Source organism: Emydura macquarii, unplaced genomic scaffold (genome assembly GCF_026122565.2).
Source record: "Emydura macquarii macquarii isolate MOO-44397 ecotype Brisbane River unplaced genomic scaffold, CSIRO-AGI_Emac_v2 contig_1644, whole genome shotgun sequence".
Classification (NCBI taxonomy): Eukaryota; Metazoa; Chordata; order Testudines; family Chelidae; genus Emydura; species Emydura macquarii.
Window position 1 is genome coordinate 23,820,488 of NW_027131781.1, and position 144,179 is coordinate 23,964,666.

Genomic DNA, 144,179 nt, shown 5'->3' on the forward strand with positions numbered 1-144,179 from the left:
AAATGTGCGGAGAGTGGTCAATCGTAAAGAGCAGATGCTGAATATGAACGAGAGCCAGAAACACAACAAAGATTAGAAAAACCTGGAGGAAGGTTTGGGAAAATCTTTGGTCAGTTCTTACATTATCTGCACTGAGTCACCCATCTCAGCTCTTCTACTGGGAAGCTGGTTTGCCCAAAATCAAATTATTTACTAGTATTGATAGAATACTGTGTTTTATGGTGAGTAATTGCTGTGGTGGTTTTTCTGCTTATTGCCCAGCATTCTTACTCAGAGCAATCATGTCTGCAGTCTGGGTACGTTGAGAGTATATATACTATGACTTTTGTGGGACAGGGTTTCTTCCATCATCCATGCTCAAATACAGCCATCCAGTCCCTGCCCATGTCTCAGGGCACACTTAGTTCCTAGGAAGGCTCTTTTTGCTGAATACCATATGTTCACTTCCCTACGCCCAGCCTGCCACGGGGAAAAAACCACAGGAAAAAAATAAATGTCTGCCTAAGCACAACTTCTGCAATAGGAAGGGCCCTTACATAACATTCCACCCAACCAGACAAATACCGAGAAGAAAGATTGCATAAGGATCTTTCCATGAGACCATATTAAAAACAGATAACATATAGTTTAATGTACAAGCTGCTCTCAGTTAGCAATCACCTCTGGTTATCAGCAGCACCTTTACCAGACAGCTTAGAATGGATGCCATCAGAGTTTAGTAGCTGTCCTCATTGGTACCGTACTTTTCCATATAAGCTTCAAGGGAAAAGTAGTTTAATAGGAGCCATTCTTGCTTTGAAGCAGCCCTCAAGTTAAAGCCAGAAGTAATTAAATGTAATGAAGCTCACAACATCTGCACTGGGATCAGAACCATGCTAGCTACAGCCAAATTTACTTGTAGTTGTTGCTAGCATATTACTAACCTGGTTTCCATAATCAATATGGATGGTTGTTTTCTTTTTGTTTTGTTTTCCTGAGAACCATGCTGGCCAAACTGTGGTACAGACTATCTATAAAGGTTAGGGCAGTTTTATAACATAGTTGTAAAAAGTTTTCAGATTAAAAACTCTGCCTGCACTGGGAAAATGTGTTAGAACTGCATCACATTTCTGTTCGTGGGCAGATCCAGGCCTTTTCCTCTTTCCCTTTTATTGATCTGTATGGCTGTTGGTTATCTGTTTCACATCTTTATGCATATTTCCTTGAAATCCTACCTCAAAATTTACCTTTTTCTACAACTATTCTCTAATACCCTTTCAGAAGCAAAATAAAGTAAAACGTGTTTTAAAAAGAATTAATGTGGTGCATACTGTGCTACCTAAATAATCCCATCAACTCATGCTGGGTAGTCCTCCTCCCTTTCCTCTGCACCCTTGTCTGTTTTTGGGTACCCCAGGGTCTCTTCTAACTATGTATAATTTAGATTGTTTAGCTATTTGGGGCAGGAATCTTGGGTGAAATCCAAACCCCACTGGAGTCAATGTGAGTTTTGCCACTGATTTGAACAGAACCAGGATTTTCACCTTTGTCTTAACTCACTGGTTACAGCAACCATACAAATCTGCCAACGTACCTCTCAAACTACCAATGCCCAAATGTGAGACGCAGTGTCTGACAAAGACCTAAAATGAGGGACACCAAAAAAGTAACGGAGGAATGCAGAGGGATTCACCACTCTTCACTGTAAATAACTCTGCAACCTCAGTGCCATGATTCTTTATTTCCCATGTCAGCGACTTCCCACCATAAAAGTGAGCAGACACCAAATTTGTGTGGATATGCCTTGAATTGAGGGACACTTAACTATATTAGAATTGGAAAAAGGTACAGAGATGAGCAACAAGTATGTTATCTCTCAGGGATGAGTCGGCCGGCTCCAGAGAAGAGAACTCCTTCAGAGGCTGAGTATTTGGCTCAGTCTTGCTTTCAATTTGTTGGCAACATTTTAGCAAGGTGAGAGTCCACACTACAGCATATCACTGGAATGGGAACCCAAGAAAAACAAAGACAGAGCATTGTGGGGAAATGAATAGTTATAGAGTGTGGTGTATAAATGGAATCTACACTCAAGTCAACTCATTTCTTCCTGAAATAAGAATCTTGGGTGTAACAAAAATAATGTTATAGTGAGAGAGAATAGCATGAGTTTGAATCCATAATACTATAACAAGAGTGCTAGGACAGAGATTCATATTTATAAAGTGAATGAAAAATAAGGGAAGGGAGGATTTTATTTTCCCTGAATAGGAAACATTTTGATTTTTTTCAAGTGTAAACGATGCATAAATGTTCTCCAATAGGCCCCTCAGGGCTCCTGAATGCAGTTTCTTGAAACACTGTAACATTGGTTCTAACCAATAAGGTATTGAAAGTCAGTTATATTACACAGCGTAAGCAGGTGCATGACACCTGATCTGTCATACTGAGGCAGACAGTGACAGAAATGGTGATCAGTTCCAGGGCATCTAAAAAACAGCAGATCATGTATTCTCTGATTACAGAGGTTTCTTAAATGGAGATAAATCAATTTACACTCGAGTGTACTTTAACTTTTGAAAAGCAAGTACTGAGTGATTATAGTGCTTAACAGCGATTACACACAACATTGGCTCTATGATAACGGATTTTCTTTAAAATGATGATTCAACACTGTTGGAACTGTTACAAAAAAGCCCTTTTTGCTTAGCATCTTTTATAATTTGTATTAAAATCCTGTAAGTACCTGCTATAGATACTGCAGTTGTTTTCCCTGTTTATATCAATCTTACAGCTGTTGCTTTGCTGGGATTAATTTGTCTCCAAGGGGTTTCAGCACTACCCTCCCTAGTGCATTTTGAGAGCCTGTAATGTCATGTAATCAGGGCCATATTATTTTTGTCTAAATCTCTGGGAGTGATGTAAGAGGAAAAAGGAAACTAGCTAACTCCCAACCATTTGACCAAAGGTTAAATTAGTCTTGGCCTTCTCCCAGCTGGACTTGAAGTTTTTCAGTCAAACATTTGTTCCGCCCAGCTCAGAAAAATTGAATGGCTTTTTCTTGTCTGATTTTTTCCATCAAGATTTTTTGAGTTATTTTAACAATATTGCTTGCTTTCCTACATGTCAATGGACTCATCTGTTGTGGAATAAATCTCTGGAAATATGAGTGTTATCTACAGGAGGTGCTGTCTTATTGTTCTCAGTTCCAGTAGAAGCTGTGGAATTATGTGGGAAAAGAACAAACTGAGAAAATATCTGTATGTCAAATCACACAGTGAAATAGCAACATCATTTACCAACTTGATGTGCTGTATTTTGTGTACAGTAGAGGCCGAGTTCAGACACAGTCCAGTCCAAGATATTGCAAAAAGGCCCTCTGTAATTCTGCAGATGTTTGTGGTTCTGCTTTGAATTGTGCTACAAATTCTTACAACAGCAGCAGAAATTACCTTGTTTTTGTTGTTGTAAACAGCCATCTTGCAGATTGTTCTGTACAGATTCTTATACCATCTTCATCACAGTAGTATATGAGCACCTTCTACTAGTGTGTTACGCAAGGTAACTGAACATCTGTGATGTGTTTGTTTTCTGATCCTCTCTCCAGGGGGCGAAGTGTGTGCAGTGGAGTGATTTTGTTTTGGAATTTTTGTTTTATATTCTATCCGCACATTGCTATATGTATGTAGAGAGGGCAAGGTTAAAGAAATATGCCTTGCACTTAGCGCAGAAGATGGTGAGGTTTGCGATGGTCCTTAGTTCCTGTGGGGGTTCATTATGGAAGTATCCAGATCTAATTACCACAGGTTGTGATTTTAAATCTTGCCTTCTGATTAACGATAAGTGAAAACCAAAAGGCTCAGACTCTTTTCAGAGTAAGCCCTTAAAAGTTTGGATGCTTATCCATCCTCTTTGTTCTGGAGAATGGGCTTGGAATCTCACAAAGAACAGGCTTTCCTCACAAGATTTCCGATTGTTTGGATTAAAAACATCACAAGTATCCTTTATTCCACCATTTTAGTAATTCTAAGCTCTGCTCTGCTTTAAACTAGGAAGTGACTTTAAAGTAATGTGAAGGAATTTGCTGGACTATTAAGACCACAAATAAAGTTTTGAATGTGGTTCAAGATTTGAGCAGAAGTTTAGGCTTGTTCATAATTTCTCAGATTTGGATTTCTCATCCTAATACTGATATCCCATCATTTCCACTAAGAAGTTAGTATTAGGAAGGGGTCTCAGATCAGAATTATGAAGGCAAAATAGTCTGTTTTCATGTGCTTGTGGGTTTCTGCACATCCCTGCATTCATGGGGTGTTTTCAGACTTCCCAATGTTTTCAGGGCATTATCCATGAATGATGGCTATTTGTGCTTGTGAAATATCCATTACATTGTAATATCTGTCCTATTGTTTAGGAAAAAATAATCCCCGTCCCTTTTCTAATGCACTACTATGAGTTCAAATCACACTGAGAGGGCAACTCACAGTTTAGTACTTTGACTCTTTGATCCACAATCAAAAGAATAATGTGTATATAATTTTAAAAGTCCAAATCCGGATATTAATGGTCAGGCAATGATCATATAAAGAAACCTGATTTGTTATAGATTACTTTAAAGCACCATTATTTCACAAATGCTATGGAATGCTATAACTAGAGTCAGCCTTTTTTCCCCCCAGAGTATGCTCTACTTTCAACAAAAATTTCAAGGGTCAAAACTCAGAGATAAAATGTGTCCTCGGATAATAATTTCTCTTATAGTTAAAACAAATTTGGAATTATAGACTTGGATGGGAGCTGTCAAAATGTTCTCTGGAAATAATTAGCAACTGAGATTGATGCATTTGGAAAATCACACATGAATTTAGCATTGGTGAACTAAATAGTAATAATTAGAAATCCTTCAAATAAAGCCAAGTTATTTTAATGTTAATCATGTACCTTTTAAAGCTATTTATAAGAGTTTTTCAGCTCTTGCAAATGATGTTGCAGCTAGTTAATGTATTAACTAGCTATATTCTCTATGAATATATCATTATTTCTTTGGCTAGTCGTGAGCATGCTCAGTTTATATATAAACATTAGAGAAAATAGAAAATTGAGTTGGGCTGTGAGATGAACTGTGAATTGCCTCACGGGAAACAAAGTTTCAAGAGTGACCTTATGAATTGTTCTCCTTGGGCAGAGAAGGGCTGGAAGCATGGCTGATGGGATGTCCTCTGCTGTGGGGCGAGCACAGTTTGTATTTCATCACTTGTTTGCATCTTTCATTGGTTGGCTGAAGTATGTCATTGCAGTTGAGGAGGAGGCTGGATCATCTTAAAAAGTACCAAGTGCAACAGACAATAATTGCACTGAAAAAAGAAAATGCAAGGAACTAGAGCCATCTAATGTGGCTTCCTGAAGTTTACTTAGTATTTGAGAGTTAAAAAGCATTGGCTCTAGAAATAGAGAAGGAGCAGAGACATAAGCATAAAGGCAGACGTTTATCGGAATGAGTTACAGTACCAGGTCAGGGGTTGGCCAGATAGGGAGTTGAGGAAGTGGCCCTGCATTGCCATGGAAATTGTCTCCATGCCAACCTATGTGGGGCCAGTATGGAAGGGATAGGGGAGAGGCTACAGACCCCTGTCTGTGTGAATCTTCACAAATACCTCACAAAACCAGCAAGGAGAGATTGCATCTGCTATTCCTGTCCATAGCTGTGAGGAAGGAGGCTGAGTGGCAGCCCTTGCCATGGTCCTGGGTTGGAGTTCTTCATTTCACTGTCTGCATTCCAAGTGCATACAGCCTGAATCCTTTGTGTGAGCAGGGTGAATTTCACTGCTGATGCCTAGGGGATGATAGAACCAAAAGGAATAAGCTGCAAGAGTTTAGAAAGAATGAATTATAAGCAATTCTTTGATGAAATCACAGAATCACCCGCTAATAGGAACAGAGTAGCTATAACACAGAAATTTCACATGAAAAATTCATTTACATTGGCTTTGGTCAAAGCGCTGTCAGATGTGGGGGACAGTGAATGTTCAGGCTTTAAAGAGACACACAGACAATACGAATGTACGTGTTTATTCTATATTTCTTTACAGCACTAGAGCTTTATTCTCATACTCCGGGAACACGTTATTTGTTCTACAGCAAATGCTTGAGTTTGAAATCCACTATTTAAACTTCCTGATGTCACTTGTCAGGCTAGTCAAGGCGATGTATTATATACTGTCTCCCAGAAATAATATTTTATGTAGAAACAGGCATTTGCCTGACTAATGCAACTTTTTTCCCTGCTTTTAAATATAAACAGTTATACAGCAAAACTATCCAACATTGTTGGCTCAGATTAGCTACAGCTACTGCATGTCATATAATCCTTCCCATTAACAGTCAGGTAGCATTGCCTATGGTCCTTACAGAGGCTCCTGATGACTTGTGGTCTTCAAGTGGAGATAGAAGTGGGCGTATGGAATGGGTCCTTACAAAGGTTATAAAGAATAAAAAGGGAAGTGAAAATATCATGCCATGCTCAGTGTCCCTGAAATCCCCTCCGAAGTTAAGCACTTCTGTGATCTATTCAGTACCTCTTTTAGGTCTTCTGGGACAAAGGAAAAGGGTTTCCACAATAACCCTTGCACCATCTTCCTTGCTGCCTGTACCTGTATGTACTACAGGTACCGTAAGTTTTTTTTTTTTTTTAAATCATTTGCATTTATTGCTTTTAAAACTTGTGTTGGTTCTGGAGCAGTCTCATAAGTACAAAAACCTTTGGGGTTTGTAGTGCGGGGTTGTAGTGCCCCAAGAGGCTGCTCCATCAGTACAAAACAAAGAGGCAGGAAATACAGGTATGTAAGTGTAAGGACTATTAGCTCTATTGGGGGAGGACCCTTTCCTTCAGTTGCTCTGGTTTTCATGAGAAAAGGGTGACTTGTCTTAGGTGCCTAACTCCAGGAGAGGGTTCACAACTGGGAATCCCAAACAGAGATAGGTGCATCCCTCCGGCCTGTCAGGCAGGTATCTAAGACCCAGATCAATGGGAGTTAGGTGCCTTGTGTATCTTTGAGGATCTGCGCCCTAAGCTCCACCCTTTGTCTCTGCATGTCACCCTGGGCTAGTTTAGGCAGCAGTCTGCTCAGCTTGCTGGCTTCAGTGAATCCCTTTTTCAGGCACCTAACCGTCCCCATACAATACATGGGGAGAGGGGGTGCCTCACTTGGGGCTGCGAATTCCATTGGGCAGCAAGATACTCAGGAGGTAGGTGTTGCAATACTCAGCATTGCAATGTCTAAGTGCTAAAGCCTGTGCATGCAAATGGAGTATTTGCACCAGGACATGTCTGTACTAATCTGGGCCTAATCCACCAAAGCAGCACATCGGAAATATTTCAACAAGGTTTTTATATAAAGTTATTCTACAGTTTTTTGAGAATAATTAGTGTGTAACTGCAGTAAACTCAGATAGGCCGTGTTATTGTCCAACAGCAGAATTTTGCATATGTATAGATATGTATCTTTTCAGTCTAACGGATATATTGTCCAGAACTTCTATCAATGGTTCCTTTGCCTTTAAAAGAATGCAGTTTGTTAGATTACACATTACAAACCTATTGTAATAAAGAGAGTGCATAGTCCTGCATTTAGTTTTTCCTGTGCCTCTGTCACGGTGCAATCATAAAATTGGAATCTTGTGGCTTTCCTGAAAGGCCTCAAGACTCACACTGGGAGTAGTAATAATACTAGATCAGTTGTTTTTTAGGATGACCCAGGAAGCTGTGACAAACTGTTGTTTGAAAATTGCAATGATAAAAATGATCTTGAACAAAGAAGAGAAGCATTGTAAGTAATCGGAATGAATGTAGCCTCAGGCCAAAATTTACACAATAGGGTGCCTAAAGTCAGGCACCTAGGACCTAGTTCAGAAAAGCATCCCCATTTAAAATAAATGGGATTTAAGCATGTGCTTAAAATTAAGCACGTGCTTAAGTGCTTTCTTGCACTGAGGGCCTTAGCTAAGATTTAGTTATCTAAATAAGTAGCTTGACTTTCAGAGGTGCTGAACATATGCAATTCACACTGAAATCAATGTGGGGCTGGCGATGCCCAGTGCCTCTGAAAATCAAGCCACTTATTTAGGTGTGCAAATGGGGGCTAGGTGCCTAATTTTATGCGCCCAAGTTTAAAAAGTATGGCCTAAATATGTGTGTAAATGTGTAAGACAAAAACAAAATATTCTGTTTAAAATTGCTGTCACTTCCAACTAAGGAACAAGCCAATTGGCTTCTGAGACACAGGAAACAACTGGACTAAACTGCAGTAAATTGATACAAGTGCTGAAAAGATAATTTGTCCAAAACCAGGCCCTGGTGAAGCTTCACGGTATTATTTATTAGCTAAGAGATCCTGGATTGAGTAATAATATATAGAAATGAATAGCTGCTGTGGCTACTAGTAGGGGATTTGTTTTCAGGCCATTACTTACCTGAGAATCAACCACAATATCTTAAATCGGCTTTAGTCTCAAAGTGTTACAAGGGGTTGTTCCCCACTTGGTTTGTCCAGAATGAAATCTTTTTTACAATCTGCTCTTACATATTTTATAATCTGCTCTGCACATAAACTTCCCACTTGTGACTATAGGATTTTCAGGTTGAATGGCTGCAGGCTCAGGGTGTGTGTGTGTGCATGTGTGTGTATTGGATATACTTTGTCTTAAAATAGACTTAACACAGCAGTCTGTATGGCAGGTACTGTAGGAGAGAAGGAATGACCTTGTGGTGAATGCCCTGACCTAGGTATCATGACAGCTGGGTTCAGCTCCTGGCTTTGCCATAGACTCCCTATGTAACCTTGGGTAACTTATTTAATCTCTCTGGCCCAGATCCTCAGATATTTAGGTAACTAACTCCTATTGATTTCAATGGGTGTTAGATGCCTATATAGCTTTGAGAAGCTGGGCCTCAGTTTCCCACCTGTGAAATGGGGGTAATAATACTTCCTTTTTCCTACCCTTTTTTCTGGCTTGTCTATTTAGCCTATAAGGGCTTCAACACATGGACAATTTTTACTATGTTTTAGAGCACCTGGCCCAATGTGGCCCTGTCTTGGTTGGGCCTTTAGACGCTACCCCAATACAAACAACAGCATAGCTAATGAATATAGTTTTTACTATGAAGGCCATGGGAGCATAAAACATAGACAGAGATACTGTCTATCATCCATTCAAATATCATCCATTCAAATAAATTGTAGACGAATTAATTCCATTTCATTAGAACTGTTTTGAAACAACCATTTGCTTCATAGTGTTGATTGCTTCTGTGCTAGTTAACTTGGTTAATTAGTTCTGTTACTTCTCTTTCTGGACAGCAATAAGAATATTTGTAGAACGTACTCAGGGGCACGCACTATCTAGAGACGGGCCCAAGTCAGGATCTGCATACCCTGGAATACTGGGGAAAGTTCCAATCCGAATTTGGAGTTCATGACTGGCCCCTGTGCATATAATTGGCTGATTGAAATCCCCAGTTCTGAACAGCCTCAAACTTTGGAACTTTTGGACTTCGATCTAGGTTTTGCAGCTTGAGTTCTAATACAAAGGGAAATGTTTTCCTCAGCATTCTTCAGTTTAATTTGGTTAATCAAGTTCTTCACTCATCAGCAGCATCTGCACATTGCTGAGCTAATAACTTGTCTGTGACTGACTGCAGTAGGGAGATGGTGTGTGACTCAAGCTAATGTAAATAAGCATGTCTTCCAGAGCTTTAATCACCTTCAAAACCAGGGAAAAGTTGAATTGTACGTGGAAACCTAGCCCGTCTTTTGGGTGGTTGCTTTTAAAGGTTACAAAAATATTTTTGAACAATGTGTTGTGACTGTGTAGCACCTTCACCACTGTCTAATTTCCTGGCAAGAATAGATGACAACGTTATATAATATGAAGCTTGATGTCTATAACTGGAAAAAAAGGGCAAGCTGGAACAGTCATTTCCAGTGTATTAATGTGTGAATTTATAGTGCAGCACAACCCTGGTTTACTGAACTCTGGTTAACTGAGACCCTTCACTGACGCTCCTTTTGTTCCCCAGCTTTGTTCTAGCTGATCACTGAGTTCCAAGTTCCCCAAATCCAGAGTGCAAAGAGGTGCAGTTGGCCAGTTTGCTCAGAGTTGCCTGGACCAGGAGGGTGCTCACCACTAGAGCTGAGCAGGAAATGGTTTTCCTGGCCCAAGAATACTTTTGAGGGTTCGAAAGTTTTTTCCCATTTCCAACTGGGATGAAAAGGCAATCGTGAAAATATTCATCAATTGAAAACATGAAATGTTTAGTTCTGGTCATTTTAAAACATTTTGTTTCAATTTTTATTGGGTTTTTTTCAACCTTTTAAAGGCCCATTAGCTTAAATTTCAAAACAAAAAGTCATTTAGAACCAGAGAAATTGAATTTCTTTCCTTTTGGAAAGTGACAGAACAAAATGTATGGATAACTTTGAAATTTATTTTTCAACATTATTGTTTAATCAGGAAATTGGTTAAAACTATAACTCTGTTTTGTCAACAGTTTGTCTTGACAAATGAACATTTTTCTACAAAAACTTTTCATCAAAAAATTCCCAAACAGCTCTACTGACCACTTTGCCCAAGGCTAACTGGCAGAAAAAGATGATAGGAGACAGTCTGAACTCTGGAGTTAAGCACCTGCTAAAATTTGCTGAATAGGGATGGATTTAATCATGCTTCAGATTAAGCATGCACGTAAGTGTCTTGCAAAATTGGGGCCCTCAGGCTAGCACAACTTTGTATGCATGGTTGCTGCAGTGTGTAAAATAGCTAGAGTTGTTACTGAACATGGCTCTGAGCAAGTACCTGTTGATCACAAGCACAAGAGGACGAAATGGTTGAATAGAACAGAGAAAAATAATCTTTAAAAATGAACAGTAGGGGAAAAAAAGGATAAAAAATCTCTTTTCTTACGGAACCCATGAACACAAGATAGTGGGAAATTATCTATCTATCAGTTTGATTTTTCTTTGTGAGCGTCCAGCTGTCTAGGCACACCATTCAGATCATAGCATGCAGACTGGCTGTGTTAGCATTCGTGTTATTTAATACTGTGCCAAAAAGTTGCTTACAGTTAATTGATGATATTGATGAAGTAATAGTTGTGAGCTGTGTTTACATACTGCTGACATGACAGTGTTTGGGATGACATTGTTATGTTGCCTCTACACTTCATTACATAAGTGAAAAGGAAACAAGTAACATTCAGGGGAAATATACTTGTTTTATTCTCATTTTAAAAAAAATACAGGCTCAGCGCAGGCTCTTGAGTCCTGTGGTTCCTCAGGCTGCTAGCAACTTGAAACGTAATGTCCCCATCAAACATTTGGAGCAAGATTCTACAGCCCTTAATAGGAGCTCTGCCTGAATAAGGATGAGGCCCTGAATGTTTGCAACTGTACACAATAAGTTTAGTTGGTAATTATGCTTCCCAGAGAGGCCAATGTAAAAACAGAGCATGTAACCATTTGTTGTTGTTCTACCTAGGAGTACAGTTGAGAAAGCCTCAGCACCAAAAACCCTGAGGAAGAGCTCTTCTGTTTTAAAATTTAAACCACCCACAAGCCCTGCCTTTTAGCATAGTCCGCGTGTACTAAAGGTGAATTTCCCTATAGGAAAGTGAAAGGGTTTGGGCTCTGTCACTCTCAGGACAGAGAACAGATGCAGGGTGATTTGAAATGCTAACACATGGGATTTGTAATGTTTTTGTTGTTATATTTAGACATCGAATGCACCTGAATAGGAAATTATCTTAAAACCTTTGGCTCACAAGGGAAGATTTTTAAGCCACAGTCCATGCTGATAGGCATGGGGAGCAAGAGGCGGCATACTTAAGAATATGCTTCAGTGCCTTTCTGAACGGGTCAGGTGGGGCTGGGTTCCAACTGCACAGTCCCAATACAACACAATGAAGCAGAGGTGCTTGGGAGATTTGGAAAGGACTTCTGGGAGCCTAAGGGAACTGAGGGAGAAGCAGTCAAATTTCCATAATTCCCAATGGAAATTCCCATAAATCCTCTGGTACTAGTGGCATTCCTGCTGCTTTTCTCAAAATGGAGGCTTGCTTGGCAAAAGAGATTTCTCCTTGGAAGGCGACTGCAGTGAGGGCAGGACCTGTGGAGAACCAGAGTCAGGCAGAGACCTGCCATTGAGAGAGTTTTTACTGCGAGATGGGGGCAGTCTCCATTCCTAGAGCAGGAGGTTCCATGCAATACTTGTTTATGATGTTCATGTGGATGTTATTAGAGGCATACTGCTGCGAAGGGAGAGACTGCGCAAGCTTCTGTGGAGAGGAACATACATTGCTCCAAAATTTGTTTGCAAGGCTAGATATAAACAATATTTGGACATAATTGCTGAAGATTGTGGAGAAGGATGGCTGAAGACTAAATTGTATCTCTACTAGACCCTTGTATGTCCTTAGTGTCTGAGAGTAGACATCATTGGCAACGTGATTTTTCTGCCGGCTCTCATGGCATGGGTTAGTGGTACAGCATTTTGTTATCAAAATATGCCTAAAAACCGCTTTCATGCATTAGGCAGAAACAGCAGCATTCCAAATGAGTGCCCCAGTTCAATGTCCGGCCCAACAGATACAATGCAAATGCGATGGGCACAGTTCCCAATATGTAATTGTTTTCTTTACAATTCCCGCTCAGCTTCCCTTTATCTAAAGATCACACTGAACCTTTGTGAGGTTCCAAAAAAAAAATATGGCTAACTTTCAATGCATTATTATTTATGTATTTATTTATTTTGCCACCACGCTGTTTACTGCTGGGTTACGTTTGGGAATGGAACAAAAGTGCCAAAAGGCTGTAAGAGAGGCTATTTCTGTGATATTTTGGCCGAACTCAAAGCAGGAAGTAGCAGAAACCTCACAAGAAGGCCTGTTCTCCTGAGAATTCCAGCGCCATCTCATAGATTCAATTGGTGCAGCCAAACCAGGGGGAGGCGCACCTCTACTGTCGCCTCGCCCATTTGTTGGTGGAGTCAATGGAATCAGTTTTGCCTTAGTTTTGTAGGGCAGTGGATTTTTCATGCTGCATACAAATGTCTTTCTGGTTTCAATTTCTGCCTGAAATATGAACACAACTGTGCACTTTTACAAACAGCAGGGAAAGCCACATCAGAAATGAGTTAATATACGCATGGTTGGTAAATAACACCAGGCTCTTCATAGGGGAAAAGGACAGTGGCTAAGCAAGGTCTTTAAAAATGGTCAAATTCAAGAGAGCGAGAGAGACCGTGGTTTTCTGGGGTGGGGAGCCATGCCTTAAGTTCTGGCCCAGGGCGGGCGCCGGCCAGGCCCTCCTCAGAGGAGCCACCCCCTGCTGTTGCAGGTAGCCAGGGCCTGGCAGCTGTGCTGATCCCAGCTCAGGCCTGTTGGTGCCTGAGGGCTCCCATTGCAGGGGGCAGCAAGTGTCCTCCTGGCCCCCTCCACCCGCCCCCACGTTGGGAGCGGGACCAGAGCCCATCACGCTCCTTCCCCACCCTCCACCCTGCTGCTGGATAGCCCGGGGGGTATCTGCCTCTGTCACTCCTGCTCCCAGCCGCACCCACCCACCCCCGAGGGGGGGGGGGGGGAGGAAGTGGGAACGAGCAGGAACTACTGCCGACGGGGCCGGGCACAAATGTAAGTATTGGCCCCTGGGTGCCAGAGACCCACGGTACACCATTGGAGAGAAAGTAAGTGTGTGTGTGTGTGTGTGTCTGTCTGTCTGTCTGTCTGTCAGTGGCTCAGCAAAGTCTTTTAAAAAATGGTCAGAGAGAGAGAGAGAGAGAGAGAGAGTGTGTGTGTGTTTGTTCGTGCATACTTTTAAAGGCGTGCACATTTAAATTTTAAAATGGCCAGTACAGCTAGGTTTTTGGTTCCAGTTTTGCTACATAGATAAATGGCCAAAGGAAACATTATCCAAACAGTTCCACTTCAAAGGCAAAATGACAAGCTAAGCGGAACTAGCCGTACTTTAAATCTGGCCAATAACCAAGTGAAAAGTGTAAAATATACATGTTTAGGAAGTAGGACACATGCCGTTCAACACAGGCCTTTCCCATGCTCTCAGAGCAGGCTAGCTTCATTTGATGTGCAAATGCATGATGTGCGCTCTGTCCTGGCAACACACTGCCTGCCAGCAGCACAAACACTCTTGGAGCACTTTGGCAGGCTGTGCACACAGCCGCTTCAGCAACTCCTGGCTGTTGAGGTTTTCTCAGTGTGTTACTACTTTGGTTGCAAAACCCAGGTTTATTTAGCAGGCCCCACTAGGGAGACAGTGCATTGAATGTGCACAATCACAAACAGCACAGTATTGTGTTTTTAATTAACAGCAAAAGGGAAAGTTACAACAACATGCTGGGAACTATATTAGTGGTGCAACCGTCATTTGTCCTTAACCTAAGCGGAATTTCGCCAACAAGACCCCTTGGGCATTACAGCTAGTGGCACAATTAAGGTCCAGTGTAACAGAAACAATGTGTTTGACAACATCCACTGAACTGTGGACAAGTATTTTTCTTTTGATTGTTGCCTAGCTGCCGTGGCACAACACATGCTCACACAGAAGTGGTATAATGTCCAGGGTATTGTTGTATAACTTAACTTTGGATTAACATATTATGTAAACCCTTCAAATATAAATGTAAATGCTGGCTACAAACTAATGGGCCTGGTTCTTCACTCAGGCTTACTTTACACCAGTGACCTCAATGGATTTACACAGGTGTGAGTCTGAAGTGAATCAGGGCTATAACATGTAATATACTGGCTACTTTGGTGACATGCCCATAGCTAGCTTATCTTCTAGAATGGGTGATGGGCTGTACAAATGTGAAGAATGACATCACTCTGTTTCTAATGAAATGGCACTAAATTCATTAAGTTAGAGATGCTGGCTGGCTCAGCCAGTCCCCCTCCCCATCAGCTGAGGTTTCTCTCATATAATACATTTTCTAATGCAATACTCCAGGTCAGTTTTAAAAGTCCTAACGCTTCCACTCTCTTCCTTGGGAGACAGTCCACAGGGTCTTGGTCCACGCTTTAGAAATGTTTCATGGCATTCACACTAAATTGTGCCATGTAATTCCTCTCTCTTTGCAGTGTTTGTGTCCTTCACATATTTGTTTATGGTTTTATGTCTACCAGGCTATACATATTTAGCTTTTTAAAAATCTTTTGCGATAAGTTTGTTTTCTCTCTAATGTCCCCCTTCATTGCTCAGCAAACCTATTCCCAGCTCTGCCACTGATCTGCTGTGACGGTAGGTCAGTCACTTCAGCTTGCTGTGCCTCCATTTCCCCTTTATCTATTTAGACTATAAACTCTTTGGGACAGGGATTGTCTTATTATGGATATAGACAGTACCTAGCACTAACAGGGCACTATTAAAATTGTCACTACCATTGAAATATTATCAACATCCAGTATTTATTTATTTAGTGTTTGCATGTTCGCCGAGATAAGCAATAGTGAACAGCCACTTATTGTGTGAAAGCCCCAGGCGGGGAAGTATGCCTGCCTTATCTTATATTCTCCTTCCAAAGATCAGCGCATGGAAATGCAAAAATCATTTCCAAACTCTGACTGAGCAGCTTTTAAAACTAAGCATTTCTGCAATATATTATGCCTGGCAATGTATTTGCTCTCACTGTTCTGGAAGGCACTGGTGCTCATTTATCATTTGTTAGTTTAGCTGCCTTGTTTTAATTAAGGTATATCTGGACTGGGTTCTGCTCATAGTGATGTTGAATGGCAAAACTCTCATTGGTTTCAGTGGTACGAGATCTGGTCCTACTCTCTTTATTTTTCTTTACATAGACTTTCTCTTGCTCGTGTAAGCAATTTGTGGCTACACAGTGCTATGAGGCCTCAGAACACTGCTATAGTTAGCTTAACTGGAAACACATCAATGCTGAGATACAATGGAAAGTCTTGCTTGTCCAGATGTACTTCCATGGGGAATTATTGCCCATGTTACCTACTGAAACAAGTGGAAATGCAGCTCTGCTACCCTTAAAATCATTCCTGATTCCCAGGATTTGTCAGTAACTGTATCCTTTTCTCTCGTATTGCAATTTAGTTGCTATTCCAATAAAACAACTTCCCCAGCAAGTGTTCCCTCTTTTCCTCTCCTGCTAGAGGTTCCCTATTTATAATGGTTGCCCATAAAAATGTGTTTAAATAAATCACATTACCCCAGTATTTTCTGTTTAGGTTAGGCTTGGATTAGATTTTTATCGGTCAATGTCAGGAAACGTTGATTTCACTGACACACACAAACTGAAAAAATATTTCTATTGATGTCGATAAAAATTTAGAGCTAGGTAGAGTAAGAAAAATGCTGCTTGCAAACTTATTGAAGTTTGATTTAAGGATAGTTACTTTATAGCTGTTGACATGTGGTGTTGACAATTTGTGTTTTAACAGTTACCGTTTTAACGTTTTCAATCTCAACATCTACTGTCAGATTAAATGATTGTCTGACCTCCTTCCTCTCCCAGAATTGCTCACAACTGTGAAAATTTAAATGGCTAAAAATAAAAAATGCTTAAAACCCATAATTTTGCACAACTGTGAAAATTGAAATAGATAAAAAGCTTTAAAATAAACATTGATGGTGTCTATCAAAAACATAAAAATTGAATTCTTCGAGCCAAACTATAGGAAATATTGACGTAACTGTATCTATTTTATCTTGTCAAAATAGGCAATTTTCCAAAAGCTGAACACTGTTTCGGGCAATGAAAATATGTGTGGAATTGACGGGATTGTCCCGTTGTTTGAGGGGGAGCTGTACATACCATAGAATGCAAATTCTATGGCTTGTGAACTGTATCGACATTCAAACTGCCCCTTTTGGCTTTAGAAGCTGAAGGCCAGGGGAATATCAGTCCATAAGTGAGTGTGGTGTTACTTTAATCATATCTGTGACTCATTTGGGGGGAAAGTAACATCATCATTTTTTAAAAACTTTAATCCAAAACTCAAACTGTGATGCAACAGTTTGCAAGGACGCCCCACCGGTTCAAATGATTTCAGACCGTCACCGATAGCTACACTTTATGTGCACAGAGGGCGAGGATGAACTTTGGCTGTGACCTGGATCCACAATTCACAGGGTTTTTTTTTCATACAGCTGCAATAATATTCCAGAAAACATAATTGGCCATTTACTTCATTCACTTTTTGCAAATGAAAATAAAGCTACTGTGATAGCAGCTCCTTCGCTAACACAATACTTTTTTTTCCCTGGCTCCATCAACAACAAAGAACTCTCGCAGGCTACAAAAATCTTTCTCTAAGCCTTTTTAATGGAAAACTTCATAGAAAATATTTCATATCCTTTTAATTTTTTAATAACATAACTATATACATGATAAACTGTAACAAAGAACTGTAGGGATTGGAAAAAACGTTTTGTTGGATACATGCAGAAGGTACATTGGTCAAAAAAAGATTTTCACAAACTCATGTACATCAAATGCAGCAACAGTGACAAAGCTGGGGAAAAAATGGCAGCTGTATATTATTTACCTGAATTTAAGTGGAATAACACAGAGACATACAAAACACACAAATACAGAAGAATATACAATATAAATGCTTATTGCTAGCACAGAAGGTTTCTTTTCTTCTTTTTTCATTTTTGTTTTTAAGTAAATAACAGAAAAGAAATAATCTCCTTTTTCACATTTTATATTGCCGTTAAAAAGATAACTAATTTGTTATTTGCTGTATGTTTATTTTACTCTGGCATAACTACAGTAGGAGTACATGACATTCACATGTAACAACTCAGGAATACTTGGTTTCATCTTTGTGTTTGTGAATGTGCTGTCACTTGTGAATAACAGCATGTTACATAATACTTAAAAACACACAGGAAATGGCATGAGTTATAAATACAAAACTCTTGTGGGGCTCAACACTGGAAGGGGCTGGGCACTTGGTTCCTGATGCAACAAAACATTTAAGGCCAGGCTTAACTTCAAACACAGCAGCAATCCCTCTGAAGTCAATGAGTAAAAGTTAAGCAAGTGCCTAAATGATTTGCTAGTTTGGGCCCTGAGCGCTCAGCACCTTGGTCTATGGAGCCTGTGGTTAGGAAACAAACGAGGCTATAATTCTGGCCTTACACTCCACAGAATGTAGCTACAGTAGGATATTTACTGTACTTTTAAATAAATGTTAACATAAAACAAACCAAAAAACACCTCCAAACTGGCACTTGAGTGTAATTCTGGAACTGGTAAGAAGAAAACAACGATTGCTGAGTTTATGTTCAGTTTGTTAATGGGGAATCAGGAGGGATTCTGTAGCCATCAGGAAGGGGTGTGCAGTGTACTGTAAAAGTCTCACTTTTAAATAGGCCTGCTCTTGTTCTGCTGCTATGTCAAAACAAGAATGGACATAACTGAAAAGTCCAATAGCCACAATTAAGCTCTTCTGGGGCTCACCAGCTCGGTGAGGACGGCAAGCCATTTTTTGTAAAATCAAGCTTGTCGGGCAGGTTTTTCCAACTCTAGTGAGTACATCACCATTTCCCAACTGGCCAAAGTAGAAACATCTGCTGTAATCACGAGTATTTTGCTGGCTGAGGAGCCTGCAGAGTCTGTCTATGCAGATATTTCATTTAAGGGGGAAAAGAAAAAAGCTCAGCAAATAATGAAAGCTGAAATAGTTCTGTAAAGCCTTTGGGATCTCCTTCCTCTCCCCTGCCACCATCCAGCCATGCTCTTGTGGGAGGATGGTAAAACTTTCTAAAAAAGCCTTAACGTGAGATGTTACCTATAATAAGACATAAAATAACTGTTAAGATGCACTGTGAATATTAGACAGTCATGGAAACCAAATCTCAGTGCTAACTAGGATTCTTCAGAATTTAATAATCCATACAATACTTTTGTTACTTCCGCTCTGACCACTTCAAAATATCATGCTGATTGCAAATTTGCCAATACAGCATATTGGCCGGCTTCAATTCAAAATAGTTCACTTTTGGTTATTGAAGAACATCAGTGATACTTGGACAGTTGTGCATGGCTAAAATGAACTCTGTCACAAAGCGCCATATAAGACTATCAGCCAAAGGCAAGCTTTGTTTGAGAAGATGATTTTAAAACAACTTGCCTTTTTTCATACGTATGCAAAGGATTTTTTTATTGGAAGCTAAATAGTTTTATACGTGTACAGTTATTAAATGGTATCCACTTGCAATTTTAGCTCTTGCCTCATGACTGGATTTTAAAAAAAGGGGGTGCGGGTTCCCAGTGGAGTGCTATGAAACAATACAGAGTTGGTTTGCATTATGTATGCAGTTATGTGCCTGGTATATATGTTGTAACTTAATATCTTAAATATATACTGTGTAACAACATTTTTTTATTCCTGAGTGCTGGTCCCCATAAGGAATATTGAGGGTGGCATCACATGCTGTTCTGCACAACAAGGTCCTTCATCTTCTTAGGAATTCTTTTGAGGAATCTTTATTGTTACAGTTTTAACTTCAGAATATTCTCTCAATCCACATTCTCCCCTAGAAAACAAATTGCAGCCTATCAACTCATGTCCATGCATTAGTTCCTTATCCATCCATCATGCATAGCAGAAGGTGACTTGAGGAAGTCATAATACAACCTGAACAGCAAAGCACAGCTGCATCATTACACCGTTATTTAACACTGGAGTGAGGTTCATTTGATCTTTTGAAACCACTGATGCTCAAGTCCCAGTTTGGGACAGAAGAAGCATGGCTGGCTCCAGGGTTTGGTAATGAGGTGTGGAGCCATAGTAAAAACAGATAGGAGTGACTAGAAGCCCTCACTGCAAAATAAATTGATGGTCTCCATCGCTTCCAGGTCCTGGGGTAAAAATGGCCACACGCCAAGAACGATCACCCTACCAGCACACCTGATAGCCTGTTAGCACTCTGCAAAGAGAAGTCAAGGAGTGAATGGCAGGGAAATGGAACTACTCATAGCCCTAAACTAGAGCTGTGCTCAGCCCACAACTGCCTTTCTCCTATCCCTGCTGGTTCCTGCCCAGTGAGCGGGGAGGTAGGTGGCATCAGTTACAGAGACTGGGACTGAGTGAGTAAATATCCAGCAGCAGCAGGGACTTAGGGCATTAGCACATTCTCCATTGAAGAGTTCAACTTACCCAGACTTCCAGTAGGCAGAAACCCTCTTTTAGCCCTGGCACAGTGACACTTAACTTACCCTATAAGCCCTAAAAAGTTAGTTACTATCCTCCTGGGATTTGATATGGCTGAATACATACACTATGTGAGAAATATGGAGGTTAAGATATTTATGTTGTCTTGGTTACTGAATAGATTTTTCTGTAACTGGCTCTGGCCCAATTCTGCTGTGGATACTGGGTGACACTTTGGTGTAGGATCATTCCTTTTTCCTTCCTACGGAACAGCTCATTTCGTTTCCTCTTCGTATATTTGGGTGAGTGACAAGTCATTATTTCATGCTCGTGTTGCAGTCATGCCTATAGGTTCTAGTCAGGGATTAAAGCCATCTTGTGTTGAGCACTGCACAGACATAAAAATAGTCTCTGCCTGTATGAGTTAACAATCCAAGTACAAGAGCTGAGCGTCTCTTCAGCCTGGCTTGGTACTAGGAGACTTAAACATAGGTGTTGGGGCATTTGCTCCTGGCTGAGACTCTTGCACTTAGTGTAGTTTCTTTATTTGTAGGAATAAAACCTAGAGAATTCCTGCAAATACACTTCATGTGAGTTTGTTTGGCATTTGGTGCTGCCCTTCCTTATGTAACAGTGCAGAATTTAATCCAAAATTGCACCATTAAGAAAATTCCAGGGGGACTCTCCTAAACCCCCTTTTAATAAATGTTGCTTTCAAATCAGGGAGGGGGTTATTATACGGAGGCTGAGCACTATAAAACTTGTGGCTAGGCTCCTGATGTTGCATAGCCTGTTCTGAATTTACTTCCAAAGTGTACATTTTTACACACAAATGTTTCCCCAGGGGGAGACCCTTCTGACCTCCCTTTGGAGTGTTAATTCATTTGTACAGAAATGTTGATATTTATCAGGTCATTCCACCCCACCTGCAGTTTTGAAACCCTTCCAACGTGTCTGTTGGCACAGTAAACCTTACACCTGACTTAGCCAGTTGATATTTAACTCAGTCAGACTGATGTTTCAGTCAGCATTATATGAATTAGTAGAACTACAGGCAGGGAAATGAACTAATGAGGATTTTTCACAATTAAGGTTCACATTGAGTTAGACAAACTCCCACAACTTTCAACAGAAAGTCCCCTGGTTTGTCTTGCACACAACTACCAAACCATTTATCACACTCAGCTGAGCCTCAGAGCCATTTCCCAGTGGCTTAGCAGAGGCTGTCACAGAGAGCTCCATGGAGCTGAAGAACTAATGCTAATCAGTCTCTCTGTGTGAAAGTTTCTGCTTGATTCAGTAGGTCTGAAACTTGGCTCCAAACAGCCATTGGACACATTTTTTGAGTCAATAGTTAACCCAGCCAGTGCAGAATCCAGTGCCTTTATATCCCACTAGTTACCAGCTGCTGTCTTGTTCTGGTCTACTAACCAAATAGTGTGTGTGTGTGTGTGTGTGTGTGTGTGTGTGTGTGTGTGTGAAACTCAAGGTGATATGGGCCTTAGCAACCATTTTTTTTCTGTTTTGAACTTCAGAAGGTAGACAAATATGAGTTGTCCTACAGCTACTTGGTAGTTGATGCCTGTTTATAAGGCTATGTAGATTGTCTTACCTCTAATACAGCCGTACAGGAGAGTAAAGGATAGGAAGGAAGCCCCACTGCATGGCTATGTTAGGCCTAGCCAGATCGTAGTTCTAGGAGCAAGGAGCAGGAGGAGTCGATGGGCAGGAATGGTCAGAACCATCGTTCCATTCCCCTCTATAAACTGGCTAGGTTTGATATAATGTATACTCCCTCACCCCAAGAACAAGAGACAGTCGGAGAAGAGACCGTGCCTGAGTGATATTCCTTCTTGGCTTTTTCTGAGCAGTGCAGCTGTGCACTGCCTCCTACGCTGGACCAAGCTGAAAGCCTCAATCTGGACGGTACGGATTAACCCGACAATAGACAATGTGCCTGAAGTAGAGCTGAACTTCCTTTGGGAAAGTTTGGACTGATATCAGAGCTTCTTTCTTTGGGTCATTTGTAATTTAATATGGCCATGCTACATCTGATGGGCCTGATTCTCATTTACAAGAGGTCATCTTCACATCACTCTGGCAGTGTAACGGGACCTTATTGGGAATGTAAATGTAACTTAAGCCCACTTTCAGGCCTCTTTACACTTCCAGAGCATTGTAAAGGAGCAGCCTTAGTAGACAACAGACATGAGTCTCCTATGTACATAAGGTCTGATTCTGCACAGCTTTTCACCTTGTGTTGTCAGGTACACCTGTACAAAGTCAGTGTAAGATTGGTGCAGTAGATCTTGATTATTGATTTTTACTCTTTCCTACCTATACAAAAAAATAGGGAAAAGAAATCTAGGAAGTTAAATGCAAACCCAAACCCTGCTAATGCAACATTAAGGTGGCACAGTTATTACCTGACTCTAATATAATGTTAGCTCAGTTGTGATGCACATATTATAAGGCCTGTTTTCTAGTCCTATTTTTCTAATTAAATGTGTAACTTAGTACTGTTTGTGCAGTAAAATATATCCCATAAAACATAGCAAAATTAACATTGTTAGAACCTTCATTGTTTTCATTTCCTGACTTTATGATTTTAACAGTGAAACCATGATAATTCAGTAAAAAGTGTGTGTGTGTATGCGCATTTGTGCACATGTGGGTAGACCCCTGAAAATCTGTGTATATCCACTTTATGTCCACAGCCCATGTTTGTGAGTCACAGATGGATGCAGATCCAAATTCTGTATCTAGAGCCCTGCAAATCTGTGGATATCCACTTTATATCTGCAGACTATATTTTTGGATCACGGATTGGATGCGGATACAAATTTTGTATCTGCACAGGGCTCTACACATAATTGGGGAGTGAGAAGAGAAAACAGTAGACATGATGGACCCTGGTCAAAGAGACTCTTAAGTGCCTAGAATGATAACTGACAGCGGAGTTGTCATCAGGTGTCTTTTCATGGAGGATACAAATATTATATCAGACCTAAACATTATGTTATATGGGAAATATTTTCAAAGGCACAAATGGGAATCAAGTGCCTAACTCCCATTCATTTTCAATAAGGGTTAGGTGTGCATCTGCCCTTTATGTCTTTCAAAATTGCCCTCTAGGTACACACAAATATCTTTACTCACATGGGGAGCAGTGGCATACCATGGTCTCCGGCACCCGGGGGCCATACGTACATTGGCGCATGCACCCCGCCCCCGCTCGGTGGTAGTATCCCGACTGTGTCTGTGGGCCTGTTTCCTGTTCTCCCCCGGCTTTGGGGTGCTGGGGGCTGCCCAGTGGCATCCCCCTCTTGGTACGCCACTGATAGGGAGCCCCCTTCAATAGAGTTACTAGTATGCTCTGTTGTGTTCAGTATTTTTAGAACATTTTCACAATGATAAGAATTAGCCAGTTTGAGGACTGCTCTACACTACAGAGTTAGGTTAGCTTAACTGCATCGCTGAGGGCTTTGGAAAATGTCATGACCTGTGTAATGTAATTAAGCCGATCTAAGCCCCAATGTAGACACTGCTATGTTGATAGACGAATTCTTCCATCGACCTAGCTACTGCCTCTTGGAGAGATGGATTTACACTTCAACGTCACAGTGGCCCAGCTGTAGTATTTCTAGTGTAGATATATCGTGAGAGCAGTATGACTGATTCATGAATGAGTTACGCAAAGTGGTTCCTAACAAGGGAAAATATTTCACACTGCACAGAACCCATTTTATGGATCAGGATTTACTTCACCATATTTATAGTTTGACAGAGTTTGGCCTTATTTTGATTTTACTGCAGAATTTGTAGTCAGCCACAAACTATTTTCAGGGCTTAGTTGGGACTTAAGTGGTTCATGTGCCCTCTGCACAGGAATGAGTTTTGCCTGTTACACAATCAAATGTGCTGCACACACAATTGCTAAAATATCCTGCTGTTTCCATGAGGGTTTAATACCGGTAGGACTTTCAACTAGGTATGGTAGGAAGAGGATTGGAATCCCACCGTTAATCCAACACATCTGCCATTTACTTCCAATTGGAATAAGAAAGAAGACAGATATTCTGTAACAGAAGGGAAATATTTTTTTAGGGAGTGTTAATAGAGTAGTCTTAGTCTAGGTCTGATTTCATTTAACATTGTTAAATCTGGAAGAGATAAATAGCAGTTTAATTACATGCAGGTGGTCCGGTATTAGAAACTATGGTAAACAATAGTGAAGACAGACAAAAAAATACGAACAGTTACAGGTAGGGAGGCAAGCAATATGGAAGAATGACAAAATGGGAATCTTCGCAGGAAATTGCACATTATGTCTGAGGAAAAATCTCCTTAATCAGGGAGATATTTGGAAACTTCCTTTCTCTTTAGGAATGAAAAGACAGTCCCACTAACTCACCTTGCTGTTCCAAAAATCTCCACGGGAAAAATAATAGTGCCAGACATGTCAAATGTATATGCAACTAAGACATGAATATCTCTGTCATCTCAGATCATCATCATCAGTGTGATACATGAGTACCTTTGTCGTTTTCATTCTAAAAATTCTCTAATGTTTCTTGACTTGTATATCCGAGCAAAGTTTAGAATTTAGTATATATGCTACTTACATTTCTCTCCCATTGCCAGACATTTTGAACCCTCCAAAAGGACTCTGGGCATTTAAGGCATTGTAGCAATTTATCCTGTGAAAAGAAAGTGAGCTAAATCTAGGTGCATTGTCAGTTATGCATTGGGGAAATCCAGTTGGGAGGGCTGATCTTATAGAAATAAGGACACTATTGAACTATCTGTAGTAACTAAGGCTGTCTAAACTATCACTTATGTCAACAAAATTTATGTTGCTCCGGGGAGTGAATATTCCACCCTCTTGAGTGACATTAATTACACCGACATAAGAGCCAGTGTGGACAATGCTCCAGCCAATATAACTACTGCCATTCATTGGGGATGGATTAATTATGACAATGGGAGAGCTCTCTCCCTCGTCGGCATAAAGCAGCTACACAAGAGATCTTACAGAGGTGCAGCTGCATTGGTGCAGCGGTGCCACTGTACACTCTCTAGTGTAGACATGGTCTAAGTAATTTCAAACATAACATAAGCAGTTTATCTTTTAAGAGCATAATCCTATTCCCATTGCAGACAATGACATAACTTCAAAAGGGAGCAGGGTCAAGCCCTGAGATGCTGAAGGAAAATGTTAAGTAACTTGAATTCAGCTTCAATAATGAACTGTTAATTTGTTAGCAAACCTCAGTGCCAGCTTATCACGCTCTGCTCTTAGATTTGAAATTGTCTCTTTCCACCTGGTTTCTTCTGGGCTCTTTAGATTATCCAGTCCTGACATTTCAATTTACATGCTGTTCACTCTCAGAAATGGGGTTTATCATTCCCTAAGAATTAGGGATACTGGGTGCCTGTCAGCAAATGCATTATTATTAGTGCATTCATCAGAAAAATCTAACAGGCTTCCCCCATTCTGAAAACAACACAAGACATTATTATTATGTGATTAGGATGATGATGATGATGATTTCATGTTATTTGTTTTCAGCAGTGCCTACCAGCCTGCTAGTGGCTGAGTTTACAATCTAAGGCCGATGGGGGAAAAGGCACAATATACAAGTAAAGTGGGCAGGGCGATGACAAAACACTTTTAACCTCTTCAGCTAGTAGATATCTAGATTGGGCCTGGTTCACCACTCACGTGGAGAAACAAAAGGGTGGAAACCTGGAGTGGCACAGTGGTGATTCTAACACCTCATCGCCATCAGCAGGAATGCATGCTGGCTGCTGCCTTACCAGACTGTCCCAGCTTGCATTGCTGAGGAGACCGTCAGAGCCTTGTTTATGTCATTTGTAAAGACAGCCGCTACCAGTCCAAAATCTGAATTGTTGGCTCTCTCTATAACTTCATCCATGGTTTTAAATCTCAGTATTTCTTGAACTGGCCCAAAGATCTGCAACAGAGATTAATGATTAATTTGTAAAACAGCCTTGTCAAAGGCATTTTATCCCCATTTTTTTCAGCTGTCTCCCTTTTCCTGTTTTACTTTTTATCAATTCCCAAAGCAGTATTTATTAGTGGCACCAGCTCCCTGCAAAACTGTGTGAGCTTTCCAAAAGCAGAGCCCTAGAAAGAGCAGCCACTCAATGGAATCCATCCACTCACTTCCTTTTCTCTTTTTTCAGCTCTGGAACTTGGCTAACTAAGACAGTGGTTGAGATCATTTACTAAATAGGTGCTGAGAGTTTCTCTACTCATAAAGGTATTGAGACTCACACCATTGCCCAGCAAGACCATTTATAGCAGTAAATTCCAACTCTAAAACTTTTATCTCCTAAAATAAACTGATCCTGGTTAGACACAAATTTATTATGATCATGCCCCAGATAGGAAATTTGTGGATACCTCTTCCTTGGCAATCCGCATGTCATCTGTTACATTGGAAAACACCGTAGGTTCAATGAAGAAACCCTTTCTTCCTAATCCTTTACCTCCACATTCGAGTTTCGCACCTTCAGTAATGCCACTTTGGATAAGTTCCAGGATCTTGTTATATTGTTTCTTATCAATCTTAAAGGTTGAAGAAGCTGTGTCAGTTCTGCTTGATAGTGCACTTGACTACAAAACTAGAATCAGTCTGAGAGCATTACATAAATCATCCCACATTGGGTTCACTCACAAATTGACAGGTACTAAATACCTGCAACTACTGTTGACTTCCCCATCTCAAAGAATAGTATAACCCACATTAAACCTGTCTGGGCTCTGTCCTGCTATAGTGGCTGGCCCACATTTAGAGGTTTATGAATCTGCTACTGTCTTCCATCTAATGAAGCTGATCCTTTAGTTCAATTAGTAGAGGAGTCATGCTTTTAGATTCAGATGTCTCAAGCTTAGTCCCCACAAATGACCCTCCAGGGGGTTTAGTTACAGTAGCAGAGAAATTTAGGTTTTTTTCCAAATCTGCCTCACTTTTGTTCAAAACTAACCCCTTTTTGGAGATCAACTATCACAATTATGGCAATATGACCTTTTTGAAGGATGACAGCTTAGAGCAGAGATTCCTGGAAGCTTGCCTCTCTAATGCATGTTATCGTTGCACTGCTTGGAGGTGCACAATGTAGATTTAAGGAGAGAATCTAGCCCTTAATTCTATGAAGCAAACTTTGTAGAATTTTCCAATATGCTCAGATAATATAACTAGGGTGTAACTTTTCATGAAGGGAGAGACACCCACTTCGGCACTGCAATAGGTAAGGTTGGCCCCTTTGGAACTATACTTTTAAAAAAGCTTGTTATTTCAATCCCTGTGTACCACCACAAGGCATGCATTCATTTTCCACAACCCATGCTATGGTCTGAATGAGAATCACAGACACCACCATGCTCTCTATGCAACCTACCCATGGGGTCACGAAGAGCTGACACATTATTGTTTACCTGGGGACCTTGTTCCGTAGTTGGGTCAAAAGGACTTCCTACTACTCTCCTCTTGGCACGTTCGACACTTCTTCTAACAAACTCCTCGTAGATCGCCTCTTCCACGTAAATCCGCGAGCCTGCAGTGCAACATTGTCCTTGATTGAAGAAGACCCCCTGGTGAGCTTGTTCCACAGCATAGTCCACTATAAAACCAAGACAGCCATGGGTTGCTGTGAGAAGTAATTCACACACTGCTATTATGCCAGCATGATCTTTCTCTTGTTTACATGAGGTTTGCCATTGCCGAAATGCTGGTGACTTCAGTGGAGTTTCCAGTGGGAAGAAAATCAGGTACTTAGGGAAAAATTTGGTCCTTGGTTATTTGGGTGCAACAATTCCCTAGAGCAAAATTTGGACCATATGGTATTTAATGCGCTTTTATAAAGATTAAAAATGCCTCCGTATTAAGTGATGTCCAACAGTATAGCCGTAACCCCACTGTTAGTTACAGCACTTTGGAGTTTTGGTGTAACTCTATTTGGAGATTTTTTTAAAAAGCCTACAATGCTTTATTTTCAGAACATCCTAGAAAATCCTATCTAAGAAACATGGCAAACTTGTTTCCTTTTCATCATCATCTTGGAAAAGTAATTCAGACTGTTTCCTGAAACTCATTCAAAATCTTCCAAGAAGAATCCACAAACATTGAAAACAATAGTGTTTAGAACTGGTTAACTGATTTCCTTTTTCTTTTCTTAACATAGTTTTGCACTACGAAGGGCTGTAGCCATCCTCTTGTGGCTTTTCAAAGCACAGTATAGTTTCTATGGCTTTGCCACACTATCAGCAAACTTTGGCACATGTTCTGTAAACAGATTAAACAGTTCCTTTGTAACAGCCATCAAGATCTCTTCAATTTTTAACTAATGGCTTAGAAGTCTGAATCTCAGGTTAGGTGCTAGTTGTGTAGTTGCAAAGAGGCCAAAACCTACTATTGATCCTCGGTTTTGTATGATACATTGTAAACACAACTGTAATTTAAAATGTAAATCTCTCCTGTAGGACAAGAAGAATATAGCCCGGGAAAAGAAGCTCTTGAAACATTTATAGCTTATGGAATCTGTTATAAGTGCTTGGAGGGAGAACAAGTTGTCGTCTGTCAGACAATTCTGTGTGATAACTAGCTTTGGGGAAGGACTGGACAACTGTTGAAGGGTGTTAATTGTAGAGATGGATTAATTAATATTTTGGCTGCTTGTTTCAGGTTACCTAGAATCACAAAACTGTAGGCAGAATAATTTGTTCCAATCCAGGAAAATTCTGTCAAGGTTTGTCTACATGTAGAGTTACACCTGCTTCAGTATGTAATGTGATTTCAGTTTGTTAGTTAAACTGGTGTAAAAAACATGTGGACAATTTCAGTTTGAATCATTTATTTCAAGATAGCTTCACTGAATTAGGAATAGCTTTAAATTAATTCAAAAGAAACCTCTCAAACCAAAATAAGGGTGTCCATAAATGGATTTGCACTGGTTTAGTTAAATCAGTGGAAATCTGTGAGTAGATAAGACTTGGGTCCTTGTCTGCATGGGAATATTTTTTGGGTATAATCTAAGATGTGAATTAAAATACTGCTACATGGGTAAACCACACACACTTTATGCCCTGATGCCATTGTATGTTATGTCACTTGGGAAAATGTTTAACTGATAAAGGTCAATCTTTTACCTGAATAAGTGTGCCCACACAGGGTTTATAGCAGGATAATTGTAGTTGTATAACTACATCAATAGAACTGGTAAAACTTTCCCATGCCACCCAGCCCTCCATAATTGAGGGCTCTTAGACTTTATCCTAATCTTGCAGAGGCTATCTGAAAGCAGATATAGGGTTGCATCCTACTGTTGATCTGAATGAGGCACTGCTTTCTCTTGTTTAGAAAACCCGTAATTTCTGTTCCGTATAGTTGCACAGAAAGCTTTTCAAAAGTGTAGTGAGTGCAGTGTATCTGAACCAGCCTGAAACAATAGCTCAAAGCTAGGTGTGAACTGCCCCATTCATCATAATAGGGTGTTAACTTCAAAACCTCAGCTGACAATTTAAATGTCAACACTTAACTACTTAACTGCTGATCATTTTAGCTGAAACTTCCAGGTAGTTTACTTATCCCACAATCCTAAAATGTTGCCTTCAATTTGGCAATAAAGTGCCAAAATTCCCAGCTGCACACTCCTACCTAGTTACCACCTCTGTCCAACTGCCCTCTGAGGGGCTAACAAAGGCAGTCATGCTTTGGCAATGCACAATTCTGCAACACATTGTACATTAAGAAATGTAGGAGCAGTGTAAAGTTTACAATCAAACTACATACCAGAAGAAATACTGCCTTGTGTTATTTCTCCATTGTCAGATTTAATTCAATAAACCTTCCCATCTTTTAATCTGAAGCTGCCAGAGACCTTTCAGGGCTGGAGCACTGGGGTACCACACTGAATGCAAGCCTCTTGCTGCAGGATTTAGGTCAAACGGAGTACATGGGCTTTGATGACAGCTCAGCCTTGGCTATGCTCATTACATCATTTTGCTCTTCTCCATGAAGCATCAGGTAGAAAGGTGTCATTTAAAAATCATACCCTTAGGCAGTTACTGTCATATTTAAAAGTTTGGTTAGATGCAGTCACCGTGTCTATTTCGCTGGGTTCGCATTAAACAGAAAGATACACTAAAGAAAACAAATGAGAACACAGAAACAAGTTGGTAAGCAGAATGCGTAAATGCTGACTTACGATCAGCATCTGCAAAAATGATGTTGGGGCTCTTCCCCCCCAGCTCCAGAGTTACTCTCTTCAAATTACTCCTTCCAGCTGCTTCTTGGATCAGCTTCCCGACCTGAAAGGAAATGGAGAAACATTTTACACACAATGCAGTCATACGCTTAACTGCAATAGCAAGCTTGGGATATCAGTGGGACACAGCTATTAAATAATCCAGCAGGTTCTTCAGATCCACAGAATCACATGAGAAATAGACAACTTCCCAGACCTTTCTCAGAGTTGGAGGGTGGTTAAGACACAGGACAAACTTGTCAACAGGCATGCCCCTTCAATAGCTGTGCTGAAATGGCTTTGGGTTCTTGTCACAGGTAGCTAGTCTCCGGAGACAGACTAAGCAGGTGAGTCCAATCTAGCCAATTAAAGAGGGCTGGGCTATAGCTGAGCCCATAACAGGGTGGCAGCCATAGGTCTGGGTAAGAAGGTTATGGTGGAGTAGAGTAAATTTGGGTGCTGGGCCCTTTGCTGGAGCTAGGGGCTAGGTGGCTGCTGCTTCATGAAGGGAGTAGGTCTCACTGAACCTTGGAAGTTGCCAGGAGTACCAGAGACCTGGGGATGTGGCCTGCAGTGTAAGGCTAAGGAGTGAGTTAAAAGGCTGGGTTTTTGTTTGTTTGCTGGCTTCTGTTAAGAAAACAAACCTCCTTGCAAGAGACCGGGCATGGCAGGGTACGTTTTGGAGCTGGAGAGAAGCCTGGCCTGGTGATAGTTTTCTTTTAGTCCTTTTTTATTGCCTGGCTCAATATTGGAAATCTGTGATGACTTCTTTAAAAATAACTGGCTTGTGTATTATCTATGGAGGAAGTGCAAAGGGTTTCCCATGTGATTAACAAGAGGTTTAGGCTAAACAGCTTTCTGTTTGACACTGAGGGGAAAAAAGTCACTTGTACAGGTGCAGAATGCGTTAAGTAAGCTCTTCTTTAGTAATAAGCACCATCATGCTGCCTTTATACAGTACTGCAGTTAATAAAATGATCTCTTTAATTGTAAGTGATTGCAATCCACACTCAACACTGATATTTTCCAGATTGTTAGACAAATCAGTTCTGGGGGGGGTGTGTGTGCGTGCGTGCGTGCACATCCTGAAACATTCAATTTTTAGTCCCCAGAGGATTAAACTAATTTTAAGAGTGAAATTATAAACCACAGAATACCACATCACCACAAAATTAGCAGCATTATATATAGACTTAACAGCATTCAGTAGTTACAGAAAGATTGCCCAGGCAAAATACAGCGCACAAACACCAGGCCACATACTAAGCTGTACCACAGCTAGAACAGGTAGTAAGGGTGGGAGTCAAAGGAGATTTTGAGATACTTTTGCTCTTTCTCAATCCTAGGGCCAGCAGGAGGCAAATGTAGTCCGGGGCGTAGTTTAGAACATCCCCAAGAGATGATTCTGCAGATGAGGATCAATAACGTGCAGCACTACTCTGGTTGCACCTACTTTCTGCTAGCCATACCTATGACATGCCACCTGTGCCCAATGTCAGAAAGGGTGCATAACATGGAGCTGGTAACTCCAGCTCTATGTTCCTTCGAGATTCTCTTACACTGGGGAAATCCCCAATAACTAATTAAACCAGCTTTCTGCTCATTTTCCATTGCTGGGTATTCTTATGCCCATTTTATGGCTTTGGGAAACGGTCACAGAAAGATTAAGGCCCTGGTACAGTAAAACATGAGTACAGGGTTCAGTGCTCTGCTGAATAGGGATGGACTTCAGCATGTCCTTTAAGTGCTTTGTTGAACCAGGGCCTAAGACTCAGGTCCTCAAAGGTATTTAGGCACGCAAGGCATTAGATGCCTATATAGAATCTGAGCCTATTTTACAAGCTCAGTGTCACAGAGCAGGTCAGTAGCTTGCTGACACATGTAAACACACGAGCTTTGATTCCTAGTCCCTCTTTCTAAGCAGTAGGAATCAGTCTTTCCTTTTGCAAAAATCCCATCAATAGCTGAATATTTATTTACACTTTGACTGTGCTACAGATCTAGCTATGGAGATTTCTCAATGTTAAACTTCTATACATAAGCCCAGGTGATTACAGCTGCCAGCATTAAGGGGTTAATGGGAGAGAAGCTGACCTACAGAATTAAAGTCAGTCTGCTGGAGAAAGTTAAGTCAGCACTGGAGTAATCATAAAGCAAATGAAATAGAACCCAGGGCCCCCACAAGAAAAAACAAAGCAAAAAGCCCACAGGATAATTAAGGAATTGTCAACCATTCCATGTAACTCAATGATTAACTGTGTATTTGGTGATATCACTATCAAGTTTGACTGTGGATTTTTTAAAAAATAAATTAACTTCAGCGTCTTTTCTTTACCTCTATATTGATGAAATGGAGTGTTGACATTATCATGAAATTCCTTACATATCCCCTTAATTAGAGCTGATTTTACTGCTACATTTGACTCCGAGCCAGGCATGGAAAGAAAGGGGGAAAAAATCCCCTCCCACACTGCATACATTTAACACATCACTTGGAAATTCCAATATCTCCCAAAAAGTTATGAAATTTACACCGGAAAAGCAACAAGAGCATTGCAATTATAGTCAGTGCTAGCCAATGTCACTCTGCAGCATCTGGGCTTCAGCCTCCCTCTTTTAAAGAACAATAACTATTTCCACCCCAAAATCACAATACAAACAAAAAGCAGAACACGGTAAAGAGGGCAAATTGATCTTTCCTGCCACTCCCTTTTTCTACTTTGATGTCAGAATATTTGTGACCAAGTAAAAAAAGATTAAAACTCCTGGCAAAACAAGCGGTTGCCAAATATTAGATACAAAGGGACTATTGACAATGGTCCTCATTTGGAAATGTGTTGTCTTTAATATACAAAGGCTGTCAGCTTTCCAAGTACATGCGAAGCAGAGAGTCTCACTTCAGCCTTAACACTGGAAATAAATGCTAACTTATGGGTGGCAGGGCTCAAAGCGGCTTAGTGTGGGGCACGTTGCTAGTAAGGACTGGCATTTTGTTCAGCCTGTATTGTGCCTTGTGCACTTATGGGATGAGGAGTACCCTCCCTAAGGCTACTGGAGCTGTGATTATTTATAGAGAAAAGCAGCCTTTTTCATTTCTCTCTTCATCCACAGTGAGAGTTACAAAGGGATAAGTGATAGCATTCCAATCCGTGCAGTCTTTTAGTTCATGCTCCCTGTGGTGTCTCTTAGCTCTATCTGTGAGCTTCCAGCAGGCACTGCAGCGTAGCGAGGGAACATAGGAAAAGAGGACTCCCCCACAGATAATGGAGCTGTGCTGATTAATGAGCAGGAATGTTGGCACAGAAAACCTTGACTCCCCATCCTTGTTTTTGAATAGGCTGCAAGATAGATATCAGGAGTATCCCTGGATAACTTGTGAAGTACCATAACCCTGTAAACTGCATGGAGAGTGTGGGTAGATGTAATTTGGCTCATCTCAAAGAAAATAATTTGTTATGCCGGGTGAGGCTGTGGGGGGGCCCAGTTGTACAGGAATATTGTCTACAATTCAAAGCAGCTACTTCAAGTGCACTGCCTAGCATGTTCAGTTATTAAAGTGATTGCAATTCTCTTTGTATCAATTGTAATTGACAGGAAGGCTCAATAGTTTGCTTTGTGTTTTTGTTTTTGGATGTTCAATCTTTCTTATCAGAAGAGATGCATCTAGTCACATATTAAATAGGAGTGTGCAAACCAGTTTGGAATGAGACCCAAAACTTTACCCAAATTCTTTTAGAGGGTTGGGTTTTGGATAATCATTTGCACCCATTATCTTTTATTTTCATGTGCCTCTGTGCTTTCTGATTCCAGACAGAAGTGGAAGTGCCAGAGTGATGCAGGAAAAGCTGTAATTTCTAATTGTACTAAAGCACTAGAAATCTCTCACCCCCTCACAAAAACCAAAATAAAACCCTAGTCTTGTGAGATTTACACTCCAGTCCTGAATAGTGAATTTGAATTTTCAGGTGCTTCTCTGACATGAATCTCCGGATGTTTTGAAGTTGATCCGGGGGTGCTGCTTAGTGGTCTAAGAATCAAGTATGAAATACCTTTGACCCTGCTGTGTGACTCCAAGGATTATTTTAGTCCTTTAACCTTCTGAGGTAGAAAAATTCAGTGGACTTCTGGACAAAAACTTTGAAGCCACGATGTTACTTGTTTTGTGTAAACTTTGATTTCAGATTGTTCAGCTCACTCAGTATAACCCTGTTTGCCCACATGAGGTACTCTGCATCTAAATTCTAAAGTAACCTTGGGGATTGTCCCCAGACCAGCAAAGATTAGTGAACCTTGAAATCCTGAAGTGGACAAGAGCAGCTTTCACTGGCAGCTCAGTGCCCAGTTCTAGGATCAGCCCTGATAGCTGCTCAGCCAATATTGCTGCATATGCAACCCCCACGGTCAGCAATAGTACTGGCAAGTCCCATGGGAATCCTAGAATGAAAGGACTGGAGAGAGAATCCCAAACTCCAAACGGGGTCTGTTAACATCACGGGTGAAATCCTGGCTCCACTGAAGTCAATGGCAAAACTCCCATTGGCCTCAGTAGGGCCAGGATTTCACCCCTTGTGTTTTCGTTTTAGGAAGGGGAATCCTTTTGGTATGTATCCTTATTTCACACCAAGAGGAAGAACAACTCCCCACCTCTCTACCAAATGCAAGAAGGAAAGGGGAAAACATTCCTCTTTGTGGCTTTGTTTTTGGTGTCCTAGTCATTCAGGAAGCACAAACTGCTCAACAGACTGAATGACAAAAATAATCAAGAGGGCTTAAGATAAAGAGTTATAATGTACCCTTCCCAAAGCCTTCTGTATTAGGCATTTCTGTGGTATGATTAATTGACAGACTTCTGGAAATGGAACACACAGCCTTTTAAGAATCTTATTGTTAGTGGAAGAAAAACCAGGATGTAATCCTTCAAGAAGATCCAAAAACAAGGAGAGATTTTATGATACAAGAGAGCTGACACAACTCATTACTCATGAAGTAGGTAGACATGCTGTCTATATCATGCAACATGACATTCATCTCACTTAGGAAATGAAAGGAGAATCCTGCTGAGTAAATTAGAATCAATGGTAATACAGCTGTTGGCTACAAACATTTGTTTGGCATGAATCAATCTCGACTCTCCTGTAGCTTGCTTTGATGGTCTCTCTAGTATCTTGTTGACTAATGATGAGATCATGGTTTGTTAATCTAACTGCATAAAGAAAACATTTTGCCAAGCAAAATGCAAGCTGTTTTGTTGGGTTTTATTTTGAAGTTGTTTATAGACCTTGTGTTTATACAGGCATCCAAACCCATTTATTGAATATTTATTTGACTTATGCACATAACTGCATGAACACAGAACTGAATCATATCTTTAATCTGAGTTCCTCTGGCTGTTTCTTAATGGTTTTAGCTTGAACAACATGGAAATCAGCCACCTAAAATACATTTCTTGTTGGCCAGTGCTTCAAATGTGTTGCATGCTATCTGTGATTCCTACCTTCTTGAGAGCATGTAAAAACTGGATGGAGTTGCAAATCAGTTCAGATTTGGAGGTAACACATTTGTTTTTTAACAGAAGTTATTGATACACATGAAAACTTTGCAGAGCAAGCTGCTGGGTAGTATGTAGCAACATGCAAATTTTATATTAAAATCTTCCCCTTGTCAATGCATTTCTAATCTGTATTGTATTATTTTCATCCTTTCTATTAACTATACAGTTACTAACTGCATTACTATATGTTTAGATTGATTAATTAGATATTATTATTAATCATGCCCTTACAAGAACCCATGCTTTATATACACATGGACATCGGAATTAATTGTCTTAATATCTTATGCTGATAACTCTATTACTAGTTTAGTAAATTCAATATAAAGGGCCTGATTCTCAGCCTGGCCTCAGTTCCCTCCACTTTTGAACATACCATGTATTGTTGTTGTATATATTCAGTTAATGTTTTAGTACATTCAGCAGTCCCTTCCATGACTGTGAAGTACAGGTTGGGACTTCGCAAGACCCTGTGTGGTTAGAATAGGCAGTATAGGCTATGTTTTGTCTATTTGGGAAATAGAAGATCAGAAAGAACTAGATGGTCCTAATTATCTCCAGTGATTTCATGCCCTGTTGCCAATGCTTATGACTATATCATGAGTCTCTTGGTTTGATTTACTTATTTATTTATTTTATTTATTTTAAAGGCCCAGGTACTTGAGCCATGGGAGTAAGTGAGAATCACAGCTTTCATTTTTAAAATGAAATAAATTTCTAGTCCTCCTGGCTGTAGAGAAAAACTTAAAAATATAACCACTAAAGGCTCAAACCCACAGCGCCACATAAAAAGAATTCCAAATGGATAAAAGTCTAATGTGTTTTAGCCAATCATGATTTTTTTTTAACTACTTAGGGTTACTGATAACCAAATAGTAACAACTACTCATTCAGATTCTTCACAGCTGAAGGCAGGCTCTTCCCTACTCTGAGGGACACTACAAATACATTGAGTCATTTTCATCCATCTTTTACAAGTTCATTTATTGTGGGAGAAAACTCCCAAGTGAAAATTTCCATTCTCCGTGAAGAAGCCACCTCTGCAAATCATGTGCAAAGTTTGAACACTGTGTACTTCAGATTTTTATTGGCTTTTACAAACATTTTTAAATCGGATGGTATTTTAAAACTCAGATAATGCTATTTTTAAAATGCTCAGTTTGTTGGCCTCAACCATACTAAATTAGCTGGCTGTCCAAGTACTGCATGCAAAACACTTACACATGCATTTTTGGTGGCCATGGAATTAAAGTACATGGCTGAGAATTTGGCTGGTGGCTATAATAATGGCTTTTCTGCCTTCCTGAGCCCTTTTCCCCCTCACTATTTAGAGAAACTTTCTTCAAGGAATGAGCCACTCTTCAGAAGAGGAAGAAGAACCTCTCTGCATTTGTAATATGTGTAAATTGCTGCCCCTTCATAAGAATGTGTGTTGTTGTAAACAATGGCTGCAGCAGTTCATTTAACAATAGGAAATGAGAGAATGGTGTGGTAATGACTCAGTTAATATATGACCTCATTCCATACACTGAAAAAAAGTGTTAAAAGTGCTTCTGTCCCTCATTATTAATATTGCATTATCTAGTGTTGATAACCTACAAAGAACTGTAAAGTGATTAAAAAAAGAAGACATCTCCTGCCCTAAAGACCTAGTAGTCTAACGGCATGTATATGGATATGCTGGGAAATCCAGAGCTTGGGATAACTTAGCTTTTTAAAAAATCATTTGATTGTATATAACTAATAATCCCTCCTTGTGGGCCTCCTGGAAGAACTGTATTTTTAAAAGAGATGTGAATGAGGAGAAGGTGGTGAGGAAATCAAACAGAGGATGGCATAGAAAAATGCATATAGTTTATGGAAATCAAACAGGGCAACAGGGGTGAAATCCTGGTCCAACTGTAGCCAATGGCAAAGCTCCCATTGGCTTCAACAGGAAAAGGATTTCACCATGGGACTGGCACCAATGGTAGGGCAGAGAGGGTGAACGAAAATATGACAGGAGACCATTCCCATGAGGTAGGCGGCAGGGCTGGAGTCATGAAGAGCTGTGAAATCAAGGAGGAGACCTGTAAACGCCAAGTGGTGGGAACCTGTGAGGGCATACAAATAGGGGGTGACTAGGTCCGATCAATGGGTGAGGAAGATTGCAGATGGTGACTAATGTTTGAGTGACAGGGTGGGGAAGAAAGAGGGTGTCAATGAGGTCAGAGAGGAGGAGATTGGAGTAATTAAGAAGGGACATGATCAGGGCCTGGTTCATTAAAAAGCACCTAAACAGAAACAACCAAACTTATTAAAAATCCCTCCATCAAGCCAGCTGTTGAAGAGTATAAACCAGTGCAACCTGAGAAGCCAGCAGAACTGAGGAAACCTAAATGGGCCATGGCAAAACATTCCAAGTCTTGATCTTGTGCTCAGTATGATGTATTTTTTTTCTTTAGTGCATTGGTTCTCAAAGTGTGGTTCCTAAACTACCTAGTCTGGAGAACTTTTCCTAATGAGCCATTGAGAGCCATGCACTGGGGGTTTAGGAGAGGAGGTGATCCATGGAGGGATATTTCTCTTGCAAAGTGGTGCATGGGTTGAAAGAGTTGAAGGACCACTGTTGAGGTGAGCCATGAAGGATAGGGGAAAGGGAACAGTAATAGTATCAGGGAAAACATTATTCCTGGGATGGGAAGATGAAAGGGAAGCATAGATGTAGTTTGACTTCTATATTTTGGGGGTGGGGAAATAGCTCCAGTCAGGCTGCTAGAGCAGTGCATGGAGCGGTGGGGGGAAGGGGATGGGAGGGGGCAAATTCCATGGCTGCAGTTTGGAGGGCAATGCCCCCCCAACTATGCCCCACAACTATGTCCATGGGGAAGATGGACTTTGCACACACACAATGTTTTAAAACAATTTTTAAAGTGCCCAAGAGTCTGACACAGAAATACAGAAGAGCTGGGGAATACAAACTGACCAACAAAACATTCACAAACCTAACACCTGAGCCATCAATGGGTGACTAGTTCATATTTTGATTGACTCAAGTTCTATGAGCCAGAATCTGTTAGAGCAATTTCTGCATGAATACTTCTCCACTCTAATCTGAATTAAACTCCATTAGTAACGAATGTCCCCCCTTCCTTGTGAAAGGCCGTCACAAACAAACTTGCAAAAAGTCTGCCTCATGGTTCCTTGGTTCTAGGTGATGAAGCCAGTGGGAGTGCAGACCTGTTAAAAGGTGGGGATGAGGGACTCGTGGAGGCCAACTATTCAGTGGCTCTTCTACTGTGCCTAGGCATTACCTGCTCCACTGAAGATTATGGGGATGCTGTCAATGCTGCCAAGTGCAGCGTTAATTTATGTGGCAATTTGAAATATAATCTTGAGTTCTTGTCGAAAGACAGTGACATATACAGTCACTTCTCTCTCGCTCTGTCTTCTCCTGGCAAGTCAAGCCATGCACTTCAACTTGCATAGAGCAGAGTTTATACAATATTTCATGCTGGTGGTTTTACAGTGGAAGAAGATATAGCATGTGGCCACCTTACCCATATGTATGTCCCCCTCCTCCTTTTCCATGTGATTAACCTGGTTTTTTAGGGTTACCAATTTTGGTTGGATGTATTCCTGGCAGTTTCATCACATGACACGACCTTTCATTAAAGATTAAGCTTTAATTCCTGGAGACTCCAGGACAATCCTGAAGGGTTGGCAACCTATCTTACTCCCCTTCACGTTGTGCTACAGAAGGGAGAGAGTGGTGAACTGGGTGGACTGAAAAGTAAGCCTGGCTCATCCAATGGATTCTGCCAACCTCTTGGGGGTTTGTGTTCCTCTGGATTCAATGTGCATGCCATTGCCATTATCATGAGTTACACATATTTACTGAGAGAATGGAAGCCATTTATTGCTCCAGTCAATTGAGATCATATTGGCTCCCTCAGTTTTTTCAAGGGACATAAGATACACAGTTTATAACTCTGATTCAGGAAAGCATCCCTACTCAAGGCAGAACTTAAGCATATGCTTAATGTTAAGCATGTTCTGAAGTGTTGTCCTGAACAGGCATAGATTTAAGTATGTGTTTCAGTGCTTCCCTGATGCGGGGCCTAAATGACTTAGAGATTGGAATCAAAATATGAGGAAAAAGGTTGAATGGACATAGACTTGAGCCCTCACAATAGACTCCAGAATGGAGTCACAGTCATGTACTTGGTGTCTCTTACTCTTCCTTATTTCTTTTGTTTGAATTTGTATGATTATTTATGAAATTGTACCAAGAATGACCTCTTTCCCCACCACCCCATTAAAGGAACTCTGCCTAAAATAGACAATAAAACCCAATTAATTCTGATTCTCCAATAAAAGGTGGTTTCTGCAGGCAGATGGGGATCTTAATTAGCTTTTGCAGAAAAAATATGAATTGTTTACTGTATAAGCAAGGAGTTTAGTGATGGAGACTTGAGATAAATCCATGCTACAGGCCCTTAAACTTGAATAATTTTGCTTTTCTTCTAATAGGTTTTATCATTAACTTGTTAGAGCTAAAATATTAACTGTCTGCTAGCACCTGGAATGGAATATTCGGACTCTGCAAATATCTGATAGTTGGAGGAAATCACATCATTGGAATATACAATTGACCTGCTGTAGATAAGAGTAGACATAAAATATTTCCATTTTTATTTCATTAAAAAAAAGTGAAAACTGTTACTGAGAAGTCTGATGCTCTGTGTAACAGATGATATTACAGTACCATGTTTAAAATGTTACAATGTTGACTTGCTGTTACAAGAATTCAGTGTTACAGGAAATCAGAAACAATATGGAACAGTTTACACTAACTCTGCATTAAAATGTTCCATCTGTTCTTGCTTTTGGTTCTTAGAGAATTGCTTTTTCATCTCTGTAATGCTTTTCACTTCCTATTAGTAAGGCTTTTAAAGGTAGGCACTGAGTTAGTATAAAACCCACAGCTTTTGAGTTTAAACGCCTATTAAAACTAAAGCTGTCTGGAACTACAATAAAAATTTATTTTGGCTACAAAAGACAACTTTGAAACCTAACCCATCTGTATTATTCCTCCTCCAAACAGCGCAACATCCTGTATAATAGAATATTTATCTTAAACACAGACCACATATCTTTATGAAAACAATTGCTTCAACTTAATTTATGGAGGGTAGGGTGGGGAGAGAGAGAGAGAGAGCTTGTATTAAGATTTCCAATATTCTATGATGCTAGTGTAAATTGGTTAAAAAACAGAAGATGTAATAAACTGTTGTAGTTTCTCAAAGTAATTTGAAATGTTTGTTGCAATTGACTGTTACTTTTGGTACATTATAACTTAAATATTCATAAAAATCCATACACAATTACACTAATTTTCTGCAAGGTAATTGTGCGTTCACACTAGGCGCACAACTGCATATGCATTTTACTGACAATTTAGGCCAATGCACTGTGGAATCTAAGCTTCATTATAGATTTCATTGCATCAAAAAGTATTTAAAGTAAGATGTTAATGTGATCCTGCAGTCACTGCACACACAAAGCTCTCAGTGACTTCAGTGAGAGTTACCAGGCATGCATATAAGGGCTGCAGGATCAGGTTATAATCTCACACCAAGAGTAAATCTATCTCACTACAGAGTGTAGTCTACCCTTGATGTACACAGAATGCCCATTGACCCTAGTGGGAGTCATGTACACATATCGAGGAGGGAACAGACCCCAGGAGTTGTAGGATCCTTCCGTCTGTCAAAGTCTGAATGGAACAGGGCCTGTTATTAGCACTCTAAATATTACCAACCCTGAAACTCCTACTGAGATTCCTCTCCTGCTAGCTTCCTTTTTTCTTCTCCTCAGACTGAGAGATAAGGATCCTTTTCTAGTGGCCTCAGCCTGTAGTATCTCTATCATCCTGAATGAGAACACTCATCTTTGCACTTATTTGAGAGTTAGGCAAAGTCGCTGTTCTGATTGGTTCAGCTCCCTTTATGTAGTTTAAAACCATTCCCTTCAGAGTTAACCTCTTCAACTCGCTTCTAGGTCACACTAACTATGGACACCAAAGAGAGACTTGTGCACCCTGTGGTTTATGCTATACACAATCTGCCTATTTTTGTGTCCTATTTCATATCCTCCCAAGCCCATAGGAAATTCTTGCAATATTTTTCCATGTGTGCTTCTTGTGCCAAGATATTCGGCACAGCAACTGTTAAGGGGAAAGTGACACCTCTGCTTTGATAGCGCGATAATATGTAGGTTTAGCTGGAAAGGACAGACCATTCTGGTGTGGGTATATCATTTCTGCTGGATGACATGGAGGAACTTCTGTCAAGAACTTGGTGGTAGCTCTCTAAATATTTTCTTGATTGATATCTTACACCAATATTAGAATTCACTTACCTCAGTAGATCCAGTAAAAGCAATTTTATCTATGCCAACATGAGAAGCTATTGCTGTGCCTGCAGTTGGACCAAATCCTGGCAAAATATTGACTACTCCTGGTGGAAAGCCAGCCTATCAAAACAGAATTAGAGGAAACATGGTTCGTGAAAATTGACCAAGCAAATTAAATTAGACATGCTGTGGTAGTTCCTTAGCTGTAAGGAGAGACGGAGACATTATTCCTGTCGATTATTCTTACCTCCTTGATGAGAGCTCCCATATAAAGCGCGCTGAGTGGTGTTTGCTCTGCTGGTTTAATAACTACTGTATTTCCACAGCACAGAGCTGGAGCAATCTTCCATGCAAACATCAGCAGGGGGAAGTTCCACTGTAGGAAAAAATAAAAGTTGATAGATGGAAAAATATTGCAGTGGTGCTTTGTTTTCAAGATGTCAAGCTGCTACCACACTGATTTCTCAGGCTTATCCTCTACATAAATCTTTCCTAGCACAAAGCAAGGGTTTTTTTTTAATCACCCCCATTAAGAAAAAGGCAACAGTGACCTTTCAATTCTTCTTTCTCCTTTACTCAAAGAATTATACCTCCACCCCTTATTTTCACAAAAAGAATCTTGCATTATATGTTAATTTTTTTTAATCAGAGCTTTTTATTTCATTGACTATTTTGCGATTGGCACTTGTGTGTGTGTTCAGGACAAATATCTCCTGGCTCTGTGTTGTTCAGAAAGAATGATTTTGTGTCAGTGCCAGTGTGTGTGTGTGGTTTGTAATCCTTGAATGCTTTTTAAGAAATCCATAACATTTCTAGGCAAACCCATACCATAATTAATTGATGGGATTACAAAAAATAACTCCACCACCACCCCAATATCTCTACAGTATCAGCACTCTTTTTGTCTATTTATTTACTGAGGAAGTTTTAACATGTTTACAAATCATTGCCATGAAAATATCAAAGACAGAAAGATGATCAGCTATCTGTGGCATTTTCATTAAAACTTCTTGGTATGAAACTTCAATTGGTATGAAACACACAAGAAAAATAGAGACAACAAATTGGTCCAGCCATGTTATCTGCCGTTGTAAATTTGTGCAACTCCATTGACTTCAACTGAAGGATGCCAATTTACCATAGCAGGGAATTTGGCCCATTATATTTATTTGCTGCACAAAATGGTTAAGATTGCCTCTGATAGTAATCATCCAAAGTATTGGGCTCTCTTTGGTGGGCCTGACCCGTAAACACTTATGCATGTAACTTACTTTACTAACATGAGCAGTCCCATTGATTTCAATGGAAATGCTCATGTGAGTAAAGTTATTAACATCTGTGTTTGCAGATTTGGACTCATAGATGTAACTCATAATCTCACTTGAAAGAAAATAGAAATAGCAGTCATGAAGAGTCAGCCACTAGCTAGAACGTGTTACTGCCTGATGCATATCAGCTGCCACTCTCCTAGACCTCTCTCTAGCCCTGGCAAGCTTGAAAAAATACACAAATGTCTTTCCTTCACCGAACACCCAATTTTTCCCCCCCTCAGTTGTTTATAAATGGTGGAGACAGAGTGATGTTTTAATTCCATCGCCAGTACATAAACTTGGGAGTGGAGATATTGGGCCAACAATATGCTGACAGCTTGCACTTCTATCACCTATCACAGTAAAGAACTGAAGAGTTTTAAAGTGCAAAATTTGGCAGGGTGAAAATGGGTATCCCTAGTTAGGAACCTTGCAAGGTCTTTCCTCATCCTTCTCCAGGAAGGTTTTGGTATGTTGGACACTAAAAATCAAAATATATGCAGCTTCAACCTATCTATCTGCATAATGCATATGCAATGGACTGTGCTGTTAGTGTCTAATTTACAGCCTGATCCTGGCCTAAGACCTATCTACATAATGGATCTCCTCTCTCTTTGTGTCATGCTGCCATAGCTGTGATCTGCAGAAGCACTTGAACTAGATCTCCATCCATTTAAAAGAGAGGAGCTTGGCAGTAGAGTGTTCTCCAGGGGATCTCAGGTCTGGGAGAAGCTTTGCACCCCTAGCCGCCAAATGGCCCAGTTTGCTTCAGGGTATGCTTCAGTCTGCACGGCTACTCCAGAGGGTCGATTTTGCTGAGGGTTAGATCTGGAGCAGGGAGGAGAGTTTTGTGCTGTGCCAGCTGTTTAATTTTATTTTTGTAATATATCACAGGGGTGGCTAGAGCCTTGGATTCAGGATCCCTTTTATACTTCTGTACAAATCTAAATTAAGTAAATAAATCCTGCATTCTTCAGGATCTTGGGCACCTCCAGCGAAGTTCTAAGTACCCCCAGCTCCCAGTGACTTGAGCCGAACTTGTCAGTTGGGGTCACTGAGCAGCTCCTAGGAAGTGCCCAGTGCCTTAGGAATGGCTGTTAAGGTTCTGATCCTGCCAGCATTTATGCACATGTTTAACTTTATACAAGTCTCTTGCCACTGAAGTCTCTCATTCAATAGAGCTAGTCCTGTGAATAAAAGTTAAGAATATGTTTAGGTGTTTGTAGGAGAGGGGCTTAGACTGGAGCTCCGTCACATGGTGTTCATGTAGAGTGCCAGCCACAAGAGTCACCCCTTACCAAAAAAATATAATACTAAACAGTATGAGAAAAAAGGCCTTTGCATTGTTAAAAATCATTTTTTTGGGTTGCTCCTTTTTACTGGGATTGCTGCCTATTACAGACACACCCGGGATGGTCAGTGGCTTGCAGTAGGACATGAATAAAATAAAAACCAACATCAACAAAAAATTTAGAGACCATCTTGATTAGTTCCCCAATGCTTTGTAAAGAAAAAGCTTCCACATCGTATTTTAATAGCTATACATAAGACTCCCATTGAAATTTCTGCCAGAAACTATTAACCAGTACTTTTGAAAAGAATGCTTATTCAATTAAGTTCCCATGCCATGTATCACAAGAGTTTGCTGAGGGTGCATATTGGAGGGGGGGTATTAAATTTAAAGAAATAATAAGTCTTTCTCTATTGCAACAAATACAATAAACTCTTCATGTTTTTAATAATCTGCACAATGTTAACTGTAATGACGTCTTCTGGAGTTTCTTCCTCTCTACCTTTATAAAAAGCAGTACCAGGAAAGAAGAGAATTAAAATACATAATAATCTCCCAAGAACTTGCAAGAGTCTGTTAAATTGCAGTAAAAACTAACTAAATAAAAAAAGACTGCTGCAGCAAAGCATCAGTTTTCCATAAGTTGTGTGAACATCCATAACCAATGACAGCATATTAACACTGTTTTGCTTTGCTTGTTTTAATCATGAGAAATCTATGACTTGAGAACTTAACTCCTAATACCAGAGCTAAAACCCTCTTAGCGTGTTCAAATAAGCATTCACAGGGAGACTGTTAAAGATATGTCAACAATATGAGCTCAGCGTTTTTTCGTAATGGAAAACACACATAGCCGAGGTCCATGTTTTGTGTGTCTTTTAAAGAGAGCTGGTTCAAATGAAAATAAATACAAGGCATTAGCAGAGATACTCACAGGGATGATCTGTCCACACACTCCGATGGGTTCATGTCTTGTGAACGTAAAATAATCTCCATCTGAAACAGAGGAGAATGGTTACTCTCAAGAGCAGTTTGATTTGGCAGAACAAAAAAACAAAAAAAGTGTGTGGAGGGGAGAGAGCTTTAAGGAGCAGCCTTTGATGGCAGTAAAAGAAACAAAGTAGCCATTGAAATTTTTTTTTTGTGAGCCAGCGTGGGAAATCGGGAGCAACCAAATTGTTTCTTCAGAACAAAGGTGTTCAGGCACCATATGCAAAGGGGGCATGCTTGGTTCCTTGGGAAAGAGGACAATCTATGCACAGATTATGGCTACACTGCAGTCAGACACCTGTGGCTGGCCGGCCTGTGCTCGCAGGGGTTGGGCTAAGGGGCTGTTCACTGCAGCCTGCGCTCTGAGACCCTCCCATCTTGCAGGGTCCTATAGCTTGGCTCCAGCCCAAGCCCGAACGTCTACACCACAGTTAAACAGCCCCTTAGGCTGAGCCTGAGTCGGTTGGCACGGGCACCTGCGGGTTTTTAATTGTAGTGTAGACATACCCAAAGAGGTTTTGTCAGTGGCCTCAAAGGAAGCCACTTACTTGCCTCCTCTGCTTCCAGGCTAGAGGAAGAGAAGAAAAAATTAAATGTCATAAAATGGCCATTTCCAGAATAAAGGGATGGATAGAACAGAGCACTATAAAGTTACAAGAAAGCAGATTTGCAGAAATTAATGAAATAGGGTTCATCCAACACCCACTGAAGCCAATGAGAAGCATGGCTACTAAAAGCCGTGAATGAAGGCTGGAGAGTCCGAAAAGCAATTGTAATTGATGTGCAACTGAATGCAATTTCTCTGAAAAAGATGACAGCAAATAGCAAGCAGTTGCCGCTGTGGCATCACATAGGACTGCTCTAAAATATAAGTTGTAGATTTTTTTTAAAGGATCAAGGAAAAATATAATCAGGTAAAGATGGCAGGGAGAAGCTCAGGGCAGCAAAAACCAAACCAAGCCAAAACAGAATGAGTATGAATGATGGGTGAACAATCAAGGGTGCTGTCAGTGAAGATATAGAAGAGAAAAGGAAATACCTAACAAAGCAGAACATATACACAAACAGCAGGTCTATTGGTACATGTCGCAAGGGAATTATCTAATTCACTTCCTGAATCACTGGAGAAGAGCTCTGTGTAGCTTAACAGCTTGTCTCGCTCACTAACAGAAGTTGGCCCAATAAAAGACATTACCTCACCCGAATCACTGACCATTATTTTTTAAAGCCTTGAAACCCAAGATGGCAAAAAACAAACTTGGTTGGTACCAGGCTTTAAAATCAGACCTGTATCAGGCCTGGGGTTCATTTAGCAGGGGCAGGTTCCTTAGCTAAATCACTATTGTGAAGGGGGCAAGTTGACTCACTTCAGAAGCAAACAGAAACCTGAAAGCTCCCTGATTTGGAGGGTCTGATCTTTCCTCTATGCAAACCTTTCCCATTGCCCCTCATTGGAGCTGTTGGTCTCTGCATGTGTCCTTACCTGTAGGAACGCAGCTGTTTATGTATTGGAATCACTTCAGCTAAATATGGATAAGACTGGTGAGAAGTGTAGGTAGGCTCAATCTCAGGGGGAAGGTAGAAAATTAGAGCACTGAGCAATTTTGGGAACCTGCAGTAGACATTTGTCCCATAGGTCTGGTAACAATAAATGGGTTAATCCTGAAAGTTTCTTGGTTTTAAATACAGGCGTCAGCATGACTTTGATTAGAAACAAACTTTTTTAGGTTTACTTGTTTCTGTAAGTCTATTTCATTTTGTGTAGGCAGGGGAAACCTACACATAATGCACTGCTGTACATTAATCAGCTGGGATTTGGCTTCAAAGTTTTCAAGATACCAGAAACAGAATATTAACTATAAAATAATTATCAGCAGGCTGTGTGCAGTAGAGGGAGACCAAAGAGGAAGAGGGGCAGAGAGAGAGAAAAAGATTAATAGAATTAGGGAGAGAGAAACAGAGTATAACATGGGGGGAAGAAGAAAGATGGTTGAGTCACAGTGGCATACCGAGGGGGGATGCGGGAGGCGCCAGGCCCCTGGGTGCTGGCCTGCGGGGGGGCACTGGGCTGGCCCTTCACCACGCACAGGAGGCAGGGGACGCAGGAGGCTCTGAGGGGCATCCTTCAGCACCTCCCTCCCCCTCCTCCCCCCCCGCGTATCGTGAAGGGCCGGCCCAGTGCACCCCCCCAGGTTGGGGAGGGCTGAGGCAGCCCCATCCAAGCTGGCGCTGGGCAAGTGTGGGGGTGGGTGCACTGAGCTGGTCCTTCACAACGGGTGAGGGCGCAGGAGGCTCTGAGGGGCACAGAGCCTCCTGCACCCCCTGCGCATCATGAAGGGCTGGCCTGGCTCCCCCTCCCAGGTTGGGGGCGGGGAGAGGGTGAGGCCACCCCGTCCGAGCCAGCGCCGGACTGCAGGCCTGGAGTAGCAAGTGAGTGAGCACCAGAGGCTCTGAGGGGCACCCCTCAGCACCTCTCCAAGCGTGTCGTGAGGGGCCAGCCTGGCCCAGCCCCCCACCCCAGGCTGGGGGGGGTTGGCTGCCCCATCTGAGCCAGCATCTGTCTTCAGGGCTGCAGTGGGAGAGGCGTGTACCACATGGCGAATGAGTGCGGGGAGGGGAGGGCGATGGAGCCAAGCCTGCATTTGTGCCCACCCCCCACAGGTACAGACCTCCATCCCCGGGACAACTAGGGGGTGGCGCCAGGACCCCTCCTGCCCTGCACGGGGGGAGGTGCATGAGGACTGCAGGGGTGGGCACAAATATAGGCTTGGTCCCCGGGCACTGGGAACCCTTGGTACGCCACTAATGAGTCAACTTGGTCTGCTTGGCTTAGACAGAAAGAAAAGAACAGTAGGAACTATAGTGAAGGTATTTCAAAATTATTTAAATGCTCTATTTAGAGCATATTTTAGAAAGAATCATAGAAGTGTTAAGTGAAAATACCAGCCTATGTTCGGTAACACCAAGAGAAATGGATCCTAGCCAGAAAGTCTCTGACAACCTAATACTAACAGGGCAGTAACACCATTTGCGTTTTGGCCATCCCTCTCCCATCATTACTGCACTATGTCATGCCTGATGAGGTGAAGCTGCAGTGAACTCAAACATGGTTGTGAAGTTAGGCAAATTACAATTAATTTGATTAGACATGAATGGCATGTTCTTTCCTCACTTGGAGTTTTTTTCACAGTGATACCTCCAATTTGCCATGGCTTCTGCCAGTCCAGAATACCTGCCGTTTTTTGACACCTACTTCAAATGTTAGTTATCCACTGTCTTCACAATTATGGTGGAATTTATGGGAATGTTTAATAACATTTCTTTCAGCAGTCATTGCAGGCTTCAAATTACACAGAGGATGAAGGTAAAGTTGGAAATGCCAAAGGTGCGTGTCTAGACTGCCTAGTACACACCATAAAACAGGTTTTTGCAATGGCAGAACAACTAAGTTTGATGAAGTGAGTCATTTTAACTAAACAGTGATAGTTAAAAAGCTTGAATCCCCTGTTCTCAGAAACTAAACAGGCAACAATGAAACTTTTATAGTTTTAATATAAACTTGTAAAACCCACAGTAATGAAAACACTGCTACTTTAAGATGGTATGAAAATGTGCTAATTCTCACTCACTCTCCCCAGTGCTCTCTGAGTAGCTGTCATCAGGCAGGAGACTGCCAGAGTGAGGTCTGTATATCTGACACCCACACCGAGGTGACTGAAAGAAGATCCATCTGTGCCAGGCACAAAGGTCTTGACTTTAATCTCTGCAGCACCTGAACCTTTCTGCAAGTGCTTCAGGAGCGTGAGCTGTTGTCACTTGAGACAGTTTACTCTGAACCCCCATGGGAGAGCAAATCTGCTGTCCACTAACTCTGGCCATTGCTCCTGAAGGACAAGCTTCCCACTGGGACAGCTTTAAATCAGCTAAATTAGCCCTGGTAGACAGGGCTCTGGTATGTTGCACTGTGGCTGTTATTAGACATCTTTGTTTGCATTATTAGCCCATTACTCAGCATAAAACACACAGCTCTGGGTTTGGTGAGAAAGCAGATCACAGAGACAGCTGTGAAATCCAAAAGTATCATCCCTATTAACCACTTCCAAGACTTCTAAAAGATTATTTCGGAGAAAGATAGTTTAGAAAGTTACCGGGAATGGCAACAGGATCTGTCATTCCACATCAAGGCCACTAATTCAAATCCAGCCCAGATTAGTAGTAAATGGAAGTTGTCACTGCCTGATGACTTTTCAGTTAAGAACTAGGTCACCCTCTAGGTCTCAGCTGACGAGTGTCTGTATCAGGAAGTTCACCACTTCATTCATTATTAATCAACATCTTTGTAGGCAATAAGCAAAGAAACAAGAACAAATGGGCCGAGAGGCCAACTGTGCGCCCCTTACTCATGCTAGTGAGCACCTAGACAAGTCATCCCTTTGGTTTCAAATGGGGCATCTTGCAGGAGTGCATGTTCACCAGCATGAATAAGGATTGCACATGGGGCTCTGCATTTCCTTCTTACTTCTAGCGATGGTACCTCCAGGTTAGGATTGAGGCATATGGCAGGGCAACATGTGAAGCTTGCACTGTTGCCATCCATACTGTAGCCATTTGGTAGGTCAGGAACTTCAGTCTTCAGCCGGGCGGCTAATCTGCCACCTCTCCTATTTTTTTTCTATCAAATCATTAAGGTAAAAGCAGAAAAACAAACTAATTTGTCTCGTTTTTGAGTTGTATTAAAATATGTGTAAAGAAAAGAGCATATGTTATTTTTTTTAACAGTATCCTCAGCTGGTGTAAATTGGCATCATGCATTGATGTTAATAGAGGTCCCAGTTCACAGCAGCTGCAAATCTGGCCCAAAGATTTATTTTTTTAATATCCCAGCTAGAAAATCATGTTGATATATTCAGGGATCTCTGGTTGGGTATTGCAATGCCTTCCAGTCGGTATATTTGCCCAATTCTCTCACAGAAGTCAGACCTAGTCCTGGGTATTTAGTTTCCACGTAAATGGTAATGTGGTGGGTCTAATGTGTAGCCATATGGATCACACAGTGGCATGTACAAAACCAGGGAAAACAGAGATGAGAGATTCAGCCCCAGAAACAGCTTGTGTTGATGGCATGGCAGAGCAGAAGCGGTACAATAACTTGTGAGGTGTCATATGCCGTTGCTACAACTACACTTTGGACTGCAATAGCTTTATTAATCGAAGCGTTTCTAGTCAGGGCCTGAGTCTGCTTTCCTTGAAATCAATGCAGTTTTGCAATAGGGAGCAAAGGGCAGGGTGGAGCCCTTCCTAATACTGAGACCAGAACAAATGTGACTTGGACGAACACTCTTCCTTCTTAGCCACCCCTGTATCCAGTGCCTTCCTCCCCTCTCTCCTTGGTCTTTAGTTGTTTTAGAGAAGAAAAGTCTTGTAAAAAAAGAAAAAAAAACAGAGGACTGTAGGGTGTCTAATTCATTACCCCATTTAACAGCCAGGGATGGGGAAAGAAATTTAATTAGGTGTTTTTTGTGTTTTTGTTGTCATGTCTGATTTCCTTCGACAAGTTGACTGTAACTATGTAAATAATCGTCACTGGGTAACTCCAGCTTTACACTGGCATAACTCACATTACCCTGGTGTCACTCTATTAACAGCAGTGAGTTTACCAGAATAACATGGTGGTGAATCAGACTCTGAGAGAAAATTCTTACTGGTTTAAAAGGGCCAAATTGCACCCTCAGAAACTGAGAATTCACCCATTTGCACCTGGAAAATCCTACATTTGCACTCGGATATGGATACAGGTAACTGTGCAGGCAATTGTGATTTGCACTTAGGGAGGCTTGCTGAAAATGCATCTCCAGGAACTTGGACCACTTCACTACCAAACTCAGTTTAACGACTGCTTCCCTGAATAAGCTGCGAATATTTGTTCTCCTGAGCTGGCAATGCCTCTTACTGACCGACTTCACTTTTATGTTCCTGCTGGGCTCATAAGTGAGGAGGAGGCATTCACTGACAAGGGAAGAAGGGATTAGGGAGCAGGAAATTTGCTGACTATCTGAATTTATGGTGTGCTTTTGCTTGTGTAAATTTAAAGTGGAAGCAGGACACAAAGAATCCGGTGGTAATATTGTCTTTAGTCCTTACAGAAGAGCTTATACACAATATGACAGTGCCATTTCTGTATGAAAATACACTGACTCATAGACTTTAAGGCCAGAAGGGACCATCGTGATCATCTCATCTGACGTCCTGCACACTGCAAGTCACAGAACCTCACCCAGCCACTCCTGTCACAGACCCATAAAATCTGGCTGAGTTACTGAAGTCCTCAAATTTTGATTTAAAGATTTCAGGTTACAAAGAATCCATCATTTACTCTAGTCAAACCAGCAAGTGACTTGTGCCCCAGGCTGCAGAGAGAGACAAAAAACCCTGTCAATCTGACTGGGGGGAAAATTCCTTCCCGCTCCAAATATGGCGATCAGTTAGCCTCTGAGCATGTGGGTGAGATCCAGGTGAGACATCTAGGAAAGTAGTCTCTGTAGTAAGTCAGAGCCCTCCCTATTTAGTGTCCCAGCTCAAGCCACTGGAGATACTTGCTAATATCAGGCATGGATGGGCCATATGCCATTGTAGGCAATCTCATCATGGACCACAAACAAGTATGCTTTCAATGGAAAATGGAAAGCGAGTGGGTTGTCAGCTAAAAATGAAAGCTAAAAAAAACTCAGCTACATTTTCTTATCTCTTTACTAAAATATAGGAGCAGAAAAATGTATTCCCCACCACTTATGCCCCAGATTTTCTCCTACATGCATTATTAAACACTGATCTCACTGCACATCAGAAGGAAGCTGATAATATAACATAGAATAACTTGTATTTACAGACAGAAGTTTCTCTCTAATGAAATTACAAACACTCTCAACGTATCTGTGAATTTGGATCCGGTTTGAGTCACAAGTAAAATGAGTTGGATAGTCACAGCCTAGTGCATGCTGGGTATTAATAATCCCCATTTTATAACACACAAATTAGCACAACTAAGGCAACAAAGTGGGAAAAGCAGGGGGTGATAGAGATCAAAAGTAAGAAGTGGCTTCAGTGGAAGAGCTATGTAAACGATTATGCACAGAATTTGCTTAAATTATGCCTGGCTTTACACAGTGCTATTTTTTCAAATGTATCAGAGTGCCACAATATCCATCCTGACAATTATATGTATATATTTAAATATAGATATCAAAAGCTATCTATGGGCTACCTCACTATACACATACCTAGGGGTCCAAACATTCCTTTGGATGTGCATGTGAAAAGGGCGCCCATATGCGCGGGGGGGGGGGGGGGAGGGAGGGTATACTTTACCAGGGCCCAGTGGCTCGGCCCAGGCTGCAACCCCCATTACCATGAGGGAAAATTTTTTTATGGCTCATGAGATTGTATGTATGGGATGAGGGATTGTGGTATATGTGTGGGAGGAGGCCCGTGTTTCATGTTTGTACTGGGCCCGAAAAAATTATGCTTGGGCCCTGCATGTGAAGTTTTCCATTGACTTTAATCACAGTAGGTGATCTAGTTATCTAGGCCATCCCTATGCCAATACTGTACTCAATAGCATATTACCTAGTGATTTTTTCCAATCTGATTTTAAGTAATCCAATTGTAGGGCTTCCTCCACTTTCTACAAGAAGTTGGTCCATAATTTCATAGGGCTCCTGGGTGCTCCATTTGGCCCATGTATATATGTTTGTGTACATATATAAACAAACTTCCAAAGAAGAATCATATTGCAAGTAGAATCTGCTGCTTCTGTGAATTCTACTTACCCACAGGAATGGTCATGCCATGAATCTTGTCTGCCCAACCTGCATAATACCTCAGGGTTTTGATGACTCCCTGGAGATCTACATAGAAAGCCTGAAGAAAGGGTTTGCCACTATTCAGTGATTCCATGGTCTGAAGGACACGAGAAAGTGAAGAGAATATGAGCAAAGTAGCACATCAGGCTGCATAGACTGCAATACTCCTTATCCAACCACTCACATATTGACACTAGTGATGGAAGAGTAGTAATGAGGACCAAACCAGGCTTCCCTGGTATAGTCTTACATCAGACGCTTCAGAATAGCTACCAAGACCCCTTTTTTACTGCTACTTTTTTTTTTTTTTTTTTTTTTGGTAGCTATAATACTAGAAACAAAGACTTCTCAAGAGTTGTCTAGTGAAAGTTTTGTTTAATATTTCAACTGATCTGAAACATACAGAATTTTTCTTGAAAAATCATAGTAATTTTAAAAGCTCCTAAAATCTCAGTGATTTTCAGTGTGTGTGTGTGTGCGCGCGCCTAATAGTCACTGTGTTTGGTCAAATATATACACACAACATTTCTTTAATTGGGAGCCAAGATAAAAATGCCTGTCAAACTCGGTTCTGTTATGTTGATGATAACAGCTGAGTGTGGGCTCTTTGCAACCATACATTTCTTATCTGAATCCATAAAGAGAAGAATGGACATATCCCTCTTTATATAACTGATGTGAATATAAAATTTTCTGTATATGGCTGCCAAGACCCCTGCTGTGGCCTGGGATATCTATAGTGTACAGCCAATTTATTTACTACCATCAAATAAACAAGATCTCCCCTAGGGCAGCTCATAATTTAGCAGGCTAAGGGTCTTATTTTTAATTCAATATTCCTATTGACAACAGTATCTTATTAGGCATCCTCTTAACAGCCCCTATTCTTGTTTAGTGAAAAGAATCCAATAAAATTTCCTTAGATGCTGAGTAGCTTAACTGACTTTCAACAGTTACCATTAGCTAATAGAAATTGTTATGCCTGGGTACAGTGCAGATAAGATAACAGGGATAACACATGACCAGATACAGACAATAAATGCAATTTATATACAGAAGAGTAGGGGCCTAAGTCTGCACTGACTTACATCCCAAACTGGAGTCAGTGGCATTGCCTGTGGTGCAATTCAGCAAAGAATTTGGTTTTAGACATGCAAATCAAATGATAGGCAGAGTGAACTCAGTTTGTTGTGCGCGTCCTTCTCCCTGGGCTGATTTTACAGCACACATGATTTAACTGTTGACAAAGCTGGAATTAAGATGTTCACCATCTTAGGTTAAAGCACTTGACATGCAGAAAACAACATTAACAATACTGCAGTTATATGCTTAACGTATGTGCTAAACAGCAAAATTGCTAAACTCTGCATTACTGGTTCAGTACTGCATAGCATTTCAACTATCATTTTTATCAATTGTGGCACAATTTGTCTTATGTGGTTTTCCATTTTCTTATTTTAGATTATAAAACCAAGTTAAGAATACACATGCAGAGCTTGATCCAAAGCCCATTTGAATATATGGAAAACCTTTTCAGACATATTAGTCAATCTGACACCAGAGTGCTAATGTCACTCACATTTACAAATCTATGAATTTATTTGCCTTCAAAATGTAAAGCTCATACATGAAATAATTCTTGATTTTTCCCCTACACCACTTACAGCAAGAATTGCCCTGTCTCTTTCAACCAAATCCGCTAGTTTATCCAAGAGACGGCCTCTTTCCGATGCATCCATTCTCCTCCACACTGAGCCTAGAGAGAAAGCAAGACGAGCTGCCCTCACTGCTTTGTCCGTATCGACCTGTCGAGGAGGAAGAAACAACAAAGCCCCGGGGTAAACACTGACAGAGTATTATTTGACATCTGAAGTTTCCTCACGGACAATATACCATAATCATACTATAGGGGGCAGGATTAATAAAAGGTTTGTTTAGTCATGGGATTCTGGAGTGGCGTAGTAGGAGGTGTAGGTTTTGGTCTAGTGAACATTTCTAACCATTTCACAGGGATGCTTTACCTTGTCCGCTTCCTGGATCTCACAGATCTGCTCTCCTGTCGATGGATTATACACTGGGAATATGTTCCCACTCTCAGAATTTTGCCACTCATTATTTATGAAAATCTAAAAAGGGGAAGAAGAAGAAGAACAGATACTTTAAAGCTTTGAGTCATTTTGTAGGTACCAGCTCCTGCAAACCTTTAGTTATGCAAGTAGCATTTTACTCACATGAGAACCTCACTGAAGTCACTGTAAAGCCATCAGTAAAGGTCTGCAGATGCTGGCACCAAGGTGTTGAACTCATTGCTGCTTGACTAAAAGTTACAATGTTCAAAAGTGAAGATTAAGGGCCTGATCCTGCTGTCCCTGATGTCAGGGGGAGTTTTGTCACAGAAGCACGATTAGCCCCTAAAGCCTAGATCTGCAAAGGTATTTAGGCTCCTATCTTCCATTGATTTAATTGGCAGTTAGGAGCTTAAATACCTGTGAGGATCTGGGCCTAAGTGGCATGGTTGGAATTACAACGAGAGTCAACGATGCATGACGGCATCTGACAAAGTGGATTGCAGCCCACGAAAGCTTATGCCTTCAGGAATTTGTTAGTCTTTAAGGTGCTACAGGACTCGCAGGCTGTATACAGCAAAAGCAACAACATGGTTACCCCTCTGGAATTTTTCACCATGGGTGAAATTGAAATTTGATTCACCTACTGTACAAAAACAATCACATATCACCAAATTATGGGAGCAAAACCTTGAAATAACCAGTGTTAAGGCAAGATGGTGGATTAGTCACTCAAAGCCCATTTCAGTAAGTAAATGTTTTGTCACTGATATAACCAGTCAATTTTAAGTAATCTCAAACATCACAATTCTCCAATAGACGGTCAGTTGATTATGGCCAAATTAAAAAGTTGCAGCACAGAATTAAATGTATCACTTATCTGCACGGATCAATGGAAATTACTATTAAGTCCTGTTAGTGCCTAAATCATCTCAATTGTCATGGACAAATCAAATTCAGATTCTAATTCTGCCAATCAATTGCTATTTTGGCAAAGGTTCATTACTACTGGACTTTGTATTGGTAGGGGTCCAAACTTCTACTGCATGACTTTGGAGTACACTATATAATTTTTATTAGCAAATGTGAAATGTCCCCTTATAATAAGTCCCTGTAGAGGGAAGTCTTGGCCTCAGTGAAGTCAATGGAAGTTTTGCCACTAACTTCAGTGGGGTCAGGAGCTCATCCACATAAAGTGGAGTGACAGGAGTAAAGTCCCTTTTCCTGTAAGGTAGTTTAAATTGTGTTTATATGGTAAGCACCTTTCTTTGGTTAAAGCACAGAAAGCTCCTTCTGGGCCCTTAGATCTTGCAAGAAGCTGAGTGACCCTTTGAGTCAATGGGAGTTGAAGAGGCTCAGCATAATGTGGTATCAATCCTTCACTGCACACAGGGACCAATCTTGCAAAGTGTTGAATGTCCACCCACTTTGCTAGGAGGCCCTTGACACCATGAATGATGAGGCACAGACTACACAGAGCTATCTCTAAATTGTAGGCATCATTACTCCACTGTTTATGGTTTATATTAAGATTTTTTAACGACAACAGATTTTTCTGGTGTGCTGGGAAACCACGTTGTGGGTGGCCATTACGCAGGGGCACACTGATCACAAGTGCTCCCTTCCTCCGGCCCTGCAGCACAGTCCACCCCAAAAACATGGAGCTGTGCTCTCCCAAGCCCACAGAGCAGGCAAGGCAGACAGATGGGAATATACTGCACCGCTGAAGATAGGATTTCTGTCGGAGCACCCCAGCTATGGCATCAGCACATATCGCATGCTACTCAGAGTTGTATGTACCCTGTACACCCTAACCATGAGTAAGGCACTCAAGGTCTGACCCTTCATTCATTACAACAGAAAAGATCTACATCACTCAGAGAATATCTCAAAATTCGTTTTTAATCTAGAAATCTGCGAAATTCAAAATAGGTGGGTCATAATATTTTATTGCTGGTAGACTGGAACGTGGCTGTTTCTGTTAGTGCTGTTCTCACCACTGCCATCCTACCACCCAAAATACAATAATTCAGTGGTGATTTGGGCACTGACATTGGGTGGAAAACATAAGATTCCACAAGTTTTCAGTGTGAACCCATCTTCACTTGAAAACAGCCCATTTTCACTAAGAAAATCCACATCCCTTCTTGAAATTCTTCATGAAGCCTGGCCCATTTTCACTGGAAAAATTCATGCATTTGGTGACAATTGGCCCACTGTTGAGTTCATAGCTACAAGACATGAATTCTTGATGCACATTTCATACCCTTCTAGCATCCTCACAGATCAGCTAACACCAACCGCTGACCCTGCCCGGACAAAACCTGTACTTCGCATTTAAGCAACCTAATCATAGACTTGTCTAAACAAAAGTCATATTTTGACTTTGTCATCCCCTTTCACTGCTGTAAATGTCATCTCAGGAGTCTGCACTCTGACTGCTATTCCCTGAGAAAAAAGTGAAGGTATGCTTTCATACTGACAGGCGTGCCTCTGAAACTGTGCTATGGACATCCAACCACAGAGCATTGTTAAGAGAAATGGCCCTGGCTTGCCTGACAAGTGATGTGCTTGGATGATGGGGCTGCACAAACAGATAAGAAAATTTGGAGAACAATCTGGTCTGACAAAACTATTGGCCTCTTTATCCTGGGATGATTCTGTAGGCAGGAGGCAGATTGTTATACTTTATGACTTCCTCTGCTTCATCAGCCAGGGAGTTGATTTAGATCTCCCAGTCACATTTTACCATGGCCTGGAAAATGCCTTTCAGCCATTTACGTTCTTGAACATTTCCCTGCTTATATGCTTCTGCCTTTTTCACTAATATATCAAAGGCCTCTTCAGAAAGTCCAGGTTTCTTGCGTGACCATCTGAAACCGATTGTTCCAGCAATAGCATGTGATATAGCATTACATATACCACTTCAGGCAATGGCCACTATGTCCGAGAGGATACCGAGGCTACATATGTGATCCTCAGGTGCCTATGTTTATTTCAGGATTTCAACAGAGTCCTCAGATGGATACTGAACATTGACTTTTAATGGCCATCTAGCTTGTGAGGAGTTGGGAAATGCAGCAAGAGAGCTTAGCGACAACTAATCTTTGGTCTGCATTTTGCTGGTGATTCTGCATTGCCAAAAGCCTGGCAAAATCTCACTATGGAGCAATTTCTGATGAGGATGTGGTCCGTTTCCTTCATGGCACATCCATTGTTTGAAATCCAGGTACTGTGATGGTTGTTAAGGTGGCTAAACACAAAGATCCCATAGCAACCCAGCCCTCTGCAGCACATGTCAAATGCTGGGTGGTGGTGGTGTCATTTGGGGACCTTTAATCAAAAGGACTTATCACAGTTTCATACCCAGTTTGATCACAGCCAGTCACGGTACTGAAATCTCCAAGCACTAGCAGTACGTCATATGGAAGAGTCGACTGGCTTTTTGCTGCTAGCTGGTGGTAGAGTGCATCTTGGCACAGAGCCATCATGCACCTGGCTGGCAGCCATAAACAGCCTTCTAACTTCCCCATCACAAAACCAGACTGCTCTCCCTGCTCATCGACAGATGACGTCCTGGATGGATGGAAAACACATTACGAAAATGTGCTGAACCACACACATGCTGATGACTGTCCAGAGCTATGTGACCTGGCAAGCCACATAGCTGCAGACCCAGAGATGAACACTGATCCTTCATCACTCAGGGAATTATGAAAGGTCATCCAAAAATTACAGAATGGATGTGCTGCTGGACTTGATGGTTTTCCACCAAAGCCACTCAAAGGTGCGTTGGAACTGCAACAGCTGTTCTTAAATGTGAGCATCAACAGAATGGAAAGATGGCATCAAAGTATCCCCGTACAAGGGCAAAGGCTGTCACACTGAGTGTAGCAACTGCAGGCCAATCTCATTATCAGTCCCTGGAAAGGTCTTTGCTCACATTTTGCTTGGTCGGATGCAGTCGCTCCTTAATAGACATTGTCATCCACGCAATCAGAGTTCGCTGCTGGGCAGACCACAAAGGATGATGGCCTTACCCTCTGGCGTCTGGTGAACTCCACTTCCGCTTCACGTGGCCTATATCAATATCAAAGTGGTTTTTGATTCAGTCGGCAAGTCAGCATTTTGGCTCACGCTGAAAAGAATTGGTGTTCCAGATGCTTTGTTAAATCTAGTATGCGATCTTCACATCGGTACCAGTGTAAGGGTGCACTTTTCTTCGTGGCTTTCGCAGTTTCTACCCAACTTCAGCTGCATGGTAAGGATGCATTCTCGCCCTGGCACCATTCTTTCAAACTATCAACTGGCTATTAGGACTTGCCGCTTCACATGTTGGAATCGAGGTTGGTCAAGAAGTGCTCACTAACCAAGACTATGCCAACAATGGTGCGTTACTTGTGAAGAAGCCAGAGAATTTCAGACCCCAGTCTCCAAGACACTGCCTGCACTATGGAGGTGTCTCATGGCAGAAGGCCAAGACCAGGACGTCGGAGCAGGGCCGGGTGGGGGTTGAGTACCGTGGAGAGTGTTGACAAGTTTTTCTACCTAGACTGCTGGCAGAGTTCAAACGGTGACAGCAAACTGGACTTTCTTCGACAAACAGGTCTCCCTGTCTCCTTTATGAAGTCCATGTCTAACTTATGGCTACAAAAACATCTTTGCCCTGAGAGAAAGTTCAGGATCTAGCTAACCTGTGTACTAACTGTACTGCTATATGGGTCAGAAACCTGGACACTCTTACAGGCAGACTTGGAGCAGCTAGAGGCATTCCATATGTGCTGTCATTGTCAAATTCTGAGGATAAAGTGGTTTGACTTTGTGAAAAATATCAATCTTTCAGAGATCTGGTCTTCCTTCAGTCGCTCATTATATTCCAAAGCGGGGTTGCATGCTTTTCGGCCGTGTTACCAAGATGGATTAAAAACACCCCAGCACACTGAATGAAAAGATGGCATCAAAGTGTCCCCATACAAGGGCAAAGGATCTCACACCAACTGTAGCAACTGCAGACCAATCTCATTATCATCAGTCCCCGGAAAGGTCTTCACTCACATTCTGCTTGGTTGCCTGCAGCCGCTCCTTAACAGGCGTTGTCATCCATGCAATCATCTCCATCAATGTGCAAAGTTGTGCACATTCTGACCCTGCCTGGCAATGCCTGCAAGGACACCCCAAAGCTTGGTGAATTCAGCACTTCACGGCGCGATGCCTAGCATGACACCATCAATCGTGGTCACTCTGACTGGCGCAATGGTCCTCAGTTGACTGCATGTTTGATGATGATGTTATGTACCACAGAATTCCATGGGGTTTGAAAATTCATGTGATAACGAATTGATCTGTAATTCTAGTTTTTACTGTGCAAACAACATATAAGAGTAGATCAGTTGCTGATATGGCTTCTACTAGAGAGACCAGGATCTAATAGTCTGCCTGCATGGCTTGGAGCCAGAAACGCCTCAGTTCCAGTGATGACTTTCACAATGTCTTCCACTGTAGCCTTGGGTATGTCACTTTGCCTTCTGTCTCAGTTTTCCTGTCTGTAATACAGGGCTAGCAACACTTAGCTGCCCCCTCAGGTCTCACAATCTTATAACTTGCTTGGACCTTGAAAAAAGCACCAGCCTCAGAATGTCTTTGTAACATTGAATCGTGAGAAAGATCATATAAGGCTGCAGCCTTTTGCTGGGAAGTGCAGGAGTGAGAAAGATAGTAAAGAGATAAGACAAAAACCAGATACAAGGAAATTCTTAAAGAGAAGGAAAGCCAAAATTATAATCTTAGAAAAATAAACTGGAGAATTATAGGTTGTTGTTATTTTAGAAAATGCTCTCAGGAAGCTAGTGAGTAAACATTGTCATATAGAATTAAATAAAGGCCTGTAAACAGCAAGAGAAATGTGAAAGACAATGTTGTGGGCCTGATGTTTTTTTAAAGTCGAGGGTGAGATCTGAAGACAGACACACACACAGGTGGAAGTTAATTGTGCACACAAATTGGGCAATTACAAGAGCAATAGATGGATTTGCATGTACAAAGATTGGACCGCAGACTTTTGGTTTTAAGGACTGGGTCACTGGAAGGTAACTTACTGATTCTGAATGACTATGGATGTGTGTTCTGAATTCATAGTGGCCCACAGCACAGAGGGGTTGAGCCCTAGCTGCTCTCCTCCCTGCGTCTGTCCGGGGACATCTCCCCTAACCAAGACCCAACCAGCCCCCTTTTTCTTTTCCCAGGCATGTGGGCTAGTGGAAGACCAGCCCTATGAGCAAAGGACTCCTCTTCACACCCCCCAGGAGGAGCTCTATGAACAGTGTCAGCAGAGGGCAAGGCACTTTGAGAACTCCTGATCATCAGCAGTGGTGACACACTGCTGTATTCACGTGGACTCTGGACATCCTTTCCTCACTGCTAATTGACAGCTAGCCGCACTCTCCTCCCACTGCTCTCCTTCACATTCCCTTTGCCTCCAGTCCAGCCTCACTCTCTTTGCCGTGCTCCTCTCTATCCCCCTGCAGCATCCCCAAACCTTTCCTTCCTTCCTTCTGCTCCCCTACTTCTAAAAAATTAATCTCTTCCACCATCTTCCCCTTCACAGTATAAATAAGCTTGGGCTTAACATGCCAGTTGCCAGCCGTTGTCTTGTTTGGATGTTGCATCCACCCTTGGTCTGGCTTGGGGATTTAGACTGTAAGCAATTCTGACCAAGGCCTGTGTTTTCATGTTGGTTTGTACACCACCTAACAAAATGGGGCCTTGCTCCCAATCAGGACACAATGGTGCTAACCCAACAGAAATAATAAAACTTAATCATTGTCGTCATCGGTAGTAACACCATGAGCTGGATTCATCCAGCGTTATTGTCACTTAGTAGCATCTATTTTAAAACAGCGCTGAGATTAAAAACAAAGGCCTGGCTATGATCTGTGTAGAACAAGGATTTTACTGGCAGCATTTCCATGGACTTTAATAGACTTTACATGAGGCTCGTACTCAGGGTGGGGAGGCGCTCCAGAAAGCAGAGGGCCGGGGCAGTGGTAAGAATACCCAAAGTTGCAGGATGCACAGAAACATGAAGCTTCTTACTTTTCTTTTTGCTGTCTTGAAAAAACAAAACATTTTGAATGAATAAAAGAAATTGAGATGGGAGGGAAGGAGGACGGGGGTGGGAACAGCACCTTGGTTTTCTTCCCAGATGGAATTGCTCTGATTTTGTAAAGAGCTTAAAAAATGCTATGCTATGTTCTGCTGGGCCCAAGTGCTATCAGGAAGTTCACCAGTATATATTGTATATATTGTTAAAATACATTTCAAATAGGGACTGGATGTTGCAACATGGAAGTCACGAAGCTGACTGGAACTATTTGGTGTAATATTTTTTGTTTAATACCCCATTTATCCCCATAGTGTTTAAAAAGCAGCAACAGCAAAGATTTTTAGATAGGACATGGGAAAGATCTATTTGGCATAATGTTGAGGTAGAAGGCAAAAGAAATTGCTACTGTTAATGGTTAATGTTAGTTTCTTCCTGTTCCACTTTCTATAAACAAGGTAATGCCTATACAAGCTCATTACTGTAAACTGAGCACATTTAAATTGGCAGTAAAATCAGAGTATTTACTCTAGTGCACATATAAAGTACTTCGTCCAATGTTTTGGAACAGTTTCAAGTCTTGAAATCCAGCAGCTGGCGGCTTTACAAGCAAAACGTTACACTTAAATAACTCACTTTTGAAAGTTTTAGGTGTTCTGTGTCAGGTAGTACCATTCAGCAGACATTCATACCACCAAGACTTAGATTCTTTTGCAATAAATTTGCATTCACTGGAGCTTTTATAACTCTTCCAGCACTACTGACTCCAATGGCTGTTGATTAAATGTATATATCCTGTACATTTAATCTGACTTTCATTATGGCCACTTCGTAAAAATGCCATGGAATGGACAAGTGATGACACATTGCAAGAATAAGGAATCCCTGCAAAGCCTCAAATTGGGTTTTTTTCTTCTTCTTTATTTATAGTGACCATTGTAGTGGCTCACTCTAAATCAGGGAAAATATTTGACAGCAAATGTTCCTATCTATGGATTATATATAACCCATCCTAAACATCAGATGAAAAAAGGGATAACCCTAGGAAAAGAAGGGCTTGCTTCCATGTAAATCATGCTACAAATTGGACAACACCCAGCGAGCTCATTGTTCAACCTCAATTGTGAAAGCTATTCACATTTACTATTCCCCTGGAATCAATGTTAATTAAGGCTGAGTGAGGCCATAAATCAGCCTTTGGTTTTTACAACTTAATTCAGCATTAAGCATATATATTTAAATAAAAAGTAACTGATTAACCACTTGAGTTTTCCAGGAGTTGCTGAAGTAATTTGTTTTTGTTTGAATACTTGTGTTCACTGTTGTGGTTTGCAATAGGGAAAAGAAAAAGTATACAGTATGTCATGTATTAGCTATGTGGCACTGGGAGCAGTTAAGTAAGCTAGCCCACTGGGTGCTGTCAATGAAACAGTGCCAAAGGAGGGGGGAAACAGTGGAGAGATTTTGGAAGTAATGCAGTGAGCATTGTTTGCCACCTATCCTCTTTTCAGTGAGTACTTCAGCCATGTCAGACCAGATGAGAAAATAGAAACTCTCTGGTTTTATTTGTGGTCCTTGTCAAATAGCCCACAAATTTATCCAGTCCAGTGAAATGACGAAGCATAAACTCACCTGGCCAACAAACATGACACCACACTTAGGTGAGCTAAACTGATTCTGATTGGCCTACAATGCTACTTGTGTGAATGAGGAAATCGTGTCAGCCTTTTGCTCACTAACAATGCAATAGTGCTGATGCTGTAATGTAATAGTTGGGGGAAGGTTGTTCTTCACTGTTCAAAGTGCCATCTCTGCGCATGAGGTATCAAGAGGGTCCAGCTCTTGTGATTGTCCAGATCAAAGCTCAAGGGCCCATGGTACTTTCCCAAAAGAGTAGGGATAATCCTGCTGTTGTCAGGGCTGAAGAGCGGGGAGGAAAAGGGGGAAGGGGGGGACAGGAGAATTGTACTGAAGCTCCAAGCTCAGGTCCTCCCCTCCCCCCCCAAAATAATCTGTAACATCTACGCAAAATGGGAGGGGATGAGTCCCCAAATTTATCTCGAGGGGCCTGGGTGACGGTTAATATTTTTGCATTCGTTCTCTCTCACATATGAATACAGTTTCTAATCCAGAACGTTGAATGCATAATGGTTGCTCCATTTTTTTTCCTGAAGAATTACTTCATTAGTAGGGCCAAAGTCTGCCCTTGGTTAATCATGTACAAATCCCATTGACTTCACTGGGAGTTGTAACCAAGGAAATCATTGCCCCATTGTATGGGACACAGGGCTGTTCCACATACGATGGGACACCTAGAAAATGAAACATGCAGTAACAAACTGAATATTATACAAAACAAGCAAAATACTTCTCAGTGTAATCCAGAGATACTGCAGACATATAAACACAGCCCTGTTTTTTTATTTTGGATCATGCACTATACATACAGCCTGCCTTTTAAAGACACTGAGCACTAACACCAGTAATCCTACTGATTGTGGATGTGCAGCATTTCTGAAAAATCAGGCAGGCAGTAGCTGTTTTAGCCTAAAGCAAAGCAGTCTACGCTTCATGAAGAAACCATTACAATATCCCAGTTAAGTAGTCGCCTGTCCCATTTGATGCTTGAAAATTATTAGTAACAATGTTCACCTCAAATTACAGATGTAATTCATTTCTAGAACATGATTGGTAAGCATGCCATTTGGATGCAAAGTTATGTTTACAAGATGGTATTAAGTGACCCCCCCTTCCCCCCAACAGAGCTAATATCTTCTGTGCTGCTCTTAATGGAAAGAAATTTGTTTTTGTTGAATTACAGATTCCTTCTGATGTTTACCCAGGGGCTAACTCTGGATTTGGAAAGCGGAACTGAGTGTTAAATTCACCAGGGATTCCTGCATGTTCATTGCCTCTCATGTTTACTGTCTTCTCTAAAAATATGCAGGAACAATATCATCTGAGTTGTTTTAATTTGGGAGAGCAATCAACACAGGTGGCAACAATGTAACTTTTCATTTCCTTTTTTGGACAAGGTTCTCCAATGATGTGCTAGTGAAATGATGATTTACATGCCTAATTCCACAGTGCTTAGTGATGATGTCATCAGACATTTTCTACAGGCTCCCCAGGTGCACAAGTAGGAACTCCAGCCAGTGGACAGACAGTGGCCTAGCATTCAGCTCCTTTGAGATGGAATTATTTTCCCATGGATTTAATAAACAATGTTTTTGTACTTTTGCAGCTCCAAAAATGTTTTTTTGGTACAGGAAGAGGATTTTAACATCCAAATAATAATGGCTTCCCACAGGAGATATGGTTCTGGATGAATGGAGGAATGAATGGGAATTTCCTAACAATTGATTTAGTATCTGGTTATAGTTTCATTCTATCAAAGTGATCCCTTTTTCATATGTGACTTTTTTCCTTGGAGAGCCTTCGACGCCAAGGCTACAAGAGCGGGGGAGGGGGCATCAGATGCCAAAGTACTTTATGAAGGAATCACAGCTGTTTGGCCCCCAGCATCTTCTCATAGCTGGAGGAATTAAGAAACATATAATAGCACTTTGGGCCGGGGGTGTCTAGGGGAGGGACAATTTTAGTGGCATGCAAAAAATCCAGCAGCATCATTCCCTTGTTAAATGTTTCATAACATCACAGATACTGGGCACCTGTGCCTCAGTCCGGTCAGGAAATTTCATATCCTTTCCCATCTCAGCAACTTCATTTCCTCCCCTTTGGACACATTTCAAGAGTCCTAACGATTAGTCATTTGTAAGGGAATGAAATGGAAGGGATTGCCAATCAGAGGTGCAGCTTGTTTGTTTTCTCAGTCTTTGTTTTCCTTCACTTTTATGGCTGCCTTGATACAACAAGCCTCCAGCATTCTAGACAGAGTGTGTCACGGGGCATTTCTGTGAGTGGCTGGGAATCAGCAGGTGGCTTCAGAATCAGGGGAACTCCATATTTATAAGCCGGTGTTATGGCAGCAAAATACAATCTTAGCATGTTGGTGGATAACTTGGTGATTGATCAGCCAACTAAAGTTAAATAAAATAAGGGGCAGTGCAGTAAATGAAAACAGTACACAGGGCTTTGCATTGGCCACTAAACAAATCCCAAATCATGGGCTGTACTGGGCTATACACTTTTAAGCAATATGGAGCTCTGTTTATAAAGCCAGTGGCATGACATGGGTCCAGTGTCTGGGTTGCGCCAGCAATGGCATCACAGTTCAAACTATCATAGGAGAATCACAGTGAGAGGCAGGATATATAGATATAGTATTAACTCCAGTGGCTATTCTGTTGTTCACTACGGCTCTGCTGGGGGAACAGTATTGCTCCTACTGAAGTTGTCCAGCATTTGTTTTCATAATAAGGTGTCTTTCAAATGGGGACTGTTTGTGATCATTTTAATTAGAGTGACAATGAACTGTGAATAAGATTTAAACTCTGGCAAGCAAGAGGTTATGGATTTATTGAGAAAGGATTGCCAATGAACTGCTGTTCCATCAGCAGAGGACCAATCCCACTTGCATGGAAGTAAATAGAAAAACTTCAGCGACTTCAAAGGGAGCAGGAGCAGGCCCTAGGTGATGAAAAGGTAGCTATGCCAGCAGCCAGTAGAGAGATGTTTGTATTGGGAGGTTCCCTTGTTTTATTGGAGACTGAAACCAGCCAGAGAGACTGAAACCCCCCCACACATGTTGATTTTTATTTTCCTTCTTTGGCTGCATGTCTGTTGACTTTAATTTAGCTCTGCCTGACCTCCCAAATAAGAGATTTCTAAAGGAAGAAGAGCATTTTTTTTTAAACACCAGGGTGGATTTTTCTCAGCTCTAATTTGGCTGTAGAGCCGGGAACAAGTTGTCATAGGCTTTAAGCAAACACTCCCATGGAATGGGGGTTTCCTTCATTTACTCAAAAGTTAGGTTTTATTAAAAAGCACAAAATATGAAACATCTAAAATCCAAAATGGCTTCAGTGGGAAATTTAAAACATTTACAAAGAGGGACTAAAGTACAAGAACCAGAAAGGGGAATTGCCTAGAAACTGAGTAAAAGTGAAAATGACACTGACCAGCCCCGTTTCATTGTCACTGCTGGCTGAAATGCAAAACACTTTACATGAAAAGTAAACTAATTTTTAAAATTTCTCTTCTTTCAAATAATCGAAAGTGTTGTGTGTAACAGATACACTGGGACACTTGCATCTTAGTGTAACTTCATTAGCTTCATTAGTTACACTAGGGAAGGGATTTGGCCCACTATTTTTGTTTAAACATTGTCCTTTAGGCCATATTTCAAAGAGAAGAATCTAGTTTCATAGAATCATAGAATCTTAGAGTTGGAAGGGACCTCAGGAGGTCATCTAGTCCAACCCCCTGCTCAAAGCAGGACTAACCTCAGCTATATCATCCCAACCAGGGCTTTGTCAAGCCTCAGCTTAAAAACCTCTAAGAATGGAGATTCCACCACCTCCCTAGGTAACCCATTCCAGTGCTTCACCACCCTCCTAGTGAAAAACTTTTTCCTAATGTCCAACCTAGACCTCCCGCCCTGCAACTTGAGACCGTTGCGCCTTGTTCTATCATCTGCCACCACCGAGAATAGCCTAGCCCCATCCTCCCTGGAACCCCCTTTCAGGTAGTTAAAAGCCACTATCAAATCCCCCCTCATTCTTCTCTTTTGCAGACTAAACAAGCCCAGTTCCCTCAGCCTCTCCTCATAAGTCCTGTGCTCCAGCCCCCAATCATTTTTGTTGCCCTCTGCTGGACTCTCTCCAACTTGTTCACATCCTTTTTGTAGTGGGGGGCCCAAAACTGAACACAATATTCTAAATGCGGCCTCACCAATGCCGAATAGACGGGAATAATCGCTTCCTGTGACCTGCTGGCAATGCCCCTCCTAATGCAGCCCAATATGCTATTAGCCTTCTTGACAACCAGGGCACACTGCTGACTCATATCCAGCTTTTTATCCAGGTCCTTTTCTGCAGAGCTGCTGCCCAGCTCGTCGGTCCCCAGTCTATAGCTGTGCATGGGATTCTTCCTTCCTAAGTGGAGGACTCTGCACTTTTCTTTGTTGAACCTCATTAGATTTATTTTGGCCCAATCCTCCAGTTTGTTTAGGTCACTCTGTATCCTATCCCTACCTTGCAGGGTATCTACCACTCCCCCCAGCTTAGTGTCATCCACAAACTTGCTGAGGGTGCAATCTACCCCATCCTCCAGATCATTAATAAAGATGTTGAACAAAACCGGCCCCAGGACCGACCCCGGGGAACGCCGCTTGTGATCCTACTGATAAAGACACTTTTCTCCCCCTTCTCACCCACCCCCCAATGTAAGAGTGATTCCATTTTAATCTGGTTCAAGTCTTAGAAATTTTATTTTAGTTAAAAGCAAGGGGGACATTAAACTATACACAATGTTTGATGGGACAAACAGCTTCTGTATCTATAGTGACCCAAACCACCAAACTAAGCCTCATCCTGCAGCCTTTATTCAGCCGACAAATCCTGTATGAAGTCAGTGGATGACGTTCTGAGCACACTAAAGTGAATGAGAGCAAAACATTGCCCAGTTAGACTATTGGGATAATAAGCAAGGACAAAGACTGGGCCCAAGCAAAGCCTTCCCTGTGATGATCCAGAGTCAGACATGATGTGTCTTGCATCACGCTCTGCAAGTTAGTAAACAAGAATCAAGTCATTCCAGCTCTGTGCCAAATACTCAACCCCAGCAAGGTGCTTTGCACTAAGTTGTGACACAAATAAGTCTTTAAGTTGGCCTAGGTGACCAGCTGGGTGTAGGGGGCATGTTAGGGGCAGGAAGCATGCAGCCAGAGTGATCCTTGGGTCCTGCAATGGCCACACCGACCCCTCTAACTTATGCTGAGAGCTGAACTGTAGACAGCAGCTCCATAAATTGGAGCAGAGTCACGATTACCACCCCCTTGAGACCTGTCCCAAGTATAGTGTGTCTGGATATCTCAGATTGGGGCCTATAGCTTTTCTGGATATAATCCTCAAGCAAGGAGGGCTTGATCCAAAATCCTTTGAAGTCAATGACAATTTTTCTATTCAGTGCATTGGGGCTTAGATCAGGATTTGAGTTTTTAAAATAGTAAAGTACGTCAATAGCTTGAGAACAAGATTTCAGAGCCAGATCCTGCTCTTACTTATACCAGTGTAAATCAGGAGTCTTTCCATTGCAATGTCAATAGACCTAAAATGGTACAGTCAGAAATGGCTGGGACTTGAGGGGAAGCGCTGTGGGAAATTCAGATTTCTGAGTAGGAGACACTGATAGGGTTTGACAACCGCCCATCACTCGGCTGTGAAAGTGGAATGTAACATGATTTTTTTCTCCCTATGGAACAAAATCCTCGCACCAAATGTTTGATCTGCCTATCTTCCTGGCTTAATTAGTCTTCTGTCTTTGTGAGAGCTGAGTCTGTTCTTTTGCAAATGGCAGCACATCAGACAAGGGGAGACCTGTCATGTTTATTTTCTAAGCCGTAGGGGGGCACGTATTTGAAAAAACATCCAGCTTATCTAAATGTTTTTGTTTGTATGATTTTGAATTAGGAGGTTTGGGTAATTAGTGGAGGAGATTAAGTATGTTTTAACAATGTGCAGTAGCATGCTTACTTGACTTGTTTCCTTCACAAATATTTCCTGCACAAAACCCAGTCTGCCAAACAATGATTGTACCCTTTTCTGTTTGAGTGTCTCACTGTGCCACATGCTGATGAAGCATCCGTTATTTTAATTCCGTCATATTAAAGGGATTGATTTTGCTTTTTGGTTCTTCCAGAAAATTACTCTAGAGGGAAAATATATCAAAGTGCATTGTTTGTTACACTGTCCTTTTAACAGATCAGAAACAGTTTATTGATTTTGGCTGTATTATTACAACCCATATACACAATTTTACATGCAGCACTATAAGGAATTGCTTTTCTCAAAGTAATCTGCATCTTTTCATTTAATGAAGAATTTCTCTGGTGATAGTAGCCTAATACAGGGACAATTACACTTCCCGTAATCCAACTAATATTTCATGTAATCCTAACAAACACAACTTTCAGTCACACTTGCAGTAGTGGGGGCCTCTTTAATTTCTGGTGAAACACTCCACCCTCTTAATCTGCCCTGCATCAGAAAGGGTTTTGTTGGAAACTAGGATTCCTGAAACATTTTTTATGCACTGTATCTGCCATTTAGAGTAAAGCCATTCTTGAACAAGTAACTGCAAATTTGGTTACATGTGGGAGAAAAAAATCATATTTAGGTCACACAATCCATCTGGTTGATTGCATTTACTGAGACCTAAAAATTAAATGATGAGAGATTTCTAAAAATCCATTGTCATGAATGGGGGGGAGGGAGGAAATATTTGTTTAGAAAAATCAATTATTGAGCTGTCACTGCACTTTAATGAAGTTATGGCAATTAAGAAAGTGATCCTGGAATCCCTTACTTTCACCAGTATCCTTACACAACAACGGCCATTTTAGGCAGTGGGTATAAGGGATTTTTTAGAAATGAATCTAAAATTGCACAGCATGTTCTTCCTGAATCACATATAGGTGCTTGTGTGCAGTGCTTGTCATTGTGCATCTCAGCTCTCATTTGGTAGTTAAATAATAATACAAAACAGCATTATATATTCATATTTAAATGAAGACAGCAACACTATTCTTCAAAATTGTTTGTAATTATCGCTATTTCACGTGTTCATTACCGAAGAGCAAGGTGTTGCTTACAAATTAGGCCACATTTTAGCTGCTCTACATAAGTATTTACTCCTGCAAAATTCTTGAACACTGTAGACAACTCTGCCCTCAGAAAAATGTCACGGAAGAGTTCAGTTTGACTTGAAAGTCCCATGTGAGAAAATCACTTTATAACCACATATGAGAAATTGCTGGAATGTCAACTTCATTTGCAGTGGCCCCATATGGCCTGGTCACTCTCCCTGGCATGATAAATCACTGGCAAGATCCTTACCTTAGCACGTTTGATCTCAGCTCAGCAAGACGTGGTTTTGATGTGAAGAACTCCAGATCTGTTAGGTCAGAGACAAATAGCAGAGCCACTGACCTGCAAAGTGCTAAGTCTATATGAGACCCAAGTGAACAGTCATAGCTTCTGGAAAGTTTGCCCCCACTAGTATCCCACTAACCTACTTAATGTTTGCAGTTATTTCTATTGGAGCATTTTGAACGTATTTGCTAAATGATGCCAGTGAAATCTTCTTTTATTGCCGGTCCTGTCGTGTAAAATTACTTGAAAGTGGAAAAACAGACAGCCCAAAAAGCATTTAGGAATATTACCTTGGATTAACTGTTCTAATTGTCAGCACTTCAGGGCAATATAAAATCAAGCTGAATATTTATCAGCCTGATTTAATTTTAGTGGAACATCTATACATTTTAAAGTTTACACTAACCCTGTTCTACTCTGATACATCTAGTAATCATGATATTCATTAAGACATCTAGTAAGATACATGCAGGTGATTATTTGACCTCTCAGGCTGGTTATAACTGAAGACAGGCCCAAGCCACGAAGTACGGATCTAAATCTGAATTTTCCCAAAGCTCGGTAGGTCCTTAGTTCTGTGTCTGGAACCACTCGTTATTATACTGGTTAAACTGTCACTTATCTCTAGGACACTAAACAGGTATATTAGTCTTTCTGAAAATGGGATGTTATTAATGGGCTTCAGAAAGGGAATATCTTGGCATCAGCAGCATTAAGTTACATGACTGTCTGTACCACTTACACGGGAGGGATTACCACCGCTGACATCCTTGGTGAAAACCTTTAAAACAAATTGTTGTGTTGGTAGATGCAGGTGTGAAGTAACAATTCCCAAATGTCTAATTTAGAAACTCTTTCATCAACTGCTCTTCAAAAAAGATATGGAACACCACCTCTTCTCCAAAATGACAATGGAATCTCTCTGTCACAGGCACAGATGAACAGGGGCTTTTCTGTCCAACAAAGGAGCTTGGGGAACTTTGTTTATTTTAAACATGATCTCTCTCTTGAAGGAAGTAAATCTTTAGCTAGAGTCCCTTGCTCCAGAGTTCAATTTTGACTTCTTCTCCAGTTGTTTTGGTCAAATACAAAATTGAAACAGGCCATTCAACTCTCTATTATCCATAAAGCTGATTGGAGAAGGCTGGGATTAAGTTGTCAAAAGTATCCCGCTGTGTTTGGATATCTGACAAATTTACACCCCAAAGTACACTGTGGTGCCAAGATGAAAATTGGATGTGAAGAATTCTTGCAAGTGTTGATTATACAGTGCTGAGCAAATAAAACACTTAGGGGTATAACAAAATAATGCCAATATTTAATGGCGTTTAACATTCGTCTTTTTATAATTGTGAGCTATTCATTATGGCCTGCATGAAAAATGAGCTCTTTTATTTACCCCTAAATAGAAGCAGACCAATAACTTGGAGTGTGTAAATTAAAAACATAAGCCTCACCTTTTGCCAAACATACAGCATTAACAATATAAATTAAGGCAAAAACAAAACCCCACAACCCACAGATTTCCCTAAATGACCGGAGTGGGTTATAAGTCTTGTAAATACAAAGCCTGCCCTACACACAAATGTTCATTTATCTAATCCTGAGAATTTTTCTCTTTGCTTTCAAATCGGTCTTTCTCTTCCTCTTTCCAGCTGACTCCCCTTTTTCTCTGCTGGAACCCCTTGTAATGATACCAGAATGTGGGCAAAGCTCATTAGTCTCCCTGCTGTTTACAAGACAGGATTTATGCTCAGTGTAGTGAGCACAATGACACTTGATCACTAAATGGCTAGAACCACCATCAAGGCTTTAATCTGAGAAATTTTTCACTCAGACAGTGCAAATACCTATCAGCATGTAGAAGCATGAAGAGCCATATTAATTACAGCTAACACATGTAGCCCAATAACTAACCTTCTCTAAAGAGCACACCAATAAATACCCATTTGCGAAGGTTAATTTAATACAACCCTTGGCTGTTATCTGGTATAGGATATGTCGCCAATTCAATCCATTAAGTAATAACTGAATTCTCAGGGGGCCTAGCTGAAGTCAAATGTTGTTATTCCAGGTTCACTGCTTTTAGACTCCCTAAAGACCATTTAGGCAAACAGCTGGAAGAGCTGACTACAAAGGTTCTCAGTCACAGAGAACCACTTTGTGAAAACAGGTAACTGATTTCCTGGTCAGAAGCCTTTATCAAACACTGTGCGTGTGTGTGTGTGTGTGCATGTGTGTGTGTGTGCATGCGCGCATGTGAGCGCATGCACACGAATATTTAGAGAGGCGAATCCAAAAAAGAAAAGCAATTTGTTCTTGCTACATAGGTAACCAGAAGGAAAAGTCATGGGGCCCAAAACAATTCTGACAGCTTTCTTTCAAAACGAGTCGATTAAAAAAGCAATGAGAGAGACTCAATCATGGCCTTGTCTGTGTCGATTTACACCAGCTGAGGATCTGGTCCCAAAAATTCTATGTAACCTAAACCACCTGGGTAGATGGGGTGAGGGATGCTGAGCTGTGCCAGTTGCTGGATGTCTCTGCCTGTGTGGTTGGGGTACTTTTCATATTAAATATCAGGGCCTCCTCGCCCTCCCTCCTCCTCTCTCTCTCACTCTATTTTTTTTTTTAAGAGGTGTTTATTAAGACCTTTGGAAGGCCTGAATAGTGATGTCACAAGTGGCAGACATCTCAGCTGCAGCTCTTTGCCACACCCTGCCACCAGACAGAATTCTGATCCTCATAGAAAAACAAAAAGGAGCGTAGCATTTCAGGGTACAGCCTCATGTGACCTCATTATTCAGATCTTCCATCAAAATCTGAACCCAATATTGCTAACGAACAGCAGCAGCAAAACCCCCAAATGCTGAGTCCATCTTCGTGCTGCATAAAGAAGCAGTTAAGCACAGCAATCAAATGTAAGATTGAGAGTGTGTGTGTGTATACACAATATATAATACACTTAGTTCAGCCTTCTCCTGCTCTTTCCAGTCCTCTTTTTCTTTACTGATCTCTCATCACTCTTGTTTTCCCATGAATGTTTTAAAGCATTTGAGGAAGCAGCCCAATTCCAAAAGTGCATTGTTTTGTCCTGGGCTCTCAGCCTGGGACTTCAGCGCTAATGTGCCTCCAGTGTTATGATTGTCCCTCAAGCCTTTGATACTCATGCATCTCTGCAGAGGGAGCAATTTAGAGAACTCACCGCTTGGACTATTTAAAATATGTAATTTGTCTATTCACAGACAAGGGAAGCACATGGCCTAGTTGATACGGTAAAGGATGGGGAAGTCAGGAGATCTGGATTTGAATCCTGACTCTGACACTAACTTGTATAACCTTGAGCTAGTCACTACGACCACCTTTCAGGTCTGAGCTTCCCCATCTGTAAAAGAAACCTAACACTTACTAGTCTCACACAGATGGTGGGAGCTGAGTCAACTGATGTTTGTTAGAAGATTTGAGGTCCCTGGCTGGAAGGTGCTGAGTATTATTTATTGAACTGGAATGACTCTAGGTAAAAATGCCTTTAACAAATGGTTTTAAAATTCCTACCAAAGGGCTCAGACCAATGGACCACTTCAGCGCAGCACAGCCATGTTGCTGTGGGGCCTCAGACAGCAGTTTGACACCTGGGCTGCTTGCCTAAAAAGTACAGGTGGGGAGCTCAGACCTGATCCAGTCAACCAAAGTCAAACAGAGAGAGTCCTGCTGACTTCAATGGGCTTTGGATCAGCCCCTTAGTAGAAAGTGGCAAGGGAATTACAGTAGAGACAAGAAAAGAAAGACCAAGGAAGCTTCATGGGCAATGGAGAAGTCAGGGCTGAAAGCGTATTAAGATCTGTCACAGACACACTGTAATGGCAGCCTCGGCTCCTAGGAACAAAACCAGCTGGATCAGGTATTTAAAGTTTGCAAAAATGTAAAATGAAATAAAAATAATGTTAAACAAGTGAAGACAACAGTAGGTCTCTGAACAAGAGAGTGCTGGGTTCAGTTATTGGCTCCTATTTGGGCCTGATCCTCTGAACTTCATGGAAAGACGTGTTCACTTCAGTGGGCTTTGGATCAGCTTCTTCGTTAGCCTAAGCAGCTGTAGGTTCTTGTCAGAGCTTCCAGGGCACCCTGGAGCAGAGAACCCCACTCTAGGAATTGCGAGAACCACCCTTGCATCCTGGGAGAAGAGGGAACAACTGAAGAAGGCTCTCCTTTTGACTGGATTGGAACAGGTGAGCAGCCCATTGCACTGTTAGTTTTTACTCACTCCGTTAAGCTAGTCTGTATAGGTGGCCTGATGTTGATTAGTATTCAAAGCTATTATGAGGCAATAGAGATTTTGTAGGGTAAGGTCACTGGTGTTTGGTGGAGATGCACAGTGGCAGGTGCTGGGATCTGAGGAAGGTCCTTTAAAACTGGTCAGAAAGAGCAGTGACAACAAACTCTTGTTATAGTTCAAAATGCAAAATAAAATGGCTGTTTTCAGGTCCATGAGCCCTGATGCTCCTTTACACCAAGCCTCTTTACATCACTGTGGCAGAATAAAGGGGACTTAAAGTGTCTGTAAATGTAACCTACTCCCCTTTTAAGACCCTTTCAGTGCCAGGGTGGTAAATGAGAATTAGATCCTAAAGTGGCTTTGCAGGCTTTTCAGCTAGTCAGTCTGCAACTTTCGTCCAAGTCATCGTACGGTTATAAAAGTACAAGCGCTTATAAACCAATGCAAAAAGCTTAAGAGAAAAATGGGTGATCTGGACTGTCTCACTGGGAGAAAAAAACCCCTGGCATGTTTGAAACAGGGTGGGGTGAGAATAATCAGTGGCATACCATAATTTCTAGCTATAAACTGCATAGGGAGGACATGTTAGGCTGCAAAGATGTGGGCAGTAGCCCCATACATAAAGAATTCCATGAATTCTATTGAACGAAAATGTCTGGATAGAGAGGATCCTGAGGTAGACTCAGCAGTGGATACAAATCTCTGGTCATAAAATACAAACACAATAGCCGGGGCATAGTCCTGACCTCTGGATCAGAGCAATGATGGTGAAGTTAAAATTGAAAAAGAACAGGGAGGCAATAAAAGCTACTAGAACAATAACCACATATTACCCAACTGAGTATTATGCTGTGATAGAGTGTATAGGAAAAATAATTCTCTATATTTTAACCCACCCTTGACTTAGTGCTGTCACGCAGGAGTGGGTTTAAGAAGTAATTGTAGCTGAACCATTGAGTAGCAGTTACCACATAAATAATTTCAACATCATTGCAGGAGAGGCTCACGTGAAGAAGCACTACTCTCTGGGATACTAAACTTCAAGAAGGAGATTTTTTTTTTTTTTTTTTTAAAGGAAGGAAGTCAGAAACCGCCTGCTTGAAGCTAGGAAATTAAAATCCATAGAATCAGCATGGAGGCTTACGAATGTGTAAGAGTCACAAAAGATTTGCATTCCCAAGGCCAAAAAAAGGAAGCAAAGAGACAAGAAAATAGATGGGATGGTTAAACAGAAAGATTCAAGGGTTTACACAGGCCAAAAGATATACTTTATAAAAGCAACAGAAATCCCACCTGAGTGATGCTAATAGAAGAGAACATAAAATGTAGAGGCAGCAAGATATAAAATGGAAATTAAACCCTGCTTTGAGGTATTTGAAGAGAAAATACCTGAGAGGTAAAGGCAAATTAAAAATTCATAAAATGTAGATGTTTTTTTTTAAACCCTCCCTCCCCCCTACACACACAGTTTTGGGATAGTCAGTGGGATTACAAGACAGCCTTGCTGTGAAGGGGAAAAGACAGGAGACTACAGATTAAGCTATGGCTGACATTTTCAGAACTGGACCCTGATTTTGTCTCTCTCAAGTTGGGTATCCAAAACTGGAGGCACACGAATCTAGGAGACTTTCTGGCCAGTCTGGGCCCAAATTAAAGGATGGGTGTGGCATCAATAGTCTTCACCACACCAGTGAATGGGGAAAATACCTATCCCAGGGACTCCTCTTTACTACTCTAGTTAAACAACAACCCTATCAGTCAAGGATGCTACAGTTTCATATATGTTTCAAAGAGATTATTCTGAGATCCTAGAAACAGCCCCAAATGCTAAACTACCTTAGATTTCACAACGTAAGCAGGCTGAGGCCTGGCCAATAATTGCATGAGAAACCTCGTAGAAATCCCAGGCTGCCACTAAAAGTGGAGCTGGTGATTTAGTATGTGGCATATTTCCCACTGAGCCAATACTGAAACAATGCCCCAGCATGGTGCTGTTGGGGATGTCACATTTCAGATGAAATGACGAACTGAGATCCTGACCAAACCTCGTCATTTAAAATCCTGTGGCATTTTGCACCCTGGGGTGGGCAGGGGCAAGGAGGGAAGGGGGGGAAGTTGTTGGCCTTTGTATTATGGTCAAATCTTAGTTTGGGTAATTACATTTCACCTTCCTAAAATCCTCTCCAAGTTCAACTATGCAGGTATTCTTCACTTGCTGTCCCAAACTGTCGCCTCGTGTTGCTATGCATTGTTACACAGCTGATGTGTTGCACCCCAGAAGTGGATTCACTTCCGCTATGGGTGAACTATTTCATATATAGAGGTGTGTTTGGAGAGCCTTCAGGATGAAAGGCACTTTTAATTACCCAAGTTCGTAATTTTAGGTATGTTCGATTATTGCCTGCTGCTGGCTGTCCAGAGAACAGTGGAAAGATGCATTGACGCAGAGCAGTTTTTTTCATCTGAGCTTGGCAAAGAGGCTGCAACCTTTTAATCAAAGATGGACTTCACTACCATTTTCCATGTCCCTGCCACTCCAGCATGGATTACTGAAACTGAATTACTCTACTATGGGCTACACCTGAAGACCATATGGAAGGGACAGCTGGATTAAAATGCAGCCCATGGCATACTGAGTGATATTGTGTACAGGAACTAAATTAACACCTCTGCTCAATAACTCACATTAAATTGCATTCAGAATCTAAGTGGAAGCCAGAGTGTTGACCGCAACCTACTAATTGCTTTACAGATTCAGTCCTGTGTATTCTAGATATCACCTCTCTCCTTTTATTTTATCATGAAAGTTGAGATCAGCTGAGATGTCAGCGAATTTTCAAGGGGGGGGAGGGCCTCCCGTCTAAAACTTACTCCTACTTCAGTCCAGTAATACCTGAATGCGTTGACTTTCTCGTCATGTTGCAAAATCTAATTCACCAGGCACCCTCTGGACAGGGTTCTGAGTGCTACTGAAGGGGGAGGAACTCTATTTTTGTTGGTTGGAGAATATTTTAGTGTTGATGTTATGTCATCTTTGACGTGGCTGTTTGTCCTGCATATTTAAGTAATGAATTGTTTGCGCACTAAAAATGTTAGCACATTGTATTAATTTAAATAAATGTCACATATTTATCTACACTATTATTAAAAATAATAGAAAACACTGGGCAATAGTGTTATGATTTTAGACAGATTCCAAAGCATGGACGCTCTTGTGTTCTGGGTGAAACAAGCTGCCCATATACAATCAGAGCAGGCAGCCCTTCGTTAATAACGAGTGTACAAATAATGTAGGGAGAGGTCCTTAAAAAGCAATTACTGTTTAAACTTCGTCATTTTACTATAATATTTTATAAAATACAAATAATGTTTAAAAGTCTTTAAATACCCATTTTAGCTACTTATTTGTGTTTCTTCCTAGGTACCCACATCACTGGTCTGAGAATGCCTCTCCAAAGGAGAAGGTGGAGGGGGATTTATATGTAAACAGCATGAAAGTGCTCAAGAGTTTTAACTGGCTGAAGAAATTGACTTTCTTTGCTAATAAATAAAAATATCTTGTGTTTACATTGCCCCATTATAGTGTTTCTTCTCTATACATATATGATCTGGCTCTTATAATGCATCTCTTTCGGCCAGGTTGTACTTTGATGCATTCATGTTGATTTTTAATAGTCACATTGGTCTATGTAATCTTTCATTTTCCTGAGCTGTTTATCTTTGTCTCTTTGCATCTGTGCTTTTATTTTTGTTTGCTTCAGGGAGGGAGTGGTACTCTCATACTGGAAAAGCTAAAACAAACAAATGAAAAACAGTGGTTTTTAAAAAATGAGATGATGAAAAATGAAATTGAAAAATGTCTTGTTTCAGTCGTAGGATAAATAATGGAGAAAAATCATAAAACAGTGTTACTTTATGAACCATTTGGCTAAGAATTTATATGAACAAACTGATATAGCTTCTGCCATTGTGCCTCTGTAACCTGTTAAGAGTTCTTTGAAAAGAGTTATCCAAACGATGGGTAGAGAAGAATCAGTGATTATAATTTATTTGGACTTTAAAAAGGCTTTTGATGATAAAGTCCTTCACAAGAAGCTATTAAGGAAAGTTAGTAACCACATGGTGAGAGATAAAGTCCTGTTATGGATTAAAAACTGGTTAAGAGATAAGAAGCAAAGAGTGGAAATAAATGGACAATTCTCACTGTGGAAAGGGGTTAATAGCAAGGTGCCCCAGGATCATTACTGTGACTAGTGACAATCAATATCTTTGTTCACTAGATCGTTAATAGTGAGGCACATAGTCTGCAGATAAAAAATATTCAAAATAGTCAAGCGACTGGAAGAGGTTGTGAGAAATTCCTACAAGATCTAACTTAACTAGGTAACTGGAAACAATACAACAGATGAAAATCATCATAGGTAAGTGCAAAGCAGTGCACACTGGAAGGAAGAAATTAAATTAGTAGTATACATTAATGGAATCTGATTTAGTTGTAATTTCTGGAGAAAGATCTAGACATTTCAATGAACCCAGAACACAGTAGACACCTGTTAATGTGCAGCATGATGAAGTGAACAGATGAAGATTCAATAATTCCACTGTATATCTTCACCTTGAACACTACATTTAGTTTATTGCAGCAAATAACTTGTACAGAATCTGATTGAGGATGGTGGGGCCAACTCTGCATTGCCAGGCAGATGGACTAGCTGATTAACTTAACAGGTCTTTTCCATCTCTAACTTCTATGAGTCTAAGAATGGATAAAGAAATGTATGTGAAAAGAATAGCATTTTCAATTATATCATCTATACTCAAGCTTCAGACTGTAAGGGGATCAGGGAGAAATTTCCTCTTTGGACCACAATATAGTTTTGTACAGTTCAGCACACCTTCCTGTGAAATATCTAGTTCTGGTCACGGTGAGAGATTGTTACAGACCAGTTGGTCCACTGGTCAGCTCCAGCATACTCCTAATGCAGAGGGTTTAGGGCTGTGGATTCACATAGCATCAAATCCACTTTGCCAGTCCAGGCTGGCACAGAGAACAGACTGGCAGAGCTGTAGACAAAAACCCCATCCAGGCTGGCACAGAGAAAAGCATCATACAGTACAGTATTTCTGCAACCTGCACCCCCTGGACAGAGGACCTGAGGGGTTCCATTTGTCCACTTCTCAGATCCCATCTCCTGGTTGTCTTTCATCCATGCACCTTCTACTTCTGGAATTCTCCAGCTGAGCTGGCCACAAGACTAAGGCCACAAACTGGCCACAAGGCCACTAACCTCTTCCCATTCAAATGCTTCCTTGAGATCAACCTCTACCAATGAAGCGACAAGAAATTAGCCAGCCAATAATGGCCTGGTTAAAAAAAAAGGTAGAATTATTTTTTTTAATATGGAGCAAGCTGATGTGCCAATCCAAAAAGAACCTGCCATCACAAAGGATGAAGATAGGTTGGGAGAACTCTCTTCACCTGAATTTTTTCAAACCTTCTGCATCAGTTCAACAAATGAACAAAGATTCAGGTCAGTTATTCTAACTAAACCATCTTCCTTGCCCCTAATCTGAATTTTGGTTAAGAAATAGTTCTGGGAATCTCAAGCAGGCAGGAAAACCTGCAAGAAAAGGGTTCTAGATGATGCTACCGAGCGGAGATGGGCAAGAGAATTTAGTAACAACCATTAAACACTTTTTTGGAAGCTCAAACGTTTCTGTTCAGGACTTATTTCACAAGAAGTGGCTTCTCCCTCCCGAATACAAACTGTGTATTTTTACAGCTTTATTGTAGGACTGGGCTTCCAGTTTGACTAAATTGTCTGAACCGTAAGTGGTCTATGTTAGTTTATAGTTTAGGAGTGGAAGACTGTCCCTGTTACAGGTTTAACATGGTCATCAGTCTATTCAACTAATCCTAGTGTAGAATTCTTTCTGCACAAAGATCCATTAATAGAACTGTATACTCACTCATTTCATTATAAAGCAACTTTGTCTTGTTACAGTGCCTTTTATCAGAGGATCTCAAAGGAACTAATTGTGCAATTCTTACTCATGCTCACGATCATGCTAATAATGCTGTGCAAACAGGAATTAGCACGCATCATCAACGTGAGCATTATCATCCCCATTATACAGAGTAAAGTGAAGCATAGAGAGGGTCAAGCTGGCCACCTGAAGTCACACATGCCAATGGCAGAACTGGGAAAAGAACCTAGGAGTCCTGACTCTTTATTCCCTGCTCAGATCACTGTACCCCACCCTGTCCTTTCACAACAATGTGACTTATTAAAACCACTATGAAAAGGCTCTGCACATAGGGCTTCTGTTTAACAGGATTTATTGATTTTATTTTGGGGGGGCTTATTTTTAGCAATTTTTGAGTTTTGTGTAGATGTTCAAAAATCAGGTTTTGGGGGCTCTCTCTTTAATACTGTAATGAGAAGTTTTTTTTTCTGTGAGGGAAGTTCCCAAAATTCTTGACTAAACGGGATCTACTTTAATTTTTATTATATGTATAAAAATGACTTACACATTAGTTTAAAATTTGTGCCTTTGTTATTGAACCTTTGGTTCAGTGTTCAGTGCATTCAGTCCTGACTGAGCTTTAATGCAGCACTGTTTCAAACAGCACTAAGTTAAAGTGCACTAGGGAACCTTTAGTGCGCACCAGCAGGGACTACACTGACCAATTAATGCACAGCATCTTAGTGCACTTTAGAAATCATACCCCTTAGTCCACATTACTACTCCATGCAGATACAAGACAGGGAGCAGCAATATTGCCCGTATAAAAACAAACTGCAATGGGAAAGGGGTGAAGTCAATACAAATTGAGTAACCATTGCTGGTATTTTTTTATTGGATAAATACCTACATTTAAAAAAATTGGGTGTGTTTTATTGGTGTTTATTGATTAAAAATCTAAAATCAGAAGTCCCATCTATCTATAAAACAGGGTTGATTACACAACAAGAAGGGATCAATACCTCCTGCAAAAAAAACCAAACATTGGCCTTAGAGGAGGAAATGTCTGCAAGGGGAATACTTCCACTGGAATAATTCCTTGTCTATTTTTAAACACTTGAACGTTGCTCAGATATTTTTGTGTTGGGGAGCCAAATAAGTACCTGAACAGAAGAACAGATCAAATGATAAGGGGGTTCAGACTCTGGAGCCCACAGAGTCCCCACAGGTGCACACAGCTCTCCAGGTTTCCACTACATTCTCAGAATGCCAAGACTGTATGGCATGGTTTCACTGCAGCTTCACTGCCAAGCCTTCCTCAACATCTGATGCTCCTAGAACACCCCATTTTAGAAGAGTTCTCAGCATGGAGATGGCACTACTGGATTGATTGCTTGTTGCCAGGGAGAGGATGTGCATCAGCCTGGCATTCCCTCCTGTCTTCTCCCTCCCTGTACATTGATCCCTGGACTGACAGAGAGGTCTCCAGAGGTTTGGGGTTGGGGCCAAGGGGGATGAGGAGGACAGAACAACAGAACTGTAGGATGACTTTGCTTCTGTGTAAGAGGGGAAGACCTTCCTCTTGGTGATCCGGGGGAATGATCCCTCCAAAACATTTTTATATGGGGCTAAGAAAAGAAGAACAGGTTTTATAAAGAATTATTATAATGGAAATCTTGAGTGTCTTGCACATAGCAGTTCCTGTGGGTGTCACCAGAAGGGGGGATATTTAACCATAAACCTGTGAACCTGTCTAAATGTGGACATTAATCTTGTTTAAGTTTGGGCAGAATCGGGGCTGTTCACTTTCTCTTCCAGCGTTTTCCTATTATTTAGATATGAAAATAGTCATTTTCTGTAGTGCCCAGATCTAGCGGGATATATTTCTATGATAAGTTTTTTAAAAGAAGGCTATATTTCCTTCTGAAGGTGGAATTCAGAGTAAACTACAGCATATATTAAAAGAAAACTGCATTTGTGCATCAGGAAACTGACAGTCATCGCAAATAATATTTTTCCTCTAATCAGTGAAGAAATGTACTTTGTGCATGTGCCAAAACATGGAGCAAAGGTATATGTGATAAAACTCAAACATTCTTTGTTGATTCATTTCACTACATCTAGCATTTAATGATTTTAAGAAACAATGTTATGATATTTGATTGCTAACTAATGGAAATACACCCAACTTTAAACACACACACACAAGTAATGTTTATTTTATGTATATCACTAAATGGTCCTTAAGAGTCTGATATTTAACTAGGAAAATAATATACATCCTATTATTTTAAAGGTTTCTGAGTAAAAAAGTGTTACTTTCTTCCAATGCACATTTTAAAAATCTATAATGATTCTGACTTAAGGCTCCCTGGACGTCTAATAGCTTTTAGACATAACAAATTATCCTAAGAAGTTTTCAAATTTAGAATTTAAAACACAGCAGAAACACAATCCTTAGCTAGCAAAAACATTTTCAAATAACTTTAATTTCTCTACATTACCATGAGTAGCTTTATTTTATGTAAAAAATTAACTCCCAAATGGTTAAGATTTTACATTCAGAGAGAACTAATAAGGAATTCAAGAATTCTGAGCGTTGCTTGTGTGTTTAAAAGTCTCAACTAACGAGGAGGAGAGAGGCTGCTGGAAATGCTTACAGATGTCTGATTTTATAAGTTTTTTGTAAAGTGCTTTAGTCTAGCATTATTTACTGTTTATGGAAGTTGTTTGTCACTTAAGACATGAAATGACCCCTCCCCCAAATGAAAGACTCAAGTTTCAATCCATTATTTCATTTCTGATTGTTTTTCTTTGTAATAGGTGGGAAAGTGGATCCTGGATAAAAGTCCTGCCCAAGACAAGACTCCAAATTGAAGACTCCAATTATCTATAAATCACTTGTCTTTCCTGCAGAGAGAAAGAAAAGGGGGAGGTGGGACAGAAAGAACAAGAGACAGACAGAAAAACAGAGACAGAAGACAGGCCAAATAAAATACTAAAGATACCTGTTCTATACCAAACTTCTTTCTTCAAGGGCAAGCATGAGTTACCTGATATTTCAAATTCTAGTAAAACCTTCTTGTTGTTGCTTTAATATTGAAAAATGAACTCTCTTGCTTCTGCCATTAAACTAAAAATCTGTCAGATCTCACACACTTCTTCTGAGATTTTGGCATTTTCATTCTAAATTACTAGCATTTATATTCCACATTAATATTTTCTAACAAAAAAGAGGTACCTGGCCATTCATGAGTTTGCATTATACTTTGGAGAGATTTTTAAACCAATTTCCCAGTTGCATAAAAGCTGAGAAATGTATACACAATTACAATACAAACTGACTCTAATAAGAACTAGCAAACATCTGTCAAAGAGTACTCATAATACCTGGCACACATTTTATAATACAAGAACTAATAACTTTAACCAGTAAATAAAATTCATTTAAAATATTTGCTCAATATAATTGTTCTTACAACATCATGCCAATCATCATCACCCACCCACATAGTTTCTTATTTTCATTTAAATTACTTTCTGGAAAATGATAAGCAAGCAAATGTCTGCACTCTTAATTTGTGTATCTCATTTCTCATTAAAAAGTTCTGAAGTCTAAAGTAGTTGAGTTTCCCCTCAAACATTCTTCTAAAACATGGAATAACTAACAAATTAGAGAACAAATTCGTTTTGGCACTAGCTTAAAAAAGGAAAGATGAAAAGCTTTTAAAGTGATAATTGGAAAGAAAATATTACAATAGATTGGCCAACATGGGTTTCCTATCAGCTCTCAGACACCTGAAGGTGTATTTCCAGTAGATAAAAATGTTGTCACCTTTTTCGAATGTCAATGTGTTTTCTTTTCCTATTAAGTTACTCAGTAATTAGAAATGAAGTCTTAAACGTTGTAATCTGTTTATACAATGCCTTTGAAATTTATCCAGCACAAATGAAAACACACTTCAGTTCAAGATACTAAAGATGTAAAGATTCAAAACGTAAAAACGAATTTAAAATTTGAACTTGCATTTACAAACGACCGGTCTAAAAGCCTGTTTTAGCCCCTGGAAACTGTTCGGTTCTATAATGTAATATAGAAATCCTGAGTAGGTTTCCACAATGATCCAACTGGGTGAAGCTTAACCGTGCCTTAATAAAAATATAATATGGCACTATATGTCTTAAATGTTGTTAAGATAATTTGCTCTCTAAACAATGTCATGTCAAGAGCATACTCAAATATTAAGGAAGTTAGTAAAGAGACCTGTTCTAAGGCTGTAACAACTTGGTAGGATTAAGAGCCATCCAGGAACTGTTTTAAAAAAATTCCCAGGGGTACATGGACTAATTCAAGAAAAAACATTTTTATTTTCGAGAAGTACAGATATGTACAATAACTTCCTCTGATTTCCATCAGGAGCAACTGAAATGTAAAAGGGAAGCACTGACTGTTACACTGAAAATAAAAGTGATCAGCGTTGTGGAAAACAACATTTAAAGAAGCACAGAAATGGTACAGCTAGCCTCAGCAAAGCTCATTTGCTTTTCTATTATCCTGTGGATTTCCAGATGGTTACAGGGCTACTACAACAATCCTTTCCTTTATTAGTGTTTCAAGGCTGTTTTTTCTCTCTGCACTGAAGTCGGTTAGGGCAGATTGAAACCGATTTTAAGCAAAATCCCTCTTCTGGAGGGAAAGCTGTGAGCTCCCTGCCAGAATAAACGAACACAACTTACCTTGGTGTATTTGATTTCAAGGTTGAGAGTGGGAGAAGGCAGCAGATGCAGAGATGCCATCAGAGCTGCAGGATCTGCCTTCACCTCTCCTGGCATCTCAATTTTACTGGAAGTCATAGTCTTTGGGGGTTTTATACTACGAACCGTCCCCCCTTATCTGACCTGGGCTTTTTTTTTCTTTTTCTTTCTCTTTTCTCCCCCCACCCCCCCTGCACAGATCAGTGCTGAAGATTTTGCTCTCGTCCTCTGTATATAGGCAGGTGTCAAGCCGGGTCTCTTCTTATTGGCCATGAGGGCAGAGGCAGGGGGGCAGGTCCATCCTACCTAGGATGATAGAATTAAAATGCTCTTTCCATGAGCCACTCTCAGACCCAGCCCAAGTCTGGGGGAGACTCCAGGAGCTCAGCGCTCAACAGGTCTCTGCCCTCGGCCCGGGCTGGCCAGACGCTGCTCCCGCCCGGCTCTCCTCCCAGCAGCGGGGGGACCGGGAGCTGTCTACCCACGCGCAGGGCCTCGAGTGCCCCTCGGGTGCCGGGGCCGCGGCTGGCTGCGGGGGAGACCCAATCACGGAGGGTTTCCCGGCACTAATCGCAGGGGACTTAGCGGCTGGGCGTTAGCTGCAGCCCGGCGGAACCAAGCGCGCAGCTCCCGCCGCCCGGCCGCGGGGGGCTTTTGGGAACCTCATTAGACCCGCTCCGCGAAGGGGGGAGGCGGGCAGCGCTCAGGGGACACCCCGGAGCGGACCTGCCGCGCTGTTCCCAGGCCCTCTGGGGGGCCGGGGCCGGGGCCACCCCCCGGTGCCCAGGACACAGCGCTCCCGCTGCCGGGCGCGGAGCAGCCGGGGGACGTTTCCCACAGCCCGGGCAGGGGGAGCCGCGGGACAGGCTCAGCCCGGTGCTAAGAGCAACTTCCCAGCCCGCAACTCGGGCAGGCGTCGGGCTCCCCCGGCGAGAGCGCGGGGCAGCGGTTCATGCCCCTGTGTGCGCTCCGCTGCGGGGGGCACGGAGAGCGAGCGAGCCAGACAGACACACGGGTACAGAGCCGGACAGACACACAGAGTCAGACAGACACACGGGTACAGAGCCGGACAGACACACAGAGTCAGACAGACACACGGGTACAGCGAGAGAAAGAAAGAGACAGACAGACAGCGCCAGACACACGGGTGTACAGACACACAGACAGACAGACAGCGGGAGATACAGATATACAATACGCACATAGATGTTCTCACACGCAGAGATACACATCGACAGATACACTCGGACCGACAGACAGAGAGACGCACAGACACAAATCGGACATACACAGAGCTATACCCAGACACACCGGCAGACAGAGCCACAACTATACACACACACACTGATGTACTCAGACCCAGAGATACACGCACAGACAAACACACCCCGAGGCACACACTCGTTGTAGACACACAGACGCAAAGGTGCGCCCAGGGGCACAGCACAGACGCGCACCGGCACACGTGTGCTTTCCCCGGGAGGAGCCTGTCGGGGACTCGATGCTAGTGAAGATGCTGGCGAGTCCCTGCCTCTTTGCTAGGAACCAGTCACGGCGCTGCCCTGCCCCCGGCACAGCCGGGCATCCCTTCCTTCCGCTCCCCAGCCCAGAGACAAGGTGGGCATGTCGTCTGGGGGTCCAGCTCCTGGTGGCCGAAGAGACGAGCTTTGGACTGACACAGACCTTTCCCGTCTGTGTGAACTGGAAAGCGTGTCTCTCTCGCCGGCAGGAGTTGGACCAACAGAAGATAAAACCTCCCCCACCTGTCCTCCTACATCCTGGGACCAGCAGAGCCGCACCAACACGGCATGCTCCCAGTCAAAGTTCCTCCAGACCTGGCGGGGTTCCTGATCTGTTTCTAGACGGGACTCTGTCTTTGCCCCCCGCCCCAGCTGTATCACACCCCACCACAGGAAAGGGGGTTCCTGGCACATCCCAGCTTTGCCGTCTGCCGTTTACTTGATTTACCCTCCTTCCTCCCTGCCCTTCAAGCGATCTAACCACGTGTAAGGAAACCCCCCCACCCTTCATATACTCTTGCAGCGGGACCCTTCCTTTTCTTGCCTTGGTCGCACGGGATGTTTTTTCCCTTCTATATCGCTCCCAGCTTTATTCTCAGCATGTCCCGATTTTCTCAAAATCGCCTCGCTTTTTTTTTGCGGCAATTGACATCAAAGAGGCTGGATCTCAGGGTGTGACAGTGATGAATGCAAACCAGATATCCGCCGAAGAAAGCGGCCTGCAGCAAATACCTGGTTACGGGCAGCAGCATCTTCTGTTAGCCTGCTGCCCTCTGCTGGGCCACATGCCTCATATCCATAGGTAGTTTGCTCCCCGAGCAGAACTTCAGCCGTCTGTGGGAATGTAATCAGTCCTGAAGACAAAGAATACAAAACAAAGCAACTAGGAAAAGAGCAGGGTTTTATTAATTGCACTAGCTAAGAATAAACAATAAAATCTGGGGCCCTTCTGGCTTTCTTATTTGGCTCTGTTTGCACAACTCCTCCTTGCTCTTTGTTTTATAAACATGGCCACAGTTCATGGACAATTTGCAACTGCAACTATGGAGTGTCAAAGGAGGTTATGTAAGGATACAAGGTCAACTTCACTCCTTTGCAGAGGGCCAACAGAAGGTATAGGGGCAAGTTAAGTCACGTGAGGGCTAAAGTGGGGCGTAAGTGGTGTATAGGGCCATAGTGCCGATCTGTGAAGTCATCCACAGTCGTGTTTTCAGCTGAGTAATGAAAAAGGAAGGGACACACGTATTTGTCTAGCTTTTGTCTTAATTTTTGACAAAGGCTCAGTGAAGATGGCTCCATAGTTTTGTGTTTTTACGGGCTAGCCAGGACTGTCAAGCTGTGGCAATTTGCATGAGTGGGATTTCAGAAATGTAGCAATGCAGTTTAGAATGCCACATTGAAAACACAGAGCCAGTGCTTTATCATATGATTGATATATTCCATAAACTGCCTTAAAACGAGGCTTCCTCCCTGATGAGTGAGACTCGCTGGGCTTCATATGTAGAGGGGTTTTATTGGCAAAGATTTGAGAGACGGCGCCTGGGTGGCTTTTTCATTGGTAAGCGACACAGGCTGGTGGAGACAGTCAGAAGATACTCGTTCCCATGCACACTAACTGCTCCTGTTCAAAGCCAATATTCATTTCTGAAGTGGGAAAACCTGCTTAGGGGACAAAGATGCCGCTCAGTATGGGCTGGGACAGACTGCACAGAGGCTTCCTCAGCCTCCTCTGGCTCCATGGCAGTGCAGATCCTTGCTGCTAGAAGCACCTTTGTCTATCACACAGATTCCAGAAACCAGCCAGCCTGTAATGTGCTGAGGGGCTGACTTCTAGCATTACCTTTTATGTGGATTCCCCAAGGGTTTGGAGGGAGTGATGACTGGCACCACCCTAGTCCTGCCTGCCCCCACTGCCCGTGAACAGATTGTTGAATAGGGCGCCCAAGACAAGAGGTGGGAAAGAGCCCTGTTCACTCTTCCTGCCAGTCAGGGGTCTAAAGTGGTTTATTGCCTCCTACCTGCAAAGGAAACGATTTGGCCTAAAACAGAGAGTGTGATTGTGCTCTCACTGAAGTCAGCGGCAGCTTTGCCAAAGCGGAGTAATCGCAAGTTCTGTAATACAAAATGCTACATGCCCCCAGCCACAACAAAGTTGCTAGCATAGCTCAACACTATGAGTGCTTGAGTATAACACCAAAAGGAATGGGTGCAGCCCCACTAAGGTAACACAAATAGTTCTTCTAGAGGGTAATCTTTTGGGACAGGAACGGTGTCTCCCTCTGTGTCTATACCCACCACCCCAATAAATCAGTAAAAATGAATTTGTTTTGCTTTTTCATGGGAGAACAAAATAATTCCAATAAAAGTACATCGCATAGTAAAGGAAGAAAACACTATCGGTGCTTCAACCTGAGGAGTTCTGCCATCCTAAAATGCCCACATATGGATGGAAACGACAATATTTTATTGAACTATTACAACTTCTATTCTGAGTGGGAGTGTTAAGTGAACTGGTAATTAAATCAGTCTGTTTTACTTTCTTCCACATGAATGGGCTTTAATTAAACCCCTAGTTAGACAACAACTTCAAATCACTTAATCTGGAAGCAAATTTGTTCTGTTTCAGGTTGTAATGACAAAGATGTTACTGTCTTTCCACACGTTGTAAAGAAATAATCATCAGCAAAATGGAGAAAGACTGGAGTAATTATCTCCCTTATTTTCAAGGGAAGGATTTAGGTTAGTATCTAGCCAATAACAAATTCCTTCTGGACTAGTCATAATTCTTATTATCTGTTCTGGTGGATCTAAAAGGTAGGTAACATTTAGAAAATTATTTTCACTCCATTTTCAAGCCTTACTTAGCCCTGTTTTCAAATTATGTTGTTTATAGTCAAATAAGTGGCATCGCTTATATAAACATCACCTGCCAAACCTTAAAAATAAAAGTGTTTGACAGTAACACAGGGCACAGGAGCCAGTACTGTGGCAAGGAAAGCAGTACATTTGGGTCCGGAAATGTAATAAAGGTGTGACAACCAGGAGTCTTGGTAAAACTAGTCTTTAGCTTGTAGCCCCACTCGTGTGACATGAATTGGTGTTACAAATGGTCCCTTGTCACATGGTGGAGGTCAGCATTTACAGAATGCAATGACTCCTGTTACATCCAGTAAATTAAACTTCACAAACATCATTTACATTAGCAAGTTGGAACTCTTACTGTCTAGTGTCTTCGGGTGGCATCCAAGAAGGGACTTAAGCGTTGCAACACTGAGCATTGTGGCACACAGACAATCCTGGAACAACACAAAGCCAAGGCTTCCAGGGTCCCCATACAAAGCATGGGGAGAGAGGCATGGAAGAACATGATCCACAAAAGCCAGCATGCTCCCCAGAGGGGTGGATGCTAAGCTTTCCCCTCTTTCAGAGACAGGTGCCTAAGTCCAGGCTGCAGGTAGGTGCCTAGCCACACTTAGCATTCCAGGAACTCGCCACCTGAAGTTAGACAGCTTAGGCACCTGAGGTGTCTCTTGTGGGAATGAGTTAGGCACCTGCCTCCCTGCAAGAAACAGGAGGATGTAGTGCCCAACTTATTATGTGCTTAGAGCACTCACTTAGGGTGGGGGAGATCCATCTTCAGTTCCCCACTCTGCCTCTTTCTCTGGCCCAATGACGGTGCCATTGTGGATAAATACTTACATAGACATTGGGTGAGAGCAAGAGGATTAGCATGCCTCTGTAGTCCAGTGGGTAGGGCATCACCTAGGTGGTAGAAGAACTCAGGCCCAGTCTCAGTCCCCTACTCCAACCATGCTCATTATTTACCCACAGTGGAACAGCTTCAACAAGAGAGACTGAAGGACCCCCACATTAGAATATCCCATAGCTCAGTGGTTAGAGCACTTTCCTGAGAGATTAGAGACTCCTGTTCAATTCTTTTCTCCCCTCAGGCAGAGGGGGGAATTGAACCTGGGTCTCCTCCATCCCAGGTAAATGCTGTAGCCACCAGGCCAAAAATTATAAGGCTGCATCACCAACCAAGGGGACCCAAGCCACTAGGTGCCTCTAAGCACCCCTACTAGACTAACCTCACACAAGACTTAAATGACCAAATGTCTGTCAGTTCATGGATTGCTCTGGGGCTTAGGTGGGAGGCAGGTATCTGGACAGCTATAGAGATGCAGCAGCATGCATGCCCAGAGGCAGAAACATAGGCACCTTTGGAACTTTTACCCTGAAACACTTAGGTGCAGAGTGAGTTTTGGTGCCTCCAGGCTCTGGCAGGAGTTTTGTGCATGCGTGGAGCCAAAACTGGGCCTCAGGTACCTAAAACAGGGACTTAGGCACCTAAGTCTGGGCTTTATGTGCTTAAATACTTTCATGGATCCCACCCTTACTATGTATTGCATTCCCATGCCGCACATTCCAGGTTTGGCCATTGCTGTGTAATGGGCTCACCTCAAATCCTGAAAGTTTAACCGCTCCAAGGATTAGGTATTAGACCTGTGCTACACCAGAAGCAACAACAGTGCAAATTACTGTCAGTAAGTGTGAACCACTGGAAAGTAAAACTACTCAAAAGGTGTAGGGGGGAATCAATGGTCCAGAAAGCAACTGGAATGCTTCCCTAACTGGGCTTCTCATGAACACAGCAGCTCTTCCCCACGCCACGCTTTTCCCCCACTCCCAGGGAGAGCGTTAGGGCCAGGAGGAAGTGAAGCTAGAGCAATCTGTGCTCCAAAGATCCTGGGTGGGCAAAGCAGCCCCAAAGGGGCCAAACCAACCCCAGGTTGCCTTCAGGATAAGGGGGCAGAAAGGTAGCAGAAAGTCATCTGTGTTCTCATGCTGACCGTAGCTCATCATACATAGAATAGCTAAGAAACCCTACCAAATCTTAGGCAATGAGGTGGCTCTGTAGTTAGAGATTATTCTGACAGAAGTTTCACTAATATTATTATCCACTTCAGCTTCTGGGTCACCTTAGATTTTGTTCATTTAAAACCCACAGTAAGTATTTTATACAAAAATATGTAATAGTATTTCACTGTCACTTGAAAATAACAAAGGATACATAACTGGGAGTAAATGCTGACCCACCATTGACATTTACAGGCACTGCATCACATCCATGGCTCCTGAAGTTTCTGCATATGCCTTCATCTCCTTGATTCTGGGCTCTTTCTGTTCCCTATGGCTTCCCCTAAACTCCCCTAGCAGCTCTAGACTGTTTATCCTCACCCTTTCACACACACAAAGGAGCCTGATCACATCACTCTGCTACTCAAACAACTCCGCTCAGCATTTGGAAACATACACAAGCTGCAAATCATTTACCTTTTTGTACTTTACATTGTCTGTTTCTTTATAAAAATCAATAAAAAGAATGATAAAAACACCCCATCATTCTACTGGCTCCTCATTCATTTTAAGATCCAGTTGAAAACAGACCTTGTTTTCAAAGCCCTCCACAGACTGATACAACCCTGGCTTATGGATTTCCTCCACTCATCTAGTCTCTCGCCCTCCATACAAGATCCCATTGTGGATGTGACAGCCTTCTCCTCTGCAGCTCTTGCCATCTTGAATAGCCTTCCTGTATCCCCTTGCCTCATTCAATCTCTTTTATTTCAAATCTTATCTGAAAACATATCTTATCTCTTCTTCATTTTTCTCACCTGCTCCACCACCATTAACTCTGTAATTGTGTCATTTAACTGCATAAAGTTTTTTGGGAATTCAGTTTGTATAAAGGCACTATCAAAACAATGTGGTGTAGTACTGCGTTTGTTTTCTGGCAAAATAATTTTACTTTTCTATTCTTTTCACCCTTGCACAGATTCCGTTTAGCCGCATAAGAGCAGTACTAACTCATCAACAAAATTGCCAGCAAAACTCTAATTCCAGAATGCTAATTGTAGATAATGCTTGGTGCTGATGTACTTGAAAAGAAAGAATATAGGCTGATTGGGTTCAGTTTACAGTTATGGCAGTTTAAAAAATTAACCTGGAAAACTGATCAACTATGCTTTGGAATTGAAACTAGAGAACAAATATGGACCAAGAAGCTACTGCCACTAAGTCACTTTTCTGATCAAATTTTCACTTTAAAACTTGAACTCCATGCAGTCAATACTTCAGCCTCATGTGTCTCGTTTTAATTGCCTGCTATTTTCATTACTGGCCATGATGGCAGCAAATGCTCTTCCACAGATACTGGTTTAGTAATTTATCTGCAAAAATAAATCACACATTATAGCACCTTTCCCCCTCCCTCCCCCCCCCCCGGGTTAATTGAATCACTTCTTTAAATGTCTCTAAGCTTGATGATTTGAGAGAAGTATACTGTTTGAAATATTTTAAGAATTATAATCTTTGAGATGCATGCAAAATGATCTTGGTATTTCTTTCAGATAAAAGGACTGTCCTAATACTCTCCTAAATAAGAATACTAAGGGGCACCTGTTTGACGTTCCTGTGAAATAGAACCCAAACTTACTACAGGGATTCTACAGAGAAATATTAATTCACTAAAAAAGGTTTTACATGCCAAAAAGGATCCACTGTGTGAATATTACACATCTGTAATCATAATTGCTTAATGAGGATTTTTGGACCTGTTGTATGTTCTGCAAAATCGTACTTATATTTTGATTTATTTTTTACACGAATGGTTTTAATAGAAAATCCAAAATAGATGATGATATCATAGAATCATAGAATCATAGAATATTAGAGTTGGAAGGGACCTCAGGAGGTCATCTAGTCCAACCCTCTGCTCAAAGCAGGACTAACCTCTGCTATATCATCCCAACCAGGGCTTTGTCAAGCCGCAGCTTAAAAACCTCTAAGGATGGAGATTCCACCACCTCCCTAGGTAACCCATTCCAGTGCTTCACCACCCTCCTAGTAAAAAACTTTTTCCTAATGTCCAACCTAGACCTCCCTCCCTGCAACTTGAGACCGTTGCTCCTTGTTCTGTCATCTGCCACCACCGAGAACAGCCTAGCCCCATCCTCCCTAGAACCCCCTTTCAGGTAGTTAAAGGCCGCTATCAAATCCCCCCTCACTCTTCTCTTTTGCAGACTAAACAAGCCCAGTTCCCTCAGCCTCTCCTCATAAGTCCTGTGCTCCAGCCCCCTAATCATTTTTGTTGCCCTCCGCTGGACTCTCTCCAACTTGTCCACATCCTTTTTGTATTGGGGGGCCCAAAACTGGACACAATATTCTAAATGCGGCCTCACCAATGCCGAATAGAGGGGAATAATCACTTCCCGTGACCTGCTGGCAATGCCCCTCCTAATGCAGCCCAATATGCCATTGGCCTTCTTGACAGCCAGGGCACACTGCTGACTCATATCCAGCTTTTTATCCACCGTTACCCCCAGGTCCTTTTCTGCAGAGCTGCTGCCCAGCTCGTTGGTCCCCAGTCTATAGCTGTGCATGGGATTCTTTCTTCCTAAGTGGAGGACTCTGCACTTGTCCTTATTGAACCTCATTAGATTTCTTTTGGCCCAATCCTCCAGTTTGTTTAGGTCACTCTGTATCCTATCCCTACCTTGCAGGGTATCTACCACTCCCCCCAGCTTAGTGTCGTCCGCAAACTTGCTGAGGGTGCAATCTACCCCATCCTCCAGATCATTAATAAAGATGTTGAACAAAACCGGCCCCAGGACCGACCCCTGGGGAACTCCGCTTGTGACCGGTTGCCAGCTAGACATGGAGCCATTGATCACTACTCGTTGAGCCCTATGCTCTAGCCAGTTCACTATCCATTTTATAGTCCTACTATCCATTTTATAGTCCTATCATGAGTCAATCATGAGCAATGATTCCTGAACATTGGAAGTCCAGAAATGACCAGTGAAGAGAACTAAATTTGATTTACTGTAAATGAGACCAATGGATCAGTTTTCAAACCTGTGATGGTGTCCATTTCACACCACACAGACCTATTCCTCGCTGCTGCAATAAAACTGATCCTAAACCTAAAGTAAGAATTTTAGTCAAGCTACAAATTATTCAGTTACCTATAAACACACAGAGGGTGCAAGCATGAAGTTTGGAGGGGTTGAGGTCTGCAGTTTTGGCCCATTTTAGAAACAGGGATCAGTTGCAAAGTTTGGTTTTATCTTTTTAAGTCTATGGTTCAAATAATGTTCTGAGCTCAGATTTACCACTAGCTTGTTCTGGTGGGGGCTGGCGTTGCCCCCGGTGAAATAAACAGAAGGAGTAGCCCTCAAAATCTGAAGGTCTCCTGAGATCACTGCCATCCGTGTGGGTGTCTTCTGTCTACCTAGCAAGGGAAGAGCCACATGCACAATCTGGCCCACTGTTGTCAACAGAACCTCACTAAAATTGAGATAGGTATGGTGATAATGTGCATTGTCTTGGGTCAGTGCTCTTTCTAGAAGGTGCATGCTAATATCTATGCAGTTACGCCAAATGTGCTTTTGGTTCCACATACTCTATGCTGAACTAGATACAGAACGTGCCTTCCTACTTTGAACTTCTCTTCAATTTGCTTTTTTGAATTTACTATTTGAAAAACACATCAAGCCTCAAATGGATTGACCTTTCTGTTAATGTATATCACTTAATGAACGGATGCAATTAACTAATTCATATTGGAATATTGCACTTTCCAGTTCACATTTATCATTTCTAAATGCTTGATCTGGTTTGCCAGTTTAAATTTTTTATTATTACCCTTTAAACTAAAGGAATAAGTCTTATATCTAATTAACTGAACTTACATATTCAATTAATAGATTCATTATACCTTAATGAATATGGATACAGCACTGGGGCACAGCAGATTGCTGTGTGTGGGAGTGTTCCTACCTATATATTCTGTAAAGAACATGCTAGGAATCTCAGAGCAATTTTTTTACATCAAACAAACCTGAGTGCTAAGAGTACAGTGCACATGAAATCTAACATTTCTGTACAATGGCGCAGCGTAAGCTGGATAATTTTCTGGTCTTTGCCCTCATTCTAGCAGCTGATAGATTCCACCATGTAAAATGAATCCAAGCAGCAACACTTCTCTTTCTGGAGAGGCAGGACATCTAGATATTCCAGCTGAACCTTTCTGAATATGGGATCTCTGGAGAGAACAAAGTGGGAGGGCAACCCTGATTTAGAGCTCCTAGAAATAGCACCTGTTAAATGACAGGCAATGGACTGGATGATCTTTCAGAGCAAGGTTATGGAATGAGTGTAACATTGCTATTAGCAACGATACTAGTGAGAAGGGAAAAAGAGGATCTCACAGGGTTCTAGAGCCTAGGGGCTCCAGCCTGATCCCAGATGTCTACTACAATTAAACAGTCCCACAATCGGAGTCCTGCGAGCTCAAGCTGCAGGTTTTTAACTGCAGGGTAGATGCCTTAGATTTAGAAGAACTAAGCACAAGACAGTGCCTGGATGCAAGGAGATCTATGGGGGTTGGCCTTGGGAGTGGACTGGCAGTATAAAGGGAAGGGGGTTTGCAATGTAAATGCAGGAAGTTTTCCTATCCTCCTAAAGATGCTACCTTATTCAGCTTCAAAGATTTGCTGGCCACATGCAGCATTTTGCATTGGTTTTGTGGAGATGGAATCAGTCCCCTCTCCTCCCTTGGGTTTTCATCTAAAAATAATATTTCACAATAGGTAGGCTTAGATCTACTGCCCTTCTAGAACCCTTATTGCCTCATTAGCAGCCATAAACAAGGTCCACTGTGCCTGCTACCATAAGGAATTTAATCTCTGTAACAGGGCAAAAGGGTTTGATAATGTCCCATTATGATTAGGCAAATATAGAACTTACCTCATCAGAAAAATCCACTGGAAATATGTCAAGGCTGTCTTGCTTTCTTCATGCAGCACCAATGTATTTACTGAGAAACCTTTTGTTTTCATAGCAACCCTCATTTTAAAACTTTGATCTACCTTTGAAGTGTTTCTTCTCCAGGGTCTGAAATTAATAAAAATATATATATGAAATGAGCCAAAAATATTCTGATTTTGTGGAGAAAGATATGCACCATGCATGGACTTTAATTGTCCTGAAAAGGGGAGTGTATGTCTCAGAAAACAGATGGGGAACTGGGCAGAACCAACTACTTCTCTGTACTCAATCAATCCATCTTCAAAAAACCACTGGTCAAATCCTGCCCTGATTTACAAACTCCTCGCCTATGTGCATACAGTAAGAAAGAGCTGCTTGCAGTGTAACTTACAAAAGTAGCTTATATTAGCATATAACGTTGGCATGGACATGAAAACAGCTGTACAACATTTTCACTACACTTGCATCACTTGCACTTTGAAACAAGAGTAGCGATACAGCAGCATTTCACTACTGCTCTCTGAGCAGCTCTCAGAGCCCTTTCAGTGTGAAATGTTATCTATTTCAGATAGTATTCTCTGAGAGCACACATTCTCAACAAAGCATTGCACAGTTATCATATACATAAACATAGGAACTGTATGCTTCTTATAGCTATGTCAATAAATGGGATGGCTGCACTTCTGTATCTTCTAAACTGCTATAATTATTTGTGTTTTGCTGAGACCTGATGGCGTGTTCAGCCTTTTACAGAACACCCTTTGCCCCAAGGAGTTTACAGGACTCCCACTGACTTCAGTGGGTTTTGGGTCAGACCCTTAGGGCTCTAGCCAGCGTGGAATACACTCACAGTGTTTACTAATAGAAATGACAAGAATTCATGAAAAGATGAATAGAAGTAACAGGAATCTTTCAGTTCTATCACTCCAATGGGCTGATGTTTCTTCTTATGCATCAGAGATAACAGGAGAGGATAGATGGAAACAGAGAACAGAAGGGGAAAGATGGTCTGCAAAAGTGTTTCTGAGGTATTCAAAGTACCAATAATGCTGCATTTGACTCTGTTCAGCTCTTCATCATAAAATAGTTGTTTTCTTTGAATTCACCAGCAGTAGCAATGATTCACTTACCAAAGAAAATCTTTCGAAGACTGTGCAGTAATTATTCTGTGAAAATGGAAGTTAGGTGAATGAATTTGTACAGGGACAGGAAGTACGCTAGTGGACATATTTGCCCCTGGTGTACCTCAACTAAAACCAACAGAGTTACAGTAGGGAAGAATTTGGCCTATAATATTACAGTACAAAAACCGAAGGTGTGTGTTGCATGTTTATAAACTTGCTCATCCTGGTTGTGTTGGGCTTAGCACTTACATCAGTCATGATTTATGTGATACTGTGAATACTATCCTGTTAAGAACTCAATGCTGTACATATTGTTACCCCCTGAGAATGAAGTTCTGGGGGCAATATTCATTATTCTTTATTTCTGTAGGACAAAGTCTGAGGGGGAATGTAGAGATAGTAGAATAATACAGTCTATATGTAACACTTGCTAATTCCTATTCTGCTTGAATATAGACAGGACCAAAGTAGTTCAATAGCAGATTGCATGGGTATAGTGACGCAATTTATGGCACCCAATTCTGAGGTTACAGCATAGGTACATTCAAGTATGGACCACATTAGTATTGGACATTATTTCCTTTTTAAAAAAGCATTGGCTTCCCTGCTTTAGGTCACCTGAATTCCATTTAATGATACTTAAACCGTATATATGACACAAAAGGAAACTCAAGCCCAGATGAAACATCATTAGCAAAAATCAATATACTACAGGCAGCGAGCATTAGTCTCTTTCAGCTGTTCTGCACATGTGCGACCCCCCACCCCTTTGCAGTAGTAGCAACCTTTCCACATGAGCAATGGTCAAAGATCAGGATTAATCGCAGTCCAGAGATGCTGGTGCAGAGCAGTGGTTCTTACTACATGGACCTGGGGCGTTCCATCCCGGTTATCACCTTTTTTTTTAGCTCTAAGCCGCCTTCATAGTCTTCAATGATGCTCACGTCATCTGGGTAGCATTGTCAGTATTCCTACCATTATGACATGGAAAGCAGGGCCAAGACGGTAAACGTGAGAATGAGTGAGACCAGCAGAAAACAGTAATCACAGGGTATCTTAATCCTACCACTGTTTAACTGGGCAGCCCAGATCTGTACATAGTAAAGGAGAAAGGGAAAGCTGGTGGCATGGACTACTAACTACAGTTTTCAATGTTTAATAGCATTTCTATTTCCTTACTTTTCATGTGTCTTTTCCCCCACTAATACCATCTCTATATTTGTTAGAGCTGGGAAAATACTTCAATAAACCTTGTGTGATTATCACTCAAATAATAGACTGAATTCACTACAGCTGTGCTTGTGCCCCTTTTGTATTGGCTTTCTGCAAAGATTCTAGCCTATGACATTAATGGAAGGAATGTACGTGAAAACCGCAAATTTGAAGCAAATATTAAAGAATATTTGAAGAAAGCAAATGTTTATCTTTTAAGTGTAGGTATTGGCACTAGAAACTAGGTTCTCAGAGTTACGCTCACCTAGCGAAGGAACAAAAGCACTAGGAGAAAAATGACGTGGCTTGGAGAATGAGCGTGGAGTTGGGAATGAGGAGGTCCTGAGTCATGATCTGGGATGTGCCACTGACTCTACAGTGAGGCTTCAGCCAAATCCCTCTCCCACAGTATCTCCACCTGTAAAATGGGGCTACCAAACCTTGCACACCTGTTGTGAGAATGAATGAGGTGATCACCATCTGGCCCTTTGAGCATGTAAAGGGGTTCAGAAATGCAGTGCAACTCTGGAATACTGCAGCTCTGTATTGCCTCCCCTACTCAGGGCTGTGGCTACATGCCACAATCTAGGCCTCTGTTAGAGATGAAATTGCTATCGACATTCATCTTAATCAAATACTTTTCTTAAGTACACCACTTATGTCTCATCTTTCAAGGAAGAGACACAATGTTCACCTCATTCTTGCCGTAATGAACATGTCCTCAGGAACCTGCTGCAATTTTTTACACACATAATTACGCAAGACTTTTTCTTTCAAAGCCATAATAAAGTTGTACCTTTTTACGTGCTGTAATAACTAATATCCTGAACATGTATCTGTGTTATGCAGTGATGCAAAGATGTCTCCCGATGTGTAATAAACTGGGTTATAATCACATTGCACCCCCAAACTGCACAAAACCAAAGCGATCCCTGGAGTGACTCAGTTGAAGCAATCGGAGTAGGGGACAAAGCCTGAGTGAGGGAAGTGAATGTTACCCTTATCCTGCAGAATCGGCCCTTATTCTGGATGGGCCAGATCCAAAACCCACTGAAGTTCGTGAGAATGGGAATTCTCACTGATTTTAGTGGGCTTTTAGCTCAGGCCCTATATTCCTGATCCTGCTAGATCCTGCCTTGTACACAGCCTTAGTTACAATAGGATAGTTCAGACACCTAATACCCAATGGGCACAGCACGGCATAGAGAGGAATAGGGTAGACAAGGCTTGGACATCTACCACCAGGGCATCTCAGCCACCAGTGGGACTGCAGCCATTGGGAATGGCAGGTCTGCCTACACTGCAATTCAAAGCCCATGGCTGGCCCATGTCAGCTGGTTCAGACTAAGAGGTCTTTAATTGCAATATTGACCTTCAGACTCAGGCGGAACCCAAGCTTTGGGACCCTCCCCCCTTGCAGGGTCCCAGAGCTTGGGCTCCGGCCTGAGCCCAAAAGTCTACACCACAGTTAAACAGCCCCTTAGCCCAAGCCCGCCAGCCTCAGTCAGCTGACACAGGCCAGCCAGGGGTGTCTAATTGCAGGGTAAATATACACCAAGGACCCAAAAGACCCCTAGTGTAGACACAGCCCAAGGTGCTGAGCATCCACAACTCACAGTGATATCACCTGCCAGGATTAGTATTTAATCCTGCTGGGTATTGCTCTATTTAATAATGAACAAAGGCAACGGATGAAAACAATGTGTCACGCTTTGTTCAAGTCAGTCAATCAATTTGTCAGTGGCGTCAGTGACACATCTGATAGGAACAATCAAGATGCTAATAGCTTTTTAAAGAAAAATGTTTCACTGTAGTAATATTATTCCACACTGGGCTTGATCGACACCTTCTGCTGTCTTTCAAGTCAGTGGGAAATAAGGTCATGAATACCTTGCGGGATCAAGCCCCTAATAAGTTTTACTTCAACATAGGGAGTACAACTCAGATAAACAATTTGGAGGCATACACTCTTTTTCAGTGCCTCACCTGACTGTATTACACTGTAGAAAACCACTGGATTGAAGCAGATTTCATCAGAGGCTCCTACATTATTGTGCCTCATTGCTCTCCTATAAACAGGGCTCTCTCATCACTAGAGAGTTGAGGCATTTAGTCCAAGAAGTGTATTACTAATCAGTCTATGATGTACAGCACTTCTAAAGCAGCATTCTTCTTTAAGCACTGAAATCTCTCTAAACTGAACAGAATGTGCTTAAAAAAAAGAAAGAAAGAAACAAAGGATAGAGTACACGTCTTTGGCAAGCACTCACTCACTGGCACAGCTTCCTTTGCAGAAAGGTTTCAAATGGCCAACAACTGCGTAACTTAAATCCCAACCGGGATCAAAACCAAGGGCTCGGTTCCATATTTGGCAGTTTATATAATCTCTCTCCTTCTCATCTTTTGGGAGAAAAACCCCCCACAAAAGTTTACCTTAGTAAAAGGTTACCTTGGGGGAAAGGCAATGATTAATCTATTCTGCCTGGAATTAGAAGAAAAAAAAGTTCATCAGCTTCTGATTTTGAGGTTACCAGTATTATCTAGTTCTGCTAATATAAATAGAAGCTAGCAAACTCAGATATGGCACAGGATGGAAAACTCATGATGAATCATCAGGTCATGTTGAGGGGATCCAATTAATGTCTGCACAGTCAGATGATTTCACTGGCTGCACAGATGTCAAAATCTCATATTTCAATGTATAAGTAAAAGTGTCAAAGTTCAGCTAAAGCAGGGATGATTACAAAGCAAATTTGGGGCGTGTGCGTTTGTGCATAACTGGCACTATAGGGCAACAAGAGAACCAAAAAATGAACGGGAAAAGCAAAAGAACTTTCAAGGAGAAATTTGCCTTGAAGAACAGCTTTATAAAAGAAGCCCTGGCAGAATTCCTGGGAACATTTGTATTGATAGTAAGTGTCAGCTGCTTTCCTTCCTTCCCACTAATTTAATGATGGACGGTATTTGTAAGGGGACATGTGCTGCTTTTCCTTTTACTCTGCAAGTAGCATGGGTCACTGACTGACAAATAGTGCACAGCAATGAATGAATTGCTTCTATTTATGGTAAGTTTGTTATTACTTCAGTCACTTGAAATAATTATGAATGACTATTAAATATAGACACTACATTATTGTTGAATATGCTTTACAATTGTCTGTTAAAGGTTTAATTTCATAGCTGAGTAGGTTTTTAGTGACTTGCCAATTTCTGAAAAGTGTGTAGATGTGAATAAAACACTTCAATAATAGTCCTGCTTTTCTATTTTTTAAAAAATTCAGGAAATTATCAGTTCTCATGTACGAGTTCCATTTGCATTAACTAATGAACCGTATTGCACATATGGGGAATAACGGATTTCAGACTAGGTATCTTTTCACAATGTTACACAAAGATTTAATCCTGTGATTCCTAGTGAATTTAATGGCAATTGCACTGCTGTATCTTCAGGGATTTGAAAGCGTATCACATTTTGTTTGTGGCTTTAACATTGTTACATTTGCTTGAATCTGCAACTATTTTGCATATCAGGCATATATTATTTATTCCATTATTTGTTCACAACAACAAAATGTTTTCTTTACTTCTTGTTCAAAAGGTTTCCTGTGAGCTTTGTATATTAGAAGTTAGTCACACAATGTAGATTTAATACATAAAAGCACACTGAGATGTTATTAACAGCGTATATAAATACTGATTATAGTGTACTTTCCAAACAGTGACTAAATCCTCAGTGAGTCTGGATTATTTTTTATAGATGGTGAAACTGAGCAGGTCATGATTTACTAAAACAGGAACTCAGTGACACAGCTAGGATTAGAATACTAGTTCTAACCCACTCTCCCTCCTTGTAGATGGAATGCAACTAACTGTTGCTAAGTATGTCATCAAGGTGAAACTGCACCAAAAATATTATAAAATAAAACCTACCAATACCCCAAACTAAATACAGGCATAATACTTGCATGGAAAGGTGTATTTTTTGTCTGTAACCATGTTAACTAGATTTAAAGCACATCATCTAGAAGATTCCCAGTAGTTATATAAAGTGTTGAAAATTTCAACAGTAGCAAGCCTACTTTGCAATTTTCTGAAACATCTATATGGTATTATAGCAAGATACTCAGATGCAAGAATCTCAAAGCTTTTTACCAGCATTAATCAATGAAGCCTCACCACCACCATGTAAGGAAGGAAAATATTTGACATATTAGAAAGTGTGATTAGAAAGGTTATATGGGCCACTGTGACAGAGCTGTGACTATAATGCAGATCACATGACATCCAGTCCTATGTCTTAACCACAAGGTCCTCCTCCTCCCTCCATTAATCAAATTATGTAAGTGAAGAAAATGTATTATCGTGCAGATGAGCACAGAAAATGCTTTTATTTAATATTCTGCCATGCAAGAGTGGAAGGAAATGCAACCCTAGCGTCTCTTTTATACTGTAACAGGGAAACTAAACTACATTATCCCAGGGCTGTCAACATGACTGAATTTCACAACCTACTTCCCTTTTTTTTTGCTTAAAGTTGTTTCAGCCTTGGATAAAGCTGAAAAGACTTACAAATTGCTCAACTATCAAGTTTTGTCTATCAACAAACTGCAAAAACACTAGGCTGATATTTTGACTGCACAAGATTTTCTGAAGGAAGCTACAGTTCAGGGTTATTGTAACAAGGTGCTTCCTTTTCTGCAGTTACTTGCCTCATGATTTAAGGGGATCCCACTGCCAATAGGATCTCTCACCTCACGATTTATTTTTTAAAAAAATATTAAAACATTGATTTAATTTTGAGCTGGTGAAAGAATCATGATTGACAACTCTGGAGACAGAAATCCTCAAAGAGCAGATACAGTGTGGGTAGCAAAAGTGAGAGCTTCCCCACACTGATGTGCCTTAATCCTATTCAGTAGTGAGAGTCAAACGACAGCTCGGTTGGCCTATTCAATCCAGAGCCTCTCTGGAGACATAGCTAATGCCAGTTGTGATGGTGGTTTGTAGAACATGGATAATATATCCAACTAGAAATGGGCTAAGACCTGCTATTAATTTCCCATAGGCCGCATATTGCAGTGATTTTCTGTCACTGGCATGTTGGGGTTTAATGGAATAATAAAATAATAACAATTTAAAAAATAATAATTGGGGCCAGTCACTTATTTCTCCTAGAAGTGGAAGGCTGCATGTGTTATTACTAAACTCAGGATTCCAGCCCCACTAAACCTGAGAAGATATAACTCCACCCTCCCACAAAGGCAGAACAATCCAACTTTGGCTCCAGTTATTCTGGGAAACCAACATGATTGATCCTAGACCACCATGTGTTCTTATGTTACCATGTTTGAAAAGTTCACTCAAACTTGGAATGTTATTTTCCAAACTCTGAAAAATTAAGTGTGAAGGCCTTATAAGGATTCATTTCAGGATATTGGTGAAGTAGAAATTGGTTATGGATCAAAACGTGCCCTTCCACCAGGGTTGTGGAGGGATCTGCCCACAGTAGAACTCATGTGGACCCTTCGAGGACAGGCCTTGAGGATGCCACACAGAGCTAGCTACTCACACACCGTGCGCCAGAACCTGGCTTCATACAGGTTCACTGCACACCGCAAAGCAATAGAGAGACAATGGGGCGGGTGGATTTGTTGGCATATAGATCAACAGCTATCGCCACCTATATAAAAAGTATTGTAGGTGCTGCTGTGTAGGCTACTCCAGGTTTGGACTCTTCTACCATATGGGGACAGGACTGCTTTCACCATCAGTTTCCGAAGTATTCCCTAGCATGCAGCATGGCTGCTCTAGTGATGCTCCAGACTAGGGTTTGAGTGGTTCCACCATACATAGGCCATGAAAAGATTACATTTAATCAGTGTAGGGACATCAAGCCTCGGGTGTAATTTCTAAAAAAAAACCAACATGGACTAGTGCAGCAGTTTCCCAGGGGCAGAGCAATATTTGCAGCCTAGGCACTGTGTGCTATGAGGGGTGTGCATTGTGCTGAAGATTTCTGCTTGCTGATGTCTGAACTGTTCCTTTCCCTGTTTTTACACTTGTGTTGGTGGCTTTACATGTATATAAGCAACCTCTAAAGTCTCCTAGTGTAGGTGAGGGCTCTGAATAAATATATTTTTAAAGATGAAAGTCTATCTTTAACCCGCCCAGTTATGGTATGTCTGCAGCACATACATAAAAATAGAGACACCTGTTTTCTTCACAGCAGGTGCAGTGTAATGTGATTTTTGCACAACCAGGATATGGAAACCACAGTATGGGCCTGATCATTCCAGTTCTGTAGGAGGGGGTTAAAGGGGAAGTCACTGCCATGGGGTTGCCCTGGCTGAGAGTTGGCCCTGTTGTTCTCATTATGGTGGGGTTTGCACCCCTGCAAAACAGGCTGTGGGTTTTGCCCCCAGATTTCATGGATCTTCCACAGGTTTCCATGCTGCCTCTGGGTCTCCTGCACATATGCATGTGCCCAACCCCCACCCACCTCCCCCACACAGACAGCTTCCTGACAGTGAGACTCCACTGGAGCCACATTGACAGCTGGCTGCAGCCCTTCTTGTGTGGGGCCTATGGGAAAGTAACAAAGCCTGTGGCCGTGACACGTTTCCTCCCAGAGCTCCATGGGGCTAGTGGGAGAGACCGCACATGGACAGCAACACAACAGAGCAGAGAAGCAATGGAGCAGACAGGTGGGTTATGTGATTTCCAGATGATCCCAGGAGATCTCGCATTAGGCAGTGCATGAGGGGCTAGTCTGCCTCTCTGGTTTAAACCTTCTTTCTCTCTCTATATATATATATATGTTCCCTTTTTGTTTTCTTACCCTTTTCTAAAGCCAGGTCTGTGCAAGGGTGTCTTGCGTCAGCGTAGCATACACCAATGCATCAGTGTAGCATACACCAATGCAGCTACACAAGCACCACGGTGGTATGGAAGTGCTGCTTCAGTATGAAGTGAGACTTGCTCCTGTTCGCCCCAGTGTAGCACATCTGATCTGGAGGAGTGAAATGTTGCAAAGAAAGCGACTTCCCTCACTTGCTTCCAGGAGCTTACCGTATTTTCTGTTTTATTGTCACCCTTCAGAGGATTTACTTGTTAAAAACCAATTTCCCAGAAATCCAGCTCGGGAGCCAGTAACCCCTGAGTCCAAAAGGCAGGTAGGGCCGCGTCTGTTTACTTGCTGACGTAGAGCATGAGTGTCCACTTGAAATATCAGGGCAAGTGGGTGGCAATTGTGCAGCCTCCCTCTGCAAATAGCTTCTTTATGTAGGTTATTTCGCAGTTTATTTTGCTGTTTCTGTCTCATGTGTTGTTTGCCTGTGGCCTCCGACTGTGTGTGGAGACCATTTCGATGTGTGTCGTTGGCTGTGAAATTGTATGTGTTTCATGGTGGGTCGACACTGTAATTGGGGGTGGAGGGGAGTGATTGCAACATGCATAGCTTTAAACCAGCTGGCTGAGGTACCTGATCAGCAAAGCTGCAGATGGACAGACCTCAGTACAACCAGAACCCTAGATAATTGCTCAAGCAGCTAGCCTGCACTGAAGTCCATGTTGCTGTGGCTTGATGACTATTGGTACCTGAGCTAGCTAGATTAAAGCCATCTTGGATATGTTTACAAGTGCTGCAATCACCAGCACAAATGCAGCGCAGGCACACCCTTAAAATTGACCTTGAAGGCAGTAGAGCTAGGGACTTAGGAGGGTGGGTGTCTTCCTCCAAAGCTTTAGTCTCTGGTTGAAGTCACAAGCCCTCCTGCAGCCCTTATGCATGTGTGACTCCCACTGAAATGAATGGGCCTTTGCGTGAGCACCGAGACTGCAGTCTGCACAGATCCGATACACCAGTTCTATTTAAGACGCTGTCACAGGCAGAGGGAAGGTAACAGTGGTTGATTGACTAATGGTTGAACGCCTGTTTATCTTGTGCTCATCAATATCTTTTTGTCTTGTTTTCAAACTGCAAGCACTTCATTATTGTACTCAACACTCTTTTTTCTGGTTCCTATTGTAAATAAACTCCTCTTTCGGTATGCACCAAAATACCAGGTTTTGGTTTATTTCCATTTGAAAAAGCTACAAATCACTCATTACGCGGACTGCTGGTCAAGTCACAATCAAGTCAATAAATCCATTATAATTTAGCTGACTTCGTATTTTCCTTTTTCCATGTACTATATGAACTTCGGTGCCTATTAAAAATGGCATCTTCTTGTATTGCAGATCCACAGCAGTGAAGATTTATTTGAAGTCCTTATAAAGTGATGTTATTGTATAATAACCAGCTTAAACTATGACCATTTACTTCTGTTTATTAAACAAAAGATGTTTTTAGCCTACATTATGGAATAAGTACTTACACATTTTATATTTTTAAAAACAAAGATGATTTAAGTTGTCATTATCAAAAATTCAAAGTTTGAAAGAGAGGTTAGAGTATCTATGTATAGGATGAGAGAGTTCAGAGTAATTTTTGTGTATTATAAGATATACATAAAATAGATAGTGGTCTCTAATAGCCACCTAGCTAGCTATTATCAATTGACAATTTCTGGAAGGCATCATGTGAATGGTTAGTTAGAAGGGATTTGAAGTAGGATAAGTTAGTCATGAATGAGAAAAAAAGGAGTTATAAATGAAAGATTAAAATGCATTTATAATTGAAATTTTGATACATCATTTATTATAAAAAGAATGTTGCCATAGTAATACGCTATGTATTGTTGGCCTCAGGTATGGTAATACTCTGAGAAGTGGCTCTAAAATGTCATGGAGTTCTATGCAATAGAGTCTCTGGCAATACTGTAGTACAAACAACACAATAAATACCACTCATGTTTTAATTTTTGCACAGCTTGGTCCTGAATTTCCAGAGCCTTTTACAAGTACAAATATCTGTGTGCGTGGGGGGTGGAGAGATTCCTATCTGCCAATACCACAAATTCAGCCTGAGATCAGAAAATTTTCTGGCTTCTGAAAACGTACCAGTAACTCAGACTGTGTCTACACTTGCCGCCAAATTTGGTGGCAGTCGATGGGAAGTCCCGTCGACTTCTTAACTTCTACTTACTGCAGTTTCTTCAGTTCGCTGCGCTGACGGGAAATGCCCTCCTGTTGATGCAGTGTTACTCCAGCTGGCGGAGGTGGATTAGTAGCGTCGATTTCTGGGTCGATCGAGCGGGTCTCCACTTGCGCTCAATTGATCTGGATAACTCAATCTGATGGTGGTTAATTTGCCGCCGTCAGTGTAGACATAGCCTCAGATTCTGAAGCTGGAGTTTTGTTGACAATCCTGTTGATGACCTGCAAGCCAAATAAGAATCTCTCTATGTCTCTCAAATGTATTGAACCTGCTTGCAAACAGAAGTCAAACATAATAAAAACATCCCTTACTTTTGTCAACAAAGAGGACAAATAGTCAGCCCAACACACAGGCACCGATTGTGTTACTGAGAAGGATATTTTTACATAGTCAATTTTCTGGCCATAATTGTACTTTTATCAAAATTAGTTTTTTGCTCCAAACAGCAGTTCATATCTCATTGTAGTTTTTCTTTTTAAGTGAGCTGAATGGTTAGCAGTGGAGTGGAAGAACGGGAAGGCACGTTAGCTAATGTTTTTCAAACCTGAAGTGTTTTTCACAGCAAATAATTTTTAAAAGTTACAGGAAATCCTTTGGGTTTCCTGTTACCCAAAGTACAAAATTGTGCTAGTCAGGCTTTCCAGTATATGACATTTTAATTTTTTGGGTGATGCAAACATACTATACTCTGCAAAGGTTTTAAAAGAGCATTCAGTTAATCTATGCAATACTAGCATCCCATTAGTTCCTGTTGATTAACACAGAGGTACCAGTAAGTAAACTGGGATACATTTTCAAAGGACAGAGGCCCAGAGTCCTTTGTGCAGATATAACTTTTGTCAGCAAAGTTTGCACTGAACTGCGTGCACATTTCTGAGTATGTTAACCTCTCCCTGCCAGATTGCAAAAGAAATTAGAACTACATCCACAATTCAACTGCAGGTGCAAAATGTGGGTGCAAATATTGCAGGTGCAAATTTGGAGGCTGCTCTTTTGGAAATTTGGCCCATTAAGTAAGAAAATAATAAGAAATACAATGAAGTTAAACTAATAAAATTCCCAATCTGTTACAAGAACCTGGAGCGTATAATGAGAGACAAGAAATTAGCTTTTTGCTTTAAAGAGTATTTATACTTTTGCCTTCAGTACACTCTGTTTGTTAAAATCCTAGAATCATTTAGGTTAGAAGGGAATTACTGTGAGACATCTGGTTCATCCCCTTGTAGAATGGCAGAATTGATTCAATTTTTTCTAAGTCACCCCTAAAACAGTTTATGACAGATATGGCAATTTTTCTACAATATTCTTGAAAGACCTTATTGTATTAAGTTGATGTATTATTGTGGGCCAAGGAAGAGTGGCAGATGCAAGATCTGGCAGTTCATAACACTATATTGAAACAATGCCAGACAAGTATGGACATCTGGGACAATAAGTGGCAAGTGGATTTCCTGGGGAATCCCTAGGGATATGTTAATGCAAATTCCCCAACTCCAGTTATGCAAAAACCAAGCCTTTTGAAGCTAAGCTCTAAAAAGAGTGTCATTGTCTGGTGATTTACCTGTTATAACAGGCCAAACTCAAAGGCCTGAGCAGTATAAAGAAATTGGCTGATCTGCCCAGTTTTTGTTCTGGTTCTGGATCTCAGATGGATATGAACTTGTAACAAGGGGGAAAACCCATTTGTGGGTCTGGAAGAACTAAAACTACCAGACCTCTTGACTGGAGTAAGCGATAACCTCTGGTTCCTACATGCTTAAAGGCTTACTTCTATTGTTTTGATATGTTCTCTCTCTACTGCTTTTACCTTAAGAAAAAATATGCTTGCTTAGAAGAAGCTGTGTGGTAACTTATATCTGCAGGCAATACACTGGTCATAGCTTTTGGAGCGAAAGCAAAGTGCAGCCACTGGCCTGTTCAGGCAACTCCGCTGGATGCTAAAATCACAGATTTAACAAATACACTGTTATGTTGGTTCATCGTGACAATTTCTAACACACCCTACTGTCAGCTGCCTTTAATTGCTCACTTCATTTTAAGTGGTCTTCTACAGCAAGTGTGAATCCCTCATGGTGAAAAATCTGTCCCATCTTCTGTTTAGATGCTCTTGTTAACCTCTGCGGACCTAAGGAAGGCTCTGTGAAACTTAAAAGCTTGTCCCTTCCACCAGCAAAAGTTGGTCCAATAAAATGGATTACCTCACCCATCTGTTACACTTGTCTATTAACATTTAAAAAAATTAAGCTTACAAAATTGATCCTATTTTTGAATGAAAACAGCCTGTGAAGTTCAACCAGTTGAGGGCCAGCTACAGACAGCACTGTACACACTGCATTAGATATGACTGTGTATGTCGGAGCATGACCAAAGCCTGCATTCCCATTCATTTACTAGCACCTGGAGGAAGTACATACTGCACTTGTTTTAAGGTACCACTCTTCCAGGATCAGTAAAGGACAGCTTCTCTCCTATGCAGACACAACACCTCCAGACACCACTGCCTGGGTGATACAACTCCCCAGCCAGTATTGCTGTGAACATGGCTCTTCCCCTTTTTCAGCTTTTAAGTTTGTAAGTCAACGCAGGAAGCAAAAGAAAGACATCTCTCCGCACAAGAATAAATGATGAGACTTGCAAGGAAACACAAATATATACAAAATATATTCTTGCTCTTCTCAAGAAGCTAAAAAGTACAGTCTTCCCTTTTTCCCTTTTCTCTGTGCCCCACCCCTTTTGAAGCAGACACTCTCCACTCCTGCAAATTAGGGTCTACAACCTGAACTCCGGCTTCAGTGTTTTCCTTTCCCACCCCCTGCTGACTTCTAAAATCCAGTGAGAACGTGAAAATAATTTCCACCAAAGAAATTTGCTCAAACTGGTTGCCTTGACTAGTTTAGGTCAGAAAAGCATTTCAGTATCCAGGGATGAAGAGGGTAATATTAACAGTAGTAAAATATGAGAGAGTACAGACCTTTCCAGTCTCCCTGGCCAATTTAACAGTTTATTCCTCTTCTAGAGCACACGCAAAAGCAACAATAAAACATTTAAAGCACCAGTTTAAAAATGCAGTAGTGTCTATACCTCAAGATTGTCGGTTTTCTTTTACATAGAGCAATTTGAACCAGGTCTTCATATGTTTTAAAAGCTTTAATGTACACATTTCTGCCAGAGCCTTATGAAATTTATATTACTGTCTCCTAGTAGTATTGCTTTTTGCTATTAAATAGAAACAGTTTCAAAATGATAATCATCTTAGGGTTTATGTCCATACTATTTAATTACCTAAATGATCAGCTTTAATTCCAAACCCTTATTTTATTGAATAGTGAAAACAAATGAAGGGAAATCCATTTGAGCCTGAGAGGATATTGATTGTGTCCCAGGAGATCTCCAGAAGAATGGATATGGCACTCTTTTATTACTCCAAGTTTGATTAAATTGTAATAGCAGGACAAAACTAAGTATGTAACTAATGATAAAGAGCCATGTGGTTTTAAAGTAGTTACATGAATTTTTATTTTTTTAACTAGTAGACTACATTTCTATTGCACCCATAGCAGCCAAAAGATTGTAGATATTAGAAAAGATGGAAATGAGGAGTGCATTTTGCTGGAATATTTTCCAGAGAGGATAAAAACCTTCAGAAGAATTCTGTTTCTTGAATTCTTCCAGAGCTCTGACCCTAAATATTAGCTGTTTTAAAACATGCCTTTGTTATTATGATTGTTTGAATTGTGATGGTGCTTAGGAGCTCCAGTTATGGATTAGGACCACATTGTGCTCGGTGCAGTACAAACACACAGCAAAAAGATGGTACCTAAACCCAAAGAGCTTACAGTTTATTATAAAAACAGCTAATCATGAAATCAAAAGGGAAATAACGACCTAAACAAAGCTGTTTTTGTAAGTAAATGGATTGTAAATGACAGAGCACTATAAAATATACAAAAGAAAAAGCTTTCAAAGGGACGTCAGCTTGATAATTTTGCTGGTCTGAAAGCAGTTTAGCTAATATTATTAAAAACAACACCTAAGATTCCCGTAACTGAAAAAGTTCACAGAAAAAAAAATACTTTACGTTTTCAGTTTTACTTTGTAAATTTGACAGCAATTTGTGTATTATCAATTTCACTGTTTCCCCTGTATAATCTGTCACTTAGCCAGTTTCCCCTGTTTGTGCAGATCCTTCATACAGCAACAGGGAAAAATAAACCTTTTTTTAAAAAAATAGGAAAATATGATTGTAAAACCACCAAAATTCGCAGGGGGACCAAGAGGCAGATGTAAAACCTGTAACATCTTCCTTTCTTTCGTTTATACTGCTGTCCATCACTGCAGCAACTGAGCAACTTTCATGCACACTTGATAGCAGTACGGAAGACCCTAGTGGATTTTATGGAGTTTCTGACTCTTCACCTGTTTCAGGATAAAAGAACTATTCGGGGTATTTTTTAGGGGAGCGTGGGAGGGGCACTGACGTGTTGGGGTTTTTTAAAAATTTTTATTTGGTTGATTTGTGTTACAGATATGTTCCTTTGAATTTTCTTTAATTGACTAGATTTCCACGTGTCAGGGCCACTTTACAAAAGTTTGAGCAGGTCAGAAATGTCCACTGTTCCTTTGTCTGTATTCATTTTAGAAAATGAAGCTTTGGAATAGATTCAGCTATGGAAACAAGAAGGTGCAGATCACACCCAGCAGCACTAGCAAGACCCATTATGCCCCATGGAAGAGGGTAGTGGAATTAGCCCTTGGGGAAGGCTGGTGGTGTTCTCACTACCACACTTCCTTGAGGCTTCCACAGGTCAGGGACTGCTTCAGAGCGGATCTACACTAGAAAGTTAGGTCGATCTAGCTACAGTGCTTAGAGGTATGAACAATTCACTGCCCTGAGACACAGTCAGGCCAAGCTACTGTATCTTTGAGAGATGGATTTATTACTGCGACAGAAAAACGCCTTCCATCACTGTGGTGAGTGTCTACACGACGGCACTACTGCAGTACAGCTACAGCTGTAGCATTTCTAGCATAGCCATACCCTCAGTTTCCATTGGGCACTTCACCAGAGCCCCGCTGGCAGAGATTGTCAGAAGGCATGCCCAAATCAGCACATCTTCCAAGAATCCTAGCTATAGCCACTCCCAGGTCAGCAACACCCACTTTATGGGCTGCACTGGTGTTAGGACTCAGGGACTAGAACCCAGGTCTGCAGAGTCTGGGGCAGCTGATATTCCCACAGTGGCACTGGGAGGGCATGCAGAGGAGTAGCCAGGGAGCACTGCGGAGAGTAGGTGCCACAGAAAGTACTGCCCAAGAGAGCCAGAGTGACTGTACCCTGTGGCCCTCTGATTGCTCAAGCACCCCCTTCTTAATTCCAGGGGTTGTCCTAGGAAGTTGTCTGCGCAACTTATAGACTTTGGCCTGATCTCTGGTCTCTGACTCCAGCCTGACTTTGACCCTGATTCTTGCCTCTTGATTCTAGCCCGGTACTACCTCTGATCGTCAGTCGCCAAATCCAGCCTGGCTCTGACCTGACTCCTGTTTATGGGATCTGACCTTGCGATTGCTCCAACTTCTGTCCAGCAACTCCCATCTCTGGTGGGCAGATCTCAGCCCAGCAGTGACCACCTACACCCTTGTCCCTTACAACTGGTTAGGCATGTCCCAACCAGAACCCTGCAGCAGCGGGCAGGTTGCAGCTATTTCAGCTGCCCACCCAATGGACTTTCTGGAATCCTGTATCCTGATTTATGCCTGCAAAATCCTAAACAACCGGGCTGAATATAGCTATTGCCTTAAGGATATCAGGCAGCTTTCTCTTAGGGAGGGTCCTCTGAGCTCCCTATAGGTTCCCATGACAATCTTTCTGCTTCCATAGACTCAGGATGGATGAAGCTAGGATATAGCGAGGACTTTCTCTCTCACAGGATGATAGGACTTTTAGCCTATTGCACTCCGCAGCACTCTGGGGCATCTCAGCCTCAAAGAATTTCGAAGAACCAGATGCAGCTGTAAAATAATCCAGACAAATATTAAAGAGGTTTACCTTGCCTAAGAAAGAGGGAGAAGGCATGTCTCCTGCTAATAAAAATGCCTGCCAGGGGAGTTGCAGAGAAAGGTAGGAAGGTGGGTCTGGTGGGGGAAAGGAGCAGAGAGGCTGTCCTCCCTTCACAAAGAAATCTGTACTGGAAATTCTACAGCATTAGAGAGATCCTTGGAGCAAGCAAATGTGTCCCCCCCAAGTGTGGCTGTCCTCTGAAAAGTGACTGTTATCTTTCAATGACTTCCCGATTAAGAGTGCTTTATTTAAAAGTTAAAAGATGTTTTTTGTAACTGCCACCTCTGGGATCAGCCTGAGTTATTAGAGTCACACTGAGTACTCTCCTTCTCATACAACATCACCCCTTGTAAAGATTCTGGAGACCATAGTCTGCCTTCAGCGACACCTGTGCAACTCCACCGTAGGGTCGCACAAGTGTAACCGACTGGAGCTCAGATCACAATTCTGATGATGATGCACAAGAGGCCACATACTGTCTCATTGTGTTGGTTGGCTCTCTGCAGCTAACAGCAGTAAAAAGCAGTACACTTAGTTTTACAGGAATTAGCTGTGACTCTGAATACACACAAAAGAGGCAGCTCTGTTGAATAAGGAGATACCAATTTTATATTGCACTTGAAGAGGACTCAGACCCTATAGTCTCTATAGAAAATATATCACCTGACGTTCTGGACTTGGACTTTCAGAAAACCCTATTTAAATACCAAAAATGCTATTATACGTGTCTTTGCAAAAATCCTGACTATGACACACATGGGGGCAGCAGGCGTTCAGTTTCTCCAATGACTGGGAGAGAGAAAGTTCTACAGACTGCCAGGGAATAACAAGGACATTATGCTCAAAGGAGCCCAATTGTCTTCCTTCCCCTGATGCTAGTCTTTTTACCCAAGACAAAGGAAAGGCTTCAGTGTCTGGGAAGCAAGCTCTTCTGACAGAGAACATGCAGACAGCCATCCCACGCCCAGCCAAACTACACGTTATTGAAGACAGTAATCTTATTTGTTTTGGGACAAAGAATCAGCCCTGAAGCAACTGGGGTAAATTTAGGCAGACAAGGCTGCAGACAACCACTAAGGAGATGAGAAACTGGAAGCAAAAGATAAGATAAAGGTATCTGTCCTCAATTACATCCATGCAACCCCCACTGATTTCAATTGTTTCAGTCAATGAGATTGCATGGGTGTAACTGAGGGCTGAACTTGGCGTAGAAACTTAAAATATTGAGTTACAACTTGATGATCCAGTCAGTTTCAGCTCAAACTAGTAGAGATTACCAAGATATTAAATTGCTGCGCATGTAATTATATTATGAGGTGATAGTTTCGGTTGTGTTCAACTAGTTACACCAGGTATGAGAGAAATTATTTTTCCCCACTTACAATGGCAGCATGTGAAAATAATACTAAAATGTCATGGCTGATACTTGCAGGCTGAGCTCCTGGCATGCATATAATTGGCTGTGCCCTCGATAGTCAGTGCTCCTTCACTGTGCATGAGCCAGCATTATACATACACAATGGGTAGGGTTTTGAGTGCCCTGGCTATATGTGCAAATTTTGGTTTGTGTACTTGCTCCTGTGGATGCAGTTAATTGCAAGCACAAAACAGAGGGGCTAGAACTGAAAACTTGGTCCAGGGCATCACTACACATTTAGAAAAGATAGCATTGAGCGTTTAGTGTTTTGTTTTTTTTGTTGTGTGTCTAATCATTAAGTATATCATCCTTAAAGTACAAGAGAGAATATACAGTACAGAAGTGTTCCTAGCATAGCATAAAGCAGTTTGAAGCATGGAATTTGTCCATCTGTCTCTCAAGATACAATGATATAGCCTATACTATTGTTTTCTAACACAACAACCCTATCTTTAAAATATCCTGACAACTGTCATGCTTTCTTTGCTTGTGAGCACATAACCTGTAAACAACAGCTGCACCTGGGTAAATGATACAGTCAGAGACAGCAGGCACATTTCTATACCAGTAAAAACCCTAATGTAGATGCAGTTATACCAGCATAAATGCGCTTTCACTTGAGGAACCAGTATAAGCTATGCTGAATAAAAGCACTTTTTTTCTGGTATAAACTGCAACTATATTAGGAGGGTTTGCCTGATAGCTATACCAGGAGCCCTTTTGTAGTTTAGAGTAGGCCTAAGGCAGAATAGGATTTACTGGTGCTCTGCTTAGCTTCTGAAAAGAATTTGCTTCACGCTCAAAATATGCATTTCTCCAAGAGCTAATTTATATACATTCAGATAAACAGTTAGCAAGATCTGCAACGCAGCCATCTGGTGGCTCCCACTAGCATTACAGCACTGAATGAAGAGAGGCGATTAACCAACTCAAATACACTGGCTAACTTGGAACCACTTTTAAGTAAAGATAAGAAAGTGATCATTCACAAGGGGCAAGAAAAATTACAATCCCATACACATGGATAGGTAGAAAATGAAAATGCACATGAACATCAATCACCAATGTAATTAAAAGTGCTCCAAATAAGCCCAGTCACACCCTAACAAGGTGTGAGTTAGACTACGCTGAATCTCTTGAGGCACATGCCACCCAATGAGCCTTAGCCTCTAGAGTCTAGATGCAGATGGATATGCAATGAAACGGAAGGGTTCAGGCTGTTGATAACCGCCCTGAGCCCCAGTTCAGCTCTGCATCCCTAGCCAGCAAAGCACTTAAGTGTGTGCTTACATTTAGGAATGTGCTTAAAGGGGAGATTTTCAAAGGCCCAAACTGCCTTTTGTGCCACTGAAAATCTTCTCTATTTGTTTAATGGGGGACTTGAGCACATGCCTAAAGTTAAGCATAAACTTTAGTGCTTTGCTGACTAGGGCTGGACTCAATCATTGCAAATGCTTTGCTGAACTGAGGCCTTGATGAGCACCAGCGTAAAATGCCAATTCCCTAGCCTAGTGAGAATGTCTCCGTGTGAACTGTTCGAGAACCCTCATTTTAACGAGGTGCCACGTGGAGAATGCAGGCAATAAAGCATTCGTGAGTTTTTCTGCTGGGCCACACATCCAAAAACAGAGCTAAGATAAAATTATCACAAGTGGGTAGATTTTCAAAATCTCAGCACTCAGCAACTCCCCTTGCTCTGAATACTAGCAGCTGGGTGCTGAGCACTTTTGAAAATGTAGGCAAAGGTGGTAAAGGAAAAAGGCATTCATTAGTGAGCATGTGTAAATGTTTATTTTTCAAGCCGTTTGCACAGGGAAACAGCAAATAAGTAGAGCTCTTTGGCTGATTTCTCCAGAACTTGCCCCAGCTCGTCTCCTTCCAACCGAGGCATACAATATTAGTCCTGATCGTTGATTCTTGTTTCTGACCTTCTTTTATGTTTTTACTCTGGATCTTTCCAATTGTTCCAACCTCTTCTCTGTACCACCCTGTCCATTTTATGGACACCCAGTATTAAAACATTTTAACATGATATTCTAGCAGTTTACATTCAGACAAAGTGATATCTGATCTCAAGACAGCATTAAATAAGCACACAATAAAATCTCCAAAGATTGCTCTTTTACCAGTTTTACCAGCATAACCCTGAGTTTCAAAACAAAGTTAGATGCTAAAAGACTGTTGGGATATATTTCACAATTTTTTATGATCCTTTTCTCATTGTTTATAATAACCTAGTGGAACTGAAATCTTACCACACAGAATGATCTTCCCCAATCAGCAGCCACTAGAATTGACTGGGTTTGTTTGTTTTGGATGGACTTCAGAAAGGGCAACATTAAAAGGTTTTAGTCTGAAAGAAAAGTCATAATAAATATATTAACTTGAAAATGTTTTACGCAATAAATCAAGCTGAATTTTGTGAGGGCGGCATACACACACGTGTGTTCCTTTCCAGTGAAATTTAGCCCGAGGTCTCTTGTGGGGCTCTGCATTGGGCTGAATTTCATCAGTAGAGCTCAAAAGCATTTTCATGGTAGAGACCATATAAAATTCTATGTACATATAACAGAAGCAGAGAGAGGAGGCATGAGCTACATTTGCTGACTTTTAATGAAGCAAGAAGAGAAATGTAACAGTGTCATAGCACTTTGTCTTCCAACCTAGAAGTTTGCAATTTGCAATTATTCCATAAATACCACATCCTTCTCTGTTATAATCTAGGAGATTGATGGATACATTTTCCATACTTTTTGCCACTGAATTGAGGGAGATGAAACACCAGCGACCAGCACAATTGAAGTACTAGTTGTTCATATGCCACTGATTTCAAATTCTAGCATTCTTTCTCTGTCATTAAGGCAGCAAGCAGGAGTTACAAACTATCCAGTAAAATCTCATGTACAGCGTGGTACCTGCATGCTCATGTTTTACCTTTCCTTTCTGAACTGCAGGCACTCGGATGTGGATGTATTGCCCAAGCCGTCCTTAGTCGAGGGGCCATGGGTGGGACTGTAACAGTATCTGTTGGATTTGCAATGGCAGTCACCATGGCAGTGTATGTGTCCGGGGGCGTGTCTGGTAAGTCCTTTTTTTCTTGTGAGGCATTCATACCACACAGCTTTCACAGATTTGGTTTGGAAGTATTCCAGTTTCTTTGTATTCGAATCAGTTACATATTTAGCAGCCTCAGGTTACTGTTTGCACCATTATAGCGGAGGGTATATCAGAGCTTCCCTTAACCTCTTCCCCACTCTTTCCTTTTCTAGTATTTAATAAATTCAGCCACCAGGTTCCATTCTGGACTTAAACACATAACACCAAGGGATCCTGGCCCTTATGGTAAGTGCTTCACACCAGGTCAGAAACCAGCTAAGCCACTGCCCTGAGGTTTCCTCAGCAGAGACAGCTCCCTGGGCAACACAGGAGCCATGTTAGGTAATGGCCAGGAAAAGCTGCTCGCAGCTGGGCACAAGTCAGTGGCGCTCTAACTTGCACCACTAGCCAGCTCGAGGATCAGGGGTGTGTAAAGGTGACAGACAGACACCTTTGCCATCCCTTTCCCCATGTCTGCGCCACGTGGAGCTGAGCCAGACTACAGGTCTAGGTCTCTGGTCAGCAAAGCAGAAAGTGTCTGCCTCTCACCCCCACCCAAGATTTGAAAACCAATGTCAGTTTGGTCATTCTGAAGAATCAGACACTACAGAAATCAATGAAAGATGAAGGGATTCAGGGAGAAGGTTTAAATGTGCCAGATGTTCTCCATAATCTGGGGTTAACATGCAAACTCAAAATTGCTCTCTTCCTGTGCTCTGTGACTTTCCCTTTTTTCCCCCTCTCTCTACCTTTACCCTTGTCTCGCTCTATATTGATTATCAGTGAATCTATCCAAGCATCTCTAACGTGCCTATCACTGAGGTAATTCATTCTAGCACCTACATGTAGCGTGTTGCAAGGTGTCTTGTCACTTTATACCCTCCCACGTGGCTCTGACCAAATTTTTCTTGGGAGCATTTGTGTACCTGCTTTCAGCTCTAGTGTTTATTCTGAGTTAGCGCTTGCCTCTAAAAGGGAAGCTTGCATTTTTTATTTATAAGTAAAATTAATTGCAAGTGAAGGTGAGACTGCCCTGGGGAAAGTTAAAGGGCTCCCTTGCCCTCTAGTTTTGATAGAGGAAACTGGCCACTATTAAAGAGAGGCAGTTCAGCCTAGGAATAGCTATGTAAATGTAGCTGCTTTGGAAGGAATTGCTGGGGCTGTTTGTTCTCTCCTCTCTAGCGTGTCTTTACGCAGACAATACATTGAGATAACTGACTGAGAGGATGTTTCTAGGTTCATACCAAGAACTGGTTCAGTGTATTATGAAACAGTCAAATCTCATTACCTCCACTAAGACAGATAAGTGTGGCTCAATAGTACCATACAAGCGTAATTTGGCAGTTCAGTATGTCTGAATGCTGTTCTCTTATATGAGCAAGGATTAATTACAGCTGTGGATAGGGCTAGGTTAGGTCTTCCAATGCAGCACTATGGAATAACTTGGAAAGCACATCTCACTTTTTGCACCTTTAAAAGATATTCATCTGGACCTGTCTAAAATACATGGGGCTCAGCTGTGGCAGGACAAAGTGGTTGCAAAAGCAGAACAATTGTGGTTTCTGTGCTTTTCCTTTGAGCAGGGATTCTGCATGCAGCAAATTTTCTCTATGAAAGACCAGTTATGACAATAGGATATGACAATCTAACATCTGATTATTTGTATGTGTTGTAGAATATCAGTTTTCACATAGTTGTGTTAATAAACCCTAGGGCTCACTGGAGTCCTGCATTCCCATGGCTAAGTGCTGCTGACATGTTTTGCATTGGTACTCTAGGAAATTCTGTCTCTCTGAATCGTAATATTAAAGGTCTGGACAATTTGAGCTTTCTTCTAGATGCCATTTTTAGGGAATTTCCCTCTCTTCCACCATTCTGGGGCTGTCTACATCCCTGTCAATGTCCAGAGAATTTCCCTCCCCACATCTTTTCTTATTTCATCCTGGATGCTTCTCCATCCTTCTTGCTGAAGTAGAATAGAAATGACACTTTCCAAAGCCTGTCAATGCTGCTGTTTCAGCATTTGAAGGAGCAACTGGTGGCTCAAAGACCAAAAGTTTTGGGTCTCTCCCACATCAGTGGTAAGGTCCACCCACTAGACTAACCCATTGCACATTTAATTTTATCAGCCATTTCTAATGAGCTCCTTTTCTGCTTATAATAATCTCACATGCACGTACTCGCTAAGCACAGGTGGGGGATTGTATGATTATGGAAAGAAAAGAAAGTTGTTAATTTCAGACAAAGCAAGAAAGAAAAGACCAGGGTCTATGAAATTCACATGAAGAACTGTTAAGTAAGCTGCCATCAATCTATTAGCTCTGTGATGAAGAATTTGAAACACAGACAGGAGCTCAGAATTCATTCCAGACTGATGCCACTAGGTGACGGTTTTGGAAATGATACAAGGGAGGTCTTTATCCTACTCATTATCTCTGTTTATGTGGTCATGTGTCAGAGGTGCTTATGTTTCACAAAATGATAACACAGTGCAAGCAAACATGGAAATGGCACATAGAGATCCTTTCTCCACCGCTGTCCTTTGACAGACAAAGGTCACTTTCTTATATACGTTTTATCAAGGACAAAGGCCATCATTTTGTCTTATCTCAATATATCCCTGAATGTGGTTTTATCTGGAAGGTACCACATGGCAAGTTCTAGACTGTAGCAAAATCCAAGTTCCCCATATTTACATTTTGGAATATCTTGAAGTCTGCTTATTAATGTAACTAGAAATATGCATTTCTTAAGCATCTATTACGCATCCAGCAATAATGAGTTTTACAATGGCATTCAGCACTTCTCCCCAATGCAGCTGAAAAGATGTTGGGGGAAGTGAAAAATACACAATATAATAAACAATGCAATGTAGGTTTTGATAATGAAGTTTTTTCAGTTATTTCCGCTTTGGAGAAAGCTCTTCCTTCCTAAATATCTAGGTACTTACATGGTCCCCATCACTAAAGTATCTGAGCACGTCCCAAATATTTAAAAATAGATCTGTCTGCTTACGCAGTCACCATAGCAGCTCCCTAGCCACACCCCCTCCTGCACTCAGCATAGGAGTGGGGTGAGGGGTAAGGGGTGCATGATCAGGGTGGGGCTACACACTGGTGATCCCCAGATTCCAGACAGCCTCTAAGGGCATCTGGCAGCCAGTACAAAGCAGAGCAATCTGAGGTTATTTTTCTTTACACTAGGGAAAGCTCAGTGGCAAAGAACAGAGCATAAAGATGAATTAATGCCGCCTTCCCCTGCATGCAGCTCAGAGGTAGCCCAGAATCTGGATCGAGGCTTGCAGCATGACCAAGTCAACGTTATGTCTTAATCTTAAATGCGTGTAAAACAGAATGAACAGTCAATCACATTTTGCTGGCCCTGTCCCACCAACACTGAGACGAGTGAGCGGCAGCAAAATAACACCTTACCCAGCAACCCGATGCACATGATCTTGTGTTCAAAAGGGCTCACATTTTTACAAACACTCCGCCTCCTCCTATTTATCCATGTTATCTCTAGTATCGGTATTCATTTTGGGATTTATTTTTCAGGTGGTCACATAAACCCAGCCATTTCATTAGCCATGTGTGCAACTGGAAGGTTGAAATGGACCAAATTACCTTTTTATATATTAGCACAATTCCTGGGAGCATTCGTTGGAGCAGCAGCTGTCTTTGGGATTTATTACGGTGAGTACATAGTAGACACACATCTAGGACCTGTTAGAAGCAAGGAAATCTGCAGCCCCGATGCTTCAGTGAGTTCCAAGCAGGCACTGAGGTCTTCCACACACAGTTCATTGCAGGACTAGGGCCCATGTCACAAAGGAGAAAGGAAGAACTAAGGGAAAAGGCTCTGACCTCCCAAGTGTTCAACAACTTTTCTGAAATGTTAAAGTTTCAGAAAACAGAAAAAGTTCTGAAATTTAGAAAAATTCTTCATTCTTGAGAAATTAGATACTCTTTGAACAGGTATTTCTCACTAAAGACTTTTAATTATTTAATTGTTAGCATGTATATAGGGCTTTACCTCCCCCAAGGACTTTAGAAATATTAAAGGACTGATTCAACAGCTCTTGTATGAGTAACACCAACGTTATTCAGGGAGACTACAGATTGTGAGATCATGTTCCACCTGACTAAACCTCACACAACCTCTGTGAGCTAGGTACTAACCCTATTTTATATATGGAAACTGAGGCAGAGGGTTACGTGGTCACATATTAGAGGCAAGACTAGAATGCAGAATCTCCATTCTCTATTTAGGCCAGGCTTCTCTCTATGACATACGGTGGCATGACAGAAAAATAAAGTAACTGTCAGACTTATTGTATATTTATTGTTCTCCCTGACTAGATGAATCCTCCAAGACTAGGTCATTTCTTTAACCACTGCTTCTTGTTTAAAAGTACTTACTCCAAGCTTCTATGGTCCCATTCTCACCATCCCTATCCTTGAGTCTGTTGGGCTCTGTGTGTGTGTTTCATGAATGCTATCTTTTTCTTTCTATCTTTGTTTTCTGCTACCTTCTCCTAGGATCATAGGAACACTCTTTTCTCCAGTTTCCCCAGGCCCTATTTCTCTCCTCCCTTGTTTAGTCCCTACACCCCTATATGCTCCTCCTCTTATACTATTGCCTGTGGTTCCTGAAGTCAGGTAAACTTCTCTAAAGCCCCGAAGTGACTTAGGAGCCTAAATCATTTTAAAAAGTGATTTAGGAGCCTAAGCCTATATGAAAGTCAAGGGAACTTAGGTACTTTTTTATAATTTTACCCCACATCACTTGCCTGTGCTATTTTCTTTCACCACCAATGATGTCCCAGAGGGAGATATGGCATTTCACGCAACAGGAGTCTGTGATAATCTGATTGATGTATATATGGACTTTTTAAAGCTCTACAGAACGAAACAAAAGCAGGGCACAGTTAAAAGTTTTCTTTTGTATTGGTAGGTACTTGTGAAGGAACCATCCGCCACTGAGAGTGAGGGAGCCCAAGGGGTGAAGCTAGTCAAGGGCTAATGCAAAAACCCATTCGTTTAAACTAATCTCATCCCACACAAAGCTAGAAAGAAGAAATAACCCCTGCGGTGCGCACGGCAGAGCTGGTTTTGTCTTCCTCTTGCCCTTTTACTACAGACTAGAGAGCTGCAGGCGCTTACCGCGGAGAAGTGTTTAAAAACCATTTTGGGCCTTCTCCTGGCTCTGGCAGAAGCCAGCAACACTTACTTAGCAGTGCCCTCCATTATGAGATAGGTGAGGCTGTTTCTACACTCACATAGCACCACCTGAAAGCAGGAATGTGGCATAGAAAGCAATGTTTAATCTGTGCTCATGATTTGTTGTTCATGGGTGCTGGGTGTTGGTGTTGGCACCTTCCTTCTTCCTGGTCAGGGTGCCAAGGTGGCAAGTTGTTTTTAGCTAATTAACACACTACGAACTCTCAGACAGAAAATTATGACACCCCACCCATCTCGCTCCACAGCATGGACAACAGAGGGGGGCTGACTGGCTGAAGCAAAAGGAAGGTGGAGCGAAGAGTCTGTTAAAGCAAGTTTCCAGGGCCTAAGAGCTCGGCCCAACGTAGACCCCGTTCTAGTTAGAGCTCATTTTAGGTTAGGATCCAAGCAGGAGATCTGGGAATCTGGATCCTTAGGACCCGAATTTTGTTATCTCAAATTTTGTAAGTCAAATGACAGGAATCCTTACATTAAGATATCTTATTCTGATATATATAAAATAGATTCCTCATCTCTCTCTAGTCCTAATGAGTATCTCCCACATCACCATACTGCGACTGTAGTGTGACAGTAAGATATTCCCTTCTCAAAACTGATTAGTGATTTTGGATGTCTGACTGAAACATCATAAAGGGATCTGACTTTCACAGGATGGGGGCTTAGCACATTTTGATAATCAGGTCTGTGTAAGGCATCTCAGATTTGGGACTTAAAATCACTAGTCACCAGTGGCATACTGAGGGGGACGCAGGGGGGCCTGCCCCTGAGCGCCAGCCTGTGGGGGGGGGGGCACCAGCCGGGCCCTCAGAGGAGGCCATGCAGGGGCCAGGCAGCCAAAGGTGGAATTCCGGGGCAGAGCCCGTCACGCCTCCCCCCCCCGATCGCCAGGTAGCCCCCTCATACTTACATTTGCACCACCCCTGCTGGCAGCAGCGCCTCATGGGGGGGGGGTGTCTGCGGGCCTGTTCCCTGCTCTCTCCCACTTCTGCTCCCTGCCGCATCCACAGGATGGGAGGGACTATAATTTGGGAAAGGAATGCAACTCTGAAGAGGTTGGTAAACATTAAATTAAGTGGAAAAATCAAGAGTAATAAGGCCCCTGAATTCAAGCACCAACTCCATGCCACCAAGCAGGTCCTTCCAGGGAGCTGAGCTGTTTGGCTAGGGAATGGTCACATTTGAGAGAAGTGACTCCGTTTCTCCAGGCAGGCAGATGTTCGAGTATCAGAAGAAATATCTGGCAGTCGGTTGAAGTAAAGTCTTCACATGGAGCAGGGAATTCAAACTCTTTTGGGACCGGAGATCTCTCAGGAGCATTCCTTCACCAGAAGAAGGGACTGCACAACTTACGTATAATGTAAAAAGTAATGTAGCATTATTCCCTGGCAGCTGGTAACCTGAATGGTTTTACAACAGTAAAATTAGAATGCTACTGAAGTCTGATATTTCACGATGTCATGCCAGGTCTAGAAACATTTTGCAGAATAATATAAACGTGTTCAAGACCGAAAATTTTTCCAGGCACTGGTTTGGGGTGAGTGATCAGAAAAAAGGAACACTTGAGCCTAGATTTGAAAGATGAAATATAAAAGACGAGAGATGCAGTGCAGTGCCTGAATGCACAGGAGGAGAAATGGGACATTGAGGAGATGGTTTTATCACTTCACAGCCATTATTTATTAACACACCCTTCACCCCCAAATAAAACATGATCCAATAGCTTTCTAATGAGAATGTGATGCACAATTCCCACTGTATGTAATGTTGATAAGCAAGCATAACCAGGCAATGGCTATGTTTTCTGTAGATGCATTCATGAACTACAGTGATGGAGAGCTTATAGTTACAGGACCTAATGCAACTGCACATATTTTTGCAACTTATCCAGCTTCAGATCTGTCCCTGATAAGTGGATTTGCAGATCAAGTAAGTACACAGAGAAAACAAACAAAACACCCCCAGTCTTGTTACATTTGTTGTCTTGATTGTAGAAACAAAATGTTGAAAAACATAAAATTGGCCACTAAAAATTATTACAAGTCTAACAACTGTGACCAAGTTTATCGTTTTGGTCACACATTGTTATGCATTATAGTAATGACAAGATTATATTACTGTTTGTAGAGAGAAAACTTCATTCAGCTTGCAAGCAAAACTCTTTCAAATTGCTCTTTTCAACAGCAAGAGCCAAGTTAAACCCCAGATAACAGCTATTCCTATTGGCACTGTCTTTGGAGTTCTTTTACTATTGTATGTTTGTAAATGTATTGACCTCAGCTGATACAAATCAGCACTGCTCTTCTGTCTCCAGCGGAATACACCAATTTACACCTGTTGAGGTTCTGACCCACATATGTATGTTATCCCTTGCTAAATAACACAGCCTCATTGACTCTCCCAGAACCCCAACCATTTATTTGCTACCTTTGACTCCCTCACAGATCCCTCTTAACCCTCCCAGCTCTGCACAAATTTTGATGCTTAAAGAATTGAGAAGATCCACCACAACTTCCATTTTTCTCCTCCCCTTCCAACACTTTCACCTTCTGCTCATTCATCAATGACAGCAACATTTCTTATCTGCCATCTACCCCATATCCCTTCATTTATCTTCTCCAGCACAGTAGAGAAATAGATTGGAGATTTTCAAAATATGGCTTCATTGTAAATCTGAACAAAACCTGAACATTTCAAAATTCTCTGCAAAAGAATTAGTTTAAAAATCGTTTTGTACTGATCAAAATATTCTGCAAAAAAATTGCCTTTTTATTTTAGATTAAAACACTTGATATACCAAAAAATTCAGAATGAAAAATTATTTCAGAGCAGAGAAAATCAAAACATTCATTTAAAAAATGTCAAAATTGGACATTTTGACACTGTCAGGACTTCTCACCACCACCCTCAGGTTTTTCTCCATAACAAAATGTTGGCGAAATTGACTCAATTTTGCAGTGTTTTGATTTTTGTCAGAACACTTCTGTCAAAGTTTTCCCATGCAGCTCTATTAAAAACTTTGTCAAAAGTCAGATGCACAAGGGACCCAATTAAGGTTGTACAGGCAATGCAAATTCTGGCATTTCCTAACTTTTGAGTGCTTAACTTTGCAAACTTCTTTAAATGTAGTTTTTGGTTGTAATACCAGAATAAAGGTTTTCATTTTTTTTACTGTAATTTTAGGGGAATAACCTGTATCTGCATAAGGCACCTTTATAATGGCATATAACTTACCACACTAGGGGTTGTACCAATGAAACATTAAAAAAAATTACACTCGTAACCAAAATAGCTACATTACTACAAAAACCTGAGTGCAGATGAGGCCTCAGATACTGGGAAATCTCTTCTTCCCCCTCCCCCCCCCCCCCCACATTCAGTCTCATAGACAAATCTTGCCACTTCCTTCTCCACAACAATTCTAAGATTTGTCCTTCGCTTTCTATTCAGTCATAACTCTCATCCTTTGTATCTATGTACACACAAACGTGCACGTACTTTATGTAGAGTTAACTAGAATTCAGCAGAGCTGGCTGTGACCGTATGAAGTACTCAAGTGGCAGAGGAGAAATTTTTCTTCTTCAGAAGCATCATAGATAATTGAGTAAAGAAGCCCTGAATACATTTCCGAGTAAGCACACCAGGCTGACCAATGGAAGTTATGCCTGTACCTAATCTGCAGGATTAAGCCCATCATTAGCAAATGGTTGTGTAGCAACTTTTTAAATGTGCATGGATGCTGTGTTTAAATACTGTAATCACTTCAACTGACTATCAAAGTATGTGCAACAGGGATTGCTGAGCAGGTTTGAAAGGACAAAGCAGAAGTCTGAAGCATTTGAGTTTTGTTCTGGCAAAATCATTGTATAAAGGAATGTGATCTGCCAGGTACCAGCAGCTTCAGGTTACATTGCACTTCTCTGCTTGCATTTTTCAGTATTTTTATCTCTATTGTTGCTTGAGCACCTGCCTATCACAGGCTCACAAATGATGAATGTTTGGTGAAGTTGGATTTTTGTATTATTATTTTAGATGTTTATTGCTAATAAATAGGGGACAAACTTGATCTTGTTCCTACCACCATGAACTACAGGGACAGTGGGATCCCAGCTGTGCTGCTCTGGCCTCTCTCTGTAATGAGATGAAACTGAACATCAAATCCAAATAACCCCAAATTTGGGGGAAGTCCAGATTCTGACCCAGTTAGACCCCTTCTAATAATTTAGAGCTAATGTGTATCTTTATTCAATATATTTTCTTTTCACTGGACAGGTGATGTCAACAGCTCTTCTTGTTCTGGTTGTCTTTGCTATTTTTGACACCAAAAACATGGGTGTACCAAAGGGCTTGGAACCAATTGTAGTTGGACTTCTTATCCTTCTGCTGTCCTGTTCCTTGGGAATGAACAGTGGCTGTGCCATGAACCCAGCCAGGGACCTAAGCCCAAGGATTTTCACAGCCATAGCAGGATGGGGTTTGGAAGTATTCACGTGAGTAAACTTGCATTAGTGGGAGGTGAATATGTTCCTGTTTAGTGTTGTCCTGCTGAAAGATTAAGGCTCTGATCTAGCCTGGTACTTCAGCACACACGATACTTCATACACATGTGAATAGTCCCACTGAAGTTAAAGTGGACTATTCACGTGCTTGAAGTTTGACACATGATTAAATACTGTGCCTTCATGAGGATTTTCAACACATCCAGAAAATAACACTTGCATTTCCTCAAATACCAGGCACAGTTTCAGGCAGACCCTCCAAAAATATTATGGAGTCCCAGGTAACACTCATATCAAAGGAAATACTTTCTTCTCTCAGTTTTCATAAAGAACAAACACTGCTGTAGAGAGTCAGCTATTAGTACAGTGCTAGGTACACTAAAAGTCATAGATAGATCAGGCTGACTTGGACTATTATTCTGGGAATCAAATGCAGGTAGTTTTAGGCTGTGAGTTGCCCCCTTAATTTTCATGTTTCAGCATGCATTTTCAAATTCCTGGTTTGCACACACACAGCTGGCTAGGCACCCCGTTAGCCATGTGCACATACCAAAAACAGAGCTTATCCATATCCAGTTGTAGGTGCCTGCTTTGTACATGCACAAATAGCATGGTTTTCAAACCTTTCTTCAGGAACAGGCTCCTCTGGCTGCTTGGCTTGTTTTGTATTGCTAATTATTTACAAGTAGGAATCCTAAGGACTCACCATAACCACTTAAGGCCCAAAGTCAAAGAAATCTACAGGATAAATATTCAGAGCCCCTAATATTCCACACAAAGACATTTAATACTCTTTGACTTAGATCTGACATAGTGAGTTTTTCATCCATAAGTCTCAAAGCTGTCAGTATCATTACCCCATTTTACAAATAGGGAAACTGAGGCACAGAGTGTTGACGTAACTTGCCAAAGGTCACCCAATAGACCAGTGGTGGTGCTGGGAGTAGATCTCAGATCTCCTGGGTTCCAGGCCAGTGCTCAATCCACTAGATAATGCTGCTTTCTCAAAAAAAGAATATGAAGCACATGCAGTGTAAGATTTCATATCTGGGAAAAAAACCTTTCATTATAAACCGACAATTTTTCTGGAGAAGGTTGGGAAGCCTTGTTGTGCAGTAATCTAATCATAGACTCCCCTCCCCATATTGGGTGTCATATGCATTTAATATTTTAAAATCTACCAAAAAATTATGTTCATAAGAAGGGACATGTGTTACTTGTTTTGGCTCTTTTCTGTTGGTTTTGCTTGGGATTTACAGTGAGGTGGGAAATACATCCACACCATAAAGACCACACTGAGCATTTAAAGGGGAGAGCACAGAATGTCTTGCAGTAGGAGATTTCTGATTACTACCAGAAAAAAAATCTGAGCAGTTTTAGAAACATATAGATTAAGTAGGACATCTTCCCCGCTGTCCTCATTTACACTACAGTTGCAAATGGAGAGCCAGTTACAACATGATTGCTCCCTTACCCATTTACAACACAATTCCAAGTTGGAGTACAGAAGGTTACATGGAGTGTTACATAACTGGGCTAAAACTTAGATATGTCAGCTGCAAAAGACAGATAAGGTCCTGAATACACTAACATTTGAATAATATTGTAAGCAGGTCAATGTACATCCTGGCTCAATTCTGCTCTCACAGTCCACACTGGGATGAAAAACAGAGGTCTGGCAGGATTTCTCTAAGCACAGTGGACAGATTTGTTTTTCCCCAGAAATGTGTTGTCAAAACCATTCTGTATATTTCAGAGGGGGACAGAAAGAGTGGTCTGTAGTACAGTTTGGATAACATGCCACAGATACTACATGGTGTCCACAGTGGGGCCTGATCCTGCAAATACTTACTCACACAACTGGATCCTACTGTCTCAATTGAGAATCAAAGTTTGGAAGGGTTAGCCCCCTGCACAGAGTAATAATGCCAGAATCTCTTAACAGCCCTGCTTAAATATGGCTTCCACTTACATTGTTCTGGTTACAGTTAGGAAAAAGGCCAGAGATTCAGATACAGATGCTCACCCTTGTAGTTGATTAGGTAGCATGTTAACAAAATGTGAAGAGGTGATGAGGGACAGTGCTACAGATGAGTACTTTACTACCGTATCTGACACTATCTAGAAGCAGTGGAATTTCCCCCCTGTTGATCAGACCTTTTTTAACCAGTGCCTACAATGATTCTGAAAGGCTCAGTAAGCACATAATGTTTTCTTTAGCCGATTTTATCATTTCACTGTTTAGCAGACTGAAAGTTCTGTCTGAGCTCTGGAGTTGGAACTGTTCCTTTCAATATTACATCTGCAATATATTTCATCTGCCCTGAAACTGCCTCTGAATTCCTTTAGAGAGAGACGGTGGGTGCAGTAATACCTTTTATTGGACCAACTTTTGTTGGTGAGAGAGACAAGCTTTCAAAGCCACACAGAGCTCTTATCAGGTCTGAATTCCTTTGTCTCATTTAAATGTGTTGGGAATTTTTTGAGTTCTATTGTGTAGTAGTAGTGCCCTCTGGTGGCTAGCTGCAAGAGATCAGTCCTAATATTTCCATACTGAAGCTTTAGAGGTTTTGTAGGCTATCAACTTCTCCTATTGAAAGGTCGTAGGCAGCATTCACATATCTACCATCTAAACACATCTCTGCTGACATGTCTGATTTGCGTGATGCAAGCGCATTAACTAAAATTAACTTCTGCACTGGAGAGGGCCAGAAGAACTACATAAGCTTTTGCGTACAGTGAGGTTTTTTGCATCTGCATATTTTGCATTCATTTTAAAATGCGAAAGAGCATCTAAAAATCACCAGATTTTAGACTGTTTGACTTGTCCTAAAAATCAATCATCAGAAATATTCTAACCTGAATATCCTGCTTCAGAAGGTGAGAGATGAGTTGGAAAGTACACTAACCACCTTTGGTTCCCTGTGCCTGTACCTTCAACTAGCCAGTTTCTCTTGTTGCTGGGAAGCTTTCAAATAGCAACAGGGAAGAGGTAAAGCATTATTTAAACACAGAAAATGTGGCTGTGGAACCATACAAATGGGCCAGGGGGCTTAAGCATTCTGTGCAACATTGAACTCTTTAAAAAAAAAAAAAGTAGATTTGAAACAGTGTGTCCCGTTAAAATATAACAGAGTAGTTCGATGGAACCCGTATGTTCTCTGTGGTGCTGCAGCCCCATGGTAAGAAATCTTCACAGGATTTTCATATATTTTATCCTGTACAGTTCATTTCAGATTTTCCAATTCACCCATCTTTTGGTTTGCATTTCCATTACACTCCAGCTCCCCACCTTATGGTATGCTCCCTGCGCCAGGGGCTGCAGAAAAGAACATACAGACGTCAGCTTTGTTAACCCTACAGCCACTATGTTCTCTTCCTGCCCTGAGGGAATCCGTAGCTGGGACACAGAAAACTAACTGCAAGCTACTTTAGTCTTCCATTGCATGAATAAAGTGGGCAGAATGTGTCCCATTGGTAACAGGGGCAGAGAAAATTCCAAAGTCATGATTGGATTATTTCCTTCTGATGTGGCAGCACCGCTGTATGCTGGGGAACAGGAGAACTAAGTGTGCATCAGTGGAGCTAAGGGATGTCATAAAGAGTATTTGCCTCTGTTTCAGTGAGGGAGGACTGAGGGTAATGGCAACCCATAACTCAAGCACATCCTGCTCTCAGTTTAGCTTCAGCATCAGCAGAGGCTGCTCTCTCACCCTCCTAGCAGGAGGGAAAAACACCAAAACTGCAGTTGTCCACTACAAGTAGGGGTCGTGATTTAGACAAGATAAAACAGGGAGCACCAGGGCCCCAACACACACATACACACACACACACACTTGGAGTTTTGCACGTGTAGATCAAGAGAACAAAGGCTGCTGACTGAGTACACCTTGTCACAGCAATCCAGAGCCCAGATGGCCATTCAAGTCAAAGCAATGAACAGAGCTACAAACTGAGTGGCACAATGTCAAGGACTATTTTATACCATCCTGTGAAATCTTAACCGCTCCAAAGGAGAAACTACAGACTATGGTATAAAGGACTGAGGCATCTGAGTAAAGGAAGAATAAGATCAGAAAATGGCCATTGTGAAGACTGCAACAAATACCACTGTACTTGTACTGTGGCTAAACAGAAATTAACTTCCACAAAGTTACACTATCAAGCACTGAGTAATTATTTATATAGATTAAAAATAATCTCCTAGAATCCTTTTTCCAATAAAATCCTTTCTCAAATTAATTTATCTTTTTGTATTTGGGGAAAAATGTTTCCTCTTCATTTCCAATATGCATTAAATGTAGGTGACTCTTTTTCAATTAAGAATCACATCTTCAATTAATATATCATGTTATTGAGTCAAAACAGCTCGTTATACCAGCATAGTTGAGTATATCATCAGAGTTCTGGGACAAGTGCTCAGAATTAACTGCTGCTGTTGACTGTTTATGTCTAGAAGAGGAAGCACACATATAGTGGCTATTACCTGCATATTTAAAGTGAAGTCTTGGTCCCATTGAAACCAAAGGCAAAATTTCCATCAACTTCAATGGAACCAAAATTTCACCCTTCGATTCTACAAGACTATTCAACAGGCTACTACAACTGTAAGCAGGTTCAGTTTTAGGCCTATAAAACTTGGTGTCTTTTTTACCTATTACTGAAAGAACCCCACATCTTAAACAGAGATAATAAACTGCACTATGAAACTTGAATCTTGACCAATCTAATCAAGCACAATATACTTCACAGTTTAGTATGTTAAACTATACTCCCCAAGACAGGCATAATATACTATACTTCTCAAGCAAAACATTGAGTACTATGTAAATGTAGGCTCTGATTCTGCAAACTCTTACTCATGTGAGTAAAACAATTATTGGGACGTACTTGTCCATTTATCACACTTGAACACACAGGAATGGGCAGCGTGCAACATCCCCATCTGACAATGCAGTGCAAAACCTGTTTCAGTTAATTTCACTACAAGTCAATAAATCCCAGCTTTTGCAAAGGAGAAATAATCCCCTAGCTCCTAAGGGGCAGGTCGTTAGGAAGCTTTATTTCTAAAGAGCATGTTCAGTAATCAGACTTTTGCCCCAGGCGGTTGTTAGTATGATTTCAACCATAGTGTGCACAGGAAGATAATGGTTGTCATCAACCTACAGAAACATTAAGCCAAAGTAAACGTTTACCACAGTAAGATATAGTACAAAAACCTCACTGTGACAGGCATTTTAACTATACGAAATATTGCAGTGAAGTCAATACTCCAGTACAGTATTTGTTAACTCAGCTGCCAAACAATAGATATGGAATTAGCAACATACTAAAGAATAGTAATTCTGCTTTTCTTTCTTACAGAGCTGGAAATAACTGGTGGTGGGTTCCTATAGTTGCACCTATGATGGGAGGATTAATTGGAGCCGTTACCTATATTGTTTTTATTGAAATTCACCATCCAGACACCCAACTGGGAGAAGACACTAATATGTACGAGAAATATGAACTTACCAATACGGAGAAAGAAGGAAGAATTTGCAATCGTACCCTGTTCTGATTTAAAGCCGAATGTTTGTATAGGCCACTCTGCAAAACCTGTGTGCCTCAATTAAAAGTACACACTTCATAAATTTCATGTGACCTGCATAGAAAACAAGTCCAAAAATGGATTTCTTCCCCTGAAGCTGAGGGCTGATTATTTCAAAATCTGGGAATTAAATTACTTACTTGCTTTAGGGAAAAAATTGCTGCCTTTTTTTTCCTGTGGTTTTTAGGTTAAGTTTTCTCCTATATGAAAATGTAATGGGATGATACGCTCACCTGCTAATTGAATCTACGCAACCCATAAATCAAATGATCTATCTAACCATTAATGGACGAGGCACTGTGTCACAAAAACTGCATACACAAACAGTTAAGTGGTCTAGTGCTGGATTACCATGTAAAGAAATGATTTCACTCATTACAGACATTTATTTAAAAAAGGCATGTGCTAAAAAGATTATGTTTTAGAAAACACAACATCATAATTGCCTGAAAATTAATTGAAGTGGCTTGTACCTAATTTTGTATCCGTGCATTAACTGGACAGCTGTGAAAGGATGTGTGAGCAGGGTGTTCTCTGAGGGAATTACATCCCTACGCAGTGGGCCAGCACAAGGCTTACACAGTGCAGACAAGTCCTATGCACCACTTAATTCTTAAGAGGCCTTGTGTGTGCACTCTGCACAGGGTGAATTTCACTCTCTTTGAGAGGGAGCAAATTTTTATTTTGGTAGCTTCGAGCCATCTCACAAAAACAGTAATTAAAATTAGAAATAGGCCCAAAGCCAGACCCTAGGTTCAAACTCCCCTGAGGTCTGAGATCCAGTTCAGTTCAGTAGGCTCTGAGGAGCAGGCTGTCTTTCTCTATTGAAGATGGTTAGGTGTATACCACTTTAGCATAAGCTAAATACTGTGAGTCAGTACCCTTATCAAGTCTTCACTTTGAAAATCCAGTTTTCTTTTTTATCAATGTAAATTGAATGTGTCAAATTAGCTCAAAGCAATCTCTAATTTTTAGATGGATGTCAGTGGTGATTGTGAATAGAGACACTTCATGTTCAAAAGTTGTGTTTTAAAGCTCTGGTCATCAGCTCTATTCACTCATTTCAGGGTATTATTGTTCCCTATTTAACCTCAATCCAGCCTCGAAACCCACAACATTTTTTTCAAAGTATCTACACTGGGGAGTGTAGAACTCCTTCTATTGCCAGCCACTCCAACACATGACAAACAGACAGTTTTGAGAATAACGTGGTCAGAAGCCGTCTCCCAGTTTCCATATATCAAGTCTGTCAGTCCCTTTCCTTGATGTAATATGTCAGTAAAAATTCTGAGGCCCAGCACATGGCACCAAAAAAAAAAAAGGTACAAAATCATCAGGTCAGACAAAAGGTTTATTTGCATTAGCATTGTTGACTGGACACCTATTTATCTGAGGAACTGCATAACTTCATTTTCAATGAACATTTTAAGAAAACAACCATAAAATCCTTACATTGCCAAGGTGCCATACAGTGAAAAATGTCATATCTGCTCATAACCAATTTGCTTTGGACTATTGTATTAAAAAGCGTATATTCAGTTAAATCATCTGCTTCTGCCACATTGCACCGCTTTTTGGAGAGTCATCATAACAAAAGGGGAGGACAAGCATAGCTGGTCCATGTCTTTTGGAGAAGAGGAGAATACAGAGAAAGCAAGTGTATGGCATATCCATGAATCCTCACTGTACAGATCTATATGCGGGGTTTACAGCTGTGGCACAGACATGCTGCTTCCTCCTCTGCCTTGTATGTTGATATATTGTATTACAGCTAGTGACATCATATAGTAGAATACAAGAATGTCAGAAAATGGAATTCATAAACGTTAATAACTTGCACTTGCAGTACAAATCAGTAACACCCTTCCTCTGAGCATCTGCTTTACAAACCTCAGTCTGTTAAATTACAGAATACTTCCTTGATGGTTAGACCTAGGCACTGAGAAGTTAAGTAGCTTGTCCAAAATCACATAGGGTGTAATCCTGCAAGTTGCTGAGTGCCCTCAACTCCCACTGAAGTCCATGCCTTACCAGAAACGTCAGTGTTGAAGGTAAAAATATACATGTAATATGCAACTGGATGGGAGTAATAGCTTTTGCCCAGAATGGCTGCAGCAGGCTAACATTTGTTGTGCCAGGATTTTCCACTGCCACTTAGCACACCCCTCGCCCCCACGCTGTTGTTTCCTCTTATGCATGATGATACAAAGTGGGGAAGCAAAATGCATGGGTCAGGAATGTCTGAATGGGACATTTTGCACGGGATACAGAATGATTGGTCTACATCTGTAGCATGTGTCTGTGTATTGGCTGTGGTACACAAAGCTCCTCTGCTGCATTTTCTGCAGAGTGCCCAGACCGCTACAAGATCTGCACATAAGCCAAAATAAATGTTGCATCTCTTCTCTAGGTCATTCATAAACATCAAATCATTGTTTAAAGTTATCATTGTTGGAAAAAAATTACTAGGAGCAACATAAATCTCATCAATTGTGCTCACAAACCTGCTATAATCAAGTTATCAATTCTACATAAGGACCCATTTTTTAAATTAATTTTAACTCAAACTAATTTATGGGTTTACTTTTACATCTTCAGAAGATTCCCTCTGTACAAACGACATTGCTCCCATTGACTTCAATGGGACCAGGATTTCACCCAGAAAGTAAGCGCTATAGTTTAGGGGAGGATATGTTGTATTCTTCATGCCAAACAGTCAGAGAGACTGAATCCCTGATTTGAGTGCATAACTCAACTCAACCTTAACTAGAGAGCCATGATCAGCATTTCCATAATATAACTGGAAGACTGAACTCCATCTCATGCTACAAGCCTTAACGGATGAAATTCCATTTGTGCAGAACAAAAGTGTTTTTAGTTTACATAAATCATGAAGTTGTCTATTATCAACTGATAGGCAATGGGTACATTTGCACTGTGTTAATAGAAGATGGTCAGGTACAAAGAAAAGCTTTCCCATTAAGAGAGATTTTCCAGTAAATGAACTGACATTGATCAAGCTTGAATGTACTGAAATTTGGGTCTGAAATTTCAGGTCCTGAAGAAAAATCACTTTGCAAGCATTTGTTGTTCAGGTTATCTTTCGGACAATTTAAAATCGTATCTTAAAGCTAATTTAATACTTCACTAATTTAGAATCCGATCTTGCAAAAACCATTGACTTAAATGCTTACTATGGTGACTGTTCTATAGAAGTCAATGGCACTACGCACAGTAATAAGCAGGGTGCCCAGTAATAAGTGTTTGTAGGATCAGTCTCTTAACGTATTTGAAATCACACTTTCATGTAGTTTTGGTTCAAAATTTGGATTATCTGACAAATGAGTTATAATCCAAAATGTAATAAGTACATTCTAATACCAATTTTTATGTAGATCAAAATCCTTCCCTCTGGCACTGTAGAAAATACTAAGAAATAGCCACTAATCATAACCTACAGTGTTTTATAGCCTGGTGTTGCAAGAACACATTAACTAAAAAACCCTATTCCCAGAATACAGACTCTGGGGCATACTTGGGTCAGAAGCCATGCCAGGAGTACAGGAATACTGGGGCATGAATAATGGCCATTGTTGGGTCAGGGAGCATCTATGCACAAAGTGGACCAAGTCTCTATACCTCAGTCTATTCTTCTCTGCAGCTCTGGTTATGGAAAAACTCAGAAGTAGTTTTCCGATAGGTCTGAACTGAAGCCAGAATGAGGGTGGAATAATTTTGCCTTCATAAGTCTCATTCCAGCAATTTATTTTAAGGCATGTACAAAGATTCTGAATTTGGCCTACTGTGCTTAAAAACTCCCAGGCTACGGTATCCACAGCAGAGCTCCATTGAAGTTAACAGAGAGGTGCATTTTGCTCATTTAGTTTAAATTTACATAACAAAATTTGATGTACAGGTTAAAATAACCAACAGAATTAACCCATCTAAACCATGGTTCTTCAGCTTGTCACACAAATCAGCATAAGCAAGGAGATTCAGAGTTGTAATTGATACTTCATTTTTCATCCACCCTGCACCCTCCTTCTTACAGCTTATGGTTTTTCTGATAGTGTATGTTCTGCTCTCTTTCCTTAGCCATCAATATTTTCTCTGCTCTCTCTCTATATAGTGCAATGGCTCTCCAGAGATTTATGTCCAGCATTTTTTTCAGCTACTTAAAAATCTGAGAATGTTCTCATGAGAGCAACTACAAGTTTTACCTCACATGTTTGCTTTTTGGCAGTTGCTTGCATATTTTCTCCCACCAAACAACCTTGCACTGGAAAATACAAGTAAACTGACTAACATCCAGTAACATCTGTTCTCGGTCTGTTCAGTATGTTTGTTATTGCAGAACATGTTACTTGCTCCAAATACGTAGTTTTAAAAATTTTCTACATTTTAATCTATTGCTAAACTGTAACAAAAGAATATTTAGGAAAAAACATCTTATGTCTCTGCTTCTATAGTCACCCTAATGTGTGCAGCATCTGTTGATCAGTCAAGAATGAATAGTAGGTAATGATTTTAAGCCATTGATACGTGCTCTGCATGTCTAAATGGAATACTAAGGAAACCTATATAGGTGTGAAAGAGGAAGCTGTGCACACTACAGTTGTGTGAGCTTTCCCTGATTCCTCCTCTTTTTCTTCCTTAAAGGGATATTATCAGGGAAAAAAACTCAAAAATTATGTTTCTGTATGTTGTTAGTACCCTCCCCAACTCAGTACAAATCAAATTTACTTTTCACTGTCTCAGGATTGTCAGCCTCAAGCGTTCAGAAATCATGAGTCAAGTCCCAACCAATCATGAGATTTAAAAATAATAGATGAGGGGGTTCTTTTAATTTGCCTTCTAGATTTTGTGCCTTCACAAAATCATTTCAATACATTTTCAATCTTTTCTTCATAACAACCAGGGCTAGAAATTTTTGTTTGTTTTAATTAAATCAGAGATTTTCATGTAATTATCTGACTCCAGGAACCATGGCTTTAAGAAAAAAAATCAAATACCATGAGACTCATGATAAAATCTCAAGAGCTGGCCACACTGCCTGAGTTTATGCTGTTGTGCTTTTGCATTTCACTGACAAGGCAACAGATGCAAACTGATCAGTCTCCTTTTTGTTTCTAGACAATTTCTGTTTCCAAAGCTCATGCCTTAGCATGCAGTGGGCAGTTTGTACTAAGAGCGGAATTTTCAAAAGAACTATCGCTGGCTCTACCTCTGCTGAAGTCAATTGTTACACTCTCACTGACTTCACTGGCAACAGAGTTATAAAAAGGCTGCGTGCTTTCGAAGATACCATCTTATATTGATTAGTATTTACTATAGTCGGAAAAGAATATGTATACCTCAGAATCTGATAAGAAGCTTGTATAGGTCTGTCTAGCTCAAAAGTTTGTACCTTCCACCAGCAGAAGTTGCTCCAATAAAAGACATTAATTCACTTACCTTGTCCCTCTGAAATCTCTGTATACAGTCTAATGTTCATGGTCCTAGTGTTAGCCTCCCTACACAGAAGGGAGCAAAATCAGGAGCACATGTTTTGGGGGGGGGGGTTTGGGAGAGGGTGGCATGGAAGGAGGAAACATCAGAAGCATAAATAAAAGAATTACTTTCCCCTTGGATATCAAAATAATCTCAAGGACAGCCACACGCAGGGCTTGCTTATGCCCAGCCCCACTCCCTAATTACAACAAAACCCCCAACTGGATGGAGCAAGCACACAAGCTGCTCCAAGGAATCTTGAAGAAAGAGAGGAGCAGTGGCACAAACCTCTGCTTAGAGGCACATATTCCTAGTAACTACCGGCTGTATATGGAGGAATAATTTTTAACAGTAGACAATCCAAAGGCACAAGCCACGTACATTGTTGTAAAGCAACCAGAACAAACACCACACGCTCCTCAAAGGCTTCTGAATTAGTAAAAACACTGTGTCTGAACAAAATTTAAGAAGCAAACCACACACATTCCAACCTACTCTACCACAAAAAGATACACAATAACCAAAGCTGTAGAACCAGCAGCTGGGGTTTTAGGAACCCTGCCTCCCGATGTTCTTTGAAATCTGAGAATCTTTTGCTGTTGAACAGAACAGCTTTCAAACAAAGACAGAAGAAGAAGAAAAACTCCACCTAAAATATTTACTCTGCCAGCAAGAGTATTTGTAGCCTTTTCTTGTTCTAAGTCTTTTATCTGGTTTTACAGTACAACTGGCAGCAGGCCCCTCTCTCTCTCTCAGCAAGATTTCTTCTGTAGCTCAGCAGCTTCTGTCTTGACTGCGTGCCACTGGTCTTTCTAGTCCCTTGAGCTAAATTGCTGCAAGTTAATCAACTAGGCTTCCAACATCATCTCTGGCAATCATACTCCTTTGCCTTTTTGTTAATCAGATGTGTTCCTTACAGTAGTCTGACATGATAGAGATTACCGCTTCAAGAGGTATATACCCTGTGTGGAATTTGGAGGAGTCTCAACAGAATCATGAGCTTTTGGTACTAAGTGAGACAGGTGCTTTTTCAAGAGGCCTGAATGTTATGATTTGTGGTGTACTAGGAACAGGATTGATGAAAATTTAAAGTTTAGAACATGCAAAATCTGCGTGGGCTGGGGATTCTATCTACACAAAGCCAACCTTGGTTTGGAAGAATATATTAGCATGTTAACTAATTTCTAACTGAAAATCTTTTATTTATGGTTTGGTGCATGAGCCAATAACAACCCAGCTTGACTTTCAGATCCCAGACTGAGCCTGTGATGTCAGAGAACCCTAAGATGCCATTTTCGGTCACTTTTTAGAATAATGCAGTATTTAAAAAAACTTCCCAGCTTTAGAAACTTGATTCCATTCCCAGACATAAAACACATTTGAAAGTGAAGCATTAGAAGTGCTTAAGCCCATTTCATAATTTTAAAAATGTTATTGTGGCTGAGATAGTGATGTTTAAAAAGTGGCCAATGAATGATCACTAACACAAACACACTTTTAACATCTCTACAATCATGATGAGTTTTTGCTTTTGTTGAGACACTGATATAATTTCTTCTCAGTTATTCTGCAGGTCTCAGGTGTGTTAATTTAGCCAACTCTTCTTTATTTTCTACATTCCTGTTCTTAGCAACAAAGTTAAATGAATTTGTTCCATATGGTCTTTATTTCTGTTACTTAGTCATGGAATAGGGACAGGTTTTCCCTTTGACCTTTTCACTTCCAAGCGTTGGTGATTAACTTTAGACTACACTGCCACTCCCCTTTTTTCAATCCATCTGGCTTCTGACTGCTGGGAGAGCAATACGTTATGTTCTGTGGCTTCCAGAGAACTGCAGCACTTTAGTTAGCAGTACACTTGAGGGCCCAATCCTGCAATCTTTCTGCAGGCAAAATTCACATCAGCTTCAGTAACTTAATTTGCCTTCAAGGGACTATTTTGCCATAATGACTGCTGGATTGGACCTTGAGTCTTTAGGACAGACTGAAAAGATGATCCAGGGGTTAGAATGCAAGCCAGGGACTGGGGAGACAGATTAGAGTCTGTGCTTGATCATGGATTAATTTTATGTCCCAGAGCAAGTGTCTGTTCCTCATCTGGATGACAGTACTTCCAAACCTCACTGCAGCACTGTGTGGATAAATACGTTAAAGATTGTGAGCTGCTCAGCACTACAGTAATGGGGGCCTTATCAGAACCTAGATATATGTAATCTCACTCTCTTTACTGCAAATATAAGAATCTCCAGGGGAGCAGCGAAACAGCAGGAGATGACTGTGAGCAGATACCCCAGTCACCTGATTCCTCTGTGGAGCGTGGGTTTGGTTTAAATACTTATTGATACATACCTAGGAAAGGTGAACAAAAGTTGCTAAGGGTGCTGCCATCAACATTTCACTGGCAAAGCTTGGGGAAAGGCAGCACTTCAAGCTGTCTGGCTCTCTTTAGTAATGTAAGAATCCCTGGAATATTTTCAGACAAACAGTTATATGACCAATTGCATTGGTAAGTATAATGATCAGTCCCATGCTATCCCCTGGATTTTCTTACAAAGCTTTATTTATTATTTTAAAACTTAAGTTGTAAGGCATGTTGCTGTTCTTCACCATTACTTGTTATATTACTTCTTGAAGTCTGATATATGTGACTAAATGCTACAGAAATACACTATTTTAATTCTGAGTGGGAGATGTGCTTTGTAAATGTTCAAAATATGGCAAGACCAGATTCATTTTTCAAACAATTTAGCACAGCCCTTCACCGAGAAATACAAAGGCCCTGTCCATACTTTTTTTTTTTTTTTTTTTTAACTAAACAGGTTTGCCTATTTTGACATCTTAATTTGTACATTTTCAAGTGGTAACTGCTTGTTAAAAATTAATTTTACAAGCAAATTAGTTATTGATTCCTGCTGCTTGTTCATGCTCCAGCAGAGGGCAGCTCATGGGA

The 144,179-nt window shown here is 41.3% G+C and overlaps 3 protein-coding genes and 1 long non-coding RNA gene across 8 annotated transcripts in view; 3 read left to right on the plus strand and 1 right to left on the minus strand.

The window, feature by feature from the left end:
• Positions 1–18,208: 18,208 nt before the first annotated feature.
• On the minus strand, positions 18,209–87,370 carry ALDH1A2 (aldehyde dehydrogenase 1 family member A2). Of its 4 annotated transcripts, none has more exons than XM_067555938.1 (13): positions 87,041–87,369; positions 55,864–55,968; positions 55,507–55,647; positions 53,810–53,939; positions 45,928–45,989; positions 42,640–42,768; positions 42,399–42,512; positions 30,407–30,509; positions 27,639–27,823; positions 26,604–26,768; positions 25,994–26,151; positions 24,799–24,873; positions 18,209–18,808 (listed from the first exon to the last, which is right to left on the minus strand). In XM_067555938.1, exons 1-13 carry the CDS (start codon positions 87,155–87,157, stop codon positions 18,805–18,807), a joined length of 1,488 nt encoding a protein of 495 aa, XP_067412039.1. In that variant the 5' UTR covers positions 87,158–87,369; the 3' UTR covers positions 18,209–18,804. The 4 variants fall into 4 exon arrangements, with proteins under 4 accessions (XP_067412039.1, XP_067412036.1, XP_067412038.1 ...); XM_067555935.1 differs by having other exon boundaries at positions 18,209–19,556; positions 87,041–87,218; XM_067555937.1 differs by lacking the exon at positions 18,209–18,808 and adding an exon at positions 19,576–19,949 and having other exon boundaries at positions 87,041–87,370.
• Positions 30,875–31,957, plus strand: LOC137158216 (uncharacterized). Its single transcript, XR_010921331.1, has 2 exons — positions 30,875–31,033; positions 31,792–31,957. It is a non-coding gene; the product is annotated as an uncharacterized lncRNA (long non-coding RNA).
• Positions 87,371–103,412: 16,042 nt separating the features above from the next.
• On the plus strand, positions 103,413–141,173 carry AQP9 (aquaporin 9). Of its 2 annotated transcripts, none has more exons than XM_067555939.1 (6): positions 103,413–103,657; positions 120,272–120,398; positions 123,968–124,105; positions 127,461–127,579; positions 129,923–130,140; positions 135,514–141,173. In XM_067555939.1, the coding sequence occupies exons 1-6, from the start codon at positions 103,556–103,558 to the stop codon at positions 135,707–135,709; spliced, it is 900 nt and encodes a 299-aa protein (XP_067412040.1). In that variant the 5' UTR covers positions 103,413–103,555; the 3' UTR covers positions 135,710–141,173. The 2 variants fall into 2 exon arrangements, with proteins under 2 accessions (XP_067412040.1, XP_067412041.1); XM_067555940.1 differs by lacking the exon at positions 103,413–103,657 and adding an exon at positions 103,680–103,810.
• Positions 141,174–143,719: 2,546 nt separating this feature from the next.
• Positions 143,720–144,179, plus strand: part of LOC137158368 (tetratricopeptide repeat protein 24-like) — a 22,681-nt gene continuing 22,221 nt past the window's right edge. Inside the window, exon 1 of the mRNA XM_067556135.1 lies at positions 143,720–143,735. Coding sequence (XP_067412236.1) covers positions 143,720–143,735 — 16 coding nt within the window. The remainder of the gene's footprint in view (positions 143,736–144,179) is intronic.

What these genes read in the sequence shown, in the direction of transcription:
- ALDH1A2 (XM_067555936.1), bottom strand. Translation starts at nt 87,157, where the DNA reads ATGACTTCCAGTAAAATTGAGATGCCAGGAGAGGTGAAGGCAGATCCT. An exon ending in GAGACAGGGCAATTCTTGCT is followed by an intron (nt 53,940 to 55,506) that starts GTAAGTGGTGTA and finishes CGTGTCCTTCAG; the next exon opens with ACCATGGAATCACTGAATAG. An exon ending in ATGCAAGCTGGGACAGTCTG is followed by an intron (nt 24,874 to 25,993) that starts GTAAGGCAGCAG and finishes TTCTTTTCACAG; the next exon opens with GATAAATTGCTACAATGCCT.
- AQP9 (XM_067555939.1), top strand. Translation starts at nt 103,556, where the DNA reads ATGAACGGGAAAAGCAAAAGAACTTTCAAGGAGAAATTTGCCTTGAAG. An exon ending in TGGGAACATTTGTATTGATA is followed by an intron (nt 103,658 to 120,271) that starts GTAAGTGTCAGC and finishes TCTGAACTGCAG; the next exon opens with GCACTCGGATGTGGATGTAT. An exon ending in TAAGTGGATTTGCAGATCAA is followed by an intron (nt 127,580 to 129,922) that starts GTAAGTACACAG and finishes TTCACTGGACAG; the next exon opens with GTGATGTCAACAGCTCTTCT.